At 33.5% G+C, this 144179-nt stretch overlaps 9 protein-coding genes and 2 long non-coding RNA genes across 17 annotated transcripts; 4 read left to right on the top strand and 7 right to left on the bottom strand.

The window, feature by feature from the left end:
* Positions 1–14705: 14705 nt before the first annotated feature.
* On the bottom strand, positions 14706–17790 carry LOC144550943 (nudix hydrolase 12, mitochondrial-like). The gene is made up of 6 exons (XM_078298701.1): positions 17249–17790; positions 17068–17164; positions 16574–16676; positions 16397–16480; positions 15498–15647; positions 14706–15169 (listed from the first exon to the last, which is right to left on the bottom strand). Exons 2-6 carry the CDS (start codon positions 17142–17144, stop codon positions 14939–14941), a joined length of 645 nt encoding a protein of 214 aa, XP_078154827.1. The 5' UTR covers positions 17145–17164; positions 17249–17790; the 3' UTR covers positions 14706–14938.
* A 20961-nt stretch (positions 17791–38751) lies between these two features.
* LOC144550942 (small ribosomal subunit protein eS27-like) lies at positions 38752–41273 on the bottom strand. Its single transcript, XM_078298700.1, has 4 exons — positions 41150–41273; positions 40966–41067; positions 40251–40279; positions 38752–39131 (listed from the first exon to the last, which is right to left on the bottom strand). Exons 1-4 carry the CDS (start codon positions 41150–41152, stop codon positions 39005–39007), a joined length of 261 nt encoding a protein of 86 aa, XP_078154826.1. The 5' UTR covers positions 41153–41273; the 3' UTR covers positions 38752–39004.
* Positions 41274–53307: 12034 nt separating this feature from the next.
* LOC144550941 (uncharacterized) lies at positions 53308–65428 on the top strand. 7 transcript variants are annotated; one of them, XR_013510727.1, is made up of 29 exons: positions 53308–53560; positions 53945–54119; positions 54441–55082; positions 55357–55500; positions 55716–55814; positions 56384–56509; positions 57054–57116; positions 57205–57291; positions 57412–57525; positions 57608–57771; positions 58702–58780; positions 58871–58969; positions 59299–59355; positions 59576–59620; positions 59706–59796; positions 60090–60169; positions 60287–60361; positions 60602–60674; positions 61295–61367; positions 61477–61536; positions 61949–62039; positions 62148–62254; positions 62589–62699; positions 63137–63205; positions 64214–64375; positions 64485–64565; positions 64787–64849; positions 64935–65021; positions 65120–65428. XR_013510727.1 is itself a non-coding variant. In XM_078298699.1 (29 exons), the coding sequence occupies exons 1-29, from the start codon at positions 53319–53321 to the stop codon at positions 65228–65230; spliced, it is 3462 nt and encodes a 1153-aa protein (XP_078154825.1). In that variant the 5' UTR covers positions 53308–53318; the 3' UTR covers positions 65231–65428. The 7 variants fall into 7 exon arrangements, 4 of the variants coding, with proteins under 4 accessions (XP_078154825.1, XP_078154824.1, XP_078154823.1 ...); XR_013510726.1 differs by having other exon boundaries at positions 59555–59620; XM_078298699.1 differs by having other exon boundaries at positions 62148–62246.
* Positions 65429–69878: 4450 nt separating this feature from the next.
* LOC144550938 (mediator-associated protein) lies at positions 69879–72078 on the top strand. The gene is made up of 6 exons (XM_078298692.1): positions 69879–70023; positions 70108–70207; positions 70310–70394; positions 70532–70615; positions 71219–71329; positions 71663–72078. Exons 1-6 carry the CDS (start codon positions 69998–70000, stop codon positions 71932–71934), a joined length of 678 nt encoding a protein of 225 aa, XP_078154818.1. The 5' UTR covers positions 69879–69997; the 3' UTR covers positions 71935–72078.
* Positions 72079–72364: 286 nt separating this feature from the next.
* Positions 72365–73687, top strand: LOC144550937 (pollen-specific protein C13-like). Its single transcript, XM_078298691.1, has 2 exons — positions 72365–72777; positions 73136–73687. The coding sequence occupies exons 1-2, from the start codon at positions 72624–72626 to the stop codon at positions 73450–73452; spliced, it is 471 nt and encodes a 156-aa protein (XP_078154817.1). The 5' UTR covers positions 72365–72623; the 3' UTR covers positions 73453–73687.
* A 137-nt stretch (positions 73688–73824) lies between these two features.
* LOC144550936 (putative beta-1,4-xylosyltransferase IRX10) lies at positions 73825–76428 on the bottom strand. The gene is made up of 4 exons (XM_078298690.1): positions 76120–76428; positions 75322–75710; positions 74632–74873; positions 73825–74520 (listed from the first exon to the last, which is right to left on the bottom strand). Exons 1-4 carry the CDS (start codon positions 76217–76219, stop codon positions 74007–74009), a joined length of 1245 nt encoding a protein of 414 aa, XP_078154816.1. The 5' UTR covers positions 76220–76428; the 3' UTR covers positions 73825–74006.
* Positions 76429–112554: 36126 nt separating this feature from the next.
* On the bottom strand, positions 112555–114901 carry LOC144550940 (cytochrome b-c1 complex subunit Rieske-4, mitochondrial-like). Its single transcript, XM_078298694.1, has 3 exons — positions 114583–114901; positions 113440–113791; positions 112555–113091 (listed from the first exon to the last, which is right to left on the bottom strand). The coding sequence occupies exons 1-3, from the start codon at positions 114770–114772 to the stop codon at positions 112797–112799; spliced, it is 837 nt and encodes a 278-aa protein (XP_078154820.1). The 5' UTR covers positions 114773–114901; the 3' UTR covers positions 112555–112796.
* Positions 114902–116785: 1884 nt separating this feature from the next.
* Positions 116786–122434, bottom strand: LOC144550939 (glycine--tRNA ligase, mitochondrial 1-like). Its single transcript, XM_078298693.1, has 9 exons — positions 122017–122434; positions 121182–121564; positions 120865–120982; positions 120298–120492; positions 119708–119932; positions 118591–118650; positions 118419–118499; positions 117790–118195; positions 116786–117274 (listed from the first exon to the last, which is right to left on the bottom strand). The coding sequence occupies exons 1-9, from the start codon at positions 122404–122406 to the stop codon at positions 117027–117029; spliced, it is 2106 nt and encodes a 701-aa protein (XP_078154819.1). The 5' UTR covers positions 122407–122434; the 3' UTR covers positions 116786–117026.
* A 7928-nt stretch (positions 122435–130362) lies between these two features.
* On the bottom strand, positions 130363–130751 carry LOC144552038 (uncharacterized). Its single transcript, XR_013510930.1, has 2 exons — positions 130672–130751; positions 130363–130404 (listed from the first exon to the last, which is right to left on the bottom strand). It is a non-coding gene; the product is annotated as an uncharacterized LOC144552038 (long non-coding RNA).
* A 117-nt stretch (positions 130752–130868) lies between these two features.
* LOC144551178 (uncharacterized) lies at positions 130869–132312 on the bottom strand. Its single transcript, XR_013510775.1, has 3 exons — positions 132285–132312; positions 131031–131174; positions 130869–130933 (listed from the first exon to the last, which is right to left on the bottom strand). It is a non-coding gene; the product is annotated as an uncharacterized LOC144551178 (long non-coding RNA).
* Positions 132313–139298: 6986 nt separating this feature from the next.
* Positions 139299–141709, top strand: LOC144550935 (ethylene-responsive transcription factor ERF114-like). Its single transcript, XM_078298689.1, has 2 exons — positions 139299–139740; positions 141123–141709. Exons 1-2 carry the CDS (start codon positions 139509–139511, stop codon positions 141704–141706), a joined length of 816 nt encoding a protein of 271 aa, XP_078154815.1. The 5' UTR covers positions 139299–139508; the 3' UTR covers positions 141707–141709.
* Positions 141710–144179: the final 2470 nt, after the last annotated feature.

Below are 144179 nucleotides of genomic sequence, written 5' to 3'. Positions count from 1 at the left end.
TAATTTGAACTTTTTTTTTCATGTTGTTATAAACTTAAATCAAATCAAATCAAATCTTATTAGTTGCGGGGATATGAAGTTTCCGAGTAATGTTAAAATTAGGATAATACACTATTCTAGCAAATGGGTCGCATCATGGTCTTCATGGATTAGCAGTGCAATTATTATTATTTTTATTATTCATAATAGATTTATTTATAATGAGGATGGTTGAAATGTCTCATTTTTTAAAAGTCCACATCCTTTGTACTAACGTATTGTTTGAGTTAATTTTTGTATCGTACGATCAGAATTTGGGCCAATCTGGCCCACACCTATAACACATGGAGCCTGTAATATTAGTGCGGATTTAAATCGAACGATCCAGATCTAAACTCAAAAGTTTGAGTTAACTCACACGATACAAATTCCATTTTTTTTTGCTTTCATCATGCTTCTATTTTTTAGTTTTCTGATAAAAAAAAACCTAAAATTTATATGTCAAAATAGACGTTAGATGTGATTTATATTAATATCTCTATCTGCACATAAAATATGACTTTTTATTTTAATTTTATATGAATCAATAAGTTAATAAATTAACATTCAAAATTTATCCATATCAGTATATTTTTACAAGCTTTTGATACTAATTAAAACAAAATCAAAATCAAAATCACACATAAAAAGATGATGTAGATCATATCTAATGATTTTATTTTTACATTTAAGTTTAAAAATTTGAAGTTGTAGGTTTAAAAATAAAAGTATAATGAAATAAAAAAGTGAAAACTTTAAACCCTTATAGTAATTAACTAATTATTTTATATTATCAGCATTATTACAATTAAATTAATATCATCATCGTCATCGTTATAAATTTATAATAATGATGATGATGCGATGTGTTTTTTTTTATATATAATTCATCATTGCATTATTTTAGATAACATCTTATAACTTCACGGCTGAACCCGAACCTGAACCCGAACCCGAACCCGAACCGGATCATTTAGCATTGGACCCTGCCACGTTAGTCTTTCCTATTTCGGGATTCAGTCGGCACTCCAAATCCAAAAGGACCCAGTAAAGATGATGAAATTGAAAAGAAAGAAAAAAAAAATTAGAGCATTGGTAAAGATATTAGCAGAGCTTATTTGACTTCATACAACGTTAATTATATATTAAAATTTGTACAACGAATGCGCTGCATGAAGTCAAATTAGCTCTGTCAGTATCTTTACCCGTATATTATATACGAATTGCTGGGCAGCTCAAATTAATTAATTGTCGGCAGATAAATAAAATTTAAAATTCACCTATGTTTATTTAAGAGGGACCCATTTACCAGCAAAGTTTGACCGAACAACTCTTCAATGTTGACTGCCATTCGCTGCAATTTCCTATGATTGTTCAGTGTATTTTTCTGGGTTCTTTTCTCTAATTTATGATAATGATGGTCCTTTTGCTTAGAAGAACAAAATCCAAGCTTTGAATAAAGAATAAACGATAATGTACCTACCTACTGTGAGCTTGAGCGTCCCATTTGGAGGCCAATGAGTGATGAAATGATGAAATCTTTCAAGACCTATGATTGTTCTCTCATGCAATAGAAGGCTTCTAAAAAAGAAAAAGGAAAGGGGAAATAAAATGATTAGGAGAGGTTTTAAGAACACCACATGACATGAGATCTCTTAGAGACATTTCAGAAACAGCATTTGGTGTTGTCATGTCTTTGTCTGGTGGGTACCATAGTCACAAGATTAGCAAATTATAACCAAATTATACTCGAATAATTTGTTTTTTGGGTGATGCCAAATCGAACGCTGAATTATTCAGTTGACTAAATTAAATCCAAATAATTCGTGAATTTTACAAATTATTCGCAAATTTTTCCCATAACATTTTTTTCTCTCTCTTGCAGAACAGAGATTTTTGGTCCGAATAATTCCGATCATTCCCGAATTATACCCGAATTATTTTCGAATTACGAATTTTTAACCTCACCAAACCAAATCTGAATAATTTATTTGTCATATGGTGGGTACCACAAGAAGTCAAGAACTAAAAATGAAAAGGAGTGTCGGTAGGTGTAACACACTGTAATGTTTGGATACCCGCCACAGAGGATCCGGATTCCTAAGGAGAAGAGAAAACCAAAGTGCATCACATGATTAGTTGGGTTCACATAAATGATGGGCATGTGCTCTTAACTTAAATCATGGAAATTTCCATTTTGTTAAATTTTGGCAAAGTATATGAATTAAAGCTTTGGCACATGAAAAGGCCATCGGACCTCTAATCACACAACAATAATCATTGATTCATTGTACCAAACAAAAATATTAGCCTACTTTTAGTTTCTTTAATGTTGGTACTATATTAATTTATTCAATACCTTTTAATGTTCGTTACTTTATATATCATATATCATGAGAAGGGATTCAATTACACCCTTTTTTTAGTGACACCGTATTACATTTTATATTTTCAAAGTCCAAACAATCGATTCAAACTGTTCAACATGATGGATATGTTAAAATGTACTTGCATATTAAATTTTATATTTTTCTAATTTTTTTTACTATTTATTAAGATGGGTACAAAAATTCAATGGTATGAAAACAACGATTTTGTAAAATACTTAATAAATAGTAAAAAAAATTAAAAAAAATATAAAATTTGATTTGCAAGCACATTTTAATATATCCATCATGTTGAACAGTTTAGATTGACAATTTGAAATTAAAAATTAAAAATGGAGAGTGTAATTCAGTGTCACCAAAAAAGAGTATAAAAGCCAAATAGCCAATGAATATCACAAAGAAAATGATCATATAATTGGTCTTTTCCTCTCATTATTGCTGAATGATCAAGAAATTATCTTATTCTCACTGAATTTTAAAAATATTTCTAATTTTTGAGGTAATATTTAAAATTAGAGTTCTCATCCGTGCTTCGTCCCAAAAATAAATAAAATATTTATTTAAAATTTAAAATATAAAAGAGAATTTTTTATAAGATAACTTTGTATTCGACAAAGTTTAAACACATAATTGTTATTCTCAAAATATTATAGATGTTTATAAATATAAACAACAGGATTAATTCCATTGTAATTCATTCTATAAGAATACAAAAAATTTGCTATTGATCTAACACTTAAATTACACCTTGCATATATCAAACACAGATATCTTTTTAATGAAAATAGATAGCAATTAATAACACAAAAGTCATCCGATTAACATAAATACAAAGAGAAAGCAAAATCGGACTTATGAGAGCATAGTTTATGTGGCATGATTAAAAAATTTGTACGCCTAGTCCTCATTAATTACAGCATATAGATGTTTATATTAAATCATCTCAAAAACATGTGTCAGGACCTTTTATTATAATTAAATGATATAAATAAAACAAATCAAGATTTTCGGCTTAATTTGATAATTATGACTTGTTGATTTTTTTTTCCTTCCTAAGTTGAGTTGTGATTTCTCACACACAAAGTGTCATTAACTATCTTGAACAAGTATCTTCTCAGGTAGAGGACAGTAGGGCCCACAACTTTAAGGTTCTAATTAACTCTCAGTACTTCAGCTTGGGTCCGATGGCCATTGGACCCAAAGTGGTTCCAATGGATTCGCTCACCATCGGATCTGTTTTAGGATTCGTGCGCACGAATTTTAAAGCATATACAAAAGTGCGGGCACGAATCCTAAAGCAGATCCGATGGTGAGCGAACCCATTGGAACCACTTTGGATCCAATGGCCATCGGACCCAAGCTGTTCTCCTCAGTCAGATCTAATTAAATCCGGTGCTTCTTTGACTGTAGAAGATTTCCTTTAAGATTCGTGCAAAATTAAAAGAACAATCCAGATCTACTAATTCTAAAAACAATTAATGCCATATGGGTTTTGCATACAGCTGATTCAATTCAATAAGTTTCATGTTGTTATTGTATTTGTATAGTGCATTAGAAGGAATATGTTCTTCAACCATGTTACCTTTTTCTTAACAAATCATAACGGAAGCATGGAGGAATTAAGGGGTAATCAAACAAATTTGTAAATTAATTGAGTTGTATTTTTAATGATAAATGGTGGTTATGGCCGTTTGCTTTTGAATTTAAAACAAGAAGAGTAGTTTTTATGCCTTAGTGAACAGATGATTGGGTTTAACGTGAAGCATCCATCAATTAATTAATTAATTAATTAAATAATTTCATAGATACGATTCCTATTGTCAGTGATAGATTGTGAATATCTCACAGTCCACAAACTAATCATATTTCTTTTCATTATTTTATTATTTTGTTTTTTACTTTTAGGTAATCTCAGTTTTCATATTTCCTAATAATTAAATTGACTGTTATAAACAAATATTGGGACATTTTAAATTGCACAACATTTCCAAGTAACTCTCAGAGAGATCTACAACTTTCATTTATTTTTTAAGGTTGTTAGGCAAGTACCTAACAATAGAAATATGCTTTAAAAGAATATCCAAAATAAAAAATAAAGGAAGCGTCTAATTGTCCACAGCTAGTTGTCCACAGTTTGTCTACAAAAAAACTGACATTTAACTTGTGCAAATACCGTAAAACTCTTCTTTCATACTGTATATTTACACAATATATCACATAAAATATGTCAGTTAATAAAATATCAATCAGCTAATATTCAAAGTGGTCCCAATTTTGTTAGAAACAGTTTGCAACTTGCTGTACTTTCGGAAATTGCAGTTATATGAAGTTATTGGCAGTTAGTGTTAGTTATTAGCAGTTATTTCGACAAAACACGTGATAAAAAGGCAAAATTAAATTTTCTGAATATTTTTTTTCTTTATTTAATGAACCCACAAATAAATCATCAAAATAATGAATACTATAAAATTGACCCCTTTAACTATAAATATAAAATGTACAAACTATAAAATTGCAATCATGCAAAATTCACATATGAAAATGATAAATAAAATGTAAAAAGTATCAATTTTCAATACTGTAAAACTGTGAAGTTAAACTGTGAAAACAAAACGTAAAAACTATAAAAATTCAACAATTTAAAATTAGCAGATGAAAACGATAAAATAAAATGTTAAGAGTATAAAATTTAAATACGATAAAACTGTCAACTTAAACTATAAAAACAAAACGTACAAACTATAAAATTTCAATAATGTAAAATTAGCATATGAAAATGATAAAGAAATATACAAACTACAAAATTTCAATACTGTAAAACTGTCAACTTAAACTATAAAAACAAAACGTACAAACTACAAAATGCTAATACTGTAAAACTGATAGATGTAAACTATAAACTAATTGAATGTATACAACAACCAGAACATCAAAAATAAAAACTATAACACTTCAATACTATAAACTGACATATGTTAACTACAAAGATAACAATTGCAAACTATAATACATCATTGTTCAACAAAAAACAACAGTTCAAAAGCATCTGTTTAACACAATCATAATATTTAGCACACAAATATATATGTTGAATCGTAAATGATGTTCGCCACTGCTCTTCAATCCAAATCACAAATGATGAAGATTATAGATGATTCGTCGTGTTATTATTTCAAAATTGAAATCAAATACTGTAAAACAAAATATCGAATCCTATAAATTCTTAAATCAGAAAATTCAAATCAACGATATTACAAATTCAGCCTCCCTGTTTGACAGATTTTGTAAAATATTGTATAGCCATAAGATGAATATTGTAAATCCACAAGATGAATACTGTAAAACAACAAGGTCAATATTATAAAACAACAAGATGAACAGTCGATCCATCAAAAATTAGAAAACCAGACCAGATCGACAGCTGACATATTAGATCAACTTAGATTAGACTCAAAGTATTACCAGATCGGATCAAGATCAACCAGAATATCTGTAAAACTAAACTAGATAATAGGGAGACTATACAATTACCTGAATCTCCGTAAAACGCCATAACGAAAGAAAAAGATTAGGTACTAAAAATAACATAAATACGCTAATTGTCAAAGTCTCTTCAACCAGATCCACAAAGCGGGAATAAGACATCATCTCGCGGCCGTTGCTGCCGTCGCGGCCATCGCTGTCATAAAGGGAGTCTCCGTATAGAGAATCCATCATACAACCGAAATTTGAGCTCGATAAATTCCTCTACCATTTAATCCTCGATTTTCCCTTCTCTCTCTCCTAAATTCCTTTTCCGCTCCTCGGGTTATTGATTTGAATGAATAATATTCAAGGGATTAATCCTGTTTGATAAATTCCTTAGCCGCTCGTAGGGTTTTGTAAAATAAAGGGATTGGTTCATCGTTGATCGATCTGGAGTTTCCTCGAGTTATTGATTTGAATGAAATTTACTAGCGACACTTATTTGAATGAAATCGCTACCAGCTTGATTGAAATCGCGACAAAATATAGAGACAAAATCATAAAGAGGAAGGAATACGTCTCAGAAAGTAGAAAATCTGATCGGGAAGGAAGGTTTGGAAAATGAGATTCAAAAAAGGAAAGGGACGATCGGAAGAAGGAATGTTTAAATACGCGAGATTTCGGAAGGATTTGAATTTCTTTTGAAAGGTGGGGACATTGGCCATTAAAATCAGTTAATCGCGAGTGGATAAGAAGCTGTGGACAAAACGTGGACAGAACTACAGAAGGCTGTGGACTAGAATCTTTTCTCAAAAATAAATTCTATAATGTATTAAGGACTTAATTAATGCGTCCGCTTGTCTACTTGTTATAACTCAAATAAATGATTTAACTTCTTTGTTTTAATTTCTTTTGTGTTTTGGAGGAGAAAAAATAAACCAATTTTTTGTATTTAAAAAGTAAATTTACGCCTCGCTTTAGAGAAATTAAGATTTATTTTATATCATTATAATTTTCTTACTATGCCCTTGTGGTAACATCTACAAGTGACGAATATTGGAATCAACTGACCCTCATTTTTCTGGACAAGTATCCTCTCCAATATTGTAAAACATTTCCTTCACTTTACGGTTTGAGATTAACTCTCACCCACTTTGAGATTCGAGCTAGAGCAAGGATAGTATTATTTGGCTTTAATATTCGTGCCAAGTTAAAAAGAACGGTCCAGATCCAGTAATTCTAAAAGATTATCTATTACGGTACCAGGGAGGATCTGAATTCCCTTTTTCTCAAGAAAAATAAAACTAATTTTTACATAATTTATTCTTTTTTATTTAAATATTATAGAAAAATACATAATTAACCCTAAATTCTTAAGAATGTTTTTATGGCAATGACATCCGTATTTTTGAAAGTAACAAATTAATACAATACTTTCTTAGGGATTCGCATTGCTAATTAATCTCATTTAAATATTTTTGCTTATGTTCCTCAATAAAGGTTGGGATTGAGTCGCTGTTGTCATGCTCTATCTATAGGATAAAAGATATTGATAATACTGTTTTTAATTGCACACAACACAAGTATTGTTTTTAATTTTATACAACACAAATAATAAAGTTAAAACGAGAAAATATCAAGGTATAAATAAGGTTTTAATTGTTTATATTTAATTATTTATATATGATTTTATATATAATTTATAATAAAATAACATGATACTACAAAATTGATTTCTATTTTCCATAGAAAATTTTTATATGATTGATCTTCATATGTGTTTGACTTTCAGAGTTCAAAAGTCCGACTTCACACTGATTGATATTCACATGTTTTAATTTTTTTTTATTTATATACGATATACGATTTTATATATAAATTAGAATAAAGTAATTAACATGATATTATAAAATTGATTCTCATTCTACACAGAAAACTTTTATATTATTAATCTTCACATGTGTTTAACTTGTATAGTTCAAAAGTCAGACTTCACCTCTGATTCTGCAGTCAAAATTTATCTTATATATATTTAACTGAATGCAGCTGAGTGAACTTGCACCGCCATTTTCAATGCCAATCCAAATAACCTTGGCACCTTGCTAACTATACATAACTAGTGCAATGGCCAATGGGACATTACTAGTGCTAGGCTCCTAGCTAGCTAGGTAGCCATTTCATATAAAACCAAGTTATAATAATTTGATATAACTGAAGTTAGTGATCAGCTGGTCCAAGGGGCTAGCTTAGCAGTTAGAACCAAAAGAGGTTCAATAAATTAATATAACAGTTTGGACTTTGAATGCCTATCATGCATGGAAAGAATAATCCGTATTAATATTTTAGCACCCAAGGTTAGAACTTAGAAGATTATATATGATATATTGATACCACCTTTTATGTTCTTTCAATTTTGGGCCCCTAATCAATGATTAGTCCCATGAGCCCCTTCTCTTTTAAAAAATTATACTCAAGTAATCAAATTGATTCATTTCATCTTTTAGATCTCTTGTTCAGTGACATACTGAACATGCATCAGAAGGAAAAGCATGCAGAAACCTTCCTATTAGGTATCAAGAATTCTTTACTCCAGTTCTTTATAAAGGTCTTCTTTAGTTAAGGCCTTTTTATCTCTCGTAAAATGGCGCAAAAATACTCACAACACTGTCAATATAACACATTGGGAGAGAAAAGAGAAAAAGAAATGTCTCTATACTTTTTTCTTCCCTGCCTCTTTTTTAGGTATAGGTAATCAAACAATAAGAACACCAAAAAATATGTAGAGTGTGTATATACATAGAGAGAGAATGACTAAGCTCAAAACGTTTTTTTCTTGACCCCAGGAACAAATGACTAGGTTTTTCAATTTTTAAAGTCCAAACAGTCGATCCAAACCGTTAGATGTTTAATCTATATTAAAATGTGCTTGGAGACAAAATTTTACATTTTTTGAATTTTTTTTTACTATTTATTAAGATGGTTTGAAAGTCACTGTTTTTTAATAGTGCAGAATTTTAATAAAAACAGCGATTTTCAAACCATCTTAATAAATAGTAAAAAAATTTCAAAAAAATGTATTTGCTTCTTATGCCTCATGTAGCATTTAAACATGATATAAGTGTTGGCCAGGAACAAATGTTTTGAGCTTAGTCATTCTCTATATATATATATTTTGCATTATTCCGTCCCAACGCTTATATCATGTTTAAATGCTACATGAGGCATAAGAAGCAAATAAATTCCTTAGCTATTCTTTTGGCATTTTTTTTTTTATTTCAAGGTGTAAAGAAAGTGTGTCATATTAATTAGATAAGTTTCACTGTTGAAACTTTTTCATCCTATAAACAATCAGGAATTAGAAGGGTAATATGGTAAACATGTAAGTGTCAATTATTAATGTCAAAGTTATATTAGGAGTGTCAATTAATTTTCAAAATTTAAAATAGTGCTAAAGTAGCGTGCAAAAAATAGTACTTTTACAAGGTTTGATTTCAAAGATATCTTCTGCATGCATACTAATTATTACCACATGCAAATTCAATATTAATTAGTGCAAATTATGACTACTCTTCAAACTCAACAGAAAATTTTACCTTATATATGCAATGACAATTTAGGGGTGGCAACGAACTGGGCTCAGTTTGAACTTGTTACAAGCTGGCTCGTCCTAGTCACGAGCGAGCTTATTTTAGAGGTCCGAGCTGAAATCTCAACTTGAAATCGTCATGAGCTGGATCGAGCTAGCTCGCGATCTGACGAGCTGGACTCACTGAGTTTGGTTGTATCTTGTTTTAAGAAGAAAATAAATTATACATTGAAATGAGCTGACTACAAATTCATACAAATTCACAAATTGATGTCTAGCCGAGCTAGCGAGCAAGCTATGCCCCAACTTAAACTCGATAATTCTGAACCGAGCTAGTAGCGAACTGGCTCATTCATAGCTCGATCCAATAACAAACAAGCGATTCAGGTGCGAGTCACGATCGAGCCACGACCTACAAACTTTTTTGCCACCCCTAAATCATTTAGGCTAAATGATATATAAGAAAAATATAATGAAGAGGTTTAAAGTACGGTCAATGCCCCTCTAGTTGCGTATAGAATGACACACGATTATCTGTGAACGAGACCGCAGAGGATCTGATCAACCGTGGCTTTCTTTTATTAAATAGGATTATCATAAATAATAATATGAAAGAGTCAATTGACCTATTGGGTTGCATGTGACCGATAATGCTTTGTTCTTATTGTCAATCTTTCGAAAAGAGACAATAATCTAAATAAGCACTAGCTATGATCTAACCTCCGAGCGTTTAAATGTCTCTATTTAACACAGGAGCGGCAAAAAAAATATTGAATCAGATTTAAATTTAGAGGAGGATTCAAATGTCTCTATTTTTTGTGCCTCCACCATGCCTCTATTTTTTAAAACTTAAATAACTCAAAATTTAAAACATAAACGTCAAAATAAAACTGTTAGATGTGACCTATGTTATTTTTTCTATCTGTCCATAAAAAATTATCACATTTTAATTTTGCTTTTATATGAATCAATAAGTTGAAAATTCAATGTCTAGAAATTATCCATATTAGTATACATTTTTACAAGCTCAAGATAACAACCAAAATAAAGTTGAAATGCCATAATTTTTTATACATGCATAGATAAAATTATATAGTTCATATCCAACGGTTTTATTTTGAATTTTAAGATTTAAATTTTGAGTTATTAAAGTTTTTAAAAATGGAGGCATTTGAACCCTCCTCTTAAATCTATTAACTAATTAGATACTCGATAAAAAACAATGCTTTAACTTGTACTTTTCAATACTCTAACTTGTAATTTCTGATTCTCTAACCTATAATTCTAATTACCAATTATAATTCAAAAAAAATATTTTTATTTTAACCCTAAATTTAATCCAAATTACAAATTAAACATCAAAAGGGAGGCAAAAAAAATTTCAGGAGAGGCAAAGTCGACCGAAATGTTCCAATCTGTACTAAAAACTCAAAATCCAGAGGAAGGCTTCCAAAATTTACGCTTGAAATAGAATTCTCTAGAAAGTTTAAGTTGAAAACAATAAAAATACAAGAATACACTAGTATATCTTAGATTTACTCAGTTAAATTATCATTCCAGATTTCTGTTTAGATGAAAACTTTGAAAAAATATATAATTCTATCAAAGATGTGATGCATATTCTTATACATGTGATATTGTGCAGCATGAGGATAAGCAGAATTGCAGATTGCATTAAGCAATAATGTACACTGAGGATAAGCAGCAATTTACTTATAGTTTGAGATTCTTTGTACTTAATGTTCTAAATATATACGTGACATGAGCACATGACATGACATGATGTATAAAATTGACAGAGAAGGTATGAAGCGACCAAATCGCCTACGTAAACAAATCGGAAGGAAGCATATCGGATTCTTATTTTCACTGTCCGATAACAACTAAATTTGTTTTGATTTTTTTTTTTTTTTTTTTTTGAACGAGAAAGATGAAGGTATCGTCTTTCAAATTTCAATGTTTACAAGGACTATATTTGTTTTCGAACTCAAAACTCCTACACAGAAGGTGTTAACTTTTGCCAATATATATACTTGAAACAAAGGTAAGAAAGATTTTGTATGCAAGAATTTTCATTTATTTCTTGATCAACGTTTACAATGGATACTGTACCCTTTATATAGACAGGGCAGTGACAGCTCACTAATCTAATCACAGCTAATAGAGTTTGTTACAGATATGGTTACTCTAACTATCTTGCCTAACAAACTATCTTAGATAACTAATTCGGTTTGGCTAAAATATCTGTTGTTGACTTCTCTGGATCTGTTATTGGAGACAGTCCATTAATACTAAAAGTATTTTTAAATTTGTTTTGTTTTTCAATGTGAGGGAGACTAAAATATATAAACTCATAGTCCACCATTTACAAATTAAAAACCAAAGGAGACTAAATTAAATATATAAACTCATAGTCCACCATTTACAAAAACCAAAGCGACATAAGGATCAAACAAAGTCCCATAAAATGATGTGCATGCAAGGATGCATTGGTCAAAAAAAGGTTAATATATCCACCCAATGTTTATGCTATGCTAATTACATACTAGTTTTTATCTTCATCCTCTTTCTCCATGTGCATTACATAGATAAAAAGAAAGGTAAGAGTATTGACTTTGGATGATTTCTTGTAGAAAGGCCAAGAACCCACCCATGTGCACCCCTTTTTTTTAAGAAAAAAAAAATTAATGTATGACATGAGAAAAGATAGAGAATTAGAAGAGTGCATGCCAAATGTCGCCTTCTTCCTTGTAGCCTTTCGAGGAAGACCTTTCTGAGCTCAATGACCCATTCCATTCACTAATTATGTCTCAATCGTATTAGGTGAGTCCGGATTGGATATTCTAATCGATGGTGAACAGTTAGTTGTTCGATTTTTAACTTTTGATTTATGTATGAATAGTTTTTTATTGGTGAATAATTTCAAAGCTTATAATGAAAGTATTTAGAGACGAAAATTTTTAAAGCTTATAATTAATGGTATGGATGCTAACTTGGGTAAAGATTTTTTTATTATAGCTTTGTGCATTGCACAAATCATATGCAGTGTTGTTCAGAGACGCAACCAGATTATTAAGATGGAGGTCTGGATAAGGTAGAGTGTCATGTGACTCTATTGAGTAGGGTTCTAGTTACATTATTTTTTGTGACACTCAATTACATTTTGTATTTTCAAAATTTTTAAAGTTCAAATAATCGATTCAAATCGTTCAACATGATGGATATATTAAAATGTGCTTGCAGATCAAATTTTATATTTTTTTTAATTTTTTTGCTATTTATTAAGTATTTTACAAAACCGTTGTTCTTAGACCATTGAATTTTTGTATCCATCTTAATAAATAGTAAAAAAATATAAAATTTGATCTGTAATCACATTTTAATATATATATAATGATGAAATGTTTAAATAGACTGTTTGGATTTTGAAAATATAGAGTGTAATCCGGTGTCACCAAAAAACAGTGTAAGTGGATCCCTCAACTTTATTATATGAGGGGCCCTAATAGTATTATATTTTGTTAAAATTATAACTTTTAAAGCATACAATTGAAAATTTTCAATTCATAGGGGGTTCTTAGCACCACTTTGCTGGTACATCCCTCCACCCTTGGTGCTGTTTTGTTTCTAAGCGCTGCATGAAGTCAAGACCTATGTTAAAATCTTTGCCTCCATTTAAGTACAAAATCGCATAGCAGTAAAAGTAAAGTATTCCCGGTTTTTTTCTCATTCCTTAAATCTATAATTTTAAATTATCTCTTTCTCCTGTAGAAACTGTTTATTAGTGTCCTTATCATTCATTTATTTTCCTTTTTATGTTCTTTTTGTTCCTTTTCACTAGATGATTTACCAGCAGAATTAGTGAGGTTTACTAGAGAACCAATAAATTTAACGGTACCAACGCCCTTAGTACTCGTACCAATTGCCATACTACTGTACCAGTGGCTGCACAATAATTTAGTGGTTTTTATATATGTACATTTTAGTTACTAGATGCAATTCCAATTGATTCTTTAGCCGTACTGGTAAAATTACTAGGTATATATACCAATGCATTTGCTAGTGTTACCAGTGATACAGTAGTAAAAGAAATGTCTTCCCAGCCGTTAATTACTTTCAATTGTTGTTCTGGTGCTTGTAATATTTGAACTAAGTTTTGTTCTTTCAAGGAGAAAAATGATTTATTTTTTAAAGAACAAATATTATCTTCAAGGATAAATATTTAGACACAACATATTTCAATCAACTTATCTGCTGGAAAAGAAATATCCTTAGTTCCTATATTTATATTTATATAAAAAATATATTTCCACTCTAACAATATGCATGAATTTCTCCATGTGGAAACCCGGATGAGGGATTCCTTATTAAATAGTTGGATGACTTGACCTCAGACCTTTGCTCAAAAAAAAAAAAATAATGCATGAATTTAAATCACTTCTATTCATCTTGAAAGGTCAATAGGAGGTTATAATTTTCTGATCTAATTATACATGAAGCATACTGCATACATGTAATGTAGAACTCCATGCTAACCAGATGAGACTCAAAATCATTACAACATCTGAACTGACAAATTCAGTGCACCTGTTACCAGTTGGCCAACCCAGTCATGTTCTAATTGCTCTCCTCTCAGAAACTTCCTTCAATAGGAAAAAGCAAGTGATTGAGTAGTGGAATTCAATATCAGAATCCATTAATGTGTGGAAACAAACTAAAAGAATAAAACACCCTTCTTTTTCAAGTCAAAACCCATTTTAAAAGCATGAAAACATGCGAATAAATGACAACCGTTAGATTAACTGGGCCATATTCCAAGTTTTTATTAGTTTTGATTTTTGAGCCTATTACCTTCTCAAATATTGTCCGGTGTTTGGATATTTGGGCCAAGTTTGTTAACAAATTTCATATTGTGTTTAGCTGGGCCAAGCCTGCTCCATTAGATGGGCAAGGCGCAAGCATAAAGTAGGAACAGTATTCTTGGAAAAAAGAATGAAAGAAATCAAATTTTGTATTTTGTTTTAAATAATTAGAAAAACAAACTCGCCATTTCGTCTTGGTCTAGAAAAGCACCATGTGTTATCCCAATATATAATCAACTTCTTGTTAAGAAACAAAATGTGCTCAAAGTCAAAGCAAAAACAAAAACAGCATGCATGGCATGGCGCAAGACTTGTGCCTTTGTGCACCATATTATATATTACAAAGAAAAGTTTGATGATACAATAATAACAATAACAACTGAAAACTCCTAATAACAGCCGTTGGATTGGATTGATCAAACTTTAGGCTTCTCATAATAATTCCAAGCCCATTTTTTTTATATGTTCTTTTTCAGTTTTCAACCAATACCTAAATCACGAAAACACCTGGGATCAGGAGTCCTGACAGAGCTTAAGGCGCAAGAAACTAGCAAGGGTTACAAAAAAAAAAAAAAAGGCATTGATGAGAATATTAAATTTTGTACGATTGGGAGGGGCAATCAGCATAAAGCTATCGCTCTCTCAGTAGAGGTCGGTAGTTGAATCATGCAGATGGTTGATAGATCAGTAGTAGTTAGGTCTTGTGAAGGTGTTAGTTCTTGATTTGTTGGAGCAGTAGAGGCCTCAGAAGTAACAGTATTTTTTTGGCCAGAAAGGAGATCTAAAAATGAATCAAGAGCTTCCCTCATCCAATCATACCGGCATAAGCCATATGCATCCATTACTGGTACCTGCTCAATAAAAACCAGACAGGTTAGGTAATGTAATGGCATAGCTACAAGGCAACAAAATAAGCAATGCTCCCTGCTTAAATTTTATCAATAGTGCACCAGTAACCTTCTTATATATTTAGAAACACAAAGGCACTTTGCACAAAAAACAAGTGTGTCAGGTACACAATTCCATAGTGCTATGAATTTCATTTTTTTTCTCTTTATTCACCACTATGGTCTGAGCACTATCATTTGATCAAAACCTCACATAATGTATAAAACAAAGGCAAGGCCAAAGTAGGAAATAATACAAACAAAAAAATAAAGAGAGGATTTCTAAATATACCCATCGTCTAATGTGACTGGATTGTTCGGCCCAGGAGTCAAGTTCGTCAGTGACCTCCAATGCAAAGACTTGACCTTTACATGAACTAGTGGGGCTGCAGTTCATCTCACTACTCTTGCTCCTAAAGACCCATTCTCCCAAGCTCCTTTTCTGTTTACACCCCCAAAAATTAGTAAAATCACAAGTCAGTCTAAACTTTCAAGCTAATTTTATGTTTCAAGTAACTGTCCTTCTAGTATTCTGCATGGGAAATTATAACTTAACCTAACTGGTATGGCACCAAAAATAGTGTCATGACAATATAAAGAGGTGAGATAAGGGCTATTTCTCAAGTTATCAATTTGATTTATATGGGTCTGGCAGTAGACTGGCAAGAACCAGCAGGTACCAGTATTTTTGTGGGACAGGCGTGACTGGTAGGTTATTATGATAACTGCAAGCATCTCCCCAACTACCAGTAAGAGCACAGGTAGTTAAGAGTGCTAGATGCACAGGAGACATGCCACATGCACATTATTTCTGCCACACATGCAACCATACATCTAATCATAAAACAGAGTATGAGTTGACCTAGACTCAAATAAATTATCTCGTTTGAGATGGAGCGGCTAAATTACAATTAATTAACATACTCGCTGTGCATTCTAAAGAGAATATTTCAGTAGATATATTAATAATACCAAAAAAAAAAATAATAATATTCAAATCTCTCACTCGCTCTCTGTCCCCCTCCCGTGATGTCAGTATTTCATCAAGTCAGACCTCAAAATATCTTCTATTAACATTTCACTTTCGAATGCTTAAAAAATTTGAAATTAATTAGTCGCTATTGCAACCTAAAGTAAAAAAGGGAAACATTTAATTTGAAAAAAAAAAATTTAAAAGGGCCAGAATGTTACATCGATAATCCCCTTTATGCCAGCTTCTTCCAAGACCTCTCGACATGCCGCTTCGTAGATGGTCTCATCATTCTCCCACCCCCCCTTTAAGTGAACAAAATCAAAGAATAATACAAATTAATAAATTTGTACTGTATATGAAAAAAAGATAAATTTATAATTATTTTCTTCTCATACCTTTGGAAAAACAAGATCGTGCCTATTTGGAGTAGAAATCATAAGCACTTCTAACCGATCAATTAAACTGCACATCCCTTCCTTTAATTTATAGGGAATACATCTGTTTTCCGCAAAAGTAAAAGAAAGGTATTCAAAATATGATAAAAGTACTTGTGGATTCCACAAATTTTGGCATCATAGTAGCTCATGCTAGATTTATGAATGTATGATATCTAGATTGGTAGGACAACTCAGCAGAAACCAGTTGTAACACTTCTCTTTGTTTCATTCCTTTACTTTTTCATAGAGGACACAATAGAATGCTATTTTGTATGGGTATGTCATACAGCAAGCGAATGGATAAAACCTTTTGGGAACACATCGCTTTTTCAATAATTGGAACGAAGATTCAAACTTGAGTAGCTGTTCATATCTTTTCACATGTATGGTAGATAAAAGCGAAGAAATTTCAAAAGAAAGAGGAGGGGAGAAGATGAAATATGCAAAATTACCCCGCAACAAGTCGATAATTTTCATGGTCGTAGCGCTGCCTATGGCGTCCCTTTCTCGCAAGCACAGGTGAAGCCATTTTCTCTAGTAACGCGAAACCTAGTTACATTAACAAGACACCTTAAAATCGAATCATTTGTTACAAAAATATTGCATGGCAGAGAGAAAACGAGAGAAACTCACCTCGATAGATTTGTAAACCTCTTGAGTGTTCTCTCTTCTGACCTCAGTTCGCTTCCTGTAACCGCATTTCACGCAAAACAAGCGAGCAAATCGAGGTAGATAGAAAAGGGAAAGTGAAAGAGAAATGTTTAAGAGATAAAAGGCGTGAAAATGAGTGTATTATAAATGGCCAAGGTCGCTTCTTTCGCGCCGAATTTAATGCGGGTCGGGTCAACTCAGCACCGGCCAAGAGCCAATTTTTTTTTGCTTTTTGAAATTTCTTGCGCGAATTGAGAAATAATCGAATGAATAAAGAAACAAAGATGCAAACTTTATTCAAAATCTGAGATTCTTTCGATCCTGTTCCAAGGGAAAGACCATATGCAGAGATATATAGATAACACACCAACAACCACAGAACCCAAAATGGACGAGAGAGAGAGCGTAGGGATGGATAGAGGTTGCAAGAAATTTCACGGCACCAAATCAACAGCAACGACGTAATTTATTATTCTTTCGTTCGTTGATTTGAAGATTTAATAGGATAAATAAACGCGGTAGAGATAACTGTTTCAATATAAAGGGTCTTCGAAATTTGTAATCAAGTCAAGTGTTTTTTCTTTTTTTTTCCCTAAATCTAGATCCGTATCCTCCCAGGTACTTGACTCAACACAATTGAAACGGACGGCTCCGATTTACTCTCAGCCTGTCGGGATTCGGGATGATAGAGGAGCAGGATTATTTTTTCTTTGAGATGCGTGCCAATCCATTTTCGGACCGTCCGATTCAATTCTACTCAGTCGGGTAACCTGAGGGGATACGAATTCGGCTTATGACGGAAATAAATCAGCTACGATTCCAACAAGAATTGTAGGACCCTCATTTTCCAAATTTAATCATCAATATTTTAGAGTGCACGAATTTCAAAAACAGTTGATTTTTATGCACGAATCTCTAAATAAATGAGTGGTTGGATTTGGAAAAGCAGGTTCCTACGATTCCTTAGAATCGTAGCAGATTTATTTCCGGCTTATGACGTGCTTACGTGGCTTCTTTATCTCTCTATCAGTTTTACAAATTTGTCCGCTTGTCATGAGATTTTATTCCAGTTTTTAATTCCTCTTTAAAGAATGGACAAATGGGGAAAGAAATTTACTTTCTCTTACACTCTCATTTGGGCATTCGTATCCTATGCATTAACTCAAAAAAAATCTTTTGAGTTAATGCATCCGGACTGTTCGATTTGTTTTAAGATCCGTGCGGATTAGATCCATACTAATATTATAGAGGAGGGTTCAAATGCCTCCATCATGCCTCCATTTTAAAAACTTCAATAACTCAAAATTTACATTATAAATATCAAAATAAAACCATTAGATATGATATATGTTATTTTCTCTATTTACTCATTAAATATTATCACATTTTAATTTTGTTTTTATGTGCATTAATAAGTTGAAAAATCAACGTCTAGAAATTATCCACATTTAGTACATTTTTTTACAATCTCTTGATGACAATCAAAACAAAGTTGAAATGTCGTGATATTTTACATGTGCATAGATAGAATGATGTATATCATATCCAACTGTTTTATTTTGACTTTTAAATTTCAAATTTTGAGTTATTAAAGTTTTAAAAAATAGAGGCATGATGGAGGCACAAAAAATGAAGGCATTTGAACCCTCCTCAATATTAAAAGACTATTGAATTATAGATTGTAGCTGGATTGGCTCCGTTTAAAATCAGGCGGCCGAGATGCGTTAACTCAAAATAGAATCTTTTGAGTTAATGCAGATGATGTGGACTCCTCATTTTAATCGATGAAGTCATACAACAATTTTACCTCAGATGTTTGTTTTTCTTCCGTCTATTTTTCTTTCATTATATTATTATAGAGCAGTCAGCTGACCTCAAATTAGTGTTGTTGTAAATAACAATATGCACTCGTTAGACAGACGAGATACCGTTATATAATTAATTGATATACAGTTGATTAATCAAAGTTTGCAAATAATTTTGCGTTTTTGTTGTCGTTGTTGTTGGAGTAACTCTCATATTAAAATTCAAATAGTTAATCTGAACAGTTTAACACGATCTTCATATGATAAATGTACTTGCTGATCAAATTTTATATTTTTCAAAATTGTTTTACTATTTTTTTAGATATGTAGAAAATCACTTGATTTGAAAATTCAGAACCATCCAAAAGCAATAAATTTCTACCTATCTCAAAACTTAGTTATATTTAACGATTTAAATCACTTTTTTGAACTTTAAAAATTCAGATATTAATCTATGTCACGAATCTATTTGTAATATTGCATGTTACCGTAGCCCTTACTCAAAAAACTATACATAAACTTTTGGACACGCCAAATTCGAAAGCACAAGGTGCAACGCACAGGGGCGGAAGATAGTGCATTTGAAAGGTGGCTGAGTAAACCCCAACATTTCCAAAAAAAAATTAATTAGTATTTAGAAATTTTACTAAAGTTTATATTTTGCATGTTTCAGCCCCTGTTATGATACAAAAAATTTAAAAGAGTTCATATGTAAAAGTAACATCAATTTTTAATTGGTTTGGGATGATTTAACGTGACCCGTGACCAAAGTCAAAAGTTGTTTAATATTATATAATATAGTCTATCATTCGTTTTGAGATGGTTTAGCCAGATCCATCAAAGTGATTTAATATTATAATATAGAAAGTCACAAGTTAAAATTGGAAAAAGACAACATGCACTCGGAAACCGAAAAAACAATAAATTATTGTAAGTTTAGAAGAACGAAAAAAGCTGTTCTAAAAATAGAAAGCAAAAAAAGTAGTTTCTCCGGTTAGAAAAAAAAAAAATCAAAATAAGAACGATAAAATTAACGCTCTATTAATAATCATTCTATATATTTCGAAAATAGTAAATTCATTTCTGAAGTTAGAAAATTTCAAAAGAAGAAAGATAAAATTAGCGTTCTCATTTACGGGTTTTCTATATATTTCGACGTCTATATGCTTAATTAAAATTTTAGCTCAGATGAGATTATTGTCGAATTTGATCTTTTAGCAAAGCGTAGGTCTAAATTAAAAAAATATAAAAAATATGATGTTTGAATATACTATGTTTTTTTTTTTGTTAAACATGTCATTTATTGGTGTTTGTTAATTATTGTAAGTTTTCTAAAATCAAATAGTGAAAAATCATATTATTTTGTTTTTTATAGTTTTTGAATTTTATTATAATATTTTTTGAGTACATGATGTTTAGTCGGTTAGCCTCCCCTATACTCAAAGTTATGCTTCGCCCCTGGCAACGCATGTGCTTGTTTTCCTACATTGAACACATTTATGCCTTCTATTTATCTAGCTAGGACATATGTTGAGACTAGAAATATTTATTTCTTTTTTTTTGGAGAGGAAAGTTTTTAGGCATTCAGATTAGAAATCACAAATGCAATTATATATGTACAAAGTTAGAAATCTTTTTCTTTTAAGAGGAAAGTTATTCTTGAGCGTTCAAACTATATATACATCACATGTGCACTGAAATATGTACGAGACTAAGAAGTTTTTTTTCAGAGGAAAGTCCTTGGACGTTCAGACTAGATGTCACAAGTGCACCGATATATGTACGAGACTAGAAGTCTTTTTTTTTTTTTGAGAGGAAATTCATTGGACGTTCGTCAGACTAGAAGTCGCAAGTGCACTGGTATATGTACGAGACTAGAAGTTTTTTTTTTTTTTAGAGGAAATTCGTTAGATATTCAGACTAGAAGTCACAAGTTCACTCATATATGTATGAGTCTAGAAGTCTTCTTTTTCTTAAGAGTAAAGTCCTTGGACAATCACACTAGAAGTTCTTTTTTTTTTAAGAGAAAATTCTTGAATGTTCATACTAGAAGTTACATGTGTACTGATATATGTATGTGTATCTTTGTCCATATGTATGTATATATATGTATATACGTATCTGTGTGTGTGCGCGTGCGCGTGCACGTGCACGCACATGCATGCATGCATACATACATAGATACATAGATACACACACTATCTTGTTGTTTTAATAAAAAGTTGCAAGCTAAAAAAAAAAGGTATATCTTGTGACACAAAAGAAAAAAAATTAAGAGAGAGATAAAAAATGCCATCTATAAAAAGAGAAAAATAGAAGTAGATGAGAAGAGAGTTTGTTACTCTTGAAAGCTAGAGAACAAATTAAAATAGTGAATATAGAAATTTTCTTTATTTTTCTCCACTCATTTTGCCGTCCATTTCTTTTCCTCCTATCATTACCTCCTTTATCCAAATTTGGAAACACACCTTTTGAGTTTGTACGTACACAAATTGTAAAGGGTAGAAACGAGGGAAGCATTTGATAAAATAAATTAGTGAGAAAAAAATAGCATTGAAGACGAAGCTTACAAAATCTTTTTTTTATTATTTCAGACATAAGAGGTAACTATCAATATCAAGTGTTAATGTGTTATACAATAACATTGTCATAACTCATAATTGACCGATTTTTTTATTTATATCCAAAAATTAAATCAAATTACAAAAACTAACCGAAGTATCGTTGAATTTCGATTTCTACCCAATCCGGTTATCCAATAACCGGATTTGGGATAAATGTCCGGTTATCCAACAACCGAACTCAAGAAATATAACCGGTTATTGGATAACCGGAAAGTTATGTTTTTTTTTTTTTTTTTTAAAGAAAACCCGGTTAATCACTAACCGGAAAGTAAGTTTTTTTTTTTTTTTTTTTTTTTTTTTTTTTTTTTTTTAAACCAGAAATTTCGAATTTTTTTTTTTTATATTAAAATATTAGAAATGTTGATTATATTTCTTTAAAAATAGATGAAATACAATATAATTTGATTTATTAGAAAGACTGCAACAAGTAACCCGGATTAATATTTTTCAGGCCGGATTTTTCGCGGCTGTAAGAAAAATTAATATATTTCTTTATGTGCTATTGGAAAAAAATAAAAATGCTTAGATTCTGAGTTATTGATTCCGGTTCAAAAGTCACTTCTAGGTAATCTAGAAAATATTGTGATCCATCTAGTAAATTTAATTAATAAAAAGTTGTTTCTATTTTTGAAAAAAATAAAACTTTAATTTATTTAATAATTGTTTTTCAAAAAGAATTATCAAAATAGAAACAACTTTTTATTAATTAAATTTATTAGATGGATCACAATATTTTCTAGATTACCTAGAAGTGACTTTTGAACCGGAATCAATAACTCAGAATCTAAGCATTTTTATTTTTTTCCAATAGCACATAAAGAAATATATTAATTTTTCTTACAGCCGCGAAAAATCCGGCCTGAAAAATATTAATCCGGGTTATTTGTTGCAGTCTTTCTAATAAATCAAATTATATTGTATTTCATCTATTTTTAAAGAAATATAATCAACATTTCTAATATTTTAATATAAAAAATAAAAAAAAATCGAAATTTCTGGTTTTCAAAAAAAAAAAAAAAAAAAAAAAAAAAAAAAAACTTTCCGGTTATCCAATAACCGGTTATATTTCTTGAGTTCGGTTGTTGGATAACCGGACATTTATCCCAAATCCGGTTATTGGATAACCGGATTGGGTAGAAATCGAAATTCAACTATACTTCGGTTATTTTTTGTAATTTGATTTAATTTTTGGATATAAATAAAAAAATCGGCATAATTGATATGCCAAAAGCTCAATAGTAAAAACCACGTCATCAAATTATATCTCATATATACAAAAGACTTAATTTGAATGAGGATATGGTAATTAATATGGATATTACACAACGGTTCACGCTACGAACTTATATTTTAATTTTTAAAGTTTAAATAGTTGATATGAACAGTTTAACACAATCTTCATATGATAAATGTACTTGCTGATCAAATTTTACATTTTTCAAAATTGTTTTACTATTTTTTTAGATATGTAGAAAATTACTTGATTTGAAAATTCAGAACCATCCAAAAGCAATAAATTTCTACCTATATATCTCAAAACTTAGTTTTTTTTTTTAACATGATATTTGCTCTCCAAGTACAATTTGGTATAGAAATTATATTTAACAGTTTAAATCACTTATTTGAACTTTAAAAATTCAGATATTAATCTATGTCACGAATCTATCCATAATATTGCATGCTACCGAAGCCTAGCTTACTCAGAAAACTATACATAAACTTTTGGACACTCCAAATTCGAAAGCACAAAGTGCAACGCATGTGCTTGTTTTCCTACAATATTGAACACATTGACATATGTTGAGACTAGAAAGTCTCTTTTTCTTTTTTTTTTGGAGAGAGAAAAGTTTTTAGGTATTCAAATTAGAAGTTACAATTTAAGGCCCCGTTTGACCATCACTGTCTCGTGGGAAGTGAAATTTTTTTTCCCACGGAAACGGTGTTTCGGCCATTTAAATTGAATACGTTCTCATTCCCGTTCCCACCTAGCCAAACAGAGCCTAAAATGCACTAATATATGTACATGCAAGATTAGAAATCATTTTTTAAGAGGAAAATTCTTGAGTGTTCAAATTATAAATCACAAATGTACTGAAATATGTACAAGACTGGAAGTTCTTTTTTTTAGAGGAAAGTCCTTGAATGTTCATACTAGAAGTCACAAGTGCACTAATATATATACAAAACTAGAAGTCGGAGAATTTTACAAAGTACCATTCTTTTTCAAAATATAGAACAAAATATCCTCCTTCCAAAATTCTTAACAAAATGTCTTTGTGGACCTCACACATTCCCTCTCTATCCCTCCCTATTTACTCTCATCTATTTTTTACTTATGTAAAATATACAATTGTGATTTTATTAAAGTTTTGAATAACTTTTATTTTTTATGTGTATAAATGATTTAGAATAAAAAAATTAAGTGTGAAATTTTATTTGTTAAAATAAGAAAGTATAGTATTAATGTATATGTAAATATTTTTTTTTTGGTTTGAAGAATATATATGGGTCTTTTTAAAAGTTATTATAAGACATGGTATTAACTTATTTTATAAAATCTAACAAATAAATACTTTTAACAGACAACATTTTTTTTTTTTTTGAGATTGTTGATAGTGACTATCAAGATGTATATACAAATTCATGCACTTACAACAAGCATGCAATATTCTACTTCACCTACAGTTATACATTCTTATTACATATACTCAACTCAAATTCTTATTCCTAGCCTATTCCATCTCTGCCCTTGTGACTGCAGTAGCACTTCCATAGGTTGGCTTCCTCCCTTATTGTCAGCACTAACGACTCATACCACAGTGATTTTCCTCTAAATATCCTATCATTCCTCTGTCTCCATATATGCCACAGTATTGCCATGAAGAGAGCTCCCCTGCTTGCTCTTGCTTCCATTGTGAGTTTGGCAATTTAGCATACGACATTTTATCTAGTTTATTCGGTATAAAATTTCATATTCCTCGTTTTCACAATTATAAGAATTTTATCAATCACATGTTAATTAAGAATAATTTAGTGAGATACTTATGCTTCAATAAAAATATACTTATTATGTACATGACATAATAATTAAGAAATTAAGAATATAAATAACTAATGCAAGAAATAATACCAGCAGCTTTGAATCAGTTACAATGCAAGTAGTACAACTCGCATGTAAATGCATTATGGTGAAAAATTAAAAGGTAAACTTTGCTGAATCTGGTAATTAATCAAACCAGATATGCACTTCCAAGGTGTAAAAAATGTATCTCAAACAATCTACACCACTCATTGTTATAGTATTCGAACTCAATTTTTTTTGCTTTCGTTATTTATTTCTTAATTTCTTAAGATTACGTCATATACATAATTAGTATATTTTTATTGAAGCATAAGTATATCACTAAATTATTCTTAACATGTGATTGATAAAATTCTTATAATTGTGAAAACCAGGAATATAAAATTTTATATCGAATAAATTAGATAGAATGTCGTATGTTAAAAATATTTAGATGTTTGATTTTATAAAATAAATTAATACCATATCTTATAATATTTTTTTTAAAAGACTCATATGTTGAAAATATTCTACATATACACTAATACTATAGTTTCTGATTTTAGCAAATAAAATTTTCCACTTAATTTTTTATTTTAAATCATTTATACGCATAAAAATAAAAGTTATTCAAAACTTAAATAAAATCACAATTGTATATTTTATATATAAAAAAAAATAGATGAGAGTAAATAGGGAGAATGAAGAGGGAGGGAAAGAGAGGGAACAAGTGGGGTCCACAAGGATATTTTGTTAAGAATTTTGGAAGGAGGGCATTTTATTCTATGTTTTGAAAAAGAATGGTATTTTGTAAAAAAAAATTTTGAGAGGAAAATCCCTAGACATTCAGACTAGAAGTCACAAGTGCATTGATATATGTACGAGACTAGAAGTCTTTTTTTTTTTTTGAGAGAAAATTCCTTGAACGTTCAGACTAGAAGTCACAAGTTTACACATATATGTACGAGTCTAGAAGTCCTCTTTTTCTTAAGAGGGAAGTCCTTGGACATTCACACTAGAAGTTTCTTTTTTTTTAGAGAAAAATTCTTGAATGTTCATACTAGAAGTCACATGTGTATTGATATATGTGGTGTGTGTATTAATGTGTATATGTATGTATATATATGTATATATATGTATATAAGTATCTGTGTGCGCACTCGCACATGCGCATACATAATACACACACTATCTTGTTGTTTTAATAAAAAGTTATGAGCTTAAAAAAAAAAATGGTTTATCATGTGACACAAAAGAAAAAAAGTAAGAGAGAGACAAAAAAAATGCCGTCTATAAAAGAGAAAAATAAAAGTTGATGAGAAGAAGTTTGTTACTCTTCCAAACTAGAGAACAAATTGAAATAGTCAATATAGAAAATTTCTTTATTTTTCACCATTCATTTTTCCGGCCATTTCTTTTCCTCCTCTCATTTAGAATTTTTGTATAAACTATAATTAATTAAATTAAATTTAGCAAAACAGTATAATTAGTTTTTTTTAACAAACCATAAAGACCGAATTGGGGATTCGATCTCTCCATTTACTTTTTCCTGGGACCGAATCCCCAATTCGGTCTCCCTATTTTTTTACCTTTTTCATGGATGCGGTCACAGATGATCCGAATAACCCCATACCGAATTGGGGATTCGGTCTCCAGAAAATTGGTTTTTTTTAATACCCTTCTTCTCCCTCCAAAAAAAATATTAACATGCAAATCTAATTAAATATTAACATGCATGACATCCAAACTCAATTAAATATTAACATTCATTCTATTACTCTACATTATTCTACAATTACACTACAAAAATTTAAATTACACTAAAAAAATTAAATCATTCAACAATTGATTTATACTACATATCAAAAGCTAGATTACTCTACATGCAAACTAAAAAATTATACAATTAATAATCACACTACATAAACTTAAATTCCACTAGAAAATTAAATCATTCAACAATTAATTTATGCTACATGCAAAAAGCTAAATTACTCTGTATGCAAACTAACAAATTCTACAATTAATAATTACACTACAAAAACCTAAATTATACTAAACAAAATACCGAACGTTGTACGTTTACCGTTGAACGAAAACTTAAACTGAATTTTTGAGGCACTAAACGACGTTTTTTTTTTAATTCTAATATTTCGGATACCCAAGGGCAACCTCCATAACGATATTCAAATCCGTCTTGTCCCCCCTCCTTTCCGAAAAGTGGTTATACACACAAATTCGACTTTCCTAGCCAAAGTTATGGTTGTTTAAAGTTTTTTTCAAAAGCTGAACTTTGAAAATTCATAACTAATTGCAGAAAAATCCAAATAAATTAAAATTTATGTCAATTCTGTGTATTTTTGAATGCTCTAAATTAAGTTGGGTATTAATAAAAATGTCAGTAAATTACTTTGCATGCAAACTAAAAAATTCTATAATTAATAATTACACTACAAAAACCCAAATTACACTAAACAAAAAAAATTATTTTTACTAATTATGGTTTATTAAATATATATGTGTGTGTGTGTGTGTGTGTGTGAAGACCGAATGGCCAATTCGGTCTGGGGGGGAAACCCTTCGTACACCATTGGCCACACGAAAAATTGTGGAAAACTAAAAAAACCTTGGAGATTGAATGGCCAATTTGGTCTAGGGGAAAAGTAAATGTGGAGACCGAAATGGCCATTCGGTCCTTATCGGTTTTTGAAAAAAAAAAATCATATTTGTTTGCTAAATTTTAGAACAAAAACAATCTTTATGGCCATTCGGTATTTATGGTTTGCTATTTTTTTTTAAATATACTTGTAGATCGAACTTTACATTTTTTTTTCCCTAATTTTTAGATAGGTAGAAAATCACTACTATTTTCTACATATATAAAAAAAAAGAGTAAAAGAAAATTCTAAAATATAAAATTTAGTTTGCAAGCACATTTATATATATAGTGATCATGTTGATCAGTTCAAATCGACTAATTGAATTTTAAAAATGAAGATATTTATCCATAGTTTGAACCAATCAACGGAGTGCATAGTACCATAGCTACACTCATAAATACAAAATTGGGAGAACTGTTGGTATCCCATTGAAATATTCTAAATTATTTATTCTTTCACCAAAACATTTAAATTTCTTATTTTTCATTTTAATTTAAATAATTAATTTCACAACCTTAAAAAACTTAACTTAAAAATTGCTTATTTATCCACTAAAAACAAATAACTCATTTACCCTTTCTTTAATTATAATTATTTGATTGCTTAAAAATAAACCAGTTTTTTAACTTTAGGGATCAACTAATTTCTAAAAACGAAGGCCGAATGGAAAAATAATCAGGAAAAATTATAATTAAAAGAATAAATGGCATGGGCGGACAAATCAATTGTCAAAATATAAATATAAGAAAATTGAAGATACGGCATGGAACACAGAGCAATCAAAAGAGCATTGAATGAATGCATGTGCTGCAGAAAAATAAAATGCAAGGTCTTTTTTTTAAAATTAAAAAAAAAAAGTTGCAAGGTCAAGGATAGCTAGCTGCTCGTTGATTTGGCAATTTAATTTGTTTTTCTGAACAGTGATATATCAAAATGCATTAATGCAATAAGACGGTGCGGTCGTGCATGAACTTCTTCTCTGTTTGCTTTTTGGCTTTCGTAGCTCCATAGATTCCAATATAATGCTATTCTTTAAAGAATAACAGCTTCCTGCTCTTCATTTTTCTCTTTTATTTCACTTAAAAGAGAAGAAGAGAAAAAAAGAAGACAGAATATAGAGAGATAAGGAAGAGAGAGATTAGCAGAAAGAGTAGGAATTTTAGAGAGCAGAGAATTTTGTTCCGAGTTTCATGTATTGTTTCACTTGCATATATGTAGCATTAGCATATGGTCCGATTTTTATGTGTATCCAAAAGCGAATCCATATGTAAACCCCCATTCATTTTCAATTTTTTTTTTATATAATTTATACTCTATTTTAATATAGTTTAAACTAAAATATTATGGATAGTGTGAAATTGACCTCCATTCGTAGTAGAAAAATTTTATATACTTGATATATATTCACATTTGACCCCATAGTTTGAAAATTTGACTCCGCCTCCGTATGTATCATTTAAGAAAAAAAAATCAAAATTTTAAAAGTAACACGTAGTTGGAAAAAAGATTCAAACCTAGCAAAAATACATACTAGGTCTGAATTTCATTATTAGATTATTTTTTTACTTTTAAAATTTGAAAAGTATACTATTTATTTATCGTTATAATTGAAAAAAATACGACAAATATATTTTTTTTGAATTTAAAATTGCATATTATTTGTTGTTGTAATTGAAAAAATTATGATGGATATTGCTAGTTTTGTAATTGCAGCCACAAATAATACGTAACCTTGTACAATTAAAAAAATAATAATTTAAGAGTGAAACTTAGACTTAGTTAATGTTTCTTTAGGTTTGATATTTTCAATGAATGATCAACCAGTCAAATCTGGAGGAAAGTATGATGGGATGAATTAAATTTGAATTTTCAATTCCCATAGTATGAGCCGACATATTGAATATGTGAAATATATTAAAATTTAATTAAACTTTTCATTAAATAATTACAATTTTCTAACGGTTGTGTGTGTGGGGTGGGAGGTTCAAACAGATCCGATAGTGATAAAATCACATATGATATATATTTACTGTTTAAATACATACAATTAAAATTTAAAATAAATAAATATCCATATTTACATAAACATTCAAATATTTATTTATGAGTGATGCTTCTATGGACATAAGGACATATTTGTAAAATGAACACTCTTTTTATTTTCAAAGTTCAAACAGTCGATCCGAACCGTTCATCTTGTTCTCCATATTAATATGTGCTTGGAGACCAAATTTTACAATTTTCTGAATTTTTTTACTATTTATTAAGATGGGTACAAAAAATATCAAATTCAGACCATTGAATTTTGTACCCATCTTAATAAATAGTAAAAAAATTCAGAAAATTGTAAAATTTGGTCTCCAAGCACATATTAATATGGAGAACAAGATGAACGGTTCGGATCGACTGTTTGAACTTTGAAAATAAAAATATATTCATTTTACAAATAAGTCCTTATGTCCATAGAAGCCTCTGCCTTTATTTAATTTCTAAATATAAATTCAGATACAGACAAATAACATCCGATCCGTTTGCACAAGTTGGATGCTGCCTGTGATGGTAGTGGTTCATATTAAATCGTTGTTAATAAAATCCAAGTCGGGAGTCGTGACGTTTACTTGGGTCAATCATCAATGCCTTTTTTTCCTTTTGGTACTTTGTTTGTATTTTACCGCCGAAATGGGCCGTGGGGTTTGAGTGCTAGAAGACAAATGAAAAAAAAAACAGAACGAAAAAAACATTACGTCTCTTTCTCTATCTGTAATTATCTATCCAGGTGGACCAGGTCCAGGCTGATATGGCAAACATCTAGTCGCAACACGTGATTTACCGGCGATCACTTCTTTACTACTTTCGTCCGCGACATGTTTACCTAACGTAACGACAAAGCTGTCTTTTTCAGAAGCGTAAACCGAGTTCAATTAAAATGCTGTTAGAGCATCTACATCCCTAAAATTCAAAAAAATTTCTAAATAACTATTAATTACTTTTTAAAAATTATGATCTTTAAAGTTTTTAACTCTCACATCTCTAAAACTCATTTTAGAGTTTCTATTAAGCTACGTCAGCAACAAATTAAAAAGGAGAAACAATTTGAATCAATCATTTGGCCAACATAGAGTTTATAAACAGTTTCTTAATAAGAAACTTTCCTGCATAGTTTCTAAATAAGAAACTCTTCCACATTCCTGAAATTGGATTAGAAACTGCCACGTCAGATTAGAAACTCTAATAGTTTTAGGGATGTAGATGCTCTTAAGCACAGTTAGGGGAAGTCCGTGTCGTCTGCATTTAACTCCAAAGAGAATCATTTTGGGTTAATCCATTTCGCCGTCTGATTTTAAATAGAGTCCACCCGATCTCCTTTTATTAGAGTCTACCCGATTTTCATTTTTGAGTTACGATCTTTTTTTGCCACCCCTAAGTCCAGTTAATTTTAAAATTTATCAGATTAATTTGAAACAATTAAAATTGATCAAATTCAAGAAAATTTTATTTATATATAAAATTTATAAATTTAATTTAGCGTGAAGTTAATTTTTGACTGCTTGAATTATTTGTGAATTAAATCAATTTTAATAATTTGAATGTTGATATAATGAGCTTTGGTGTGATTTTATATTAAATATGCATCTCTTCCGAGGGCTGCTAATATTTTTTTGAAGATCATCATTTCATAACATTAAGAAAGAAAAAGTAATCAATGAAGGATAAAATTGTCTTTTTATTGATATTTACATAATATTTTATGTTAATAAAAAATTGCAGCATTAATTTTATGATTAGTAACTTATTAATTACCTTTGGGTTTATTTAAAAAAATCAAGGTTCTAAATAGAACGTTATATTATTTTTGGACCATAAAAGTTATAATACTATCAACGCTATAGTGCATTGTAGCAGTGCTATATAAACATAACACTGTCATTTTAGCTGTTCTGTTATGATGCGATAACCTTTTAGTAGGAGAATAACTACTCAAGAAAAACACAAGATAAATGCTATTCAACCTTTGAAAACATAAAGAAAACAGAGTAATTGGGTAATTACCTCCGTATTTACACCGGAAGACTCGCTTCATTTTTTATTTTCCTCCAATCTTTTCCTTATTCCCGGTAAAACTTATGTAGGTTTTCTGTTACGAACTATGTAATCAAGCGTGTGGCGGGTGGATCACAGACTCTTTTAAATGTTGCCTGCTGACTTGATTTGATTTTTAGAAAAGAAGAGATTGTAGAAGATCGATCTATTCTATCGCCAATTGGAGACAGTGGTAGGACCCACCTAAGCTGACGTGGAAGGCGTCTCCTCTCAGGTATTGCAGAGGATTATCCTCACTTTACGGTTTGAGATTAAATCTCAACGGTTTGGAATTCGGATCACCATAGAGACAGTGTTATTGGGCTTTGAGATTCGTGCCAAGTTAAAAAAACTGTCCAGATCTAGTAATTGTAAAAGATTCCCTTATCAGGTATTGGAGAGGATATGAATTCGTCTTGACTGGATCTCCTGACAAGCGCGTCGTGCTTGCGCGTTGCTCATAAAAGCTCTTAAATACTTATTTTGGCTTTTCTCACACTAAATTCTGAAAATGGATGATCATTGATGCCACATCAGAAATTTCAAAATTATTTTTTAATGAATCTACGGCCTGCCGGAAAAAATAAAAGCTCTTCAATTACTTTTATTAATATTCAGTCACCAATTTGGATTTTTTGTGCATTTTTAATTTGTTTACAGCTGTATATTTTCTCAGACACTTGTGGTCTAATATTATATAACAACTAGTATGTAACTCTTTTAATTTAATAAAATTGTCTACGCACTCTTAACCAAAAGATAATAATAAAAAATAATTAATATCCAATCTTACAATTGCATTCTAATGTCAGTTTGTGAGATACAATTGAATATTTCAACATTTTTTTGTATATCTTTATCATTTATTGCATTTCACTTTTAAATTAGCAGTTGAAAGTAATATCAAATGATGGTGTAGTGTTTTAGAAAAATTGCTAATAAATTCTCATATTAGTCATTCTTTAACATTCGTGCAATTACGATTGTCATGTTATAATTTTTTTTATAAATGATCATATCTTTAAAATTTTCAAACAAAATATCTCTCATTTCCATCTCCCGACCTCTTGTTTATTTATTTTTCTTAAGTCTAGTCTCTTACTTCATTTAAAACTTAAATAACTATATTTCGTTTTCCACATTTGCGGTAGTTATATTCCAAGTTCTTTTGAGCTACTGCAAGAAAATAAAACAAAGTGTATGGGGAAGACTATAAAGGGAGTCTAAAGAATAGGGGTGTCAATGATACTTTTTTATTTGTTTATCCGATCTGTATAGTATCCAAAAAAATAAATGAGGACAAAAAAATGTATTTTAGCTTATTGGGTACAAGTAAGGGTAACGATTTTTTTCATTATCTTACCCGTTATCTTATAAATAATTTTAAAAATAAAATTATATATATAGATATATATTTGTATGAAGATAATACATGATACAATAAAGCTTTGTATTTTACTAAATTTTCAAAACAAATTAGTTGTATTTATTATTATTATTATTATTTTTCTTTTCTTTTCTTATTTTAAAAAATATTTAATTTGTATTACCTACAAGAGTCCTTTAAAAGAAGCCCGGTTATGACAAAAGAATAACTTTCAGACTTCCGAATAGTTGCGGATATCCGCTCCGTTTAGGGTTCATGGATTTTATTTGAATCCGTATTCAGAACAATTATATATCCACTGTAATTATCCGTATCCAGATATGGATCTTGTTCGAATTCGGAGCGGATTATCCAGCTCCGTTTTCAGCCCTCAATGAACGCTTGAGATTTTAATTATATTTTAGCATGTAAACAAGTTACAGCATCTCGTACAAACATAATAATTTTGAAATTCAAACAACACATTTACATATATTGATTTCATGAGACTTTTATTTGAAAAAACTCTAAAAGATGTACACATCTACATTATTTATTAATAATTTAAATCAAGTTAATTATATGATTTAAAACCGTATATCAGCTCAAACTTATAAGGCTTAATAAAATTTATCATAAATAGTGATGTAATCTCATTGATATTGATATTGTAGTATCTTTAAAGCCTGGCATGCGAAGTTTATCATAATTCATCATAGCAATTCATCTAAAAAAAAGAAAAAAGAAAAAAATAAATTCATATAGAAATTAAATTACGAGTGTAAGGTTGTGCTCTAAAGAGGAGAGGAATCTTCTTCATTTAAAGGAAATGAACATGAACGAAGGTGAATTCCGTGCGTGCTCAGACCCGATTTTTTTATTTATATCCAAAATTTAAATTAAATTACAAAAACTAACCGAAGTATCGTTGAATTTCGATTTCTACCCAATCCGGTTATCCAATAACCGGATTTGGGATAAATGTCCGGTTATCCAACAACCGAACTCAAGAAATATAACCGGTTATTGGATAACCGGAAAGTTTTTTTTTTTTTTTTAAAGAAAATCCGGTTAATCACTAACCGGAAAGTAAGTTTTTTTTTTTTTTTTTTTTTTTTTTTTGAAAACCAGAAATTTCGAATTTTTTTTATTTTTTATATTAAAATATTAGAAATGTTGATTATATTTCTTTAAAAATAGATGAAATACAATATAATTTGATTTATTAGAAAGACTGCAACAAATAACCCGGATTAATATTTTTCAGGCTGGATTTTTCGCGGCTGTAAGAAAAATTAATATATTTCTTTATGTGCTATTGGAAAAAAATAAAAATGCTTAGATTCTGAGTTATTGATTCCGGTTCAAAAGTCACTTCTAGGTAATCTAGAAAATATTGTGATCCATCTAGTAAATTTAATTAATAAAAAGTTGTTTCTATTTTTGAAAAAAATAAAAACTTTAATTTATTTAATAATTGTTTTTCAAAAAGAATTATCAAAATAGAAACAACTTTTTATTAATTAAATTTATTAGATGGATCACAATATTTTCTAGATTACCTAGAAGTGACTTTTGAACCGGAATCAATAACTCATAATCTAAGCATTTTTATTTTTTTCCAATAGCACATAAAGAAATATATTAATTTTTCTTACAGCCGCGAAAAATCCGGCCTGAAAAATATTAATCCGGGTTATTTGTTGCAGTCTTTCTAATAAATCAAATTATATTGTATTTCATCTATTTTTAAAGAAATATAATCAACATTTCTAATATTTTAATATAAAAAATAAAAAAAATTCGAAATTTCTGATTTTCAAAAAAAAAAAAAAAAAAAAAAAAAAAAAGCTTACTTTCCGGTTAGTGATTAACCGGATTTTCTTTAAAAAAAAAAAAAAAAAAAAAAAAACATAACTTTCCGGTTATCCAATAACCGGTTATATTTCTTGAGTTCGGTTGTTGGATAACCGGACATTTATCCCAAATCCGGTTATTGGATAACCGGATTGGGTAGAAATCGAAATTCAACGATACTTCGGTTAGTTTTTGTAATTTGATTTAATTTTTGGATATAAATAAAAAAATCGGTGCTCAGACTAACCACACAGTTTACCCATTTCAGAAGAACATAATTAGAGAGGGAAGAAAAGGAACGCACTATACAAACTTTTCAAATTTGTACCTCCCAAATAACAGTATAAGTTTCACTGTAGCGTTTGTACCTCCCAAATAACAGTATAAGTTTTACTGTAGCGAGAGAAATCATTGTTGTTTTCTTTTTTTTTCTTTCTTTTCCTTCCTCAAGTAGAAAGTAGGAAAAGGAAAGAGGAGAGGAAAATAAGACTACACAAAGAATATTTTGTTAATAATATTAGAAAATGGACATTTTGTTTGAAAATTTATAAATTTTTCCGTGATATTAATGTATGTAACTCTTTTAAAATATTCATAGAAATAATTTATCATCTAGGATCTAATGCAAAGAATGGATCTCGATTTTGCGGCCTCGTGATCAACGTTATTATATTATCGTCATAATTTATTTATTTACAGATCGAACCCTGTAAATATGAAATGCTTTCTGTGAGCTTTTCTTTCATTTTTTTGTCTTTGGATCCCACTTGTTAAATTAACTGTGAAAGTTTTTTTTGGTTTTTTCTTGCTAAGCTCTTGATATACAATAATAATCTATGCATGTGTTTTTTTTCTACCTTTATGCGTTCTTTACTGTTTGAAAAACTGCGTGGTTTTCTTGTGTTTATGTTGGCTGTAACGATTTAGAGAAATAGCGGTATGCGAAATAGAAAAGAGATTTTTTATATATTTTATTTTTGTATTTCGTTTCATACAGGGGCAGAACTAGAATATTGAAATAAGGGAGGCTAGAAAATAAATGGTAGTGTAATTTTATTTTATAGAGGGATCTAAAAGTATTAATACATATAAAAATTATAAAACTCAATAGACAAAATTACAAATTTTCAATGTATGGAGTGGCTTAGTCTCCTTTTAAGTCTCCATTACCTTCCACCCCTGGTTTCATATATCATTTTAGTTTACTTTCTTTGAACGGTTTTTATTAAAACAATTTGTAGAAACACACTTACCAGCTCAACTTCTATAAAAAAATCAATTTACAACACGCCATCACTAATAGTTTAAGATAACATGACAACATCTTAAGCAATTTAATCATTTCGAATTTGATTGACTTGATTGAGATTTAACTGAAAAATGTCCCTTCGAACTGATTATTTATATCGGTTAGATCATTTGATTTGAAAATAAAAAAATTCAGATCGACCCAATTATTCAATAATTTCGTAATCCAACCATATATATACGCACAAATTTTTTCTTTCCTTTTTTTTTTACCGTTTTACCTTTTTTTTAATTTTTTTATATGCAGTCCGTATCCCCATTTAATTTGAACGGAAGCAGATACCTAACGTGAGATAGGAATTAGGCATACGATGATATTCAAAATCATATCCACACTACAACGGATATTGAACAGAAGCAGATACCTAATTTTATACAATGATGTTAGGTTTTCTAGGGTTTTGAGAAGAGGAAGAGATAGTAAGAGACAGAGACAACTGAAAGTGATATTCTGATTAGCCTTAGTTCTCTTTCATGACAAAAGACTGCATATTAAAAATACAAAGTCCAACAGGCCTGAATAGCAATTTGGGTCAAAACATAACAAACGATGTATAAAATTAAAAACTGAAAGGACAATAACAACATAAGGAGTTACAAAAGATGCAAGCATGCATATACTGCATTTTTTTTTTTTTGCATAATTTAATACAATTACATAATATTAGAGTTTTTTAACAGATGGAAAAAGGGAAAAAAAATCTGTGTTTTAGATTTTTTATTATAAATCCGGGATTAAATCGCAAGTTATCGTTGCATGTATTCATATTTTCTTTTATTATGTCCAATATGTATCCATATCTGTATCAACATAATTCATAGAATATACTGTTTGCGTTCTAATTTGCAGACTAAAAGTCCATTCTCAACTCATGTAATTCACATATTAGTCAATGGGCTATTTTGGATCATATCATGATGGAATTAACTAGATTAGACTATAATATATATAATTTGATTCTTGTTATGATAGTATAAGGAATTAACTAAAGGTGGATAATTTTCAAATCGGATATCATATTCAATTTTGGAGAAATTTGCATGGAAATTCATAGATAAGAATTTTCAAAGAATGCTGTTTTTAAATTCAACATATATACAGGATCTTGGGAAAATATCATTTGTGTTACAGTTTTCTATCAATGTCACCAGGAACCTAGCTATTAGCCTATTAGTTCATCTGTCAGGCTTCGAAGTCAATGTATACTGAATTTTTTTCATAAACCATAATTGAAAAATGGATTCTTAGGGAACCAATATGATTACAACTTTTTTTTCAAAAACCATAAGAACCGTGGGAACGTCACGGTCTGGCATTTTTTTTTTCCAGACCGTGTGCTTCTCACGGTCTTGCCAAAATTTTTTTTTTTTTTTTTTTAAAAAAAACAGATTTTTTTTCAGACCGTGGGGTTCCCACGGTCTCAATTTTTTTTTTTTTTTTTTTTTTTATAAAACAGAATTTTTTTAAATTTTTTGTATTAAAATATTAGAAATGTTGAATATGTTTCTTTGAAAATAGATGAAATACAATATAATTTGATTTATTAGAAATACTGCAATAAATAACCCGGATCAATATTTTTCAGGTCGGATTTTTTGCGGCTGTAAGAAAAATTAATATATTTATTTATGTGTTATTAGAAAAAAATAAAAATGCTTAGATTCTGAGTTATTGATCCCGGTTCAAAAGTCACTTCTAGGTAATCCAGAAAATATTGTGATCCCTCTAGGACATTTAATTTATAAAAAGTTATATCTATTTTGAGAATTCTTTTTGAATAACAATTATTAAATAACTTAAAAGTTATTATTATTTTCAAAAATATATACAACTTTTCATAAATTAAATTTACTAGAAAGATCACAATATTTTATAGATTACCTAGAAATGACTTTTGAACCGGGATCAATAACTCAGAATCTAAGCATTTTTATTTTTTTCTAATAACACAGAAATAAATATATTAATTTTTCTTACAGCCGCGAAAAATCCGACCTGAAAAATATTGATCTGGGTTATTTATTGCAGTATTTCTAATAAATCAAATTATATTGTATTTCATCTATTTTCAAAGAAACATATTCAACATTTCTAATATTTTAATACAAAAAAAAAAAATTATGTTTTATAAAAAAAAAAAAAAAAAAAAAAAATTGAGACCGTGGGAACCCCACGGTCTGAAAAAAAAAATCTGTTTTTTTAAAAAAAAAAAAAAAAAAAATTTGGCAAGACCGTGAGAAGCACACGGTCTGGAAAAAAAAAAAAAATGCCAGACCGTGAGGTTTTCACGGTTCTTATGGTTTTTGAAAAAAAAGTTGTAATCATATTGGTTCCCTAAGAATCCATTTTTCAATTATGGTTTATGAAAAAAATTCATGTATACTCCTCTCTGCGGCAACAAATGCTTATCTAATTTTATTTTATTACAGAATCAAATCATTTCCATGTGCAACCGCATCAAGAAGACCAACCACTAGGTTTGTAGGGGCAACTTCTATTATGATAGAGCCCTGCCGACTTCAATTTCTGATTTTATTGGATTCAAATCTGACAACGCCTATCAGCCAATGGCTCTCAACTTGACTTGGCAATTGACAATTTAGATGAAGCTCAGGAAAGAGAGATCTCACATATGTTGGGTTGGGCCCACAAACTTGTATCAAGCAACCTATGCAATTTCCTATGAAAATGCAAGGAAAAATAGCAACTCTCACAAACAAGAAAGCAGCAGCACAAGGATGCCAAATAAGCAATTAATATACAAGAAACAGCGACTAAATTAATTACTACATAAACAAGATTCTCTCAAAGTTGAACAGCTATGATCAAACCACCACAAGGAAAGGCCAAACAACCGTGATCAAACATAAATTATAAAGAAAAAAGAGTCACAGTCGCACATCATCAACAAGGATCCAACAAACTCTTCAAAAAAGAGAGCGAGAGAGACAGGAAACTCTTCAAATGGCAAAAGTTTTAGTCGGCCTTCCGGCGGAAGGAACAGCCCTCGGTTAGGCGAGCTTTACCACCAGTTGGCTGGCACAGCACCGACTGACAATTGCCGCAAACCACTACTGTTTGTGAGTGGCTAAATACTGTAGTTCTGCATTTTCACATCACATGAATAATACGTCAGATCAGATCAGATCAGAGTATATAAACAGGAAAGAAAATCACCAGTGACACATGCAAATTTTTACAAAAGGCTGGGTGTTCTCCTTGTTTATAAAATGTAATTGATGAAAAACATAACATATTTTTTCAGGGGAATTTCACATATACCCCCTCAAAAGCTTCAAAATTACGTATTTCCCCTTCTAAATTTATAAAATTCATAAATTTACCCATTTTATTGACTTTTCTTGTAAAACTTGTATTAAATTAACAAAATACCTAATACACCCTTTATTAAAAAAATAGAAAATTGTATCATATTTAAGAAAAATATCATGTATACCTATTTTACCCTTTCTTAAAATGGTTAATGTGCCTACTTCTGATGTATATACGGTGACATTTAGGTATATGCTTGTGTATGCATCAGAAGTAGAGAATTGAGTCATTTGTCCTCAGAAACCAACCAACTGATATTTTTCTTAAATAAGGGCATATATGATACTCTATTAGAGGAGGGTTCTAATGCCTCTTGTCTTCTATACCTCATCATACCTCATATGTTCTATCTTCATTTTCAAAATCTAAATTATCAATCCAAACCGTTCAACATGATTGGGGATAAAATTTTATAATTTTTGGAATTTTTTTTACTATTTTTTAAGATGGGTAGAAAATCAGTTTTTTTAACGGTCCAAAAACAGTAATTTTGTACATATCTTAAAAAATAGTAAAAAATTTCTAAATATGATAAAATTTCATCCCTATGCATATTTTAGTATAAATATCATATTGAGCAGTTCGGATCAACAGTTTGGACTTTGAAGATGAAGATATAAAATATGAGGTATGATGAGGTATTGGATCCCTCCTCTATTATGAATTTTAGATGGGGAAATGTGTGATTTTGAGGTTTTTGAAGGGTATACATGACATTCCCCCTTTCTTTTAGTAGGTTTAACAGGCTTTTAAAGGTTTCCAAAATTTTGATACTAAGTTAAAAAATCAATTGAAATATTCCATTTTTGTTACAATAGGAATTCATAAATATAAAAGACAAACTATAATAAAAAAAAATAATTAACCTAGGACTTGGGAGAAAACTTACATATTGAAACAGCCTGCACATTTCACATCCTGCGATGAAAACATACACACATTAGAAAGAACTATGATCATATTCTCTTGTACATACAGAAATACATTGTTATAAAAAACTCAAATTAAACAAAAGCTGATAAAATAAAATCTGCATAGGCTATGAATATTCTTAAGGTATCCAAAAAAGACTGATGTGCAGTACAGCACCTGTCCATATTGTCGAACTCAATTCTTCAAAATTTTAAAATTATTTTGTGTCACTTGCAATATTGAATATTGAACATCTTACTCAACAATAAACCAAGTTGTATGTCCATCTAATAATTGAGACAAGTCAATGTAACAATTGAGAAATCATATTATTCCCAAAATACATTACACATTATTGGGGTGCCAAATGGGATGTCAGAAATATCAAAAGTCAGTCATAGAATCAATTTGTACTTGTTGATAGTATAATAATAAACATATAAGGAAGCTTTCCTAGAATCACCTACATTGAGTTTGCAATTTTTGAGACAAATCCATAAATGCCTACTAAATACAAAGTCGGGATAGTTGGTTTGTGGTGAAATTTAAATACAGAGCCCTTAATTACAGACAATTATTATGAGGGAAACTAAGATATAACATAGTATAATCATTGATATTCATATTATCGAACCAGATATCAAGAACCTAAATCAATGTCGAACAAACATCGAATTATCATTTGGACTTACCATGAAAAACGAGTTAGGAGATTGAAGAAGCCTCTTCTTCTTGTGCTTCAACTTTTCCAACTCAGTAGGCGGGTTTAAAAGATCGATATCGTTTTGTAGAACCTAAAAGGATAAACAGAAACTTAATTAGACCTAATTACGTAAACAATCAACCAAGATCAACAAAGCTAGAATTCATTCTCACCATCGTGTCGCAGGAATTGCGATCAAACAAGGTTGTGAAAACCCTAGAAGCGGTATCCAATGGCGGCACCAGAAGGAAAAAAAAAGAGGCGATAAACCCTCATAAAACACAGTCGCAATATATAGTTACGAGACTTGGAGCAGATGAATACCAACCGTTGAAGTAAAATAAGCGAGATGATCTCACCCGTTCCTGTTGGGCAATCCATTCGTGGGGCCCCATATCAGAGAAACAAGATCATCGGAGCATAAGTCGGTTTTCGGTCTATTAACCCCCGATTACATGAATTCGTATCCTCTCGGAACGTCTGTTAATAGATCTGGACCGTCCGATTGAGATCCACACTAATATTAAAGAATATTAGAGTTCGTGCGTCATAAGCATGGACCAGATTAGCTCCAATTCTAATCAGACGGTTGAGGTTCATTAAATTTAAAAGAGCCAAGGTGCATTAAGGTTTGCCAACAAGGCAATAAATAGATGATATGAAAATAATAATAACACGAAAATAGTTTTATTAACTTTGTTTAAACATAATACACACATGTAGCGGGTAATATTAAATACCTACTCGAAAATTAAATACATATATCTGATCTCGGAATATCCGTACTGATACAGATACAGTTTTAAATTTTAATTATTCAAACAATAAATATATATTATAAAAAAATATATTATTCACCATTATAATTAGATAAATTCTATAAACTTTGATATTTTCAAAATAATTTTTGTTTATTTTTTTAATAAATATCCAATCTGATATAAATATAATTTTATCACTAGCCGATTTGTTTTTACCCCTAGCTCAATATGATCTTTGTATGAACACTTTAAGAAGTAGCTATCAACCAGTATAATAACTTTCAAGAACCAAATTTAAAATTTTAAGAAGTAATAATTTCAAAACTTGTAAGGGTGAAATGATAAATGTGAGATATATGAAAGATTGTTTTTGTATATATTTTTTTTAGTAAAAGTTAATGGTTAAGTCACCTAATTATTTAATATCTACAAGAGATTTTTTTCATTTGAATTTTGGTCTGCGATCTTCTACATACTTATCATTAGATCAAAGATTGGTTCTTCATTTTTGTGTATGGCATGATGTGTTGTTAGTGCATTAAAATCGTAATACGATAGATTGGAGGTTTTTAATTTTCTTTCTATGTAATGGTCTCTACTATTAAATTTTACTTTTTGCAGTATCAAACATCATTAATTTACAAATGAAGTAAATTAAGCGACATTTTTTTCATTCCACCATCATCTAAGATATTTGCATTTTTGTTTCTTGATGAAAGAAACGTAGTAATGTCAACGCATTGTTTATTGACACAGTTGTAAGTTGTTTATCCATCTATTATTTTTTTTATAATTTATTTATTTATTCATGTTTGTTTTGAGATAAATCGAAGTTAAAGAATAATAACAGAACAGATGATTATTTGGAGAGCCATCTAAATTGATAAAACAATGACTGGTTTAGAAAAATAATTAATAAAGGGATTAACTTATAAAGTGCTTGGCGTGCAAAAATTGAAAAAGAACCCTTCGCACTCTTGTAGAGAGATAGATGTATGTGACATTTTTTTTTTTTAATTATGAGTTGGAAGTAAGTCATCTAATATATTTTTAAATCTCTATGTATATTATTATAGAGGATTTAATTACTTTGTGAGAAATAGAACGCGAGTCTAGCTCTCGTTTTTGTATTGAACATGGGTGGTTACATGTCTGTGGGTCTCTAAAGTAGAGACCGTGGATGCGAAATTAAATATGAAAAACAATTTGCAAAAGTTGCAAAGATAAAAACATGAAAATAAAGTTTTAAAGAGTAAAAACTAGAAGACTACAGCTATCCTGGCACCGTGTGCCTTGTGTTTAATTTTTTATTCGTTGTGACATGTTCTTCCTTTGCAATTTATAGCCCACTGCCACTGCACTTCTTGTACTGTTGAACTGATTGGTTTCACTTTGTTGCTGAAAATCCTGTTGCATCTCTCTCTCCAAATAACGAAGAGTGTTGTCAGTCCTATCTCTCTTGTCCTTACCTGAATGTTTTCATCAGTGAGCATGGTTTTGTAATTGAAGCCTCCTGTGTTTACCTGTAGAGAGGCTGAGATTTGCTGCCAGATATCCCGAGTGACCCCGCATTGGTAGAATAGATGATAGGCTGTTTCTTCTGCTGCCCTACACATGTAACATATCGTTGCTATGTTGTATCCTCTTATCTTTAGCCTATCCTGTGTTAATACTCTGTTGTTCAACAGTAGCCATCCGAATACTTTAAACCTTGGTGTGATTTTGAGTGTCCATACCATTGCAGATTTATGTGTGACTTTAATTACTTTGTGGGTTTCGAATTTATGATCTTTCACCAGTGTTGTAAATAACGGTATGTGATCATCGGATGAATAAGGTACCGCCAAGCAATTAATCAGGAATAATCATAAATAATCGATCATATTTGAAAACAATCATCTGATTAGTCAGAAAAAATTCATGACAATTTGGTCACCGCCAACGACTAATCAGCTGATTAATCGGTCTAAACAAACGTTTTTTACAACACTGCTTCACACATGAAAGCTATGTCTTTGCCACTAAACCAAAAACAGATTCATGAGATACATCTAACGTGCTTGTATTTCATTCTCAACAATTTCTGACCATCCAATTCCAGAAATTAAAGAGATGTACTCGTGTATAACTCTGACTCTTGAGTTAGTATTTCAGTCTCTCTTGACATCTGAGTTAGTCTTAAGGCTCTGATTCACCTAAAACTTCGTACTAGATAATGTTAATTAACGAATAGAACTTACAAGTTACTCCGTTAATCTTCGTGCGGAAGCGGATCTTGCGAGTGGAGCAGTATCACTGGTTCTGCAAGGAATCACAAGCCGAAGTCGGAAGCCCTGCGTTTTCCACGACCTAAAACCTTCAATCCTTAACAGAGTGCTTCTTGGTGCTCTCTATCTTTTCTCTCTAATTTTGGCTGTTACTATTCACACGTTTTTCTGATGATTATCAGAGAGAGAGATATGAATGGTTTATATAAAACCAATGCACCTATTCATAAAGGGTTGGCATCTATTCATAACGGGTCGGATATTGAATTTGGGTTTCCCATAACGGGCGTACCATTAATTAAATCCAACATCTCCCACTCGCACAAAATGGGATACCCACTATAAACTAAGAGAACGTAATCTCTAATCTCTGTTAAAATTCATACAAGGAAATAGGCCGTGACCAGCATATCTTAATTTGAGAGTCTATGTTGTTATCCAACTGTTAGGTATGTATAACAACATCTAAGTAGAGTAAATATGCAGTACCCCAGATCATTAAGTTACATTTTTTAAGTATTACATGATCTCTTTTATTTATTAATACAACCATACTTATATATTCACAATTATGTTACATAAACATAATTGGTGCACCAGTGAATATAACCTAATGTAACACTCAAATGATCTTTTTCTTTTATCTAGAATCTCTTAATTCCAAATCAATTTGCTATTCAGATATGTTCCATTAGATCGTATCATACATGATCATTGGTAACATTCCAAAATAACTAATTGAAAAGAAACTTTAAGTATTTAGTAAAAAATCGAAGAGTACTATGAGATCCTTTTGATCTCGCGGGTCTCACACAACAAAGAAGAAGAGATCATATCTTCTGTTACCCTGTTGGTCAATTGCACATATGGTATGAAACATATGTTACGGTATTATTCTCCATTTCTTATGGAGCGTATGTCTAATTTAAAATCCAATACCGTACAAGTGATAGTTCAGATATACATAATATCTAACTTGAGTCCACAACTCTACTTATCATATAAATTCAATAACAGGACTCCCACTTGGCATAAGACAGTTAAGGTGAATAGTGGGTATTTCACCTTCGGTCATAATAATATATTCATATGACCTCATCTTGATTCTCTATCAAGGCGATGTATATTTTAAGCACTTGCTCTCACATTTTGTATCATGTCTAGCTTAAAATCAATCTTATTTCTATGTCCTACCAAGACATAGAAGCGATTGCCTGTGTAAGAAGGCCAATCAACTGTCTGACATACCTTTCATTTTATATCTCATGTGTTATGCTAAATATAATGATATTAAATAATTTGTAACAATTATAACATAAATGTATAAGTAAAAAACATTCATTGCATTTATCCCACAAATACAAATATACATAATATATACTGTTCAATCAAAATATATATATAACTACAATCTACGTAACCCTAGAGATTTCACATGGCCAATAAACACATCTCTAGGTATTGCCTTTGTAAAAGGATCTGCCACCATTTTGTGTGTAGATATGTACTGCATGCAAACTTGCTTTCTTGCCACCATGTCTCTAACGAAGTTATACCTAGTATCAATGTGTTTGGTCTTAGAGTGATACTTGGGATCTTTTGTATAAGCGATTGCTGCTTGGCTATCGCTGTATACCAACACTGAGTTAGTTTCAAAAATCTTTTAAGCCAAACTGCTTCTTGTACTGCTGTTGAAAATGCTACAAATTCAGCTTCCATTGTGGATAAGGATATGCAACTCTGTTTCTTACTACTCCAAGAGATAGCTCCATTACTAAGTAAGAAAACATAGCCTGAGGTAGATTTTCTTTCATCTAAATCTCCTCCCCAATCAGCATCTGCGTAACCCGTTGAGTTGCAGATTTTCTCCTTGAAAACACAATGAATAATCTGCAGTACCTTTCAGATATCTAAGTATTCTTTTTACTGCTTTCCAATGGGACTGTCCTGGATTGGCTTGATATCTACTCACCATCCCAACAACGAAACTGATATCTGGCCTAGTACACATCATAGCATACATGAGGCTGCCAACAGCACTTGAATAAGGAACTTTTTCCATTTGTGTTTTTTCATCTGGAGTCTTTGGACACATTCTTAAACTAAGGCCTTCGCCTTTTGCTATAGGAGTATCAATGGGTTTACAGTCTTGCATATGAAACTTTTCAAGTACTTTCTTTATGTAATGCTCTTGTGATAGAGCTAACATCTTCTTGGAACGATCTCTTTCAATCTTCACTCCAAGAATGTATGCTGCTTCACCCATATCCTTCATATCAAAATTGGAGGATAACCATTCCTTAATGATTTGTACATACTCTTTATTGTTACTAGCCAACAGTATGTCATCCACATAAAGCGATAGAATCACAAATTTGTCTTTGGACCTTTTGACATACACACAATGGTCTTCATCAATCATTTCGAAATCAAATGATATGATTGCTTGATGAAACCGAATGTACCATTGTCTGGAAGATTGCTTGAGACCATAAATGGATCTCAACAATTTGCACACTTCGTGCTCTTGTCCTTCGGCAACAAAACCGACAGGTTGTTCCATATATATCTCTTCTTCCGGATTGCCATTTAGAAACGCAGTTTTAACATCCATTTGATGCAATTCCAAATCTAAACTGGCAACCATAGCTAGTATCAACCGTATGGAAGTAAATCTTACAACAGGAGAGAAAGTCTCTTCGTAGTCTAAATGACAATCATTTAGAAACGCAGTTCCGAAAATTCTTGAGAAAAAATGGTTCTATGGACGGTTGTGATTCATTTGGACCAAAAAATTGTCCAACCAGTTGTATTAGATCCATAATAAACTAAAAAATGCAAGGTTTTGCTTTGCATCTCCCATTTCCACTATACAACATCACTGTTTTGCAATGCATCTCCAAAAGATACATTTAAAAAATCTCCAAAATAATGAATACAAATATAAAACGTATTTATATCTGAAACAATAATTTTATAAAACGTATTTATTTTTTATAAAACCTATTTTATAAAAATTTGTGAACCAGAAAATACGTATTTAAAAAAAATTTGTGAATCAAATCTTAAAATTAATTTTCGGAATTTCTCCAAAAAATCTGAAAATTTCTTTACAATTAATATTCGGAATATTTTCAGAAAACTGAAATTATTTAAAGAAAATAAAATCAGAAAATTTTCGGAGAAAAAAAAATTTAATTATAACAGATTTTACGTGTGTATTAAAACCAGAATACATGCCATAACTAGTGCTCTGATACCAATGTTAATTAACGAATATAACTTACAAGTTACTCCGTTAATCTTCGTGCAGAAGCGGATCTTGCGAGTGGAGCAGTATCACTGGTTCTGCAAGGAATCACAAGCCGAAGCCGGAAGCCCTGCGTTTTCCACGACCTAAAACCTTCAATCCTTAACAGAGTGCTTCTTGGTGCTCTCTATCTTTTCTCTCTAATTTTGGCTGTTACTATTCACACGTTTTTCTGATGATTATCAGAGAGAGAGATATGAATGGTTTATATAAAACCAATGCACCTATTCATAAAGGGTTGGCATCTATTCATAACGGGTCGGATATTGAATTTGGGTTTCCCATAACGGGCGTACCATTAATTAAATCCAACAGATAATTATTCCACGATAAGGATGAAGTGAAAATTTTAAAAATAACCTTATCCAAAAAAATAACTGCATCATGAAAATTCGATAATAGACACGTCCGCAATCTCAAATGGCAGACAGTTAAAATTTTGGAATTTCAACGTTTTCAGCTGATTAAATAGATTTTTTTGTTAATTTTTGAAAATAGATGGAGAAACTTATAATTTGAATATATTAGAAACATCAAACAAAATAGATAAATATCTTATAATTTAGATGAACTAGAAGGGCTAGAAAACATTTTTCAGATATAATTTTTGGTGGCTGTAAAAAAAAAAAAACTATTAATAAAAATATTTTGAATGAAATTTTTAAAAATAGATGGAGTACTTAGAATTTCAATGTACTAGAAGAACCACGATAATTTTTATATTTAATCAGAAGTGACTTTTGAGCCGGGATCAAAAATATTTTTATTTTTTTTCAGTACACCAAGAAATAGTTTAATTTTTTTTACAGTTGAAAAAAATCCTGCTTGAATAATGTTTTGTAGTACTTCTATTTCATTTAAATTATAAGATACTTTATCTATTTTATTTGATGTTCCTTCTAATATATTCAAATTATAAATTTCTCCATCTATTTTCAAAATTAACAAAAAATATATATTTAAACAACCGAAACTTTGGAATTCCAAAATTTTAACTGTCTGCAATTTAAATGGCAAACCACTTTTGGTGTCCGCCATTTGAGGTTGTGGATACCCAATAATGGTCCGCCATTTAAATGGAATTTCCAGAATTCGATGATCCTTTGGTTTATTTTTTTTTGACGGGGTATTTATAAATTTTTTCGACCATCTACTTTATGAGTGATGCGTCTACATGTGAAAATTTTAAACTTCCAAATTAATTTAGTATAAATTAAAGCGGTTAAATTAATTTTAATGCATTTATTTTTTTGAACGTATTTTTTATCACTTGACTCTATACAAAAATAATTCAAAAATATAAAATGTTCGCATGCAAATGCATCACTCGTAAGGCAGATGAGTTTCAATGATTTGAATTCGTTATTTGAAATCAATTCAATAGGTTTTAGAGTTGAGTTCACAAAAGAACTTGAGAACACCCTAGTTATATTCCAAATTTAAAGAGGTTCAGAGCAGTGTAATAAAATATGGTCTATGCGGTCCCATACGCGTATTCGATTGTAATTTGCATAGAAATCTATATGCGGTCCACATATTCGGTTCCGCATATTTGGCCGTATATTACTACCGCATCTTGATAAGCCTAAATTTCATATACATTTTTGGTAGAATTTGGTCTCTAAAACTATCCCCTTTTTATTAGTTTAAAGTCGTTTTGTTTAGATATCGCACCAAGTTCGAGATACTGCTATATTTTGATGTGTTTTCAGGTATTAGAAGCAAAGGGGAATAATTTGGAGCAAGCCCGGACGCGATCAGAACCTAGACGACATGAAGAGGCAAGAATCAGAGGAAAATTGTGACCCGCAATCTCTTAAATTGCGACTTGGAATTCCAGAACTACTTGGAGCAGCTCACTGCCATAATTCTGCATTGAAATTGCGACCCGCAATAATTTAAATTGCGACCCACAATAATTTAAATTGCGACCCGCAATTTCTGATTTTTGAGTTGCTACAAGCCCAGAACGATAGGTATAACCAGGGGTCTCCTTCCCAAAACCAAGGGGCCGACATTAGACACTTCTCTCAGCTGGGAACGATCTCAAGAGCTAGGGTTTCGGATCTAGGGCGATTTGGAGAGGGAAAAGCTTGAGGGAGAAGATATTTGTGCTTGGATTTGTATTCTCTATTCTATTTTCCTTTCTCTAGACTTTGGTAACAACTTGTTTATTATCTTTGTAACTGTTTGTACCCCCATGAGAGGCTAATCTCCTCTCTAGGGGCGATGGCATGTAAAACTCGAAACTAGGTGTATTCTATTTTACTCGATTTGTGATTTTTATTGACTATTAGTGATTTACTCTTTTTATGCTTGATTTATGCATGGATTGTGTGGTTTAACCTTACTCCTCCAATACAAGGATTTAGGGGTTTATTCAGTGACTAAAAATCACTTGTGTTAACTCCCCGAACAAAAAAGTAAAGAATAGGTTATTAGGACGAAGTACTTAACCGAGAAGTCCGAGGTAACCTAAAAGTACGATATTAGCTCGCAAAGTACTTAACCGTGAAGCGCATGCTATTATCACTTTAGATAGGACGCCCACGTATACTTTACAAACACCAATCGAGTAGATTGAGACCCTAGTGGATAGGAATGCCAAAGCCCCTGGAACTCCTACACTTGAATCAGACCCAAGACATTTATTATTTGCTTCTTTCGATTTAATTAGATTTAGAAACCAACCCAAACTCCAGCGGTCTAGCTTAGTGAATTGGCGAGAATCAGTACTTTACGAGTTGTCCCTGTGGATTCGACACCCGAACTACTACTTGACAAGGTTGTATGCTTACAACCAAATTAGTTGTATTAGGGTTCATAATTAGCTATAGAAAAACACGAACACATATTCGGCCGCAAATTACTACCGCATATTTAGTTGCATATTACCGCATACTTGTTTGTATGATACTGAATATTATTGCATAGTGTTGCATATTACCGCACATTACTGCATACATCATATTACCCAATACCGTATATTACCGCATTCTTGTTTATATATATATATATATATATATATATATATATATATATATATGGATAAGCTACCATACATTGCAATGCATGGAGGGGTCTGTGCATTGCAATCTAAATCGTTGATTTCGCTTTAAAATCGTGCGGATCAATGATGAGATTAAGTCAAAAATTTTGGAACAGGAGGCCTCCAGTTTTTGATTAATTATAAAGTTTTTGATTAATTATTTTTAATTTTGATTGACCTAAGGATAAATTGGCCTATGGAAATTATATTACAATAGCATTCAATCATCTATTTATTACAACAACACAAAGTAATATTAAATCATATGTTATATTACAATTGCTCTCATTCTAAATGGAAATTCATTAAAATAATAGTGACATACAAAAGGCACCACAAATTAAAAATAAAATTTTAACAAATATAGTGCTTTCCTTACTTCAACAAATCAAATTTTGAGCAAATTCAAATATAACAAATTACATCATTTCTAAGCATACATCACAAAGAGTACAATATACAATTACAAGCATTCAACATACATCCTTGCACAAGAGTGACTCATTATCAGAATTATAACCATTCAACATCACATTCTTCATTGTTCCAACAAATTCAATTGTGTTTTAACTCATCTTGCAAGTGGAGGTGGAGGTGGAGGTCGGCTTGAATGAAATGGCAAGGCTCAGCTTAGTTATTGCCTCTTTCTCCTTGTGATTAGACATCAAAACTATAGTACATTTCATATTCCTACAATATTTATAGTTAAGTTTATGAAAAATATTGTTCTAGTTCTTTTATTATTTTGTCATCTTTTTTAGATCATCTCCGTTACTACTTGACATCTTTTAGTTTGAAACCCAAGCTTTTCCGCTACAAAGTTATTCAAAACAATGCGAAATTATATGCATAGTTTGATGGATTAAAAACTTAAAAACTTGAAATTCTGATAATTTTAGTTAGAAACTGGAAAAAATATTCGGACAAAAAGGTTTATAAATAGAGGAGGGATTCAATTTCATCATTTTTGATAACATTGGATTACACTCTATATTTTCAAAGTTCAAACAGTTGATCAAAACCGTTCAATATGATGAATATGTTAAAATGTACTTGCAGATCAAATTTTATATTTTTTTGAATTTTTTTACTATTTATTAAGATAAGTACAAAAATTCAATGGTATGAATATAGCGATTTTGTTAAATACTTAATAAATAGTAAATAAAAATAAAAAAATGTAAAATTTGATTATAAATACATTTTAATATATTCATTATGTTGAACAGTTTGAATCAACTATTTGAACTTTGAAAATTTTGAAAATAAAAAATGTAATTCGGTGTGACCAAAAAAGATGTAACTGGATTCCTCCAGTTATAAATATAGTTTGATTATATCTTCAGTTTTGGTCTTTTGGAGCACGGGGAGTCCGTTTCAAGATTCGTGCCAGATTGAAACGAACAACTCAGATATCTCATCATACACGGTCAGGCACTGCACTGAATCTGAATTCTCACAAGTATCACTCACAACCTTGATCCATCATTCTATTCTCATTTCCCTCGTATTCTGGCCTCTCTCCGACAAGATCTCTTGCAATGCCAAGAGCATGACCATAGCTGCCCCCAAATTCTCTTCCTCCCTCCCCATCCATAAATTCTAACTCTTGCACACCTCATCTTCTCACCATTCAATTAATTAACCAACATATATAAGTTCCAAATATACCAGCAAGCAAGCAAGCACACGAAATCGATCAATCACCAATCAATCATGGGAAAGTACGTCGCCTCTGTCACAATTGTCACTCTTGCCATCGTGCTCTTTGCCGTGGTTGCCATGGCTGACGATTCTACGAACTCCCATTTTAGCTCAACTAGCCAAGTCTCGGTCGCAGATTTCCCAACATGCGTGGCGGCCTGCACCGCAACCGGAACTGAATGCGCTGTTTCTTGTGCCACATCCGGGGCCGGACCACAGTTAACGCTTTGTGTGTTTAACTGCGGTTTCACCGTCTTGACGTGCTTTGTGCAATGTGCCGGCGCCGGTCCAGCTCCACCTTCTAGAAACTGAGCGCAATAAGCAACTCGTATATATAATATATGTATCTTGCAGCATGCATGCATATATGCCTGGCTTTTATCTGTGGTCACATCAATGTTATGGAATAATTAAAACAGTGTAATAAGTGATACAAAGTTTACATATTTATTAAATGCTTTATAAATTGCATGACTCTGGTCTCTCTTCTATTGTCCTCAACATTTATCCTCTTTGCTAAATTAATTTTTCATATAAATAATTTAAATTGCTTCTTAGAGAAGATTAATTATGCCCTTCTTCTTATATTTACATTAAAATTGGAAACCCGTAAACGATCAGTTTGAAAACCTGCAAACCTACAAATAACATTTAAATAAGTTGTTTGAAGTACAAAACAGGTTATTAAGAAACTAAAAGAAAAAGACTAAGTAATGTTAAAAATCAGAACTGCCAGTACGGAGTTGTAGCATCAATTTGCTCTTATATATATATACTGTCGAGACGCATTTTGTACATGAAAAGTATATAAACTGGTCGTCTGTTTTGCTTTATTAAGCAAGGAACTAATACCCCACCTTTTTGATACATGCCGCCTTATAGAGATGGATTTAGTTTGGTTAAAAAAATTTGTGGGGGTCGGGAAACGAATTTATGATCCGGACCGTCCGATCAATTGAATCCCCTAAAAAAAAAGCAAACAGTCCACCAATTTTTATCAATTAATAACCTAAAGTAACCCAAATTTTGAGTTTGGATACGGACCGTTCGATCTGTTCTGGCGCGAGTATAAAGGGGCCCGTGCATACCACCTTAGGCTGGATTGGGCCGAATTCTGATCGAACGGTCTGGATCAAAACTCAAAATGTGAGTTACTTTAGGGAATGTGCCCATTTAAAGGTTGGGCTCGGCCCAGGCCTTCCCAGTAAATGGCCCGTTTATCTTCGTGAGTCGCGACTCGTGAGACTATCGATGCAAAAATTGTCCAGATGTAACGAAAAGAACAAAAGAAACAAATATACCAAATTGGTAGCGTCTTTCAGTGAAAAGATGGAACCGGTGATCTCCGGCGATGGCTTGACTGGGGAATTCCCGGAGCTCCTTCAGTTCTGCGCTCGAGCGGAGGCATTGATTGCCGAGCTCCTTTTGCTTGCCGACCGAGTCCCTTCTCAGTTCCTTGATCCCCGATTTGATCCCGTGCTCTTTGATCTCAGGTTTGCTCATTCACATTCAAAATTATGGTTGCACTAATCCTTTATATTTATTTTTTTATGCTGAATGTTGGTTGTTTTGGTGCTCCATTTCATTTGTTGGCTTAAATTCAAGTGAGCTTTGATATTTCAGCTATGGTTTGTATGCTAACTTCTGCATTTCATCTATGAATCGAGTATCTTGAACAGTTTTGTAATTCAATGTACCACTAGGATATCAGTTCGTACTTATGTTCCAGCTGCTGTTCTGATCTCCAATTTCTTAAAAAAATACTGTTCACATCTAAACTAATGCAAATGTTTCAAATGATGAAAAAGGAAAGGAACTCGCTAGCTCTTAAGTGAATATCTGTGCTGAATAATGAAGTATTTAATTTTAAATTTCAGATACTTTGAATCTCCAAGAGATTATGAGGCTAGAATAAATGCAAATACTGAATTACAAGCTGTAGAAGATGAACTTAATGAATCATGTGCCAGTTACTTGCAAAGGTTTTTTCTCCTGGCTAATGGAGTTGTCCAGTACCACACCGACCTTGTCAAATATCTAAGCAATCTACAGGTGTTATGTTTTATGGCTATTATTTAAAGAACCAATATCTAAGCAAATATCCAGTACCACTTCCCGAGCCAACTTTAATACTGAATTTCTTATTGTAGATTCTGTGGTATTCTCATTGAATTGCTAAACTTAGATATTTGAGTGTGATATATAACTTGAAAATGCTGGTTTATTGCAAAAAGAGAAAAACATGTACATCTAGGATTTGTTGCTATACTATTAATGCACTAAACTGTTCAAGAGGATGCAAGCAATGGCTCTCAATAGGCCATTACTTTATTTCTTTTAATTTACAATAGAACCTTATAATTTTTCTAACAGGAAGGTTTATATGCACATTTTACATTAGAAGGGATTCTAGGGAACAAGCATGGTGCTCAGCTACTAATTGAATCAATTTCTCTATTTGGTGGTATCATCCTGCTGATCGAACACAGAATTAGTGGTTTCTTGCGGGAGAAGCTTCTTGTCTCCTACCTCCGTATTAACCAATCTTTCAAGTTCCCAAATCTTGAGCAAATATACTCACTGTGCCGTTTACACAAGACTACCAAGCCTGTTCCTGACATCATCAATATTCAAAAGACTGAGGACCTTTTTGCACGATTTCCATTTCCCAAAGTTGCTATTGATGCTGTTATAGTTTCATGTTTAAGGAATGACGACATCTACAACAACGGTCATTTCTATACTGATCCAATACACCGTACCATGGCTCTGTCTAGGCAAGGGGCCCACCTGTTTGTGCTACTGTTCTATTCCCATGGCTTCCTATTCAACAGTGCTTTTATGAGGGAGGTTGTGGATCGGTTTTTCAAGGATAATTGGGTGGTACCGGTGGTTTTGCATTTTTCTGTGGATCTGTTGGTGTCATGGGACCCATACCGAGAAGCCAAGGCAGCATTGGTCGAGTGTGTTTCTCCCACATTTATGCGTGACCGGTGCACATACCATTGTATGAAGGTTAGCTTTTATTTTGATTGCAATGCACAACACTAGATATTGAGGATGAAACCCAATTAGGTTTAGTCTTTTTTTAATGTAATTTCATTTAAGCATCTAACTAGCCAATTTGGCTGTATTGATCTTTACTGTACAATCATCCCCCATCTTTACCTGATTTGGCCTCAAACCCTTGTACATGTAATTAAGTACCACATTGAGCTTCCTTTAATGGGAGATTGTGATGCTTGAATTAACCTTGTTTAAATCTGTACTAAAGCATGTAAAATTGTAGGTTACAAATCTAATTAAAGAGTTGGATTCTGCAGCATGTGATGATGCTTTAAAAAAGGAACTTCTGATGGAGAACTCCCAACACCTCCTTTTGCTTGTGAAAAACTGCAACTTCACCTTGCGATGGTTGTTACTTCATAGAATGGTGATCTGCATTTTATGAGTTATTTTCATGAAATTTGTTTATAAATTACTTCTTTTACTGCTTTTTTGAAAACATTTAGTCTTATTTCTTAAAGTAAGAAGTTTGTGCTTTGGCAATTATAAAAAAACTAAATAGTTTAAATGATTTGAAAGTTTGGGGAGACTAGGGTGACACTAATTACTATCAATTACTTCTCATGTAATATTTGTTTTCAGAGCAATGACAAGAAAGCAAGGGAAATAGTCATGACTGTGTGCACTGCACATCAAGTTGACAAAGAGAGCTTATTGCATCTTCTCTTGAAGGCTTCTAAAGTAATAATTCTCATCCATATAATCTTCCTTATACAATTGCAAATAACTCTCACTATATGTTAGTACCTGGCACAACAAAAAAACTGACTGATGATTCGTGGGATTTGCAAAAGCACACAAAACAAATGCGTGTATTGCTATTTAGATTTCATGGTGAGGTAAGCAAAGGCAGTGTATCCTCCAAATTTAATTCTGCTTGCACTTCTTTCTTTTGCTCTTTTTCTTATTACATATATCTGGAAGCTCTACCCTAAGCACTATTTGTAATGAGAAAAATTCAAACAAACAATTAATGCTTTGATAAGGTTTGGAGTTTTGTCTAAGAAATAATAAATTCTACAACAAAATGATAACTCTTTGGATTGATGTTTGTAAAAAAGTGGGTATTCTCTTTTTGAAAATAACACTTTTATGGATGTTTTTTGTAAATAGAATAAAAAGTGGGTGTTCTTTGAAGAAACCCAAATAAAAAAGGCAAACAGTCTTTCATAAAAAGTAAGTTGCAAAATAATTTTAAAATATGGGAGGTAGGCTATTTTTATATTCTGTTGATTTTGTTGATAACACAGGTTGAATATGATCTAAAGGAAATGTATAGTGAGCTTTTGTCAGATAGAGAAGTTATGTGGCATGAGAAGAAGCGCTTTGTTTTTTATTGCATCAAAGATGTTTCTCAGAGCCATTTCACTTCTTCGGTATATTACTATCTCTATTGGGCTAATAACAATATCTAACCCTGCAAAATGTCAAATGCCACGTCTAGCCTGCAAAACTTGAAATTCCATACCCCTATGGAACATAGGGAATGAATTTCACATGTTCATTTGAAAACAATAAAAAAATACCATGCCCTTTCATTTGAAAAGGCCCTCTTTCCTCATTGTTTATTTCTATGCACGTGAGTAAGACAGATTGGATACTTTGTGCTTTTGAAAGATATTATTTTTCAGGCAGTATATGTTACATTCCTTGTCTTCTTCTGGGAAGCACGAGACAATTTCTCATTTTGCAGGGATGTAATAAGGCCGATTCTAACTCTTTGAGAGCTTAATCAATAGTTAAGAAAATGAGAAATAACAATATGATCAAATTCCTTGCAAAAAGTAACTAAACTGTTGCTGTAAGTTCCCTGACTTGTAATGTATCTGCTTTGTGGTGCATTACCCAAACAAGTCAATGAACTTATCAGTTTAATCATCACTGTTTACTTCATAACTTCTTATTTAGATGTTAATGTAGGTATCATTAAGCAAATTCAAGAACAAAACTTTAAAGGAGTGGCTTGATAACATATTATCAGAGGTTAGCTTTTTTCCTATTCTTTTTTTCCCCTTTTTTTAAAATATATTTCACTAGAAAAATTACTTCTTTTTTCAAATTTACTTGTTAGGTTAATTTGCTGGAATATGCTGGCGGAGCTGGAAGCTCCAACCGAGCAATATATCGTATAATATCTGCATTGAAGGATTTAGAACAAGTATGTTATATTCTAGTTTAGGTTACAGGTTTCAGGACTCAACCTCAGAATTTATCATGCAAACTTTATTTCACTATCACATAACTATGCTAATTCGTACATCTATGTAATTTCTTTCAGATTCAAGAAAACAACATACAAACAAAAGATGCCATGTTGAAAGCTCAGAAAAGCCTCCATGATATGATCAAAATTCTCTCTTTAGACAACCAAACCATCCGGGCTCTCCTTGTGGTATTCAGCTCATCTTTGCAATCGGAGAAATTAGAGTTTCACAAGCCTGGATTACTAATATGTTACATATTTATCCTTTTAGATTACCGATGGCTTATATGCTTGGGGGTACTTAGAAGAATATCAAGAAAATTTGAAGAATAAAATAAAAAAGGATACATCAGTTTTGCTGGTTTTGAATGCATTTTTTCTCAAGTTTCAATCATTGCTAAGTGCACCACTTCAAAGGATTGCTGAGTGCAAAAGGTAAATGTTTTTTTTTTTTACTCCGTTTTGATCTTCTTCAAAAAAATCTTTAATAAAATATAGCAAGGTTGTTATAATTGGATGTCATGTAGACCGTAGGAATTTATAATCACATGTAGAATAGTAAGATTTTATGAAATGTACAAAATACTTATCTAATGCATGTTATAATATATGTATGTGAATAAAAGGATCTAAAGCAAATGTAGAGTCCATTCATTAGTATAAATTCATTGAAGTCTATGATACAATTCAAGCTTCATTCATTTCCAAAAGTACCAATCATTAACTTGTAATTTTAACTTAGCATTTGAGGTGTTTCTTTAAAGCTGCTTTAACTGATGATCATTGAACACATGGAACTTTTGAAAGCAGTGACATCAGGTCTGCACTTTGTTGGATTGAAGATTAGATTTGGATACGGAGAAGTTTGCTTGATTTTTATTTCTTGTTTTTATAAAATTATCACGAGCCCATAAAGACAAGAAAAAAAGCAAAGAACAGATTGGCCATTGTTTCTCTATAGGTCTCAGTCCTTTAATATCTGTTAGGTTGACTGTTGTTTCTAAATATGTAAAATGTAGGTATCTACCGTGTGATTCTTTTTTGTGAATATATGTGACACTACATGATTTTACCATGATTCCATGGGATTATGGTGCTCACTAAAAATAAAATCGTAGGCCTGCACACTTCTATCAAAAATTCAAAATTATGATTTTATATTTTAACAAATTCTTGAATGGCAGTACGAGATGTTAAAAAGCATGAATCAGCCAACAAAATCAATTATTGAGTCGTACAAAATGACTAAAACAAGCATATATTACAATCCAAATTCCAAAATGACCAAGGCCGGTAGCAGACAGCTACCTGATTGAATTATACTGGCCCAAGGGGTCAACATTTGAATGAATGATTACATTGCAGCCAGGATCTGGCATGCATCTCCAATTATTATTCCATGAAGTATTCTGCAGGAATTTTAGCAATCCTTGAGATTGTTCCTGTAAGTCTGGAAATTTGTTGATCATATTTTATCAGTTTAAACTTTTGTTTCTTGTTAAGTTCTTTAAATGTTTTTATCTTTGGCACTTAGGTCATTTTACTGGATATAGGACTCCATGATGAAAGTTCACATCCATTTTACTTGCAATCAAATCATATCAACAAAGAGACAATTGAAGACTTTATTCAGGTTTCAATTGCCATTATCCCCTCTCCGATATGATTACTTTGTTGCACATATGACCTGTGGTTGCAAATCAAACCATATTTGTAAAGACTATAGAAAATGCAAACCTCCCTCAATCTCGCACCCTTGTGCGGAGGCTGTACCATGCTGCTAGTGGCATGATTGGCTTCGGTGTAGGCTTGTCTATACAGGATACTTTTAGAATGCCACCAGCTTGGTACCTCAATCATTTACTATACAAGTCATTTTCATCTAAATTTTTTTAATGGTGTTATTATAATTAAACATATATTTTATGCTTTGTGCAATAACTGATAGTGATATCTTTTCAGGTGGATGAGCAACTTAGGGGAGCTAGGCGAGCTGCTAAATTATGTGTTATTGCTGAGGTATTATTCCCTTCATATGTTATTTGTAACTTTCAGCATATGTTAGTTTATGTATGTATTGAAGCGTCAAGTTTACAAACTTATTGATTAACTGGTTTAGTACATATATTTGATACACCATATTCTTCAAAAGGCAATCTGTTGAAGCACAACATTTATAAGCAGATATAAAGATAAATATCCATTTAAAGTGACCTAGCTTCTCTGTATGCTAAAACAGGGAATTCAACTGATGTCAAGAACCTTTGATGGCATTCTCAACCTGGTAAATTTCTGTGCTCAATTTAAAAAAATAATTCAATCAAGATCGATTGTTTTATTTTATTTTATTTTATTTTATTTCATTGAAGAACTTGAAGAGTTGGTTGGAGGAAAAATTAAGGAAGGAGATAGCAAGGCAGCTTGAAGCCAAGCTTGGTTCTTTTTTCTTGTCTTCTCATGGTAGGGTTCAAAAACTTCTATTAACATTTGGAATACATCTTATGGATATGGTCATTATTTTGTTGTCATATTGGTGCTGAAACAATATCTTGCTAATTAGTACCTCAACTTCAAGATTAAAATGCCAAATATGCTGCAAAAATGAATGAGGAACAAAAAATCAACATACAAACTAGAGAGGAAAACATAGCTGATGACACTGTTCTATCCTGTTTTAAGTCAAAACCAGACAAAGAGGAGAACTTGTAATTCTTGCTTGGAATCCGAAACAGTGATTTGTCATTTAATGGCAGGTAACGATGATCTAGAAAGATGTATGCATTCGCTCTTCAATTACAAAACATTGCAATCTCAAAAATTGGAACTCCTCCAGGTCTTTTTCACATATTTTAATGTTCATAAAAATTGTGTTCTCAAGATGTTTCATCTAGTATGAACTTAAGATTGCGAGAATATACTTCATATATCTAAAATGAACTTGAATTTCTAGGATATACTCCACATGCATGGGACACATTTATGGCATGAATCATTTACTTCAGTTTTGGATGCATGCGCAATGCGAGTGAGTAAAAGCACACATATTTAGTAGAAGGTAGTTTTAGCAGGACAATTTACTGGTACAGCGTACCAGATCAGTTCATTACTCCTAAACTTGAACCAACTCAACACCCAAAGAAAAGAAAATTTGGTTTTGTTTTGGTTCCATCATGTTCGTACCTATAACCATCACGGACTGTAATTAAAAAGTAATATTCTATTTCAATCTATTGGTTATGCTATATAACACTTCATGTATGTGCAGGAAGAAACAGAGTTTAAGATACAACAATCACTGAACTTCAAAAATCTTGTTCCAAACCCGAAGAGCTTTATGGGTAACTTTTTTCTTGAAGAAGAGGAAATGTGGAGGTCTAGCCTCTATATTCCATCAATCAAGACACCAGAGGTGTCAGTTTTTACATCAGAGAAGCCAAAAAAATAAAAGAGTAAAGGAAATGAAATAAAGTGTCAAAAAATAAAAAATAAAATAAAAGTAAGAAGAAACTAAGTACATTTTGTACAAAAGACAGAGAGGGATACAATTTCTAGCCTGTGTCCAATGGAAACCAACCCCTATATTCTTCCATTACTTCAGCTGCTGTCTGTGCCTCCGTCTGTGTCTTTTCTGTGAAGATTTGCCTGCATCTCTCTCCCTCCAGATCACAAAAGCCATAGTCAATTGCAATCTTCTTGTTTTTTTGTCCGGCATTTAAGAGGATGGATTGTCTGTACTGTCCATTTAGGAAAACTGGACAATTGGTTAGCCAGGGCGTCCGTCTTTGTAAATCTCTTTTCACCAATACAGTATAGTGACAGTACTGAAACAGGTGCCGGACTATTTTTTTATGGGTAACTGTTACCATGTAAATGCTCAAAAAATTGTCCTAATTTTGTTACAACAGAATCTTTGCTTTTGATGTTGGTTTTTTGAACTTATGGGAATTCAAAATTGCAGGGCTGTTGTTGCAAAAGATAATATGTCTGACTGATCCCTCACGGTCAATGTTCATAGAACTTATGCTTGGTTGGTATGTTATCACTAGCTCTCATCTCACCCCAAGTATGTGATCTGGGGTGCTCCCGCTCCCTGCTTGTCTTCATATTTGTCTTTGTTCTGATTGAGAAAGTTTGTGACAGGTTTGATGCAGAAGGAAATGAAGTAATTGGTCTGCGCTTTTTTACGTTGCTTGAATCCTGGTACTTTCTCTCTAACTCCTCTTACAAGAATTGCCAAATTTACCACCATGTATCTGTACATGATGTTCTGTACCAAAGCCTGCTTTGAGATGTGGATAAAAAAGAAAAAGAAAAAGACATACTTGTGCCCTTCCCCTTCCCCAATAAAATAAATAAATAAACAAATAAAATCATATATTTCATACTGGTACAGTGATGACCTGTATGGATTGATGCTAGTTGCAGGATATTTCAATTCTTCTTGTAAAAAGAAAAGGCCTTTTAGGCGGTAATAAGGTTACAGAATATGAATATTTGTTGGAAGCTAAAACTTGAAATTGACAGAAAAGTAATAATCAAATAATGAAACATTAATATTAAGTAAATAAGCAAATGAAACCCATTAACAAGTAACTAGATGTCGATTTCTCAGTGTTGGTCAGGTTGGATTGGCTAGCCTGGATTCTCTACTAGCTAAAATTGTAAGCATCAGTATGGAGAACATGCTGAACAGCTTTGTCCTGGTAAATTTAACACTTCAAAGTGTTAATTAGATTTAGTACCTTCTTCTATTAAAATAGGAAATTCCTCTTTTTTATTAAGTTATTAATTTTTTTTTCCTTTCGTCTTAGTTGGATTCTAATTTTCCAGAAGAAATGCAAAAACTGGATGAGATTTTGGGTCCTCCTGCTTCAATTTCTCTGCTTGGATTGCCATCATACAACAACATGGTACATTGGTATCTTTGTAGTGGACATTTTCTATCTTAAGATACTGTTATGCTTTGCATAATTTTGATATTATAGAGGCTAGTCTAGAAGTTTCCTGTTTACTCCTAGGTTTTTCTTTTTATGCATTCAAACTTATTTCTTCTAGTAAAAAACCCTCATCCCCTCCCCTTCAATTCCAAAATGACGTATGACAGCATACTGTTACCATCTTGGGGTTTACCCCCCTATAATAATATGATTCAAGTCTAATCTCTTGTGCCTGTACTGTGCAATTTGTTTATTTCATTTTTTAACTGGATTTTAATTGTCGTTGTTCATTTTTTTATCAATATTTATGCATAGGTGCACATGTATAGTACAGCATGGGAATTATTAGTCGATAAATGCGCTATTATCGGCCAGTTGCAGCTTTTGCGAAGCTTGGTAAACTTTAGATTGAAGTCAAAAAACAAGGTACTTTCCAGAGGCCTTTTTTTGGACAAAATCTGAATATATATCATATTTGCAACTTGTGTATCATATTCATTGGGTTCTTTGCAAAGAAGCATTTTTACTTAATTGAAGCATTCATTCTTTCTTCATCCACAAAGGAATGATAATCAACCCAAAGTATATTTTGACGTCAGTTTCTGAGCTTGAATAGATGGGTTAGGAAGTGATTGTGTTCAGTTTTCTTAGCAATTCATGGCCAATTTCTTCAATTTAATACTTGGCCTTGCTTTGAACTGTAAGGGTTGTTAATTGGTAATATAAAAGAATGATAAATAACCATGATTTGTATTTATAATAACAACTTGCACTTGATCTTACATTTGATTTTACATAATTCTATTTACATATGTACTTTCTGGAGCCTCAGATTAGTGCAAGTGATCTTACATTTTTTGTAGGGTAACAGCGTGGCCACTGCTGATGCATTTATCTCTGCAATCTCCACACAGAGAGATAAATTAGTTGAGGTAACTACTGATTACAATTGTCATTAATTTGGCAAACATAATATTTATTTGGAACTATCATCTGTGCCCTGAAATATCTTGAAATATCTGTTGTATGTGGCCCTCCAAATTTAGAAATTCCTAGTGACCCTAGAAAAGTATAAGATATATCCCAAATCTGGCTACAATTTGGTCTTTTGCTTTCAAAACCAGCCCTCTTGTCTTTTTTTGTTTTCTCTGTGTATCTTTTTGTTTTTCGGAAATGTTTGGAATATGAGAGGTTCAACTGGATATCTGATATCTCCCATTATTTGTGGGTCCTTATTGGAAAATCTGATGCCTCTTACAGGAGATTTTGAGGGATCTTCATTAAATCAAAATGTCAGCAAACATTTTGGTACTCGTCGAAAGTGTTAAAACTTATTTTGCTCAATCAAAATTATGTGCACGCAGCTGAAATATGCATGCTGGACTGAGAGATCTTTCTGCAAAAGTACCATTTATTTCAAAAGCAAGCACCTCAGTGTGCAACTGCTAAATATGTCCTACTTGAAATAAATAATTTGTGGTCGCAAGATCATGACAAAGGACCAATTAAAAATGAGAAATAGACTGGCCTACTTACTGTAGTGCCATCATGAGTAGACACAAGTAGCTACTCCTCATTTCTTGACTATGACAATTATTCTATCAGGATGCATTTCTATATGCGTCCTGGTATGGGTAGTAGGATGCATTAGCAGATGCATGCTGGAATCACTTCTGAAACAGACTGGCACTTTTATAAAAAGATCCCTAACAGTACGAATCTGGTAGTTGTGTCCTGGATACTTTGATAGTTTAAAATAAGTCCTCACAGTTTCAGCAAGTACCAAAAGTTTGTCCTTTATTTCGATTTGAAAAAAGTTCCAATGTTGAGATTTCTTAGGGGTGAGACTTTGTAGTGTCAGACATGAAAATTTCTACTAGTTCACACAACTGTGATCTTCCTTTTTTTCTTGAATTAGCAAGTACATTTTCCAATTTCAGGTAAAAGAGAACAAAGAGGATTCATCAAAGAATCTCCTTTTAAAGGCTTTGAATCAGCAAAAGAAACTATGTGGCTTGATTTGTCCTTTTGATACTGTATACATCTCAAAGAAGGCCCCCAATTATTTGAGCAGAATTGCATCCCTTCTATCAATTTCTCAGGTTGTAGTTTTGTTTTCTTTCTCCTTTTTAAATACAATTTTTTTATTTCCCTATTTCTTATGCACGGATATGCGTATATGAAAATTGTAATTAGTAGGGTATTGTGCAGATGGGTAGGTATGTGTTTGATGCTCACTTGGGCACCTTGACCAGCCGCTCGAAGAAATCTCAAAAAGATTTCTCTCCTCTGGTACCTTTTTCTCTTTCACCCCTTTGACTCTTAACACGTGGAAGCTTGTTAAGTTCTTTTGATCAGAAAAGTTGCTCTTTGATAGACCTTTTTATTGTAATAAAGAAAACTTTTAAAGAATAAATTTACACAATCTACACTTACTGTGCCCTAAACAATGAATACATGATATCCAAATCTTATGGATAATTGTGTAATTTGTTCTTTGTTCCCTTCATCAGATGATCGGGCTAGGCACACTGCTCAGGCAGTTCCATCCTTCCTACATGACACAGTACATACAGGTCTGACCTTTCATTCTGTCCTATATATTTAAATAAGTTTACAAAGTTGCAACTGGTTCATACTCTGGAGTGGTTTTTGCTGCAGTTCATGGCACAATATGTACATACAATGGAAGCATCATTTGTTGCTACTGATGAACCAAATAAAGTAACGATTAATCATGCATGCGAGGTAATCTCCTCAAAATAAAAAATAGTGTTATATTATGGTTTATTAATGACCCCCTTTATTGCGGTAAATCAATTGTGTTGGTGTTTGTATTCCTAAAGGTAGCAAAGGCGGTGTTTTGGTTACGGTCATTTTGCAAATACATGGGAATTTCAGAGAATGTGATTGAGTTATGCATAGCTCCCTCAATTATTGCTCTACTTCAGTTTTAGGCATTTCATTGTGCTCGTGTTATTAACAAGGCAATAAGATACTGTTAGGTGAATTAGATTTTTAGTAGTCAAGGAAACAGATGCGAAGTTTGCTTTTAAATTTCTTATTCGTATCAGGCGGTCAAAAGTTGTAATTTTATTTTTCCAAGTGGTGGTTTTGGTGTAAACATATTTTAAACTTAATATTTCTGCATGGAATATTAATCATTTTTCTCAAAAAAAAATAATATAAATAAATAATTGCTTTGTCTGGCATGCAGAATATAAGGTATACATAAAACACTTTTCACTCTATTATCTATCTGTGAATTAAAATTGCCCTGTTAAAATGTGTACCCACAATAGGCAGAACAAAAATCGGTCGGTTTGATAAATGCAGCTTTGAGAAAATTTGAAATGATCCGGAAGCGTCTAATTGTCCACCATTTGTCCACAGTCTTTTGTCCACCATTTGTTCACAGTTTTGACTTGCGCGAATACTGTAAAATTACTTATACATGACGTATAATTATATAATATATCAGTTAATCACAAAACATTCAGCAACTATTTGAAGTGGTCCCATGATAGTTAGAAAAAGATTGCAACGAGAAAAGAAATGTACTTTTAAATTGTACTTTCGAAAATTACAGGTATAGAAAATTATTGGCAGTTAGAGTTAGTTATTAGCGTCTGCACTGGGTTGAATCTTGTATACTGTAAAATTTAATCTTGTATACAGTAAAATTTTCAATTGAATCTTGTATAAAGTAAAAATTTTAATTGAATCTTGTATACTGTAAAATTTTCAAATAATACTGTAAATTTTCAATTGAATCTTGTATAATGTAAAATTTCTAAATCTAAACCATAAAATAATATCATATATACTGTAAGATAAAATATAAAAAATGCTACATTTCAGCTTAAACTACAACCTGCAAAGAATCATGTATACTGTAAAATTTCAAAATATAAACCATAAAATAATACCATGTATACTGTAAAATTTCTAAATCTATACATACATCCATCATCTGTTCAACAAAAATCTGTTCACCACACACAAAATCTGTTCACCACACACAAAATATGTTCACCACACACAAAATCTGTTCACCATAGACAACATCAGTTCAACACAAACCACAAATATTCACTACAACATTTAATAGGTTGAATATGCAGTGTAATCATGCATACAAACCTGTATCATATAAAATAAAATGCATTAAAGAGTAATCATGCATATGCAGTGTAATCACTACTCCATATCTCCTCTCTATCATCTCTTTCCTCCAGATTTTCACAAGATGAATACTGTAAAATTACAAGATAAATACTGTAAAATTAACAAATCAATACTCCATATCGCCTCTCTATCATCTCTTTTCTCCAGATTTCCACAAGATGAATACTGTAAAATGACAAGATGAATACTGAAAAATTAACAGATCAATACTCCATATCGCCTCTCTATCATCTCTTTCTTCCAAATTTCCACAAGATGAATACTGTAAAATGAACGGGGCAATACTGTAAAATTAACAAATCAATACTCCATATCGCCTCTCTATCATCTATTTCCTCCAGATTTCCACAAGATGAATACTGTAAAATTAACGGGGCAATACAGTAAAATTAACAGATCAATACTCCATATCGCCTCTCTATCATCTCTTTCCTCCAGATTTCATTTGAAATACTAGATCTGTTACTGCATACAACGAAAACAACAAATTCAACAGAAATAACTTACTAGATTTGAATTTTGTCGTGCTCTTCAACAAAAACAACTTCTATTTGATCGCGCTCCACGATTGAAGGTTCCATTACGATCATGTATAAAAAACGAGATCGAGTCAGTAATCTCAATTAAAATCGACATTGCAAAGGAAAAATGAATCAAAGAAGGTAAATACAAAAAAAAAACAATTACGATTTTGTTGTCGTCGCGGCCGTCGCTGTGCATTGCATCCGGCGAAACGATAGCTGTCAGAGAGGGAGTCTCCATACACACTAAATGAGCCGTAAATGCTTGTACATGTATGACAAGAGGCACTGTTGACGCGGGAAATACGCACACCTCTTTATTAGGTTTTCTTATGAGGTCACCTAGTTTGTACATCAAGAGCAGAATTGAAAGCGATAACTAATTGCTTGCTTCCTGACGATCTTTTTGGGGTCCTTTGGCTGAATTGAAAGCGAGATCGTCCCTCCTTCGTCCATGGCAAACAGAATAAAAAAGATGGGAGGAGAGATGATCGGATCAGATCGGAAGAAAATCAACAGAGGCGAGAGGTGAGAGGTGAGAGGTGAGAGAGAGAGAGAGAGAGGAGAGATGAGAGGTTTTGTTTTGAAAATGAGATTACAAAAAGAAAGAGATGATCAGATCGGAAGAATAATGAATATTTAAATAGTGAAATCTGGAAAAAGATTTGAATACCCGTTGGAAGGTGGGACCAAGCCGTTAAAATTAGTTAAATGAGAGTTGATAAGATCTGTGGACAGATGGTGGACAAAACCCAGTGGATAAAAACCTTTTCTCTAATAAAAAAATGTAATAGTTCGGTTGAAAATTAAATAACCAATCCAAATGAACATTCTAACACAAGAGTCGTGGACAAGAGTCTACCGATTTCATTAATAAAATGAAACCTACATACTCATCAGATACATGTACCAACCATTTGGTACCATATCTGATTAAGTCTGCAACAAATCACTAATACAAAGTTTAGACCATCGAGCCTACTGCAAACATAGCCTTACCAGTAAGATCACAACATTAAGCAAAACATCCTCCAACCAAAACACTACTGGTAAACTAGTAAAATAAAACTAAGACATATCTTCTCCTACTTCAGATTCACCCAACACCAGCATCTCAAGGCTACCTGGTCCATTTAAACTTCCTCTCATTGTTGGGCCAGCTATGAGTGCCTCACCATATAATTCATTAGAAAAAATAATTATATACAATACATCACTGGGTAAGATAAGAGAATTTAAGAAGAGAACCAATATTGGAGGATTTTGTCCAAAAATTTGCCGAAGAGATAATCTGAGCACCTAAAGCTCTTGGCTTAGTAAAAGTTCCTTCAAAACATAGCTTGTTTTTAACCAACCACAGAGACCATAAAACAACCCCTCTTACCAGCTCCAACAACATCCTATCTTTTAAAGGAACAACTGCATCAATGCACCATAAATCTTCAATTGTTTGAAAATCAAAAGCAAAATTATTAAAATTTGCTATCCACTCCCAAATAATCCCAACAAAAGAGTATTGAAACACAAATGGTCCACTATTTCAGGTTTTGAACAAAAATGGCAAGTAACACCATCCCCTTTTACTTAGGTTCACCCTAGTTAACACCTTTTTTCTTTTAACGAACCACAAAAAAAAATTTAACTTTAAAAGGCACCCTTGCTTTCCAAACAATATCAAATTCATTATTTTTTATACCCCAATACTCAAGCCAACCGTATAACGAATGAACTAAGAATTTTCCATTTTGATCCCATCTCCTCTGAAGTACATCCAGTCTTAAGTAACACCTGAACTGTACTAATGAGACTTATTAATTATTGCCATTCATCCCTAATCAAACCCATTATCTGCCTTCAAAAAGACAAATGAAAAACCCCATTTTGTAATGCTGAATCGACTGTTATATCTTTATTTACTGCTACGGAATAAATATTAGGAAACAAAGAGCTCAAAGTACACTCATGTATCCATCTATCTATCCAATAAAAAAAAAAGAATTTGTTCTTACCATTCCCTAGATGCTTACTACATTCAGACTCAACAACAAACTTAACCTTAAAGACAGCTGACCAAAATGTAGACAATCTAGGATGGTAACCGTGTCTACCATATTCAGACATCAATATGCTTTTCCACTTACCAGTCACAACAGGATCACTAAACCCATACCACCATTTAGCTAAAAGACCTATATAGTATTGAGATTTAGTAATCCTAACCCTCCTTGATCTTTTCTAGCACACACAACTTGCCAATCAACTAGAGAGATCATTTTTCTTACCGAACTACCTCCATACCATAAGAACCTCCTTCTCAGCTTATCAACAAGTAATCTAACTTTAACCAGCATTCTATAAATTGTCCTCTAATATAAGAGTATTGCTGAAATTACTAAATTTAATAAAGTTACTCTACTCCTAATAGACAACAACTTACTCTCCCATCCCTGTAATCTTTTTTCTATCTTATCTATTAAAGCATCCCAACATTCAATATGCAATTTATTCTAATGAATTGGTATCCCTAAGTAAGTTATAGGCAATGTAACATAACATTCAAATGAAGAAGCAAGACTATTACTCTCAGATAAATTCAAAGATGCATGTGCACTTAATCTGTACAATTTTAATAAGAATCAAATGTCTCTAATTTGATATCAAACCGAGTTTGATACGGCCATTATCGACACCGGATTCCCCTATATTTATCGTAGGCCGGAAAAACATTTTGGCATCGATAGTGGTCGTCATGCAAGGCTGATTCGGCAGCAGCACAGTTAATCGAGGCCTATTAACTTAGCCCAACTCATTGAGTAATTCAAAGCCCAATATTCGTCAGCAGCCCGATTTTCATATCGAAGCGGGTTGATTCTTCCTCTTTGGATCCGCCATCCGATATTTAGCACCCAGCCAAAGCCAACAGCAGCCCGATGTTAAAACCCTACTCCCGTTTCCGCCTCTCCATTTCTCTCTCGTTCTCAGAACCAGAGGTTGCTCGTTCATATTTCAGTTGCTATGGCTGCCTATGAGAATCGGGGACGGTGTGTTTTAAACTTTTCTATGATTTGAGTGTGGAAAGTCTAGTGGTTTGGAAATATTGATTATAAATTGTTATTGAAATGTAGATACAAGCCTGGAATGGATTTTGGAGAACTTAAAAAGGCGCCTTCGCTTGACATAACCGACTCCAGTGAACTCTGGCTTATTCAGTGGCCCCTGAACCAGGTACTTCTATGTTCTATTCTTTTCTGATTGCAATTCAGGCTTCTGCATTTATGGGTATTTCCTAAAATTTAGTCTTTTTTCTAAGAAGTTTTCAAATTGCAGTTAAAACCTGGTGATTTTGAAGGTAAAGAGGTTTCGCTGAAGCTGCATGAAAACAAGGATTTAGGCACCTTTGAAAGCTTGTCAGGTAAGCTCCTACTGTCCATTTTAAATTTCTCCGGTTACTATCAAGTTAAGTGTTCTCAAATATGACCGATAACCCCGAGCTGGTAGTCCTATACTGATGTTTGCTGGTATTGTTATCTATTCCTATTTATATGGCAGGAAAATCATACGAGGTAGTGAGCATTGGGGCAAAGGAGCCTGATGCTACTGTTTTTCTCCCCTCAGAATCAGGGGCTTCAGTTGGTATGCATTCTCATGGTATTTGCATATGAGAAAGAAATGTCATGCATGCTTGTGATGTTCAAAACTTTGCCATGTTCCTGCATCAAAATTTTGGCAATACCATTGTCTCTTTGAAAGAATAAATATTAATACTATATACTGGGCACTACACCATTTAAATTCAAAGATGAACCGTACTAACTCAATTTCTACATAATTGAGAAGAATGATAGTTTGGTTTTGATAAATCTTGGATAAATTCAATGGTAAAGGGCATGATTATATTTGTCGGTTTTTAAAGGGATTTTTTTTTATGAGATTGTTGAAAATGGTAGAATATTATCATCTGGATGAACATTTTACGCTTGTTCATGGTACAATTTGTATACTTTTTCTGTTTTTTTTATCTTTGAGATCCATTATTTTCATTATTTGGAAAATTTTAATCTGAGTCCCTAGCAACTATTGGCAAATCAATCTTCTATATCCTTTCTCCTGTTTTCATTAGACAAACAAAAAGCGCTCAGTTTTCTTGTTAACGTACAGCAAATTTTTGTATTTTATCTTCCTCTTTCTGTTTTCCTATATTTGATGGTTATTGTGTTGTTTTGATATTTGATGCAGTTGGGAAGATATCAAGGAGAGTGTGTTTGGTGCGTTATCCCGATCCCAAGGAATTAGCAAAACCTCATGGCCTCAGTACTTTTGCCGTAAAGCAGGAACCAAAAGATACTGGTATGGTTGTCTAAGATTGTTGAATCAGTCAGTTAAAATAACTGATCAAAATGTATGGGGGTGCATCTTGGGATTTTTTTTTTTCTTTTTCTTTTTCTAAAATAGCCTCAAACTGGTACAGTTGGCCCAGAGTTTTGAGAGATACCAGAAGGGACCAAAATGGTGCCAACTACTCAAATGCGGTAGAAATTAGTACTGCTTAACATAGAGTCATTGAACTTAGTTGTTAGCTAATGTGTTAATACTTAAGATTACGAATAATAAATTGCACGTTCTTACCAAAATTTAAACTTTTTGTCGCGCACAGGCTTAAACTTTTCATGTATTTTCCAGATTACTTGGGGAAAGCTAAACCAAAATATTCAACCCCTACAAAATCTGAAGCCTCAAAGATGACACATGGTGCATCACAAGAAACCGAGGCTTCAGCACGTAAGTCGGGGAAAGGAAGTACAGTTTCTAGCCATAAGAAAAAGAGAAATGGTTCTAGTGAAGGAGGATCCTCTCATGTAACTAGTATGGTCACTACAGAGTCAGCAAATCAGACTAGTGATTCCAATTTAGAGCGTTCAATCTCGGAGAAAAAGAAGAAAAAGAAGGTTTAGGTTTGAAGGAAGTTCATATGATGGTAGATTTGGATCTCATGTATGAAGTCTTTTAATTTGTACTCGTGTCCAACTTTGTTAAAAGATTCGAATCTTCATTGTTGTACTTTTGATAGCAAGAATATTTAATTTAATATATTATTACATTCTTAGATTGTAAAAATAATGCATTAATCTGGGAATGTTTCCCAACTATAAACACCTGAGCATTGTGTATTTCAAAAAAGATAAATACTTGAACTTTATGATCAGTAGTGGTACTGATGAAATTGCAGTACGAAATGTAAGAAAAATATAATCGCAGTACGAAATGTAAGAAAAATATAATAAACACATTGATAGAGTCTGATTTGCCTGTATAGTGCAGAGCTATTTATACTTGGTAACTGCTACCAAGGTTTCAAAAATAGTGCAGAGCTAGCTCTGACTCTGTATGTGCTTCCATCTCTATGCTAAATTGGTAACAACACGGTTTGGAAGAGTGATTTTGGTGCGATTGTTGTTGCTCTAACTAATCTTGGCCATTGGATCAAAACAGGAAGCAGGAGTTGCCTGAGGGGTGATAACCAGTCACTAAATGTAACACCCTGTGCTGGTCATCCTCCTAAAAATAGACAACTAAATATTTCTATTTATGCACCTTGTAAACCCAAGAAGGATATTAGCATTGAAGAAAGAGAGAGAAAAGGATGTCGAGTGTTCATCTTTTTTCTGTTGCCTTAACCTTCTTTGCCATTGCAACTGCCGTTGCAGCTGAGAGGCCATCTTTTACCGTAGAAGGACGTGTGTATTGTGACACCTGCCGTACTGGTTTTGAAACCCCTCTCACAACATATATTGCTGGTAAACATATATTACATTTTTTTATGATTTCTAGAAATTGTCTTAACCAAGGATGCAGTTTCAATTTCAAGCAGGAAAACTGGATTCCTGGTACACCAGGTACAGTAAACCTTTCCATAAGATGTAAAGTCCATAGCTAAGTTTCGTGCTGCATCTGTTCTCCTTCTACACTCTCTTTGTTGTTGAAATATTTATTTCGCCAATTCAGGGCGTCTAGCGCATCTATTTCATTCTATAAAGCTTATTAGTATTACACCCCAGCAATTTTCACATTTTAAAGATCTCTCTTTATAAAACAAAATTATGGTGTTTCAGTCATGAAAATTCCCGGTAAATTAACCGATATTATCTATTGTAGATGCAAAGGTACGTCTCGAATGCAGGCACTATAGCAAAGGGAATATCGAGCACCAAGTTGATGGTGTCACAAACAAGAATGGAACCTACACGATCGAACTCAAAGATAACCACGACAAAGAGGACTGCAATGTGGTGCTAGTGCAGAGCCCTCTGCCCACCTGTGCTGAGATTCCTAAAGGCCGGGACCGTGTGAGCGTCGTCCTGGCCGATGGTGGTCTCAGCTCCAATGTAAGAAATGCCAATTCTCTTGGATTCCTCAAGGACAAGCCTCTCCAAGACTGTATTAGTGTGCTCAAGCAGTACAACCAGCCTTGATAGGTACTGGAATTGGGATTAGGCATTGGTTTGAGGAAGATAAAAGATTGGTTTTGTTTGGTTACGCATGCAACCTGAGTTTACAACTGCTGAAAGGAAATTAAGTTGAGTGAGCTTTGTACTTTGTAGAGAGCATGATATTGATTTTGAATGAGGAAGTAATGAGCGGTTGATCTCAAGTTTTTCAAATCCTCATGTTATAGAATTTAATTAATTTATATTTCTTTAAAAGTTACGTTTGCATAATTGCAACACCAATAGTTAATATATTTGCATGAGCTTGGAACCTTAAGTTGTCGACAATCAACAACGAGTTCTTTATTTACTATATACTCAACTGAAGAAGTCTTAACCAGAAAGAAATGGGGCATATCAAAGGGAACACATGATTACTTATATTTATAAAAAATTATACAAACTTCAAAGATCAGAAACATAAACTTTTTTTTGCATAGAATATCTGCTTCTGACCTTTTAACAAAAAATAGCAAAATTTTACAACTAATAACTTAAAAGGCACCATGACGGACCAATAATTTTTATTTCTTCTACAATTACCAAGGTTTGAGATCACCTTTGGGGCCAGCTGTCCAATTAAGTGTCCTCTCACCGGGTTTCACGTAAATACTCTTATCATGCGGCAGTTTACGGGCCAAACCATTCAATATCTGGTGAAACGCGTCTCCCGGCTGCGCAGGCTGGGGGAAAAGCATTGCCTGTTTCATCGATGGGTTTGCTAATAATCTTTGTTTCCTCAATATTACATCTATGGGTATGTTCGTCAGAATCGTGTCAAGATTAGGCACGTCTTTCTCTGCCACAAAGACACCAATTTCTTCCCAGGGGATGGCATCAGCGAACGGCAAGACGATGTCGTCGGCAATTATGACTGGTATGCAGCCAAAAACAACACCTTCCACCAGTCGAGGGCTCCATGGGGCCCATCCAAGTGGACAGAGACAGAAGACGGCCCGCTGCATGTCTTCATAATATGTCGTGGGGTGCTCGGTTGAGATGTCGAAGAGAGGGTTGTTCTTGAAATTCTCCCACAATGACGCACGTGCTCCTCTAATTTCATAACAATAAAGCATTCATTAGATGTAAATTAATAATGGCAGTCATAGATAGTTCTACACCAAAACAATACCAAAATATTAATTGAGTGCGGATTTTTCAAACCTGGCATAGTAGCCTCCCTCGGGGTCATTACCGACATCATAGAACAGCCCTCTGAAGTAGACAAAAATGGAGCGTGGTGTGTCAGGTGTGATCAAGTGTGCTTGCATTTTCTGGGGAGGCGCAAATGGGGGGATAATTATCGATCCCTCTTTCAGACACACATGGTTCTCCTGCCCGAATGTCTGAACCAGCGTCGCCTTCTTTAGCAAGGGAAGGATGCCTCTCTGAATAGCCTTTTCCTCCTGTTAGATTTTGGTTGTGAAATAAGATTTCACTGAAATGAGTATACTGTATTCTTAACTTCAGGTATAAAGGAGATGCAAAAATTGAGGCCTAAAAAACACTGATGTTGGATCTAGGTTTAAAGTTCTATTTTCTTATTTTTCAAATTTTGCTTGTCGTCATTCTTCAATCATGATAATTGCATGCTAATTCAACCTATTGAGTTCCCAAAAAATGCAGTCAGTACGGGTCTTACAACTGACACATAAGCTGTAAAACTTTGACGTGTCAACATTACAATGATTCAAGAAAGTGTCCAGTAAAAAAACTTGACATGTCATCAAAATTTGGGAGTTCAGTTGATTAAAAGTTGGAGGGGCTGCATTGCAAAATACAAAAGGTCCGGGACTATTTTAAATTTCACCAGATTGAAAAATTAGTAATTACCATACTACCACTACTTCAAACCTGGTAATGGAAGCATGCCCCGAAGTCATGCGGAGTAAGGAAAAAGTGGTCAGCCCCCTCAGTACGGTTCCAGTATGGCCAATTAGTGGAGATAAATTGTATGGCACTTCTCATAACCCTAGGCGATTTAAATGGGAGAGGTAAACCATTAGGGGTCAAATCACATGTTGTGTAAACCGGTGTGTAGAACCAATCTGCCTCTTCTGGGTTGAGGGTTCGAACTGCGCTTGACATTAGAAACCGATGCATGAAAATCTCAGCTGCAAACATGTGCGTCAGGCATCGTGGGTCCCGGGCAACTATTTTCTTATTGTATTTTATTGGGAGCTCATACACAAATACTTTCAGCCGACCAACAGGGTCATCTTCTAGCACATCACCAGCACTTCCTAAAATAGTTAATAAATTGAATAAATTTGATAGAATATGTGATTATTGTATTTTAGTTTTTGTTCTAATTGAACTGTTGAGATACTATAACTAAAAATACACAATTGACTACAATATAGTAGTTGGTATATACCTTTCCATGAAAAACAAAAGAATTGTAAAATTAAGCAGATTATTTTTGCGGCATGGAAAAGACTGTCTTTCATAGAGAAAACTAAAGGGGCAAAATAAGAAAACAAAAATGCCCTTATTTCTTGAGACTATCCCATGAAGAGATCAACCTGGTTAAACAAACTATAGAAGCAAAATCACAATGTACAACCAAAAATAGAAGTAAGAGAAACTTTCCTACAAAGGAAACATGGAATGGAAAACACAAAGAAAAAGAGATCAAAACCAAAAGAGTACCAGAAATTCTCTCAGTGTTCTGCTCAAGCTCGGCGATTCCAAACTTTGCAAAGACAATTTGAAGAAGGAAAATAGGTAAAATCCAGCTTTTGACTCCCATCTTACGATTTCCGCGTCAAATAGGCCCAAACCCCCTCAGCTAGGGTAATATCATGCAATTTTTTCTTCTCCTTCTCCTTGTGTGAAGCAAGATAAGGGATTGGAGATCGACCTGTGTGAATTTGGGTTTTGCTTGGGTATTAGACCCTGAAAGAGAGAGAGAGAGAGCTATTTTCCACAGAAGAAAAAAGGTGTTAACTTTGTTGAGACTTGAGACTTTGAGAGAGTGAGAAAGGGCTATGATTTCTGTAGCTTTCGAGGGGGATAAGTGCGGAGTGCCTATTTGGCGCGGTCCAACAAAGTGCGCAGCAGGAAGAGCTCTGCCTTGTTGACAGCTGGACCCCACTGCTCTCCGATTCGCATCTCTGAGATCTCTCATATTTTGCGTGACCTTTTGGAAAATCTCGACTGTTCAAATACTTTGTACACGAATCTCAAAGCTCAAATAATGCTGGCCCCGCTCACGTCGGTCACGCAAAAACGCATCCTGGATCACTACTAATTATAACTTATTTACCGAATCCGTAAAGTGGACCCAATGATAGGTAGGAGTGTCAATGAAACCCGTTTATCCGTTTACCCTACTCGTATCGTATTCGATAAGATGGGTATGGGTAAGATTTTTTTTTTTTTTATTAACTTATTAGGTATGGATATAAATATGAGTAAAGATTTTTTTTTCGTTAGATAAATGAGTATGGATACAGGTAAAGTTTATTTTGTACGCGTTAGGTAACATGTAATTACATAAAATAAATTATATTATAAGAAGACTAAACATTTTACTTTTTTTATTTGAATGTTTTATTATTTAGTTAAGGAATTGAATTTGTTAGAAGAGATATTTGTATTTTTGATTTTTTTTTCTTAATAAAAAACTATTACTTAGAATTAATTGCATATTTATATTTTAATTTTATATTAGTAATTGTCATTACATATGTATGACATGATAAATTTTGATGGTTTATTTGTAAAATAATAAAACTATTATATTGGTATTATTCATTATTTGCCCACTACCTTTTCGTTACCCGCTAATCTTAACGGGTATGGATAGGGTAGGGTAAGACAAATTCTTAACGGGTATGGGTAAGGTTAATTCTTAGTGGGTATGGATATGAAAATGGTTTCACGCTACCTGTATCGTACCCATTGACACCCCTAATGACAGGTAATAATATGGGAAATAAATCTGCTGTAATCCGTAGAAATTGCAGGGACCTGCTATTTCAAATCTAACCTTTCATTTGTTTTGAGATTTGTGCATATAAATAACTTATATTGTTAGATTTGTGTGTTCCAAAAAAATAAAATGATAGATTTGGAATAGCAGGTCCCTGCAATTCCTATGGATCACAGCAGATTTATTTCCAATAATATGTGATGAAAATTCTTTCCACTCATTACCTTTTTTTTATCTATATTTAGAAATATGTACAAGTGTTTATAATTTTTTTCTTAACAATCGTAAAAAGAATTCAAGTTAAATACTTTAGGATTGGTTCGTACTATGCACTCAGTATCTCAATTTTTAAAATTTAAACAGTTGATTTCATCTGTTTAACATAATTTCTATATGAAAATGCACTTGTAGATTAAAATTTTACATCTAAAAAAACCAATTACTATTTTTTTTATATAGGTTGAAAATCACTACTTTCGAATGGTCTACAATTTTTAGATAAGTGATTTTCTACATATTTAAAAAAATAGTAGAAAAATTATAAAAAATATATAAATTTTGATTTTAAAAATACATTTTCATATGGAGATCATATTGAACAGTTAATGACTACAGTTTATAATTTAAAAATAGAGATATTGATCTATAGTACCATAGCTTTATCCTGAATACTTTGTCAAACAAATAACAATATAATTTTCAGAATTTTATTCTTATAAGGTAAGATATAAACTTGTACTGTTATGTATAAATAAATATTTTTTAACATGTACAAGTAAGAAGTGCAGATTATGTGAAGCATCGTCCACGCGTCATTACCAGGTCAAACAAAAAAAAAAAATTTGGGGTAAGATTTCAGTATTCACCAACTGGTCAGAAGCAAGTTCAACATATATGCGCTTTCTATTTAATTTGGTTGTCTAATTCAATCAAGACTGGTCCCAATATTGAATGATTCAAATCGCACGATCAGATTTCATACTGTCAAATTCAAGATGGAGACTTCCTTTCTCAATCTATGTACCTGAAGCTAATTGTTTTCCGTACTGTGATTGCTGGAAGGAAACGCGCTTTGTATATGTCAAAATCAACATCTAAAAGTGGTATGATCGAGCAATTAAAGAAGCCGAAATTTTTATTTATACCCTTTTTAAAAAAATAAAAATAAATCAAAACACTATGATTTGGAGAATTTCACATCTACGGGCCGCTAAATCAATCTGCGGCTCCATTCTTGAGAGACTGCAGATTGGCTCAGCGGCCCTTCCAAAAACCTAAAAAATGCACTGTAATATTAAATATATTTAAGTTTTGAGAGATCTCCAAACCTATCTGCGGTCCTCATGAATGGAGCTGCAAATTGACTTGGCGGCCCGAATAAATGTAGAATTCCTCATAATTTGAGGTGTTTTGTTTTTTTTGTTTTTTTGAAGGATATAAATAAAAATATCGGTTAAAGAAGCGAATATATACGATATTTTAATTATCATATATTCATATGTCATCTATGTCTTTATGTTTTCAAATTCTTAATGATAAGATGTAAAGCTTCAATACCAAAATGAAATAACTATATGAGATTTTTATTACTTCCTCTACGGTCTACAAATACAAAAATAAATTACAAAACTGAACTTCATTTTGAGAAAAAAAAAATAAGAGCTTAAAAGTTCAATGTTTAGAGAGAACTTGTACAATTGGATCTTTGCAAGTTATTAACGTCAATAAAAAATAATAAAATATAAAAAACTGTATGTCTGTCCGGAGAATGATATTATTATTTTGAATTTTAAATTTTAGTTCTGAGTTATTAAATTATTAACTATGGTTGACAATTGTACAAATATTACAATTAGCAAGCGCTCACCGGAAAATGGGGGAAATTAAATCAAAAGGTTTGATGCATTGTTGAGTAATGGATACTGCATTGTGCCTTGCACGTAAGTTGGCATTACAAGGGAACCAATGTATTCATTCGTCATAGATTCGTACCCCTTTATTGATTAAATGGTTTTCCCATATTCAGTGTGATCTTATTAATTAAATTTTCCCTTTAATTCAGTGTGATCTTATTAATTTTTTTTTTACCATATTTAGTGTGATCTTATTAATTAAAATTTCCCAAATGTATACGTGAAGATTTGCGAGATCTCTCTTTACGAAGATTCGGGACCAATATTATCAGAACCGGACCGAACATTAGCTCGGTAAATTTTTGAATCAACGGTTTACTAGTTGGATCGGTGGATCAACCGGTTCAATTGCTGGTTTTTTAAAATACTTATATGTATGAGATGTAAAAATTGTTATAAACTAATAATGTTTTTATATAGTATTCATAAAAATTCGCGCACACATATTTTTAACATCTAACTAAATGTGTTTTTTTAATAATAATATATTATGTCTTTAATAAAAGATAACGGTTCAACAAAAATTACAACAAATAACAAATAATAACAGATGCCATTTTAAAATGAAAAAGACATACAAATAAATATTGTTTTACTTCTTATACTATACATAATTAAGTAGTTTAATATATCTAAATCCTTAAGGTGTTTGTGTAAATTTTATAATATAAAATAAATTCCATTTTAGTGTGTACTTTTGTGACTTTACATGGTGTAAGGTACGGGTGACTCATTTTTTTTTTTTTTTTGATTGAGAGCCTAGCCAATAGGAAATAGCTATTCATATTTCCTGTCTCTCTCTTAATTATTTAAAGCAGTGTTGTAAATAACGGTATGCAGTCGTCGGACGGACGGGGTATCATCAAACGATTAATCGGTATACAGTTGATTAATCGGAATTATGTGGACAATTTAACATTTTTATTAAATTTATGTATATATATATCATAATTTATTTAACTCATTAAATTTATCAAATAAACTTAACTTAACTTAACTTAACTTAATTTCATTTCATTATTATAACATGACACTACACTTATTTTTTTTAATGCATAAGCACTTTACATGTGTCACTAACACATTTATTTAATGAAAAAATAAATTCAAGAGTTAAACTTTTTTTCAAATACTAATAACATATTATGTGAAAGAAATGAAACATTCCAACATAAAATCACTAAATTTAGTTTATAATAACAACTTAGTTTTATAAATGAATATGTCGTACTAATTGAAAAAAAATACATCATTAATTTTAAAGTAAGACGAAAAGACATATATACAAAATATTGAATGTATGTTTAAGTACAAACAAAACTGCAATACATGATTTATAAAACTTATTATCACACACTATCACATACAAAAAAGTCAATGTAAAAAAAAATTACTGAAATTGGAATAAACGGGAATAATCCGGAATAATCGGCTGATTAATCAGTAAAACCGCCAATTAATCGAGAAAAACAGCCGATTAAACGTTTTCCACTGCAAACATGCCTCCGTTAAGGGCATGCATGACGATTTGGCCACCGTCATCGATTAATCGGCTGTCATAGGCGTTTTTTACAACACTGATTTAAAGTCTGTGAGGCAGTGGACGGAACAACGAAGGAATTGAGAATTTATCACTTTTTTCTTCTATTCCAATTGTGTTCAATAAACTCAATAATTAGAATAGTAAAAGTGAACAGTTATTAAAATACAAACATGGTAGAAAATGACTTTTATGACCTTGTTGAATTTTGATTGATGTACCATGTTGTAAATACTAACATATAAATAAATCATATCAGTATACTAATAAATACAAATTATGAAATAAAAATGATAATATAGTCCAAATATTCTAAACCATGAAGAAAGGTGCTGCACTAGATACCTTTTTTTTTTTAGGAAAAAAAGCCGTAGGTTTATTGTATTAAAATGAAAGTATCTATTGGAGAAATTAAATAGTAAAGTAGACTAGTTAAAAAACAAATAAGTAACATTACATAAAAAATTAAAACCAATCAACAGGAAATCAAAGTTTCCAACTAAACCGCAATTTCTTGTTTTTGAAAAGCGAAAGGCTAATGGGCTGTTTGTGAAAAACCCGCACCCCTCTTCTGACAAGCTGTTAACAAAATAAATTTCATGTAGCTTTGTCATCTAAAAACAAACCACCACCAATAAAAACGTAATATAATTTCACAACTAGCAGATAAACAAAAGAATGAACTGAGTAATTAAAAACAGGGATAAAAATTGATTTAAACCAAGTAGTAGTTCCATATCACTTTGTCATCTGAAAACTCAAAATGCCACAAAATATTTTCTATTGCTTGTTACTAAATACCACAACTCAAAATATTTTCTATTGCTTGTTAGTCAACAAAAATATAGTTTGATTCCTAGATAAACTAACTTCTTTACAAAATAAACCTAGAATTGTAATCTTCATGTCCATGGGTGGTAGAAGTCAGAAGGTGGATGCGAGTTAGAGCTTGGTGTGCAAGGGGTATTATGATCATCACCACTAACATTGATATGGGGAGGATTATTCATGTTTCTTGGATAGGCCACAGGTGAAGCAGTCATAGGTGGTGGAGTTTGAGATGCTACGTAATGCAAGATATGAGATGGAGCATTACCCATACCATATGGGTATGGCATAAAAGGAGGATTAGGAGAAGGGTAGTGCAACCCAGACCCACCAAGGTTTGGAATGAGTAGTAAGCCTGCTCGGTAACGTTGCAAAATGTGGTCTACATAACCCCTTAACATGTCATCTGCTTGATTCATAAAGCATCCTCTCTCCCCAATCATTTCCCAAAATAGCTAGCATATAATAATAGTCACTATGAAATGTGGGCAATGTGGAATCTAACATAGTCTTCAATCTATCAATTACCTTCTTTTGAACATCTCCATACTTGGGATTTTTCTGCAAATTGTTGACCATCCTATCAAGTGTTTCTCTTGACTATTGCAGGGTAAGAAATGTATGAGCAATTTCAGTTTTCTTGTATATTGCATTTTTCTTGCTATTTCATGAAGACTCAACACGTGATGCATCACCTCTTTTATGCTTCTCTGCAACAGAGTTGGTACGCCCTGATTTTGTCCTTGCTGAAGGGATCGATATCGGACTTATAAGACTGTCGATACGAGGTGTTTGATTGATAGTGTCGTCAGTATCAATTACTTGTCTAGATTCATGCAATGATTCCCCCACCTTTGAGCTATCTAAGTCTAGATTACGCGTGATTAGAATGGTTGGATCTGTAGTTATTTGTTCATCACACGTTAGTATGTTATTTGCACATAACTCTTCCATTGCTCTAAACCAAGGAAACTTCTTATGTCGATAAGGTTTGTACCTTTTCTCGTCTATCTGGAAATAAATAAGACCAATTATTGTTAAAAATAAATGAAAAATATAGACCATCATACATTCAACATACATTCCAGAATTTTAATATGTGTTTTAGAATTAAAAAGAGAGTTTAAGGAACCATTTAAAAGAAATGAAGTAGACATCTTTCTTAACATAGTCTCACATTTTTCTGAAAATCTAAAAATCTGAAAATTTTAGATATCTTAGCTTCTTTTTGAACTCATGAATAAGTTTTGTTATAAGTACACACCTTGATGTAATCTTCCCATGCTTCTGGAGTCACATTAGGGATACCATCAGCTTCGTTCCACCCATGTCCACTTCTACTAGCTAGATCTTTGAAAAAAGAAAAGTCATCTTTCAATGTCTTCCATCTATTTTTCAGAACTTGCACGTGACGTTTGTTTTGAGCACTTCTATAGTTAAATTGGCTTTCGATGTAATTCCACTTGTTTGTAGAAGGGTTAATGTTGCCTTCATTTCCATTAGTCCTTGCTTTTAGCCTTTCACCTACTAGAATTATAAGTAGTTCGGTCTCTTGTGGAGTAAATTTTGGAGATTGTGGTGCTCGATACTTCTCATTTATTAGCTTAGATTGGTCGTTTGCACCTTTACCAATCCTCTTCTTTCTACCATTGTCACCCATCCTTGCGCTTGGTGAACTTATATTTGAATCCATGAAATTATCCTTTGAAAGAAAAAAAAGCATGCAAATTATTCCAAATAAACAGTTCGGAGTATCTTCATTTTTACTTAGTGAGAAAAATAATGCTATTGGTCAAGATAAGAAGATTCTTAAATATGAACAAGCCACTTTAGAAAGCAATAAAGATGCATCAGAACAATAAAATTTCTAAGGTACCTCATTCATGCAATTATTTGGCAGGATATAGTTAACTACAACTATATTTCATTTCAAATTATGCATGAAAAAAATAGACTGAAGTTAATAATTGGAAAAATAATTCATTTTAACTTATAATCGTAGCATGAAGCATGTGTGCACTATCATGTTTAACAATAATCTAATTACATCAACTAATCTTTAATCAAAACTGTAATTAAGAACTTAAAATTGTACAAGACTAAGCTAAAAGTCACTACAACGACTTACAAAACTAAGCTAGAATCACTGTACAAGACTAAGCCAAAAGTACTAATTAGTTAATTAAACCGGAATGAGACTAAATTTTGTATTTTGCTAGGGCAACTAAAAAACAAAACTGAAATGAAATCTTTTATACTAAAAACACGAATTTGTTTTTATGAGGTAATATATTTTGAAATTTGAGCATTTTCTTACCTTTTCACGTTGTCATCGGTAATCAGACGGACAAGCAGACGGTCTTCTCCTGAGCAAGCATAACAATGGAGATTTTAATCAAAGTAAATGGAGAAAGAAATTTATTTCTCTTGCAACTTGGGTAAAGAAGGAAGGTGGGAGAATAATAAAATAAGAAAGGAGGTGCCACATTAGAAAAACAAGGGTAAAAAATGTTATTTTCTATTTTTTTTTCGGTATAATTCTTAATTCTAATCTTCCATTGGAATTGAGAAAAGGGGAAAAGTGGGCTATTCTGTCTCTGCAATTCCAACTCATTTTGTTTCTGTTCGAGGGAGGCTTCAATTCCTTCAATTATCATATTCCACTACTACCAAACATGCCTTTAATTAATGATGAAAAAGTGTATCAAAAACTGAACCCGTTTAAAACCCAAATTTTTCCATTAACAAGTTACTGGTTTCTACCAAAAGCTGATCAATTAAAACAATATTTAGCGATTTAATTGCAAATCCGATCATCTAAAAAACCAAACTGAAAATAGGTCCAGTTCTGACTTTTTCGATCGGTCGGTCCGATCCGGTCCAGTTTTAATAATAGTGGATTGAGCCACTGCTCTCTCTATACGGTGACACTACTAGAGTGTTTCAAAAGACTTCAATAGGAGTGTTGTAATAGGGTTGCAACTACCATCTTCTATTGCTATCTGGAGGACACTTATATACTGCAGAGACCTTCAATTTAAGTGTTATATTAAGGTTTCAACTACTCTATTCCTTTGACATCTAGAGACATGACTAGTGCTGCAAAGACGTTCAATTGGAGTGTTGTATTAGAATTGCAACGATCCTATTCTCTTGCCATGTGAAGACACTAATAGAGTGATCCAAAGACCTTCAATTAGAGTGTTGTATAAGAGTTGCAATCATCATCTTATCTTGCCATCAAGAGATGCTATTAGTATGCTGCAAAGACCTTCAATATGAGTGTTGTATTAGGGTTGCAACCACCCTATTCTTTTGCCATCTGGAGACAATACTAGAGAGCTGCAAATACCTTCAATTGGAGTGTTGTATTTGGGTTGTACCTACCATCTTCTATTGCCATATGAAGACACTACAAGAGTGTTGCACAAACATTCAATTGGAATGTTGTAATAGGTTTGCAACTATCCTCTTTTCTTTCCATCTTACGACATTATTAGAGTGCTGCAAAGACATTCAATTGGAGTGTTGTATTAGAGTTGCAACTACCATTTTATCTTTCTATATGGTGACACCACTAGAGTGTTACAAAAACCTTCAATTGGAGTGTTGTATTAGGATTGTAACTACCATCTTCTCTTGCCATGTTGGAGACACTATTAGTGTACTACAAAAACCTTCAATTGGAGTATTGTATTGGTGATAGGGTGAAAATTAATGCTAATAATATTTATAACACTAATGTCTACTCTACTGTCGATTCACAAGCGTATGAATCTATCGTATAGTATAGATTGGGGTGTCGATCCACAGGGATGGTGTATTAAGAGATCTAAGATGTAAACTAAGTTATAGGTTTTCAGTTCCTTTAAGTTGGTTGATTGATTGTTGGTTACTCGGTTGTAATGCTGAATTACAACAGAGAAGCGGTAGTAGATTAAATGTTTAGAAGATGGACTTCTAGGGAATCAGACATTCTATCATTTAAACTTGTTTAATCTAGATTCTGGTAGTCATAACAATTGCGTACGGTCTGTCACCAACCACATGCTATTGCTAATACCTGTCAATGTAAAGTTACTTAGTAGCATGCGGTTTTGTCACCATCCGCACATGTCTGGATAAACCGTACAAGGTATGGTTTTTACTCCAGTCGGAATCGCATACGGTTTGGCCTTAACCGCACACGCCCTGCACTAGTATCAATGCAATATGAGAGGTGCTAATCCTATTGTAGTGTTGATCACCCCTCGGTCTAATCAACACCCTAACTGAGTAAGTCCCTATTGGTGTACTTAGTACAGTTGTATGAAGATTAATGATAAGTCCTAATTACAAATATTTCACAATACCAATAATCAAGATCACTCCACTACTAATCATGGAATGCAACATTCGTCTGCTAAACCATATCCTAATAGGTTCCTTACTGTAGTTCGAATACAAGCGGGCACCCTCTCAGTTTATTCTACTTGTATCTAAGATACTTATACTCTTAGAATATTGGTTAACCCCCCCCCCCCCCCCCAATAGTATGGATGTAGTGTACATCTCCATGCATACGAGGTCACTTTAATCACACAATAAGCAAGAACATAAGGCATAAAATCTCAGTAAGAATTCAGATCAGAGTGCAATGATAATATAAATAAACAACTATAATAAACTCATAAGAATTCAAGATTATATGTCTTCACCCTAGAAAAGGGTTGCTTAGTCGCTCATGGCGGGTTCAACAACAAAAGAGTGAAAGACATAAAGAAAGAGAGCAGTAGAGAGAGATGGAAGGAAAACACCTATGCTATCTCTTCTCTCATACACTGTTGGGTTTCAGGGTAACCAAAACTCGTTTAGGCTTAAGCTGCGGAAAAAACGTAAAACAAAAATTTTACTTCTAACTTAAGCCAAGGATTAAACGGGGTATATCAGGAAACTTTCCAAGGCGGTCCACCTCCAGTATTCCTTTGGCATCAAAACCCATTTAATCCTTTTACAGATCTATTCCATGATTGATTTCTAAAACTTTAATCTACTTACCAATTAAATAGATTAATATAACATATTTATACCTTGTTTCCAAATAACAGTTGGAATGCAGACCGAGCGAGTAGAGCTACATCATGGGAATGATTCTCCTCGGAGCACCAAATGTATAGTGCCTCTATAGGTTATCCACCAGGACTAACCAGAGAGCGATTTATTTCTTTTGCCAGAAATACCGTAAACCGCGAAATTATGCAAAAACACTATTCACAGGGAAAAGACGAAAACCCGTAAACACGAATTTTCGGTTACTCAGTTTCATCAATAAGTAAAACTAAAATACCGCAAAATTCAGGAAAACACTATTCATTGATCCCGTAAATATACTTCACAACAACCTGCAAGATTATACGTCAACTACGTATAACTTTTTTTTCTCAACCGAAACACTATTTGGGAGAGAAACCGAGAAAGAGAGAAAATACCGATTTGTTTCGACACGAAACGATACGAGTGAATTAGTGGTTTTTCTCTCTACCCCTCCACCCCTATTTATAGGGTTAAGGGTCGGTTGCTAAAAGACCGAAATACCCTCGGGTGGATAAGGATGATGACGTGTCATGCGGATAAGGATGACATGTGAAAAGACCAAAATGCCCTTGGTCGAAATCAATATGTCACACCCCAAATCGCCGGGGTCTGACAGCCTGTCGCGTGTATCTATCAAGCGTCACATATACACGCGAGGCAGTGGATCTTTTATATGCATTACCAATATCCTCATTCGCTGCATCCGAGAAATAAACCTGAAAATAATCGGGAGGGTGGGGGTGAGAATAAATTCTCAGTGCGAAATTTGCCACAGTTTAGATTATTGGACTTGCAATCAAACTCTATATTCAAAAATGAAACCCAAACAATAACAATGCAAACAGATATATATAATCATAAATAACAGAATGCCAATGCTCGACAACAGTTAATCAACCTGAAACACAGTTCACGGAATTTCCAAGATGAATTTCAAACACAACATATATTTTGGCTTAACTCAATTCAATAGGGCTTGTAGCAACTACAGATGTTCTTTCGAGCTGAACCATTATCAAACCCACATCTGTAGGGTTACTGACACCTACAGATGGCCAACCGCTGGACCCTTTATCTGACACCCATCTGCAATCGCTTGGCTTAACAGTTTATTAAGGTCTGGTTCGAATCATATAAAGAAAATCTTCTTTGGAATCATTCCAATAGTCGTAATATTCAATTAACCTTTCCAAATGCATTAACACGTAGGAGAATGCCACCGAGCCACAGACGTTACACAAGTCACCCACGATCTCAAATCACATATCATCACATAACATAATCACCCTCCCTCGTCCCAACCAGTACTGGGAATATCGAGGGCCGTTCACCTAAGGCCATTAGGATCCTGGGAATCCAAGTCAGCATACAGCCCCACTTGGCAAATTCATTGGATCCAAGTTCTTAACTTCGTAAATCCATTCACATACATATCAAATCAAATCGTGGTGACTTTCAATCAAATCAGATCATAATAGATCGACACAACCTACAACCATACCAGCATGCAAATCACTCAAGTCACATCAATTCGAGTTTAATTTGATTGGGCTATGCAAATGCTTTACACAATTCAATGATGCAATCAATGATATTCAACATGACAAACGAATACGCAGTTTAATTCCTGAAAATAAAGTATCAAACAAGTCCAAGAATCCCGCACCTTATTATGACGAGCGTACCGCTTAATTTAAAGATCAGGCGTCTCGAATTGCCTCGCGAAATCTTGCTCGACTGAGCCTACACCTATATTATACGTTTACTTGGTTTAGTTCGGTTACATTATCAAAACTTAAATTCCAAAAGCCGTCTTTTAATTCGTCAATTCTTTTATACCTTTCGACTCATTTATAATCATTTAATTCAAGTCCAATTCCAAATTTACATCTACACATCATGTCATATTCATTTCAATATTACAAGGCTTATGAAATTACAAGTCCAATTCACCTTATTTATCCAATTAACATTCAAAGACCCAATTTACTCAATTATTTCACTTTGGCCCATTTACGTATCAATTATTTTATTCCAATTCAATTTAATTAAAGGCCCATAATTTAGCAAAGGTTTAAGGCTCTAATTAACAATTCACAATTTACTCCAAGTCCATTTATAACATTTCTAATGGATAGGCCGGCCACCATTTCAAACAAATCATTTCTTACATTTTAGTCCCTTTAATTCATACAAATCACAATGGCTATACATTTTACATTTCAGACCCTTAATAAAAATTATTTTGCAATGTGGTACCTGTCAAGTAAGTGTTTGGTAAATTCCGAATCAATACCAGTGATAACACTGGGCAACAACATCACATGGCACAAGCAACAACAGAACCAGCAAAACAGAACAGACCAGGCCAAGCAACAACAAAACCAGCAAAACAGAAAAACAAGGCAACAAGTCAGAGAGCACGGCAACACAGCCACGTGCATTGGCTTGCCGGGAAAATCAACAACCCGAGCAAGCAATCTCAACATATCCAAGATCCGATACAACAGCAATTGAGCGTTCAAAACAGTCACTTAAAAATTACCCAATTTAGGTGTCTCTCTTAACAAGCCGGTTTCAAGGTGTCACGCTTTGCCTTTGGCAACGGTCCAATCAGCAAGCAAAGAGGAAGGAAATGCTTCCTAGCACCGAAATAGCACCAGGGCAGCACCAAGCCGACACCAGCACCACAACGAGCAAGCACCGGGACAGCTCCAAGCCAACACCAGCACCACAACGAGCAAGCACCGGGGCAGCACCACGCCAACACCAAGACAGCACCAAACCAACACCAGCACAACACCGAGAGAGCACCGGGACAGCACCAAGCCGAACCCTAATTTCTAGGGTTTCATGGGAGGGAAGAAGAGGCGGGAAAGAGTGAGAGGGGGCGGGGTTCTAGCGGGTCTGGTGGGTCGGACCGAGAAGGAAAGAGAGAGAGATGGGGCGGCGGGCAGCGGGCTGGCCGTGGCAGCGGCGGAAGGGGAGGGGGCGGGGCCCTGTTTTTGGCGGAGAAGGGAGGAGAGGGGGAGTGGGGGTTGGGGCTGGGGCTCTCACGGGTAGAGAGGAAGAGAGGAGAGTAAGGGGACGGGTCTAGTGGGGTTCGCCGGCGACGGGAGAGGGGAGGGCGGGGCCCTCCTGGCTTTGGCGTAGAAGAGAAAGGGGGGGCGGGCTGGGGGGTCTGTCACGGACAGGGAGGGAGAGGAGAGAAAGAGAGGGAGAGGGGTGTATTAAATGAGGCTGCTTCAAGATCCGTGCTGGATGGAATCCAATGGTCCAAATAATTCAGGATTTCAATATGATCTCATTTGATTGGTTTAAAAATCTGTTTCTCCTATGAATTCGAATCGAAGTTTCGTAAAATTTTGCAATTAATTTCGTATGAATATTTTGTACTTTTATTTCTCTATTCTAATATTCAAATCATTTGGTATTAATTGTACATCTCTATTTATATATATATTTATTTAATTAAACTTCTATAATTCATTAATAAACAAGATTTATAAATTTCATAATTTATGTGTACAAATAATTCGTATTGTTATATTTTAAATCTAGATTTCAACTAGGTCATTTACTTACACGAGTCAATTTATTTCCTTTTCTAAAATTCCATGAACTTGTAACAAATTTTTCTAAGTTATGAATTTACTGAATAGTTACAATTTATCTATAGTGCTATATTTTATTTTATGTTTAAACTCTAAATTTTAATATACATAATTTCATACTTCCTTTATATTTCTAAATTTTAGTTTCGTTTTAGTCGGTCAGAAAATTCCCGAACGATCGTTAAGTTAATTAAACTTTTTATTTAAGCCAAATGATCAATTTAGAAATTTAATCAAGTTTTAAAATTTCGGAATGTAATACAATATCCATATAATTATTCTGAACAATTATATTTCTTGCGGTTGTTGTTTCGGTAACTTTTATACAACGTACCGTGTACGTTTATAAATTAACCGTTGTTTTTGCTTGTCATTTTATATGACATTTATAATTTAATTATAACACGTATAATTAATTATAACCATCTTACTATTGATCATAACCAATTTATAATCAATCACAATAAGATTTTCTGATTAACTCCTATATGGTGTGACCCAATAGGATTTGTGTTATGTTGGTAAATAGAATTAAAACAGTTTTAACTTCTATAATCATGAGAGGCATCTGGCAAAATGCATCATGACCATCCAATTACACAGATGATGCTGTACAGTACAATATCACGATCCAGTAAACAATTTACTTGTGTCAGTTCTTTTGTCACATAGCTATCAGATCAGTTTCAAGGTAGATGTGTGTCATCCTTGCTAACTTAATCTTTTCTTGATCTTGAGCAGATTATCAAATATAATTACTCTTGTAATTATACCGCATGCAGATAATCTAACTCTACCAAGGGGCCCAGTGATGCTATAGCTCGTACAAAAATACGAGGGACAATAGTACTTTTGGTAAACCATCACTTCTTTAGCTAAGCTATACATATGGAAGTGCTACTGTTATGACTACTTTTTACGGACAGCGTTAGATAACACTCACACATACACATCTCTTAGCTAGAACGATGAATACCTCATACTGTAGAACTTTACACTGAATGAAAACATTAATGACACGCACACAATTCTATTCAATGTTTCATTCGAGGTCTGTCAAATACCATGTTCCTAGAACATCTATCTATGTGATTAAAATGACATCTCGTGTCTATGGTTTGTAAAACTTAACCATCTTTTAATCCACATACTAACATAGTAACGGTTAATTAGTGTTCCTGCTAATTACCTCGATTAGTGACTTCTTAAGAATATATATCATCTTAATTATGGAGTTTCACAATTCCAGTCATGAACTCGAAATGATCCATAATCCAATAATATTCAAGGTAACAAAATGATATATAATTAAACATTCAATTCATGAACAAAGCTTTATGATAAATTATCGTATTATTGACTTCTAGATTATTACAAACTAACAAAACTTGACCATCATTTAATCCACGTACTAACCTTATCGTGGTAATTAGTGTTCCTGCTAATTACCTTGGTCAGTGACTTTTTAGAGTATATATCATATATATTATGAAGTTTCACAATTCCAGTCATGAACTCGAAATGATTCATAAATACAATAATACTCAAGGCAACAAAATGATATTAATCATCCAATTCATGAACAAAGCTTTATGATAAATTATCGTATTATTGACTTCTAGATTATTACACTAACATACACGCCATCTTCAAGTCTTTGTACCTTCCTCCTCTTCTAATGGAGACCTTGCTATTATATTGATTTCTCATTTACATAGTCTCCATAAGAGTGAAACCCTAGTTCTAAGTGCTCTCTAATGTATATGTGTCTTCAGATGTTCAGAGATTCGAGAGAGAGATCTTTCCCTGGCGTCCATGCTTGTATAGGCCTTGATTGGGAAGTTAGATCTATAACCGCTGTTCTGGTAGTTTATGCGTGCAGTTGCCTGAGTCGCATGCGGTTTGGATGTAAACCGCACGGATGACATAACCATCTGCGGTAGCACTTCTGGGTCACATGCGGATGAAGACATCCGTACGGCTGAGGCTAAATGTCAGAATTGCATCGTTTTATGGCTGTTTTAGCTCCAATATCATTAAAAATCTGCAATTCTCTAAAATCAAGTGAAATAACAAAAAAGAATATGATTCTCTAAAAAATAAGCAATTGTAACCCGATAAATGACAATAATATAGGCTAAGTGATAGGGAAAATAACAACTTATTTTACCCCTATCAATTGGGGTTGCAACTACGCATCAAATTCTCTTGCCAAATGCAGACATTACTAGAGTGCAACAAAGACCTTCAATTGGAGATTTGTATTAGCATTGCAACTATCCACTTCCCTTGCCATATGAAGAAACAATTAGTGTGATGTAAAGACCTTCAATTGAAGTGTTGTATTAGGGTGGCTACTACCCTCTTATGTTGTCATATGGAGACACTACTAGAGTGCTGCAAAGACCTTCAATTGAAGTATTGTATTAGGGTTACAACTATCATATTCTCTTGTCATATGGAGACACTACTAGAATGCTTCATGACCTTCAATTGGAGTGTTGTATTTGGGTTGCAATAACCTTTTCTATTTCCATCTACAACATTACTATAGTGATGCAAAGACCTTCAATTAGAGAGTTTTATTAGAGTTACAACTACCAATTTCCCTAACCATACGGTGACACTACTAGAGTGTTTCAAAAGGCCTTCAATTAAAGTGTTGTATTAGGTTGCACTACCCTCTTCTATTTCCATTTGACAACACTATAAGAGTGCTGCAAAGACCTTCAATTGGAGTGTTGTATAAGGGTTGCCACTGCCCTCTTCTGTTATCATCTAGAGATACTACTAGAGTGCCGCAAAGACCTTCAATTGGAGTGTTGTATTAGGATTGTAACGACCCTCTCTTGCCATGTGGAGACATTTATAGAGTGCTACAAATAGGGGTGCAAACGGGTCGGATATTACCCATTCGAATCCAGATCTGTATCCGAATTTTTGCAAATTTGGATATTCAAATACGGACAGTTGCAGATTCGGATACGGATACGGGTTGAGTTTTGGAATCGGATACGGATACAGATAATTATCTAGATCTGGATATTTTAATTTTTCGGATATCCGGATATGTTAAGATTTGAGAGAATTTTTTTGTGTCTATTTATCTTTTGTATTAGAATATCTTTAAAGAGTATCTTTTGTGTTGGTATTTTTAATTAAAGTTATAGTTATGTTGGTGAATTTTAGTTAATCAGATATATATTTTGTAATGGTGTAACAAGTTAATTAGATATATATTTTGAATTAGAAATTCGAATCTGTATTCGTATCTGAAAATATCTGATCTGTATTTGTATCCGTTTAATATCCAATCTGTATCTGTATCCAATTACTATCTGATCCGTATCCATATCTGAAAAAAATACGGATATAGATATGGGTTGAGCACTATCCGATCCGTATCTGATTCATTTGCACCCCTTGCCTACAAAGACCTTCCATTAGAGTTTGTATAAGGGTTGCAACTACCTTATTCTCTTTTCATCTTACGACACTATTAGAGTGTTGCAAAGATATTCAATTGAAGTGGTATTCGAGTTGCAACTACCCTCTTCTCTTTCTATACAATGACACTGCTAGAGTGTTTCAAAAACCATCAATCAGAGTGTTTTATTAGGGCTGAAACTACCCTCTTCTCTTGCCATGTTGGAGGTACTACTAGTGTGCTACAAAGACCCTCAACTGGAGTGTTGTATTGGAGTTGCAACTACCCTCTTCTGTTGTCATTTGCAGACATTACTAGAGTGTAGCTAAGACCTTCAATTGGAGAGTTGTATTAGCGTGACAACTATCCATTTTCCTTATTATATGGAGAAACTATTAGTGAGCTGTAAAAACCTTCAATTGGAGTGTTGTATTAAGGGTGCAACTTACCTCTTATGTTGTCATATGAAGACACTACTAGAATGCTTCAAAGACCTTCAATTGGAGTGTTGTATTTAGGTTACAACTACCATTTTCTATTGCCATCTATAGATATTACTAGAGTGCTGTAAAAACATTCAATTGAAGAGTTTTATTAGGGTTGCAACTATCTACTTTCCTAACCATATGGAGACACTACTAGAGTACTGCAAAGACCATCAATTAGAGTGTTGTATTGGGGTTGTAACTACCCTATTCTCTTTTCTTTTTGACGACACTATTAGAGTGCTACAAAGACCTTCAATAGAGTGTTGTATAAGAGTTGCAACTACCATATTCCCTTGTCATCTAAAGACACTACTAGAGTGCTGCAAAGACTTTCAATTGGAGAGTTGTATTAGGTGAGCAACTACACACTTCTCTTGCCATGTGGAGACACTACTATCCATGTAATACGATTCATTTGAAAGATGGTGAAATGGGAGACGCGCGAGACTTAAAATCTCATGCTAAAGAGTGTGGAGGTTTGAGTCCTCTTCAAGGCATAATATTTAGCTCATTGAATGAGCATTCTCAATAGCAGATTTCAGATTTAATCAATAGTGATATAAAGAGTATCTTATATGTGTATACAAAGTATTCTGGTGATCTCCACAGTCCAAGTCTGAGATCTTGGAATTGGAATAAGTTTGTCAGCAAATCACAAAATCTCGGTGAGTAGTCCATTTAGAAATCATCCGCCCCATAACAGCCCTTTCGAGTATATGATTCAATAGGACTTTCTAAAGAGGTCCATCTTTGCCTGCTAGATAAGATAATATCAAGTTACAAATTCTGTCTCGTCAGTACATGTATTTCTATTACTATCTCATTCATAAATAAGAATGAAGTCTTTAATGTTAGGGTTACCATTATCCCTATTTTTTTTTTGCAAAATAAGGACATATAATGAATAAAATATCTTTTATTTTTTCTCAAAATAAGGAGAAAAAAAGAATTCGTTCAGCTATTATGTTCGTTTCTATTTGGTTTATGGAATCATTTTGTTCTATTTTTTATTATGTTTTGCTCATTTTGGTTTGAAGATTTTATATCGTGGAATTTGATTCTTACTTTGACGCTTTCTACAAAGACTTTCAATTGAAGTATTTTTGTAGGGTTGCCACCACCCTCTTCTTTAGCCATGTGGAAAAATTACTAGTTTGCTGCAAAGACCTCCAATTACAGTGTTGTCTTAAAGTTGCAACTACCCTATTCCGTTGCCATCTGGAGAAACTACTTGTGTTGTAGAGATCTTTAATATGAGTGTTGTATTAAGGTTGCAACTATCATATTCCATTGCCATCTGGACACACTACTAGAGTGCTGCAAAGACATTCAATTGGAGTGTTGTATTAGGGTTGCAACGACCCTATTCACTTGCAATGTGGAGACACTAATAAAGTGTTGGAAAGACCTTCAATTGGAATATAGTAGGGTTGCAACCACCATCTTCTCTTGCCATCCGAATACACTACTAGTGTTCTGCAAACACCATCAATAGGAGTGTTGTATTAGGGTTGCAACCACCCTCTTCTGTTGTCATTTGGAGACACTACTAGAGTGTTGCAAATACCTTCAAGTGGAGTGTTATATTTGTGTTGCCACTACCCTCTTCTTTTTCCATATGAAGACACTACAAGAGTGTTACATAGCCCTTCAATTGGAATGTTATAATAGTTTGCAACTACCCTCTTCTCTTTCCATCTGATGAAACTATTAGAGTGTGGCAAAGACATTCAACTGGAGTGTATTATTAGGGTTGAAACTACCATCTTCTCTCTTTATATGGTGACACAATTAGAGTGTTTAATAAATCTTCAATTAGAGTGTTATATTAGGATTGCAACAACCCTCTTCTCTTTTGGAGACACTACTAGAATGCCTCAAAGACCTTCAATTGGACGGTTGTATTTGGGTTGCAACCACTCTTTTCTCTAGCCATATGCATACATTACTAAGGTACTGTAAAGACCTTCAATTAGAGAGTTTTATTAGGGTTGCAACTACCCACTTCCTTAACCATATGGAGACAACTAGAGTGCTACAAAGACCTTCAATTGGGGTGTTGTATTATCATTGCAACTACCCTCATCTCTTTCCATATAATGACACTATTAGTGTGCTGCAAAGACATTCAATTGGAGAGTTGCATTAATGTTGCAACTACCCTTTGCTCTCTACACGGTGACACAACTAGAGTGTTGTATAAGGGTTGCAAGTATCCTCTTCTTTGCCATCTAGAGGACACTACTTGTGTGTTGCAAAGATTTTCAATTGGAGTGCTGTATTAGGTTTGCAACTAGAGTGCTCCAAAGATGTTCAATTGGAGTGCTGTATTAGGATTGCAACAACCTTATTCTCTTGCTATGTAGAGACACTAATAAAGTCCTGTAAAGACCTTCAATTAGAGTGTTGTATAAGGGTTACAACCACCTTCTCTTGCCATCAGAAGACACTACTAGTGTGCTGCAAAGACATTCAATTGCAGTGTTGTATTAGGGTTGCAACAACCCTCTTCTCTCTCCATCTCATGAAGATATTAGAGTGTTGCAAAGGCATTTAATTGGAGTGTTATATTAGGGTTGCAACCATCTTCTTCTCTCTCTATACGGTAATAAATTAGAGTGTTTCAAAAACCATCAATTGAAATGTTGTATTAGGGTTGCAACAGCCCTCTTCTCTTGCCATCTGAAGACACTACTGGAATGCTTCACAGACCTTCAATTGGAGTGTTGTATTAGGGTTGCAACTACCTCTCTTTCTATACGGTGACACTACTAGAGTGTTTTAAAATCCTTCAATTAGAGTGTTGTGGGTTGTAACTACCCTCTTCTCTTGCCATGTTGAAGACACTACTAGTGTGTTTCAAAAACCTTCAATTGAAGTGTTGTATTGGGATTGTAACTACCATCTTCTATTACAATCTGCAGACATTACTAGAGTGCTGCAAAGACCTTCAATTGGAGAGTTTTATTAGGGTTGCAACTACCTACTTCCCTAACCAGGTGGATACATTACTGCTGCAAAGACCTTCCACTGGAGTGTTGTATTATGCTTGCAACTACCCTCATATATTTACATATAAAGACACTATTAACGAGTCACAAACACCTTCAATTAGAATATTATAATAGGTTAGCAACTAAACTCATATCTTACCATCTAATGACACTATTAGTGTGCTGCAATGACATTCAAATGGAGTATTGCATTAGGGTTACAACTACCCTATGCTCTCACTATACGGTGACACTACTAGAGAGTTTTAAAAGACTTCAATAACAATGTTGCATTAGGGTTGCAACTATTCTATTCCTTTGCCACCTGGAGACACTACTAGAGTACTGCAAAGACGTTCAATTGGAGTGTTGTATTAGGATTAAAACAACTCTATTCTCTAGCCAAGTGGGGACACTAATTGAGTGCCGCAAAGACTCCAAATGATGGTGTTTGGAGTACTCTAGTATTGTCCCTATATGACAAGTTAATAGGGCATTTACAACCCTAATATAATACCCCAATTGAAGGTGTTTGGAGCACTCTAGTAGTGTCTCTATATGGAAAGATAATAGAGCATTTATAACCATAATACAACACTCCAATTAAATGTGTTTGGAGCACTCTAGTAGTGTCTCTTTATGGCAAGATAATAGGGCATTTATAACCAAAATACAACACTCCAGTTGACGGTGTTTGGAGCATTCCAGTAGTGTCTCTATATGGCAAGATAATATGGCATTTACAACCCTAATACAACACTCGAATTGATGGTGTTTGGAGCACTGCAAGATAATAAGACATTTACAAACCTAATGCAACACTCCAGTGGAAGGTGTTTGGAGCACTCTAGTAGTGCCTCTATATGGCAAGTTAATAGGGCATTTACAACCCTAATACAACACTCCAATGGAAGGTCTTTGGAGCACTTTAGCAGTGTCTCTATATGGCAAGATAATAGGGCATTTACAACCCTAATACAACACTCCAATTGAAGGAGTTTGGAGCACTCTAGTAGTGTCTATATGACATGATAATAGGGCATTTACAATCCTAATACAACACTCCAATTGAAAGTGTTTATAGCACTCTAGTAGAGTCTCAATTTGGCAAGATAATAGGGCATTTACAACCGTCATACAGGCACTTCAATTGAAGGTGTTTGGAGCACTCAAGTAGTGTCCCAATATGGCAAGATAATTGCTCATTTAAAACACTAATACAACACTCAAAATGATAGTGTTTGGATCACCCTAGTAGTGTCTAAATATGGCAAGTTAATAGGGCATTTACAACCCTAGTACAACACTCCAATTGAAGGTGTTTGGAGCACTCTAGTAGTGTCTCTATATGGCAAGATAATAGGGCATTTACAACCCTAATACAACACTCGAATTGATGGTGTTTCGAGCACTCTAGTAGTATCCCTATATGGTAAGATAATAGGGCATTTATAACCTTAATACAACACTCCAATTGAAGGTGTTTGGAGCAATCTAGTAGTGGCTCTTTATGGCAAGATAATAGGACATTTACAACCCAAATACAACAATCCAGTTGAAAGTGTTTATAGCACTCTAGTAGAGTCTCAATTTGGCAAGATAATAGGGCATTTACAACCGTCATACAGCACTTCAATTGAAGGTGTTTGGAGCACTCAAGTAGTGTCCCAATATGGCAAGATAATTGCTCATTTAAAACACTAATACAACACTCGAAATGATAGTGTTTGGATCACCCTAGTAGTGTCTGCATATGGCAAGTTAATAGGGCATTTACAACCCTAGTACAACACTCCAATTGAAGGTGTTTGGAGCACTCTAGTAGTGTCTCTATATGGCAAGATAATAGGGCATTTACAACCCTAATACAACACTCGAATTGATGGTGTTTCGAGCACTCTAGTAGTATCCCTATATGGTAAGATAATAGGCCATTTATAACCTTAATACAACACTCCAATTGAAGGTGTTTGGAGCAATCTAGTAGTGGCTCTTTATGGCAAGATAATATGACATTTACAACCCAAATACAACAATCCAGTTGAAGGTAATTGGAGCATTCTAGTAATGTCTCTATACTGGAAGATAATAGGGCATATACAACGACAACACTCGAATTGATGCTGTTTGGAGCACTCCAGTAGTGTCTCTATATGACAAGATAATAGGGCATTTATAACCTTAATACAACACTCAAATTGAAAGTGTTTCGTTCACTCTAGTAGTGGCTCTTTATGGCAAGATAATAGGGCATTTATAACCCAAATACAACAATCCAGTTGAAGGTGTTTCGAGCATTCTAGTAGTGTCTCTATACTGCAAGATAATAGGGCACATACAACCCTAATACAACACTCGAATTGATGCGGTTTTGACCATTCTAGTAGTATCTCTATATGGCAAGATAATAGGGCATTTATAACCTTAATACAACACTCTAATTGAAGGTGTTTGGAGCACTCTAGTAGTCTCTCTTTATTGCAAGATAATAGGGCATTTATAACCCAAATACAACACTCCAATTGAAGGTGTTGGGAGCACTCTAGTAGTGGCTCTTTATGGCAAGATAATAGGGCATTTATAACCCAAATACAACACTCCAATTGAAGGTGTTGGGAGCACTCTAGTACTGGCTCTTTATGGGAAGATAATAGGGCATTTACAACCTTAATACAACACTCCAATTGAAGGTGTTTGGATCACTCGAGTAGTGTCTCTGTATGGCAAGATAATTGGGTATTTACAACCCCAATACAACACTCCAATTGAAGGTGTTTGGAGCACTCTAGTAGTCTCTTTTTATTGCAAGATAATAGAGCATTAATAACCCAAATACAACTCTCCAATTTAAGGTGTTGGGAGCACTCTAGTAGTGGCTCTTTATGACAAGATAATAGGGCATTTACAACCTTAATACAACACTCAAATTGAAGATGTTTGGGGCACTCTTGTAGTGTCCCTATATGGCAAGATAATAGGGCATTTATAACCTTAATACAACACTCAAATTGATGGTGTTTGGAGCAATCTGGTAGTGGCTCTTTATGGCAAGATAATAGGGCATTTACAACCCTAATACAACACTCGAAATGAAGGTGTTTGGAGCACTCTATTAGTGTGTCTATGTGGCAAGTTAATAGGGCATTTACAACCCTAATACAACACTCCAATTGAAGGTGTTTGGAGCACTCTAGTACTGTTTCTATATGGCCAGATAATTGGGCATTTACAACCCTACAACACTCCAAATGAAGGTGTTTCGAGCACTCTATTAGTTTGTATATATGGCAAGTTAATAGGGCACTTACAACCCTAATATAACACTCCAATTGAAGGTATTTGGAGCACTCTAGTAGTCTATCTACATGAAAACATAATAGGGCATTTATAACAGTCCAATTGAAGGTTTTTCGAGAAATCTTGGAGTGTCTCTATATGGGTAGGTAATAAGGCATTTACAGCCCTAATACAACACTCGAATTGATGTTGTTTGGAGCAATCTAGTAGTGTCTCTGTATGGAAAGATAATAGGGCATTTATAACCTTAATACAAAACTCCAATTGAAGGTGTTTGGAGCACACTAGTAGTCTTTCTTTATTGCAAGATAATAGGGCATTTATAACCCAAATACAACACTCCAATTGAAGGTGTTTGGAGCACTCTAGTAGTGGCTCTTTATGGCAAAATAATGGGGCATTTACAACCTTAATACAACACTCCTATTGAAGGTGTTTCGAGCACTCGAGTAGTGTCTCTGTACGGCAAGATATTTGGGCATTTACAACCCCAATACAACACTCGAAATGATGGTGTTTGGAGTACCCTAGCAGTGTCTGCATATGGCAAGTTAAGAGGGCATTTACAACCCTAATACAAGACTCCAATTGAAGGAGTTTGGAGCACTCTAGTAATGTCTCTATATAGCAAGATAATAGGGCATTTACAACCCTAATACAACACTCGAATTGATGGTGTTTGGAGCACTCTAGTAGTGTCCCTATATGGCAAGATATTAGGCCATTTATAACCTTAATACAACACCCGAATTGAAGGTGTTTCAAGCAATCTAGTAGTGGCTCCTTATGTCAAGATAATAGGGCATTTACAACCCAAATACAAGAATCCAGTTGAAGGTGTTTGGAGCATTATAGTAGTGTCTCTATACTGCAAGATAATAGGGCATATACAACCATAATACAATACTCGAATTGATGTTGTTTGGAGCACACTAGTAGTGTTTCTATATGCCAAGATAATAGGGCATTTTTAACCTTAATACAACACTCGAATTGATGGTGTTTGGAGCACTCTAGTAGTGTCTCAATATTATTCCATTTTTAACCTATGAATCTATATTATTCCATTTCAATCTCTTCACGATACCTCCCAAGGAAAATCCCCAATTGGATCCAAAATTGACGGGTTAGTGTAAGCTTATCCATGCGGTTATGCACTCTTGAAAAGGAATCAACTTTCTGAAAGATCCTGGCTTTTGTGCTTTGGTGAGTTGTGCTAGATCCTTTCAATGACCTATGTTGTGTTGATCGTGGTTCAAACCAAAATGAGTAAAATAAAAAATAGAACAAAATGATTCCATAAATCGAATAGAAAGGAACATACCAATTCTTTTTTCATAGGACATTTACAACCCTAATACAACACTCCAACTGAAGGTGTTCTTAGCACTCGAGTAGTGTCCCAATCTGGCAAGATAATTACTCATTTACAACACTCCAAATGAAGGTGTTTGGAGCACTCTAGTAGTGTCTCTATTTGGCAAGTTAATAGGGCATTTACAACTCTAATACAACACTCCAATTGAAGGTGTTTGGAGCACTTTAGCAGTGTCTCTCTATGTCAAGATAATCGGGCATCTACAACCCTAATACAATACTCCAATTGAAGGTGTTTGGAGCACTCTTGTAGTGTCTCTATATGGCAAGATAATAGGTCATTTGCAACCGTAATACAACACTTGAATTGAAGGTATTTGGAGCACTCTTGTAGTGTCTCTATACGGTAAGATAATATGGCCTTTACAACCCTAATACAACACTCCATTTGATGGTGTTTGGATCACTCTAGTAGTGTCTCGATATGGAAAGATAATAGGACATTTACAAACTTAATACAACACTCCAATTGAAGGTGTTTGGAGCACTCTAGTAATGTCTCTGTATGGCAAGATAATTGGGCATATAAACCGTAATACAACACTCCAAATGAAGGTGTTTGGAGCACTCTATTAGTGTCTCTATATGGCAAGTTAATAAGACACAACCCAAATACAACACTCCAATTGAAGGTGTTTCGAGCACTCTAATAGTGTCTCTATACGACAAGATAATAGGGCATTTACAACCCTAATACAACACTTCAATTGGTGGTGTTTGGAGATCTCTAATAGTGTCTCTATACGGCAAGATAATAGGGCATTTACAACTGAAATACAACACTCGAATTGAAGGTGTTTGGAGCACTCTAGTACTGTCTCTATATGGCAAGATAATTGGGCATTTACAACCCTAATACAACACTTCAAATGAAGGTGTTTGGAGCACTCTATTAGTGTCTCTATATGACAAGTTAATAGGGCAATTACAACCCTAATACAACACTCCAATAGAAGGTGTTTGGAGCACTCTAGTAGTGTCTCGATATGGCAAGATAATAAGGCATTTACAACCCTAATACAACACTCGAATTGATGGTGTTTGGAGCACTCTAGTAGTGTCCCTATATGGCAAGATATTAGGCCATTTATAACCTTAAAACAACACTCGAATTGAAGGTGTTTCAAGCAATCTAGTAGTGGCTCCTTATGTCAAGATAATAGGGCATTTACAACCCAAATACAACAATCCAGTTGAAGGTGTTTGTAGCACTCTAGTAGTGTCTCGATATGGCAAGATAATAGGTCATATACAACCCTAATACAACACTCGAATTGATGGTGTTTGGAGCATTCTAGTAGTGTCCCAATATGGCATGATAATAGGACATTTATAACCTTAATACAACACTCGAATTGAAGGTCTTTGGAGCAATCTAGTAGTGGCTCCTTATATAATAGGGCATTTACAACCCAAATACAACAATCCAGTTAAAGGTGTTTGGAGCATTCTAGTAGTGTCTCTATACTGCAAGATAATAGGGCATATACAACACTAATACAACACTCGAATTGATGCTGTTTGGAGCAGTCTAGTAGTGCCTCTATATGGCAAGATAATAGAGCATTTCAACCTTAATACAACACTCCTATTGAAGGTGTTTGGGACACTCTTGTTGTGTCTCTATATGGCAAGATAATTGGGCATTTACAAACCTAATACAACACTCCAATTGAAGGTGTTTGGTGCACTCGAGTAGTATCTCTATATGGCAAGATAATTGGGCATTTACACACCTCATACAACACTCCAATTGAAGGTGTTTGGAGCACTCGAGTAGTGTCTCTATATGGCAAGATAATTGGGCATTTACAAACCTAATACAACACTCGAATTGAAGGTGTTTGGAGCACTCGAGTAGTGTCTCTATATGGCAAGATAATTGGGCATTTACAAACCTAAGACAACACTCCAATTGAAGTTGTTTGGAGCACTCGAGTAGTGTCTCTATATGGCAAGATAATTGGGCTTTTACAAACCTAATACAACACTCCAATTGAAGGTTTTTGGAGCACTCTTGTAGTGTCTCTATATGGCAAGATAATACAGCATTTATATCCTTAATACAACACTGCAATTGAAGGTGTTTGGTGCACTCTAGTAGTGGCTCTTTATGGTAAGATATTAGGGCATTTATTACCCAAATACAAAACTCCAATTGAAGGTGTTTGGAGCACTCTAGTAGTGGCTCTTTATGACAAGATAATTGGGCATTTACAACCCAAATACAACAATCCAGTGGAAGGTGTTTGGAACATTCTAGTAGTGTTTCTATAGTGCAAGATAATAGGGCATCTACAACCCTAATACAACACTCGAATTGATGGTGTTTTGAGCACTCTAGTAGTGTCCCTATATGGCAAGATAATAGGGCATTTATAACCTTAATACAACACTCGAATTGAAGGTGTTTGGAGCAATCTAGTAGTGGCTCCTTATGTCAAGATAATAGGGCATTTACGACCTTAATACAACACTCCTATTGAAGGTGTTTGGGACACTCTTGTAGTGTCTCAATATGGCAAAATAATTGGGCATTTACAAACCTAATACAACACTCCAATTGAAGGTGTTTGGACCACTCTAGTAGTGTCTCGATATGGAAAAATAATTGGGCATATACAACCGTAATACAACACTCCAAATGAAGGTGTTTGGAGCACTCTATTAGTGTCTCTATATGGCAAGTTAATAGGACACTTACAACCCTAATACAACACTCCAATTGAAGGTGTTTAGAGCACTCTAATAGTGTCTCTATACGGCAAGATAATAGGGCATTTACAACCCTGATACAACACTTCAATTGATGGTGTTTGGAGATCTATAATAGTGTCTCTATACGGCAAGATAATAGGGCATTTACAACCCTAATACAACACTTGAATTGAAGGTGTTTGGAGCACTCTAGTACTGTCTCTATATGGCAAGATAATTGAGCATTTACAACCCTAATACAACACTTCAAATGAAGGTTTTTGGAGCACTCTATTAGTGTCTCTATATGGCAAGTTAATAGGGCAATTAAAACCCTAATACAACACTCCAATTGAAGGTGTTTGGAGCACTCTAGTTGTGTCTCTTTATGGCAAGATAATAGGACATTTACAACCTTAATACAACACTCATATTGAAGGTGTTTGGAGCACTTGAGTAGTGTCTCTGTACGGCAAGATAATTGGGCATTTACAACCCCAATACAACACTCGAAATGATGGTGTTTGGAGCACCCTAGCAGTGTCTGCATATGGCAAGTTAATAGGGCATTTACAACCCTAATACAACACTCCAATTGAAGGTGTTTGGAGCACTCTAGTAATGTCTCTATATAGAAAGATAATAGGGCATTTACAACCCTAATACAACAATCGAATTGATGGTGTTTGGAGCACTCTAGTAGTGTCCCTACATGGCAAGATATTAGGGCATTTATAACCTTAATACAACACTCGAATTGAAGGTGTTTGCAGCAATCTAGTAGTGGCTCCTTATGTCAAGATAATAGGGCATTTACAACCCAAATACAACAATCCAGTTGAAGGTGTTTGGAGCATTCTAGTAGTGTCTCTATACTGCATGATAATAGGGCATTTACAACCCTAATACAACACTCGAATTGAAGGTGTTTGGAGCAATCTAGTAGTGGCATCTTATGTCAAGATAATAGGGCATTTACAATCCAAATACAACAATCCAGATGAAGGTGTTTGGAGCATTATAGTAGTGTCTCTATACTGCAAGATTATAGGGCATATACAACCCTAATAAAACACTCGAATGGAAGGTGTTTGGAGCACTCTAGTACTTTCTCTATATGGCAAGATAATTGGGCATTTACAACCCTAATACAACACTTGAATTGAAGGTGTTTGGAGCACTCTAGTACTGTCTCTATATGGCAAGATAATTGGGCATTTACAATCCTAATACAACACTTCAAATGAAGGTGTTTGGAGCACTCTAGTAGTGTCCCTATATGGCAAGATATTAGGGCATTTATAACATTAATACAACACTCGAATTGAAGGTGTTTGGAGCAATCTAGTAGTGGCTCCTTATGTCAAGATAATAGGGCATTTACAACCCAAAAAGAACAATCCAGTTGAATGTGTTTGGAGCATTCTAGTAGTGCCTCTATACTGCAAGATAATTGGGCATATACGACCCTAATACAACACTCGAATTGATGCTGTTTGGAGCAGTCTAGTAGTGTCTCTATATGGCAAGATAATAGGGCATTTATAACCTTAATACAACACTTCAATTGAAGGTGTTTGGAGCACTCTAGTAGTCTCTCTTTATGGCAAGATAATAGGGCATTTATAACTCTAATACAACACTCCAATTGAAGTTGTTTGGATGACTCTTCTCGTGTCTCAATATGGAAAGATAATTGCTCATTTACAACACTAATACGACACTTCAAATGAAGGTGTTTGGAGCAATCTAGTAGTGTCTCTATTTGGCAAGTTAATATGGCATTTACAACCCGAATACAACGCTCCAATTGAAGGTATTTGGAACACTCTAGTAGTGTCTCTATATGTCAAGATAATCGGGCATTTACAACCCTAATACAACACTCCAATTGAAGGTGTTTGGACCACTCTTGTAGTGTCTCTATATGGCAAGATAATAGGGCATTTGCAACCGTAATACAACACTTCAATTGAAGGTGTTTGGAGCACTGTTGTAGTGTCTTTAGACGGTAAGATAGTAGGGCATTTACAACCCTAATACAACACTCCAATTGATGGTGTTTGGACCATTCTAGTTGTGTCTCGATATGGAAAGATAATAGGACATTTACAAACTTAATACAACACTCCAATTGAAGGTGTTTGGAGCACTCTAGTACTGTTTCTATATGACAAGATAATTGGGCATTTATTGTTAGTGTAATAATCTAGAAGTCAATAATGTTCACACAAAAGCGTGCACACAAAGTTTCAGGTACAGCTAGTTGTACCCTTTTAAACTGTGATTGAACTTTCGTATTAGGTTGCAAGTGCACAACCTTTGTCTAATAGTACAATCAGGTATCGATCCTCAGGGACGGTACAATTCGAGTCTAGATCACTACTTATCCTAGTTAGGTACTAGAAGTGAAGAGTTTGGTTTGAATTCGTTTCAATTTTCTAAATTCAATAACAGAGGATAATAGAAAATAAATGTTGGTTCAAATTGATTTAAAATAAGTTTCCAGGGTTTCAGATTTCATCCTCAACCTTGCCTCTCTGGACCCTCACGCGACTCGCATGCTCTCGCATGCGACCCGTGTGACGCGACCCGCATGGTCTCCCATGCGACTCGCGTGGTCCTCGAGTGAATGCAGCATTGCACCTGTTTCTGAGTTATTCACTTGTGCAAGGTTCTACTGACCGTACCTAAAGTTTCTGAGCCTCAACTCTCATTTATTAGCACCAGAAACCTAGTAAGGAATTGCAATTTCACCTTCTTAGATCTACAACCTCAAACTTTCATTTACAAGTGTTCAATCTAAGTCATTTGATAGGTTTGCTAAAGGCATCCACTATCTCTCAATAGATGGAAATCTTACCTTTCGGTTCAATTGATCTATCTTTTCAGATCCAAGACCTACCTCAAGTACTTGATCAAATTGCAAGAAACATCAAGGTCTCAATATTAGAAGAAATGCAAGAAACATTCAACAATAGACAACAAGATTCAATCAAACAATCACAATCAAGCAATGGAAGAATAATACTCAATCAAATGAACACAAGAACAACTCAAATTCAAATTCAATACATCACAATCAAGGTTTTAGATTACATCAACCCTAGAAACAAGATAGATCTACTCAAGCATCATAAGAGAAGAGATGAGAGGAGAGATCATGATAAAACCAAATGAAGCAATCTAGCAAGAATCTTCACTCCTTCTTCTCTTTCTTGAACAATACTCCAAGGATCTTGAGGTTTTGAATCTTCAAATTCGGAACTCCCTCTCTGGCAGCAGGGGTGGCCTATTTATAGGCTTTTTAAAACGAGTGCTTCAATTCTGGACCTTTCCTGTCTGCTCTGGAAGCTCGCGATGCGACCAGCGTCAGGTCTGATGCTACCCGCATCGACTCTGATGAGGGTCGCGTCAGATGTGATGAGGGTCGCGTGAAGAGTCTCAGAATTCAGTAACTTCCCTGATTTCGCTCGTTTTCTGCTAAATAAGAATGAAATCACAGCAGTACCACATTCTATGGATATTCAATGTAAAATACGCGATTTGGTGGTTTAAAACGCAGATTTTGGTACAGGAATTGGTCGGAACAATAGATCAAATATGGAGATATCAAATAATACGATAATTGATTATATAAAGCTTTGTTCATGAATTGGATGATTAATATCATTTTGTTGCCTTCAGTATTATTGTATTTGTGAATCATTTCGAGTTCATGACTGGAATTGTGAAACTTCATAATATAGATGATATATACTCTAAAAAGTCACTGACCAAGGTAATTAGCAGGAACACTAATTACCACGATAAGGTTAGTATGTGGATTAAATGATGGTCAAGTTTTACAGACCATAGACAAGGAGTTGTCATTTTAATCACATAGATATATGTTCCAGGAACATGATATCTGACAGACCCCGAATGAAACATTATACGGAATTGTGTTCGTGTCATTAATGCTTTCATTCAGTGTTAAGTTCTAAAGTATGAGGTATTCATCTTTCCTACTAAGAAATGTATATGTGTGATTGTCATCAAACGCTGTCGGTAAAATGCAGTTATAACGGTAGCTCTTCGGTATACATGGCTTAGCTGAGGTAGTGATGGTTTACCAAAAGTACTATTGTCCCTCGTATCTCTATACAAGCTATAGCATCACTGGGCCCCTTGATAGAGTAAGATTATCAGCGCGCGGTATGATTACAAGAGTAATCATATTTGATAATCTGCTCAAGATCAAGAAAAGATTAAGTTTACAAGGATGACACACACCTACCTTGAAACTAATCTGATAGTTATGTGACAAAAGAACTGACACAAGTAAATTGTTTACTGGATCGTGATATTGTACTGTACAGCATCATCTGTGTAATTGGATGGTCATGATGCGTTTTGCCAAATGCCTCTCATGATTATAGAAGTTAAAACAGTTTTAATTCTATTTACCAACATAACACAGATCCTATTGGGTCACACTATATAGAAGTTAATCGGAGAATCTTATTGTGATTGATTATAAATTGGTTATGATCAATAGTAAGATGGTTATAATTAATTATATGTGTTATAATTAAATTATAAATGTCATATAAGATGACAAGCAAAAACAACGGTTAATTTATAAACGTACACGGTACGTTGTATAAAAGTTACCGAAACAACAACCGCAAGAAATATAATTGTTCAGAATAATTATATGGATATTGATTTCGGCCAAGGGCATTTTTGTCTTTTCACATGTCATCCTTATCCGCATGACACGTCATCAGTCTTATCCGCATGACACGTCATCATGACATGTCATCATCCTTATCCACCCGAGGGTATTTCGATCTTTTGGCAACCGACACTAAACCCTATAAATAGGGGTGGAGGGGTAGAGAGAAAAACCACTAATTCACTCGTATCGTTTCGTGTCGAAACTAATCGGTATTTTCTCATTCTCGGTTTCTCTCCCAAATAGTGTTTCGGTTGAGAAAAGAAAGTTATACGTAGTTGACGTATAATCTTGCGGGTTGTTGTGAAGTATATTTACGGGATCGATGAATAGTATTTTCTCGAATTTCGCAGTATGTCAGTTTTGCTTATTTGTGAAACTGAGTAACCGAAAATTCATGTTTACGGGTTTTCATCTTTTTCTCTGTGAATAGTGTTTTTGCAGAATTCCGCGGTTTATAGTATTTCTGGCAAAAGAAATAAACTGCTCTCTGGTTAGTCCTGGTGGATAACCTATAGAGGCACCATACGTTTGGTGCTCCGAGGAGAATCATTCCCGTGATGTAGCTCTACTCGCTCGGTCTGCATTCCAACTGTGATTTGGAAACAAGGTATAAATATGTTATATTAATCTATTTAATTGGTAAGTAGATTAAAGTTTTAGAAATCAATAATGGAGTAGATATGTAAAAGGATTAAATTGGGTTTTGATGCCAAAGGAATACTGGATGTGGACCGCCTTGGAAAGTTTCCTGACATACCCTGTTTAATCCTTGGCTTAAGTTAGAAGTAAAATTTTTGTTTTACGTTCTTTTCGCAGCTTAAGCCTAAACGGGTTTTGGTTACCCCGAAACCCAACATTTACAACCCTAATACAACACTCGAAATGAAGGTGTTTGGAGCACTCTATTAGTGTCTCTATATGGCAAGTTAATAGGGCACTTACAACCCTAATACAACACTCCAATTGAAGGTGTTTAGAGCACTCTAATAATGTCTCTATATGGCAAGATAATAGGGCATTTACAACCATAATACAACACTCCAATTTATGGTGCTTGGAGATCTCTAATAGTGTCTCTATACGGCAAGATAATAGGGCATTTACAACCCTAATACAACACTCCAAATGAAGGTGTTTGGAGCACTTTAGTAGTGTCTCTATATGGCAAGATAATCGGGCATTTACAACCCTAATACAACACTCCAATTGAATACGTTTGGAGAACTCTAGTAGTGTCTCTATATGGCAAGATAATATGACATTTACAACTCCAATACAACACTCCAGTTGATGGTGTTTGGAGCACTCTAGTAGTGTCTCTATTTGGCAAGATAACAGGATATTTACAACCCTAATAAAACACTCCAATTGAAGTTGTTTGGAGCACTTTAGCAGTGTCTCTATATAGCAAGATAAACGAGCATTTACAACCCTAATACAACACTCCAATTGAAGGTGTTTGGAGAACTCCAGTAGTGTTTCTATATGGCAAGATAATAGTGTTGTATTTGGGTTGAAACTGCCATCTTATCTTGTCATCTGCAATTATTACTTGAGTACTACAAAGACTTTCAATTGGAAAGTTTTATTAAGGTGGCAACTATCCAGTTCCCTTGTCATATGGAGATGCAAATAGATAATACGTATCATTTAGCCGAATAAAATGCTCTAACACCAATGAGTAGATCTTCGTGAGTAGATTTTTCGATCTCTTGTTCACATGGAATTGTCAATTAATCAATATTCATCTATTAAAAAAAATGAAAATAAATAAAGCAAAAAAATCAAATGACCTCTTAAAATATTGTAGATTTATTTTTATTATTGTGCTAGACTTTCAAGCATCAAAATTTAATTAAATTTGCTTAAAAAAAGTTTCGTCTGATGAGGGAAACTAAAACTTGTTACCTTCGAAAATAAAATTAGTTAAATATTTTAAATTACTTTTCTAGCAGCAGCATTTTTTTTGTTCAGCCCAAAAAACCAATTAGGATGGCGGCCTATTAAAGAAAGAGTTATGAATTGATTATAAATGGTAAAATCTACAACCAGCCAGCAGATGACCGATTCAGATTCTTCATGTATTATATCAAGGGAATCAAAATATTATTCATCAAACTTTTAACTGATTTTGAATTCAAATCTTGCAGGGCTGGTACGGTGGAATTGGTGTGGTGCTGTGGTACAAAGATGAACTGATATCCTACAAATCAAAGTCGGTAAGGGGCTGCTGCCCGTTGCAAACTGAAGCCATGGCACTCAAGGAGTCAATTGTTCTAGCAAGAAGTCATGGGATTGAGTCTTGTTCGTTCTTCTCTGACTGTCTCACTTTAATTCGTGAGGTTTCGAGCCCGCAACCTCCTATGGATGCTGATTGGCGTGCTTTTGATGAAATCTTGGAAATTTTGAAATTGATGCAGGAAAATAAATTTTATGTGTGTGAGCATGTGCATAGAGGCCAGAATAATTTGGCTGACGACCTAGCTAAGAAGGGGAGGTTAAATGATTGGGATTATACAGGATATACATTTCCCTGTTTTAATTTGTAAAAGGGATATAATTACGGGTGTTGTAATGGGACAGGAAGGGTAGCTTTGTTTCCTATATCTCATAATACCCACTGTCTGTTAGTGGTTGTAACCAACCTACGGGTTTTTTGGATAACAAAAAAAAAATTCAAATCTTGCAAGCTCAAATGTGAATTCACATTTAAGTCCACATGTAAGTTCGTAGTAAAATTATAGTTTTGTTTTCGCTTTCTGTCCGTTGTCTATCTGAATACTGACACGACCTGAATAAGAAAGAGGAATTTAGGCACAAAGAAGGCCTTAAAATTCAAAATAAAAGTCCCAAAACTTGTCTGAGTTTGCAGTTATAGCTGGTAACGATACCTACCAAACCAAGATATGATAGTAGCCTCTGATAGTTAGTAGGCTCAATTGAGCCTGTACATATGATCCAGCCAAGTGAAAATATGATAATGACAGACCAAACCTAGATGCCAAACCAGATCGACTTGGGCTTATGAAACAACACTAACAAATGGCATTTGGTAATATCCCAGCTCCAAACCTGAGTACAATCAAGGTCATGCACACAGTTTCAATAGACCCAACACTTGAAAACCTCCTAGTTCATCTGTATATCTGCAAGTTCCACGAAATAAGACAATATACAAGCAATCAACAAAACTGCTCCCAAATACATTCTCCTCCGAATCATACAAAATCCAAAAAAAACACATCATGATAGAGAAGTAGCAAACAATTATTGCACGGTCCCTCTCGAGCCAGAATTAACTCTGGCAATTTTAAATACTAAGGAAAATGAAAATATATAGTTTCAGTAACTTCCCACATTAACAATCAAACTAATTATTACCAATTATAGAATAACAAAAACACAAACTCAGCCAAAGAAGATCAACCAATCATAAGCTTGTTGTCCTCAAGGAAACTGTAAGTGGGGACCTCCAAGTTATATGGAGCAGGTCCCTTGCGGATGCGGCCTGAAATGTCATAATGCGACCCGTGGCATGGGCAGAACCATCCACCAAAGTCTCCAGCATTGGGGAGGGGAATGCAGCCGAGATGAGTACAAACCCCAATGACTATAAGCCATTCTGGGTCCTTTACCCGCTCTGCATCCTCTTCAGGGTGCCGAAGTGACCCCACATCAACACTGTTTGCCAATTTGATGTCATCTTCTGTACGCCTCCTGTTCATGAAAATCACACCATACAGACCATATTAACCAGTATCATGGTTGCTAAATAATAGTCAGTGGTACAGCATCAGGATGATGTGATGTGATGATGGCAATAGCAATAGCATCAATTTCAAAGTACACTTTCGCAGAATGAAAGCTCAAAAAGGTTTTCCATATACACTTCAATTCTTACTTCCACAGTTTTCTGAACACTAAGTGCATGGCTAGGCAAGACACCGTCTTGTCAATTTTCTCAATTTCCTTGTTCATACATGCCGCTACTAATCAATAAAAAAAAAAAGTCACCAGAGACAGAACTGTATGCAGCAACCCCGTCAGCTGAAATCTAAATCATACCTGATGAAGACGGGCTTGCCACGCCACTTAACAGTGACAGTAGAACCAGGTTCAATGCTTGACAGGTCAACCTCAATAGATGCAAGAGCAAGCACATCCTTGCTGGCAGACATGCTCAGCACAAATTTGAGAATGAGCAGCCGTAATAGAGAGGCATATACAAAACGACCACCTGTAAGGACGAAGTAGGCAAAGGCACGCTTCGTTGGGTCACCTGGCGGATACCTCTCATGGTTATGCTCATCATAGACGATATGGTGGCTTGGGTTCTTCACTGCCGCCACAGTTGGTGGTAAATCGGTAAGTATCACCTCAGCCTGATTCCTCGGGATTATAGACTCGGTAGCAAAACCTGTATGTCATGGAAGTTCTCTTAAATTTTTTCGATCTAAAGATAATATGTTAAACTTAATTTTCACAAGATAAGCACAAGAGGCAAGTTCATAAATGCACCACTGCAAAATGATGAGATATGAAATGCATCCCTACAAAACATATAATATACTTAATGCTATAAAACTTGATAAAATCGAATGTAATCTCTCATAATCTGCCAAATTTCCTATATGTGAATAAAGACACTGAAAACGAGGTTAATATGACTTGAGATATGTAACTGCCTTTCAACAAAATGACATATAATGAGCTAAGAGTTAAATTGGTCCTGTAATTGCAATTGGTTCTTTTTTGTGAACTAATTTATTTGTATATGTGGCGATTAATTGAAAGGACAAAGTACCCTCCATCATTGTTGTTCATATTTTCAGAATGATTATTTGATGCATTGCAGGGCCATATGTGAGGTTATTCCTCAGCATACAAAATTACAACCTTATATGAATCAGATCAAAACATAAATTCAGTCCAAGTGGTGAAAAATGGATCTATGAAAACTGCTGGAACCAGTATAAGGTGAACATGGTTGGACAAGAACAAAATTGCTAGTGCAGACCTACCTATTTAACAAGAGTTACCGGTTGGTGCTTATGTTATTAACTTATTATATATAGCTGATTCTGGTGCAAGTATCAGAAAAATAAACAAAAGATTAATTCACAACAATTCAAGCTCGTACTAATCGGATCGCCATAGAATGACAAATCCAAGCAACGACAATCAATCAAAATTGCCAAAAGATCTCACCTCTGACGGATCCAATAAGTCCAGGCCCGAATCCAAACGGAGAAGCGAGGAATCCATCATCCCTCAAAGACGGTGACGAATTAGAAGAAGAATCCGCGGCGTAGATCGGATTCTTCGAGGCGAACACCGACGAGGCGGGGCTTGTTCTGCCCAATAGTGGTGCAAGCCTTCTCCCAGCTACACGCAGCATCTCTTTTTCTCCCTCTCTCGATCTCTCTCCTTGTTCTTCTTCTTGCGAAGGTGGAGATTCTAGGGTTCCGCTTTTTCTACGATTAGAGAGAAAAAAAAAAAGAGGAAGGGAGACCAGGAGAGTGTCTGATATAACAACAAGCGATCGGCAGAGAGAGAAACGAGGCCGAGAATGTCGGAGAATTCAAACCGGGCCTCTGTTAAAATAAGTTTAGAGCAGCATCGACCCAATTAAGCCCAATCAAGGCACTAACAGATTGATTTTTAGAATGCTTTTTTGAGCGGCAAGGAAAATAAGATTCATTCATAGATTAAATATTAGAAAAAATTATCTACTATTAGGTACTCATTTCTTTTATATTAGGAATTTAGGATTAAAACTAGGTGTTCTTAAGCTCTCACTGAGCTGTTTGATGAGTTTAATTTCAATTCTATCGGATTGTCTTTTGTTGAAATTAGCACCATCGTAAAGGCCCAAGGCCCAAATACTTTCTGGATTGTTCAAGAATTTATTTGAACTGCAGTCAGTTAGAAATTTGTAGATTTATATCATGTATAATCTAGAAAGACTAAAACCGATGTCGGTGGAAGTAGCAAGTAAAATCTCGAAATGCCTAGTACCGCCATATATTTTTTATCTAATACTCAATTTGATGGATTTGAATCCAATTAACTATTTAAATCCAATTTATTATTTTTTTACCCTTCCCTCATAATTTTATTATGGATATGCCCCTACTGTAGAGGAATGTTATCGATGTCTTCAGGAGTCCTTTGATCAGCTGCATATCGGACCTTCTCTTTAACTTGACCTAACCAATAATGAGAGACTGATAAGATTTACAGTACCATATTTCTGATTGTCATTGGTTGGTTATTAACTTATTATTGAAGCATAGGTCATTCCTATGTTTCTAGATGAACCATGTACATGCACTAACTATGATTAAGATGGCAGTTCTATTAAGAGAAGGTAATGAGAGTGCAAAATTAACAATATCATCTAATGTGTACCAGGAAGTAAAGCATTTTTGACAGGACCCCAACCAAAACCGAACTTTTTTTTTGCAAATTTATATAGTACGAACAAGTGATTGCTAGGCTAAGGTAAATTACAGAAATTATAGGTAGTGCCCCACCACCCAACCCTTATTTGCTACATCTTTTGTTAGGATTTCCACCATAGCATTGGCTTAATAGGGATTACCCCTCTAATATTCAGAAATTGATGCAAGAACTTGACTGTAAATTTTTCACTAGTTTCCCACTTCCAGACTATCTTGTCATGTGTGTGTAAAAGAAAGTGTACTATTAATGTTAATAAAGCAAACAGCTGGGAAAATGCTGTTGCGAGATGATAAGAGTTGTGCCAAGCGTCATTCCAGAACTGGAGTGAGCTATTGCTACCAGTACCAAGTGTATATCTGACACTACTCTCTCCAACAAGTTGCAATTGCATTTTCCATAGACTATGGTAAGATTGATTCTTAAACTTCCACCACCGTTTAAGTAAAGCAATGCTAATTTGTTCCATATATAAAATCTTTATCCCCAATTGTTTAGCAACACAGACTAATTTCCAGTTAATTATTATTTACACAATTGTTTTTGGATTTACCAAACAAACCCACATACTTCACAAAATTGCTAACCTCTTCATTAGAAATGGAGTCCAAATCTACTTTTATGTTTTAAATAAAGAAGGGGCACTATGCTCAGACTAATGACTATAAAACACGCACTGTGATGAAAGAAAAACATACTTTTGACCTGTTTTAAAATGAAACGGATAAGAAATTAGAGCTTCAATGCATAACCAACATAAAAAGGGACAGAGAATTAGCAACTTGTAACTTGTTTCCTTCCAAAGATAAGGAAAGATAATAAGCACGCAACCTATGATAACTAGATAAATTTACATTATGTGGAAGGCTATAAAAGTGAATCAACTCTAATGACCAAAGAAACACATGAACAATCAACAGAGTGAAAAAAATAAAGAATAAGACTAACGTTAAAAAAAAACTGTAAATTAAAAGTCGAAGCAAAGAAGTATGCACACTAGATTCTCATTCTAACACAATTACACAACATATATTAACTAATACCAAAAACACTGCCCGGTCATTTCCATACTATTGTATTGCTGTCATAACTTGAAAAGAAAAAATTTAAATAGCAGCACAATCTTGTTGCCACAGCACAATCTCCAAGCATGACACAAAATTAATAATCTCAAAATAAAATATAATTTCTTAGGCATTTTCCTCGGGGACATTTTCATCAGTTCCATGGTTAGCAGGGTAGTCCCACTGGATATCACCCCAAGTGCTATGACCTTCTACAAATTTTTTCACAATTGATGCCACCTCAGTGATATTGACACGAACCTGAGCCTTGCTATCTCTCTCACGGATGGTCACTGTCGTGGTTGAATCAACTGTCACAGCCAATGGTACACCTATCTCATCAGTCCTCGCATACCTCTTACCTATTGAGTTGCCTGTAAGAAAACAACAATCATTCTGTTTTGTTACCAATGCCATCCAATCTCTACACAGCTAGTTAATATGCATCCCTCTCCAAGCCATCCAACTATCATTCAAATGATACCTGAAGTGTCCTTCATACCTCATTGGTAGTTCTACTTCAACAAAAATTTCGAAGGTAATTCAGTAAACTGAGGAAGATAAAAGGTAGTTTTGTTACTTCCTAAAAAGTAGCACGTGTATATTGCTATTGTTTACAGCTGAATACAAGATTTTACCAATTTTGCTAGGTTGAATGGAGAAAACTTTACCAAGTTTATCACAAGGGAAGATTGCCTTACATAGTGGAACAGCAGAAAAGAAACATGGCTATTGTGTCTAATATTTGATGCTAAAACACTTAACTACACCCTGAGCACACATGGGCCAGTTATCCATGCTAACAAACTTATAGGTCAGCACACATCTCATTTTGCACAATTGCATCACTTTTTAACTGAAATTCACACTACATAAAAAGAAGTTGTACCAGTAACATCAATAATGTGGGAGATGCCAGAAGCAGTCAATGCCTTGGAGATATCCCTGGCGACAGCATCAAACTGTTCATTCTTTACAAGAGGGAAGACTGTGCATTTAATGGGGGCAACAAGAGAGGGGAAGCCAAACACATTAAGCTGCTCATCCTCTGTCTTCCCTGCACGAGTGTAGAAGCAGTGCTCAAAAAGGCAGTAGATGATGCGGCCAATGCCAAAGGATGGCTCAATAACTGATGGCGTGAAAACCCTCTGGTGTTCCTTCTTCTTCTCCTTGTTTATCGATACCATTTTATTGGTGATTGTAACTGTTTTGTTCAGAGTACACACTTGAAACTCGGCCTCACCACTAGATTCAAGCTTAGATTTCATCTCCAAGGCCTCCGCTTCGCTCATTGCCTGGCATAATTTAGTCACATACAACGGGTCAATTTATCTCTAAGGATTTCATTATAATTGCTGAAATCTAAAAGAAACTCAGTAAAGTACCAAAAATTAAATAATGATGCAAATTGGGAGGTAATTTATGTCTAAGAATTGAATCATAATTGCTGAAATCTTAAAAAATTGGTAATATAGCTAAAATTAATTAATGATGCAAATGGGGAAGCATTTTGCATACATCAAGTGCTTCAAGAACCATCTTCTGGTTGCCCTTGAATGCGAGTCCCAGATCCTTCTTGGAAGGTGTTATCACCAATTTCTACATCATTACATGCCAATAACAACCTTTCAGTTAGAATCTTTCCAACAAAATAACATAAATACTTAGGAATAGTAAGAAAAAAACTAACCTCAACTTCTCTAGGCTCAGCAAATTTCTCAGCCGCTACAAGCGCCACACCGCTCTTCTCCTGTATACAGTGGCATGCTTATATAAATCTCCTGTAAACAGTGGCTATTGTCTGAAAGACCAACAACAACAACAACAACCAAGCCTTTAGTCCCAAACAAGTTGGGGTAGGCTAGAAATGAAACCCAACCGAATCACAATACGGTAGGGTTTCATTTCCATAAAGAGGCTGTGGTTGTTCACGTTGGCTGGCGCCTTATCACAACCCTCCTTTTTCCTGGCTAGGGACAGGCTGCGTAGATACTACTACACAGGCAGTTTGTTGTTAATGCAGCAAAGTTGAAAGCATTGCTGAAATTGCCACATATTGTAGGGCCTTTTGCAAATTTGTCAATAAAAAGCACTCTAATATGAAATTGGTTGATTTAATTTCAAATCTCCAAAACAAGGGGATATTTCAAGAACAAATATTAAAAGTTGAGTAAAACTAGGGTGTTCTTAAGTTCACCAAGCTCCTTTGTAAATTTAACTCTAAAATCTATCAGATTGGTTTCAAACGACGAATCCAAACCATTGAAACCAATCTACCTTACGAGTGATGAGTCTCATGCAAAAAATTATAAAATTTTGAAATAATTTAGTACAAGGCCAAGCAGTCAAAATTAGAAGGTTTATAAATTAATTTTAACGCATTCATTTTTTGAAAGTTTTTTTACCACTTGACTCGATACAAAATTAGTTCGAAAATTTATAATTTGTGTATGTAGACGCATCACTCGTAGGTAGATGGGTTTCAACCGTTTGGATTCGTCGTTTGAAGCCAATCCAATAGGTTTAGAGTTAAGTTCACAAAGAGACTTGGTGAACTTGAGAACACCCTAGTTCTACTCTTAAAAGTTACTTGTCTTAAACTTTATGTTTGGTAGGGACTAATATTAAACTTTACTTGTAACAAAGATGCCTTTTTTTTGCAAATTTTATCACATAATTGCAAATTATTGTACGAGGAGGAAAACAATACAGCCATATGACTAATTAATAGTAGGACATCAATCTTAAGTAATCCAATAAAAATTTCTTATTTTGGAAAATTTTGGCCAAAAAGAGGTGTGACATACCGTGTGCGCCTTGAGGTCATAGGCTGATCTGTCAGCAATACCAACACACTCGATCCAGCCATAGGAGCATTCAATCTCAGCATCCCAGCAGTCAGCAGCATAATGCGCCATTTCATTCGGTAAGTGCTGCCTGAACCTCAAACGGTCTTTCTCAATCCCAAGCCGGGTCAGGAACAAGTACACCCGCCCTATGAAATACCCCAGCGTCTCATTGTTTATTGTGCCCTATACCAACAGACCAAAAAAAGGAGCTAACTTTTGAGTCATTTGATATAGCAGACTATGAACAAGCACGCACCTATTGGTCAGTATATCATGGTAAATTGTTTCCAGCAGATTGTTAACTTTCCAGTTTTGATACATTAAATGCTTCTAAATAATTAATTATGTTATTCTAAACTTCTGTTATTTCCTGTTACCATGTTTTCCTGGAAGTTTAAGTCTTCAAAAGTAAGTTAGCAGGCTCAAAACTCTTTCACAACATTTCTACACATCTCAATTTATGTATGGTAATATCAATATTTGCCTAAGTTATAAATGTGTTTCATAAAGAACCCTCGTTCTTCTCTTCTCTAAATGAAGAAATTTACATTAGAAACAGCATCGCCGAGTCTGAGTGTCATGCTGGATTGACCAGTGAGCTGCTCCTCCCTGGGGAACATGAGGAACTTAAGATCAGCAACATCACTGAACTTGGGATGGGATTTGTCTTCTGGGTCCACAAAGTGCTCAATCTCTGCTAGTGTGAATTCTCGCACCCTCAAAAGCCCCTGTCTTGGTGATATCTGACAAAATCAAACCAAAGTTATTAATAATCTTGTCTCATCCCCCAAAAACTGTTAGTGAGGGGGTTGGTGAGTTCTGTCAAAAATGTTCTTTCAGAAAGAAATACTACAAGTATTTAAAAAAACAACAAACAATGATATGGCCCAATAAATGATAAAACTATTACTAAAGTGTTCACCTACCTATTTTCTGCACAAATTTTATCTTGCACCTTGTTGTTTATATCCATATAAATGACAAAGTGTTTGGGCCAAAACTTTATTAAAACACTTAAGAGTACAGGTAAAGTGCTGTGACTCAGAAGAGTTAAAATGATATGTTATGTTTATTAGAGGCTCAATGAGAGTTTCTCAGAAATAATAGAACAGTACCTCATTCCTAAATGCCTGTCCAATTTGGGCAGCTGCAAATGGAAGCTTATTACCATTATAGTAATACAAATCCTTGAAGTTTACAAAAATGCCTTGCGCAGTCTCAGGCCTCATATATCTGCAAGAGTACAAAAACAGTTGCATAACAGAAAATCACACAAACATCAGATTTTACAAGTTGATCTTAGTTCCAAAGTTGAAGCCTAGTAAAGTAAATGAAACTAAATTTGCCAATTGAGGAATTGTCAAAATGCAGCACCAGACAAAAGCATGGTCCCAACTTAGAAGTTACAAGTGTAAAAAACCAATCTCCTTACCCAGTGTTCAAGCCTGTGGGACCAATTGAGGTCTGGAACATGAGATTAAAGGGGTACGGGTCAGAGAGCGGGTTATTGGTTTCAGGCGCCTTAATATCATACTCCTTGATCTTAGCACCCAGTTGCTCAGCTGACATGTCATCCAATGTGGCTATGACATGATTCAACTCAGCAACCTTCTCAGGTGTCAAGTTGGCAATGTTCTCGAGTTTATCCTTGCAGTGGTCCTTCAGCAAGTGGTCAGCTCGATAGCATGTGCCGGTCTTTTCGTCTTTTACCATGAGGTCAGTGAATTTGTCCACATGGCCAGAGGCCTTTAGCACCACCTCTGGCGTCACACATGGGCAGTCCACCTCTAGCATACCTTCCTCCAGTACAAAATGCTAAAAAAAAAGCAAAGAATATAATCAATTAAAAAACAAAGACCAACTGAAATAGAAATGTTGGAGAAAGCACGTCCAATTCAGCTGCGAGTCACATAATTATAGGAGAGTCATGATATTAAGGAGACAACGAAATGAAGGAATTTTTTTGGGAAGATTTGAAAGCATGCAGGCACATGAATCAATTAAAAAAAATACAATAATATCCCCCGTACTTACTGAATTGGTAGTACAAGATAGCAAAAGAAAAGAAGGCTTCAGCACATAGATCAAGTAGTTAATTTGCAATAACAAAATACAAAGTACATCAGTAATTTCAGCCGGATAATTTGGCGAGAATCAATGGTCTTGTTCAAACAAAAACACATCACTAAGCTCCCAATCCAATCAAAATGTAGCCAGATGAGAAGAACAAACGGTCAAAGCCAGCAGAAAAAGAAAAAATGAAAAACCTGACGCCAGAAAGAGAGCACGTTAGACTTGACGGCGCAGCCAGGGGGACCATAATCGTAGAGGCCGGCGACGCCGCGGTAGATCTTGAAGGAGGGGATGTAGAACAGCCTCCTCTCCAGTGTGTTCACCACAGATTGCCTAAACGCCTCCCTACTCGCCGCACTGGACACCACGTTGCCAGCTGGGGCAGCGGGGGCAGCGGGGGCAGCGGGGGCAGCGGGGGCAGCGGGGGCACCGGCCGCTGCGGCGGGTGGATGAGTGGAACTGGCAGTGGTGGCGGCCATGGTGGAGAAAGATAATGGGGTTAGGGTTTTGGATCGGGATAAGGGGTTTTTACCAGAGCGATGGAGAGTGGAGGCAAGAGACAGCGCGTGTGCGTTAATGCGCATAGAGAACTAGAAAATGGAGGGTTCGGGGCATGACTTTTCCTATGTTTGTCCTGGGAAAATGGAGACATCCATTTTTTCATTACTCGCTGAAGAGTTGGGCCCACGGTATTCTTTTAGGATAAGATAGTGCTATTTCAGGTAATTGCTCTTCTCCCCGAGTTCCCTCCGGGTCCGGTGCCGTGGAATTTACATCCCCTAAGGTACTTCGAATTTTGAGTTAAGTTCGGATCGTTCGATATGCTTTTGCATGAATACTAAATATTCCCGTGCACTGGGGCCGGTCCGGCCGGATGCCGAATTCTGATCGTACGGACTGGATCCGAACCTCAAACTTTGAGTTACCTCAGGTGTCTTGGAAGCTAGAGATTTCACGGAGATATTTTCCGGAGTTCGTGATTCCATGAATGGTTGGATATTATTGAGAATCCAGCCGATTAGATTCTTGCATCCAAAGTTTTGTCCGACTCGACTATGGAGATGTAAATATTTTTGTTTGGACAAGGGTTTTGTGGTTTTCTGTCCGGATTAAAAAAAAAAAGTTAGCACGGAAGTCGAAATATTACAATAATATAGATAAAAATGAGTATGGCTAATATAACATCAGTGTCATTTCAGTCTATATAATATCAACTTCAGAATCTATCAAATTGAGTTCAAATAGTGAATCCAAACCATTCAAGTCGATCTACTTTATTAGTTTTGCGTTTACATATAAAATTTATAAGTTTTTGAGTTTATTTGGTATCAAGTCAAGCGGTCAAATATTTGAGTTTTTAAGTTAATTTTAATACATTCATTTTTCAATTTTTTTGCTGCTTGATTTGATACTAAAATAACTCCAAAATATAAAAAGTTTGCATGTAAACGCATCACTCATAAAGTAAATTGGTTTAAATGGTTTAGATTCACCATTTGAACCCGATTTGATGGGTTTTGGAGTTGGTGTTATATAGACTGAAATGACACTGATGTTATATTAGCCATACTTGATAAAAAGTTAAGTGGAAAATTAACATATTTATTGTTTAAATTAAATAAATTTAAATTCTTATTTAATAGAGAGATCACGTATAAAATAATTTTGTGTTGATAGTATACATTAAATTTGCAAGAATTAGCTTTTGATCTAGTTACAAAGGCACGTGATATTTGATATGAGAGGTCGTGAGTTCGAAATTCGAATGAGAAAAAATATTTATTGTAATAATATGGATATTAAATTAAGTGCCTTGACATTCAATCTCTACTCAAAAAAATATTATACATCAAATTTGTAACGTTCTTTTGGTCATTCTATTAATGTTTTGTCATTAGGTTCTGTTCGGCAACATGAATTAAGGAGTGGATGATTAAGAGCTTAAAGAGAATTAAGGAAGTATTCGGCAAATAAAAAATATCAAAAATGTAGTATGTATTTGAATAAAAAATATATATGAGTGGATGACTATACTACCCCTAATGTTGTTGTTGTCATATAATATGATTGATTAATCAAATTGTGTTATAATTTAATTAAATATAATTAAATGTATTTCATTAAAGTAAACTATATTAAAGTTCAATTAAAATATAAATACAATAAGATGGAAAATAATGAATACATTAACAAATAAAATTATTAATAACTTATATAATAGATTTATTAGAATATGAGTTTCGAGAAGATTATTAAGTACTTTCTTTCAAAAGTTCAAAAGGAGCTTCAAGTTTTTTCTCAATTACCATTTCCATTCATGTTACTACCATTCAAAAGAAATAGGAATGTGATGATATATTAAATCATATTTACTGTTGTCTATGTTAATGCGAAAATTGATTTACAAATCATATTCTTATTTACTCACTATTTCACCCATTCATAATTGAATTTATTTATAGCCCCTTCATAAACCATACCAGTGACAAAAAAAATATAAGTGGTACCAAATATCATAACCTTGACAGCAAGCTTTAAAGAGATCAAAGCAACTCAAAGCAACATTTCAATTCAAAAAGTAACATAATAAATAAATTGTTAGTTTGTAATAATCTAGAAGTCAATAATACGATAATTAATCATAAATCTTTGTTCATGAATTGAATGTTTATTTATAAATCATTTTGTTGCCTTGAGTATTATTGCATTTATGGATCATTTCGAGTTCATGACTGAAATTGTGAAACTCCATAATATAGATGATATATACTCTTAATCTTAAAAGGTCACTAACCAAGGTAATTAGTAGGAGCACTAATTACCGCTATAAGGTTAGTATGTGGATTGAAAGATGGTTAAGTTTTACAAACCACCTGACACGAGATGTCATTTTAATCACATAGATACATGTTCAAGGAACATGGTATTTGACAGACCCCGAATAAAACATTAAATAGAATTGTGTTCGTGTCATTTATGTTTTTCATTCAGTGTCAAAGTTCTACAGTATGAGGTATTTATCGTTCCCACTAAGAAATATATATGAGTAAGTGTTATCTAACGCTGTCCGTAAAAAGCAGCCATAACGGTAGCATTTCCATATATATAACTTAGCTGAGGAAGTGATAGTCTGCCAAGAATACTATTTGTCCCTCGTATCTCTATACGAGCTATAGCATCACTGGGCCCCTTGATAGAGTTAGATTATCTGCATGCGGTATAATTACAAGAGTAATTATATTTGATAATCTACTCAAGATCAAGAAAAGATACAGTTAACAAGGATGACACATATCTACCTTAAAACTGATCTGATAGCTATGAGACAGAAGAACTGACACAAGTAAATTGTTTACTGGATCGTGATATTGTACAGTACAGCATCATCTGTGTAATTGGATGGTCATGATGTGTTGCCAGATGCCACCCATGACTAACAGAAGTTAAAACAGTTTTAACTCTGTTTACCAACATAACACAGATCCTATTGGGTCACGCCATATAGGAGCTACTCGGAGAATCTTACTGATTAATTATAAATTGATTATAATTAATATTAAGATGGTTATAATTAATTATACGTGATATAATTAAATTATAAATGTCATTTAGAATGACAAGCAGAAACAACGGTTAATTTATAAACTTACACGTTACGTTGTATAAAAGTTACCGAACAATAACCGAAAAGAAATATAATTGTACATGACAATTATATATATATGATTTGGAATTTTAATTGTTAATTATGGATTTGAATTATGGGTTTAAAAGCCCAAAATAATCAAAGCCTTAATTAAAATTAAAGGCCCAAAGTCAAAGCCCAAAATCAAAGCCTTTTACTATTCATGCCTTAATGGGCCAAGGGCAAAATGGTCATTTCACACCTATGCCACCTTGCATGACACCTTAGGGGTGTAGAAGCATGGAGAAGAGTGTGGAAGGGTGTGGAAGGGGTATTTTGGTCTTTTCACATATTAAAGGATGAGGTGTCAAGGGCTTTTGGTAAATAGATTTGTTTTGAGGGGTATTTTGGTCTTTTGCGAACCTCCTCAAAACACTATAAATAGAGGGGTGAGGGTAGAGAGAAAATTTGCTAATTCACATGTTAATCTGATTACTTTGTTAATCGGTTTTTCTCTCTTCCCTGATTTCGGTTATTACGAGATTCGGAAAAATATATTTTTGCAAACTCTGCGGTATTTCGTGTTTTGCTTTTTAAGTGAAACTGAATAACTTGGAGTCTTAAATATATTTAATCTGTCCCTATTTTGGTGAATAGTGTTTCTGCAGAATTCCGCGATTTACGGTATTTCTGGCAGAAGAAGTAAATCGCTCTCCGGTTAGTCCTGGTGGATAACCAATAGAGGTATCACACGTGTGATACTGCGAGTCGATTCCATCCCTGGTGAGGCTCTACTCGCTCGGTCTGCATTCCAACTGAGATTTGGAATCAAGGTATAAATTGTTATATTAATCTATTTAATTTGTAAATAGATTTAATGCTTTAGGAAATCAATTATGGAGTAGATCTGTAAATAGGATTAAACGAATCTTCTTGATTCATTTAATCCGTAGCTTAAGTTAGATGTAAAAATTTTTGTTTTACTCTTTCCGCAGCTTAAGCTAATTAAATGGGTTTGAACCGTTCCTCGAAACCCAACATAAATTCTGCTACATACATTCAAAAGTAACATTATTCACAATTTGTGAATCAAGCAAAACCACAACACGAACTTAAAGCTCGAATCGCCAAACTATATCAAAATTGAAAGCCTATACCACAATTATATAAAATTGAAAACTAAAACAGTATTGTATGATAACATAAAGTAGTACTATATCAAAATTAAAAACCAACAAATTGAGCTACTAAACTGAAAAAAAATACAAAATTGAAAAGCTAATTTATATATAACATCCCAAATAAATTGAACGACCACTCTCTCTATGGCGAATCAAAGAGCAAAAAAGGCAAGAGGGTGTAATGGAGAGCATATTGACGAAAAGTTGACGTGGTGTTAGAATTGGAAATTATTTACCAGAGAGCTCACAATATGCGCAGGAGCAAAGGATCTTAAGAAGACCAATAAAAAATGAAAAATAATATTAAAGAAAAGATTCCTTCTTAAGGAACAATACGGACTGAGAGTAAAATAGTCTAAAAAGGGTCTAAAAATGCTCTTAAAGAGTTCCTAAGAAGGCTCATATCTTAAGGAGAGGGGAGGGAGGATTAAGAATTAAGACTAAGAAGCAAGTCTTAATCTTCACCGAAGAGTCACAGTTTGGTGATAACGTCAAAATATATAGCGAAAATCACTACTTTTTGTATAGAAAATGGTGGAAAAACGTATGCAAAGTATCCATTTTTTCGAATTATTCACCGCAAATGTGTTTTTAGGCTATTTTGGTAGGTATTGGAGAAAATTGCAAAATTAGACTGAAAACGGAGCAAAAATGTTATATTTGGGCCAATTCTGAAGGTGTCAAAATAGTGCAACACATGGAGTATGCAAACACCTCACACGAAGTGCACAACATACAACATGGCGAAATTCACTGAAATTCGACTAAGTACAGTGCCCTACGGCCTCGGGTATGTTGCATACAACATAAAAGCCTATGCCGCAGGGGCACACGGATTAAATCCGTGGACTGTCTAGTTTGGATTAAATCTCAATCGTTGGACAACAAGCTTCTAGAAGGACACGTTTCCAGATGTGGCAAGACTTGCCTCGCCTTGAAGTCTAAGTTTAGCGCTCCAAATATAGCATTTTATGCTATATTTGGCACCCATGATCTCCATGTTCTCCATGACTCCTCACCCCTGGCTAGGCTATATAAACCCCATATTTGATCCAAGTAAATATGGTGTTGTTTTTTTTTTACAGAAAATATGGTGCTGTTTTTTTTTAACAGAAAATATGGTGTTGTTTTCAAGTAAATATGGTGCTGTTTTCATACTTTCCAATGTTTTGCAATAAATTATTTTACATAAAATATGGTGTTGTTTTGCAATTAATTAGTTCTCTTTAACTTCTACAGACCCATTCGAAGAAAAGGGGCAAGTTGGAAGTGCAACGTCTTAATGATATTATTTTTGTTCAATTCAAAGCACGCATAAATGATCGAAAGATCTTGAGAAAATCTGATCCAATGTGTGCAATAGAAGAAGAGCAAGATGAGCATGTGAGAGATTGGACAGGGGGTCCAGCCTTAGAGTTGCCCGAAGAAATTAATTTAGCTCCAAGTTCAACTTCTTCCTCTACACCGATTGTAATAAATACAGACGAGAAGGTCATTGATGACATAACTGATGATGATGGTGATGATGATAAAGAACTTAATTTTAGCTAGTACTTTTTAAGAAAAGTAATTTATGTTTCATTTCAGTAAAAGGGTGGTTTAGTACAATTAAGTTTGAACTTATGTTTTATTTATGCTTATTTGTAGTTTTGTAATTTGATCTGTGGGTTGTTAACTTGTTATAACTTATGTTATGTTTTATTTATGTTTATTTGTAATATTTATCTATGTTGATTAGAGTTAATGCCTATGATTTTTCATTTGAAAATCCGAATATATAAATTCGAATAAAAATTCAAATATGCGGCCGCATACCGTATATGCGGTATTTGGTGACTTTTCGAATACCGAATAAGAACCGATTATTAAAACACTGCATATAGTCAAGTCAGTAACAGTGTACCAGAATGTGATAATATGTAGAAGTATGAAAAAATTTGAGGTAACTACAAATCAAGGTGTATTAGTTGGTACGGAACAAAAACTGAAATTGACAAACTTTTCAGAAGAAGAAAATAAGATATTACCAGAATTTGAATTTCCATCTGACCAGCTAGCTGTGGAAGCACAGTTGTCTGAGCTAAGAAATAACTTTCATGCTTTCTAAGATTTTCTCATGAAGTGATTTTATACCATCTAAAAAAAATAGTAAACAAATTCCGAAAAATGTAAAATTTAGTTTACAAGCACATATTCATACGAAAACCATGTTGAACAGTTCGGGCATTAGCATTTTAAAAACAAAAATATTGATCTATAGTGCAGACCAATCTGCGAGGCCTGGATCCACTAAAGTAACTCAAAATATGAGTTTGGATAAGGACTTTTCGTCGGAATGAAGGCCAATCCGGTCGGAAATATAATTCACGAGGCCCTTTTTATATTCATGCAAATTCTGATCAGACATTTCAGATTCAAACTCAAACTTTAAGTTACTTGCACAGATCTGAATTCATACTTAAGCATGGTAGTGATGCATTACAAGTACTCTGATCTTTGGTACACCATAGACCTGGTATGGTATAATGTGGTTAATATCAAAATATCAAATACGCTCATAATTCCAACTATTTAAAGGAAACTGAATTATTTTCGAGAATACTAAAGAAAGAAGTTATTCTTATGTCAAAAAAAACTCCCATAAAAATATTAAAACCTAACCTTTGCCAAAAAATAAGTACTGTATATCAGTCATTATGTACCATAACTGAATGAGATCATTACAAAAGGAAGCAATATGAAAAAGTTGAAGTTCCTATTTTATATCTGGGTTTTCCTCATCTCTTTTTCTTGGATTCTCGTCTGCCTTGATGACTATGGAACATTGCCTCTCTCATGGTTACAATCAGCCAACATCTGCAAGAAAAAAAAATCCAGCGCCTTAAAGGCCGCCAAGAGCTGCACAAGACAGACACCAAAATCTCCAAATTTTATCAGAAAAGAGAAGAAACAAGAGTATATGTTCCTACTGGTATACATGAATGAACCAAAATCAAAATCAGTGGCACATACAACCAATATTATATGAACAAAAATCACAATACAGAAAATGCAGAAATGAGAAGATCAATAGAACCAAAATGACAACCAGAATACATGAGAATACATGAACCAAAATCACATAATAATTACCAACAAAAGACGGGCACATACATACTAACAAAAGAGGGAACATACCATACCAGCAAAAGACATCAAACTCCAAAAACTAAACTCCTAACATAATCATTACTTGTAATTATAATGTAAAGTTGTTCCTTCAGCTATTATCATTGACCACCTTCTTGACCACCTTCTGTCTTTTATGGTAAGCCGCCTTATGCATACGGGTCCTTAAGAGCAAGACGCTGTCTTCTATTGGTTTTGCAGGATTTTTTTTCAAAACTACTATTCTTATGTTCTATTTAGTTGATGGTGAAGGATAATTCTTTCTCTTTCAAGAATCCATCCATTCCACATTCCTACAACACAATATAAACACACGCTAAAATTAAATGTAAATTGAAGTAATTAATTTTAATTTGGCAGTCAAAGACAACAAAAATTAAAGGTAGGCTAGACTTTAAATCAGATTTTTCGATATATAGTACCTAGATATTACTCAACACATGTTGTCCATGCTGCTAATTAAGCGATAAGGCCATAACGGAATGTTAGTACGGTTGCACCAAACTTGGAGCATTGTTTGACTCACTTTTAGTTCCTTGGTAGCTTCTTTTTTGGTTTTTTAAAACAATGGAGCGACCAACTGATATGATAAATCTTTCTTTTTCCTCCTGAAAGTTATGAAAAAATTATAATGTTAGAAGTAACACAAGTGATTTTACCGCAAACAAAAATCAATTTCAGCTGCTAAGCATTAAATACTAAATCTGAAATTCATATTTTGAGGATATGGTACAAAAGATGGAAACAATTGATTTCAGTATGGGTCGTATATGGTACGACAGATGGAAATAATTTGTTTGAATATGGTAAAACATTAAACAGTGGTAAAACAATTAGTTGGAATATAAACGACAACAAAAGTAAATATTATTAACGTTGAATTCTGCTTAGGAACATTAATGGGACCATTCACAACAACATTCAAAAGCTGCGAGGCAGGATCGGGCGAATTCACATATAGCAAGAAGTATAAATGTGAAATTGTGTTATTTTTTCTTGTAAAAGAAAATGCATATGAAAATGGAAAAAAAATTACAACAATTTCAGGACCTCATCCACTCCAATTGCATCTAAAACATTAACGGGATCATTGACAGCAATATTCAAAAGTTGCGGAGCAGGATCAGGCTAATCCACCTATAGTAAGAAGTACAAAAGTGAAATTGTGTTATTTTTTCTTGTAAAAGGAAACACCTTGATAATGGTAAAAAAAATTCTACAATAATTTCAATACCCCATCCACGCCAATTGATTCTTCTCTGATTGGTATATTGAGATCCAATCCAGTAGTGACATTGAGGTCCAATTCCACCAAAGCACGGGTGATTTCAATGGCCTTAACGCGTGAGCTTAATTTCCAGATGGGTGCCATTATTGTCTATACTTCCAATAAATGAAATAATAATCAGGTTAATTATTAATGACCACTTCATTAATAATTAACCTGATTATTATTTTATTTATTGGGAGTATAGACGAGAATGACATCAAAATAACATATAAAGATTTTCTTAAAATATTATGAAAAATATGTACAGAAAGCAAAAATATGGAGCGCACAAAGTAATATAGGTAATACATGAAGCAAAACAGAATCAATACAGGCTCGTGTAAGTAACTTCTGAAGATTCGTTAATTAATATCTTAATAAATAACATAATTACAGAAAAAACAAATATAAATCACATAAAAGAATGAATTCATAAGTAAAACGTAAGGCTAAATTTAATTGGTTATACAAAGTAATATAAAGCATATAGAATGCAAGCCTAAGGAAGATAAATAGTTTGCTTCTGAAATTGATAGTAAGATAGATACCTTATGCTTCGAAACTTAGTTATAAATTGATCTGATAGGTCCTTAGGTCTTCCCTTTATTAATTAGCACATGGTTTTAATAAATACTGACATAGGACCTAACATGAGAACTTCTGTCTTAGCAAGGATTACACAAAACTGCGAAACTGAATGTTTCATTTAGCATAACAAAAGATGTGTGAAGTTATTACAAGGGATATAAATTGCCAATTAAATTCACCTATGCCAAATTATTCTATCAATATGCAAAAAGTGGTAAAATACGACTAAATTAAAAGGAACATTGGATCAGTTACAAAAAGGGCTGAAAGATCACTGCTAAAATAGTCGACAGAGAGTTTGAAAAACACTATTAGCAATATAAAAAGTATATTTGAAAGACAAAAATAAATATATCTCAAGATAAAGCATCCAAATAATATTATTTTTGCATGCTATTTATTCTAATTGGAACTCTATTTTCAGTTATGCTACGAGGCTCATCGATGTCAAAGAGGTAAAATCTTTTAAATGAAAGGCCAGTACTAATTTTAACTCAAAGTGACTAATTGAAATGGTATGACCAGAGATATTCGCTAATGGATGAGGGATACAGTATTTATAGGGCTAATTTGGCAAGAATCGAGACTGACACGTGCGGTCGTTTGACCAGAGGAGTCTAGACAATTTACCATTTGTTGAAGTCATCTTTCGCCAGGCTAGGAGATCGACATTGCACCGCTAGGCACTTGAGAATTGTCAGGCTGTCTAATCAAGTCGGAAAAAGGAGAGAAACCGGCTTGCCTAGAGCTTCGTGGTATTACAGTAGTGAGGATTAAGAACTTAAGGATTGTAAAGGAAACCTCAATTGATCAAGGTACTAAGAATCAAGCCATTCATTGATATAATACCATCCCACGATAAGTATGAGATTTTTTGGTAATGATGAAATTTATGATTTGCATAATTTTATCTTGTTTGATTGTACCTTTCACAATGTTCAATGAGTACTTTTTGTTTAGAAAAAGTTAAAAATATATTAATTTATATTATTTCTTCTCTAAAAAAATATCTGATAAAAAATGAAAGAAATATTATAGTATTAAAAATACCACAATATTTAAAGAAAAGTCTTTTTTTAAAAGAGATCAGAGATAAGTGGTGATAGAAGGAAATAGTGCCGAAAGGAATAGGCGATGTGGAGGCTGTTCGTGTGAGAGAAAAAATGGGAGAATTGCTCGTTCGTGTGCGTGCGCAAGAGAGAGAGTTGATATAATTGTGGAGTTAGGCTGGGTTGCTATGGATAGCATAGTGGCCTCTATGCTACGGCTCAATATTCGAGTTTTCAAAATCCAAACGGTCGATCCGAACCGTTCATCTTATTCTCCATATTAATATCTGCTTGGAGACCAAATTTTATAATTTTCTGAATTTTTTTACTATTTATTAAGCCACTTTGAAAATCGCTAATCCAACGGTTTTACTGTTTTGTGCAGCCACCGTTGGATCAACAATTTTGTAAAATACTTAATAAATAGTAAAAAAATTCAGAAAAATGTAAAATTTGGTCTCCAAGTAGATATTAATATGGAGAATAAGATGAACGGTTCGGATCGACCGTTTGGATTTTGAAAACTCGAATATTGAGCTGTAGCATAGAGGCCTCTATGCTATCCATAGCACCCCAGCCTAACTCATAATTGTGTGTATGTGAGGGAAATTGAAGTGAAAGAGTGAGAGGAGGTGAAAAGTCAGAAGATCATTGTGACTTTAATCAGTTATCAAGTTTAAAATTTGAAATACATCAAATACGTTTTAAAGAACTCCGTTAATTCACACGATTATTTAATCTGATTTTGATGAAATTCTGAGATAGCGCTGTCCATCTAATCCAAATTTAATTCGATGCGGATCGCAAACAAACACACTTAGAGCGAGCTTTTTTACGGGCTCCTTGAAGTCTTTAGGAGCTTCTAATGATATTATGATAGGCCTTATTAGTCACATAGCTATTTGATTTTCATGGGCAATGTTTCGATCTAATAACGGTCCACCACCCTAACAGTAAATAAAGGCCCAAGTTTGGCCCAATAAGGACCAATTGTTACCATACCAAACATAACATAGGCCCAAGATCCAATAATTCTGATTTTCAAAAGCCAATCCGGGTCTACAAGAACAATGACAATTAAAACTAAGCTTCTAGACCTAGCCTTTAAAATAAAACTTTATGTTTTTTTGAAGAATAAGCCATTGCACCAAATCTATGCACTTTTAACCTAACATGTTAATGGGAAGTCATAATTAAGTTATACTATTTAATTTGGCATAATAACCAGGTCAGAAAATTCCAGAGCAATATTTTGTTTTAACGCCTCCTACCATGAAACAGACCTAATAATAATAACTAAATTAATGACTAGATCCACAAGCTACCATTGCGAATTTGCGACAGGTCATTTCCTATTTATTTGAACGGCTATTATTTTATTTATACCAACCTCCGAATCCTTGACACATCGATTGTTTCCCTTTCTAGCTATTCCGTCTCGAAGAAAGATTCCAACAGTTCAGTAGCAGCTACCAAGTGGCATCTAGAGGTTGGTTGTGCATTGAAATGATATATATCTATATTTTGAATGGATAATTAACTAATTCACAAGACCAACCTAACTAGCTAGAGAGAGTTTGGATGAGATGAAACTCTTTTATCGATTGGACTCCATGGTTTTTTGTTGCACATCTGCATATTAGGCGAATGTCATGATGTACGTACTGAAAGATTTTGGGTTTTTTTTTTTTCTCATTTCCTATAGCCAATTGCATACTCCAAAAACTACAAAAAAAAAAAAGAAAAAAAAGAAGGAAACTTTATCCATGCACTGTCTAAGCAACAAAGAAAGATCGAACTTTACTTTGTTGTTGTACAAATCAAAATTGAACAGCACAACGATAACAACAATAATTACACAACAGACTAACATTGATATATATATATATATATATAGATGGGCTATGGTGCATTGCAATGCATAGGCACCCTTGTGCATTGGACCATAAATCACCGATTCAAAGTTCAAATGACTGATCCAAGTTGTTCATCTTGTTCTCCATATTAATATGTGCTTGGAGACCAAATTTTATATTTTTTGGAATTTTTTACTATTTTTTTAAATTTATTGAAAATCCGAAAATCAGGATGAACAGTAAAACCAGTAAAAATTTCTGGACCACCAGATCAGCAATTTTTAAAGTGGCTTAATAAATAGTAATAAAATTTCAAAAAATGTAAAATTTGGTCTCCAAGCACATATTAATATGGAGAACAAGATGAACGGTTTGAATCGGTCATTCATTAATATTAGTATGAATCGTAACAAACTATCAAATTCTATGTACATTTCAACGATAATTTTACATGTTCACTTCCCCATATGACTTTCTCAAATGATTTCCGTATCTTTAACAACCTACATTCCCGGTTGCTTAAAAAATCACTTTCATAATATATCACATTCACCACAAAAAAGCAAAAGAAATATTGGATTTGATTCTATGAGAAGCCATTGCAAGAGTCAAAGACTAGATGTTGTGTGGGGAACAGCTACGTGCCTGCCACTTTGACCAAACACTTCTTGGATTTTCATATATTTGACCGCATGATCTCAATAGTACTTAGATTTCGGTACCACTTCACCGAAACCGGTATGTATCGGTACTTTGGTAAATTCCGTTCAAATATGTAAATCAACTGGGTTTCTAAATAACTTTTAACCACTTTTCAGAAATTAAGGCATCTTAAATTTGTAACTCAAATATTTTTGAAATTAATTTTAGAGTTTCTATTATGCCACGTCGGCAACAAATTAAAAATGAGAAATAATTTGAGCCAATCATTTAGTCAGCATATATGAAATTTATAAAAACAATTACTTAATTAAAAAACTTTACTACATAGTTTCTAAATAAAAAACTCTCTCACATCTCTGAAACTGAATTAAAAACTGTCACATCATATTAGAAACTCTAATAATTTCAGGAATGTAGCAGATCTAAATAACATTTTATCTTGACAATTCTGACAATCTTTTAAAAAAGCAACGAATTATAAACATATCATTTTCCTTATAGATTAATGATTGTATATTTCATACAATTTTAATTTATTTGTTGTTTCATTCGATGTCGTCAAATATGGATCGTTATAAATTTTATGTCATTTAATAAACGACTAAACGTGCATTAAGTTTTACTACTTTTATATATATTGTGTATGAATTATATATTATGTTTTAGTCGTCGGATATCAAAATTATAAATTATTTATTATGATGGTCAAATTATTAAATTAATTAATCTGTTGTCAATGAATTCTCATCCTTACGTAAAATCCCAAAGACAAGAAAATTGAGAGAAGACGAGGTGATGTGGCTAGAGAAGGATGCATATATATATGTAGCATTCATAGATTTACAATTAAGAAGAAAAAAATATATATATATAAAGAAAGGTTTTCAGCATGATACCATTTCATGATTTTCATTCCGAAACAAGTAAATTTGCTTGAGAATACCAAAACTTGAGGACATTAAATTTGTTGGCCATCCTTCCTTTGACAAATTCAAGCAAGATATATATCCATTCATTATGCTGGATTCTCTATATATTTTGGTTTTGAAAAGAAGGCATGTACAGTTTGAGTTTGTAGTTTTGCACCTGCCCAGTCTAAGACTCTAAGGTGAGTCCACATCGTCTGCATTAACTCAAAAGAGCAGGTTAATACATATCGGCCGTTCGATTATAAACATAGTTCATCCGGACTTCGTCTAAAACATAAGGAGTATAATTAATATTTATGCGGATTTAACACGCATGAATCTTAAGGCTTATCGGACGGTCTAGATGTATTAAGTCAAAAGATTCCTTTTTGAGTTAATGCAGAGGATACGAATTCGTCTAATTAAGGTTTGGCATGCAAACAGTTTTTTCATCTACTGCTTTTGACTTTCTGTCCCTATCCCCCCCCCCCCCCCCTCCCCTTCTCTCTCTTTGAAAATCAACTCTCTCTCTCTCTCTATCTATCTATCTATCTATCTCTCACTCTCATAAGGGCTTGAAATTTGAGAAAAAATGTAATGTATGAGAGAGATATCCATAGTTGACCAGGATGTAATTCCCTTTCAATTGACCCAAACAATATAGATATTTTCAAATTAAGATATATATATATATATATATATATATATATATATAGAGAATAATATTCTTTCGGTAGTAATTCGGCTGAATTGCTACCGATTCAAATTTAAAAAAAAATTACATTCGAAACTTCTAATTAAATAGCTTAATAAATTGGTTATATATTGAACTCGTAGAATACCAATTTTTATTATTTTTGAATTATTTTTACTATTTTTTATAATTTATGAAAGATGGCAAAAAATAGCTTAAAATAGTGGCAATTTTCTTTTATTTTTAAGTCATTTTTTTGTCATCTTTCATAAATCATAGAAAATAGTAAAAAAAACTTCATAATTCATAAATAGTAAAAATTGGTATTCTACGAGCTCAATATATAACCAATTTGCTGAGCTATTTAGTTTAAAGTTTCAAATACAATATTTTATAATTTGGACCGGTAGCACTTCGGCCGAAGTGCTGCCGAAAACATATTAGTCAATATATATATATATATGAGAAGGGATCGGATGACACCCTTTTTTGGTGACATCGGATGACACCGTGCATTTTCAAAGTTCAAAAGTCGATCCAAACCGTTGAACTTGATGGATATGTTAAAATGTGCTTGCAGATCAAATTTTACATTTTTCTGAATTTTTTTACTATTTATTAAGATGGGTACGAAAATTCAACGGTTTGAATATAGCGATTTTGTTAAATACTTAATAAATAGTAAAAAAATTTCAAAAAATGTAAAATTTGATCTGCAAGCACATTTTAACATATCCATTATGTTGAACGGTTTGGATCGACTATTTGGACTTTGAAAACTTTAAAAATGCACGATGTTATTCGATGTCACCAAAAAAGAGTGTCATCCGATCCCTCCTCTATATATATATAATAATAATAATAATATATACATATATATACATGAGGAGGGTTCAAATGCCTTCATTTTTTGTGCCTCCATCATGCCTCCATTTTTAAAAACTTAAATAACTCAAAGTTTAAAACTTAAACGTCAAAATAAAACCGTTAGATGTAATCTATATTATTTTCTCTATGTGCCCATAAAAAATTATCACATTTTGATTTTTCTTTTATATGAATCAATAAGTTGAAAAATCAACGTCTAGAAATTATCTACATTTGTATACATTTTTACAAGCTCAAGATGACAATCAAAACAAAGTTGAAATGCCATAATTTTTTACATGTGCATAGATAAAATGATATAGTTCATATCCAACGGTTTTATTTTGAATTTTAAGATTTAAATTTTGAGTTATTAAAGTTTTTAAAAATGGAGGCATGATGGAGGCACAAAAAATGGAGGCATTTGAACCCTCCTCTGTATACATATATAGTAAGCTAATGAAGATCAATTTGTCCATGCTAGTGTCCTTGCTGATTTTGGACATTCTAGCTAGCTATTATCTTAATTTGTTCACATCTCTTTGGCCCGTAAGTTAAGGGTAATTTGTTTGACATGGAAATATAGTCTATGGACTGGATTTAGTCAACTTATTATCGTTATAAATACACTGGGCAGTGCTACCTTATGTTGATCGCTGCATTTTCTAACCCTAAAATATATAGTCAATGTTCATCACAGACAAGGTCAGGTTTTATTTAATGATTCCAATAGAAGATTCTATAAAAGTCTTTTTTTTTTCATAAATTCAAAATTAACCCTCTTGAACTTTTCTCTGTATTTGGATTCCCGTTGAGCCGTTCCAAACCAAACAAATTGTGTATTGATTGTAATAGTAGAATCATATGCGTACAAAAAAAAAAAAAAAAAAATCAAATCTCATCTTAATTATATATAACATAATATGTATTAAAATTATGATGAATTATTCGGATTTCTCATTCAGATTACAAAAATATAACACTGGCTTCAGCAGGAAATAATAATTAGTAGTAAACAGTCACTATATATGCCATGCCAAGCCAAGCTCCTCTAATTGTACGTTGATGTCCTAATTCGCCAATAGTTTTGATTAAAAGATTAAATTTCACATTAAATATTAGATTCCTGATCAAATATTATGATTCTATTCGTCTTTTTTATTTTTCTTATGTATAAGAGTTTCACATGCAAATTATATCATCATTCTAATTGGTCATGTTTTATTTCTATTTTTAAATGTCATTTAATTTTTTTTAATTGATTGATAATTGATTGGTCATGTTTTCATTTCTTTCTATTTTTTAATATTATTTAATGAATATTATTTGTCATTTAATACATCAATTTTATTTGAGATTTATTTATGAAAATATGTTAAAAAAATAAGTCATTCAAAAATTTATTTATGTATGGATATTATTTAATATGTTATTTAATTTAATTTTTTTTTTATAAAAATATATCATTCTGTATTAGTTATATTTATATTCTAGTTATAACACACATGCACAGTATTAATATGTTATATAATATTATAGGAAGGTGATGTTTAGCATCCCTGGAGTAAAAAAAGGGAGGAAAGGTATCTCTCAATAGTAGCCCAATAAAAGCACCCCCATCTCCTTTCTTTATCTGTTCTTATCATCTCCTCACCAGTTACCACCCTCTCATCTCTCTTTTCTACTAGCTGACACACATAAGAGGAAAAAGAAAAGTACATCTAGCAAAGGTGGATCGGAGGCATGGAAAGAGACCACTGTCACCGCAAGCGCAAGAGGAAGCGTCTACTAAGAATGAAGAAAAAGAAATATTAGATATGCAACCAGTGCACGAAGAAGATCCCATCGCGTACTTCTCGCACTACACCACGCGCGCCGATCATGACACGTCGGCTATGGTGTCAGCTCTAGCTCATGTTATTGGGTCCAGCTTCACTGCTTCCGAGCCGATTGTTCCGGTTCAATCTGGACCGAATCCGAACCTATCTGATCTTACCAGTACAGGTTATGTGGAAGGGACACCTAACCAAGTACCTGTGGAAGAACAAGGTATGTGGTGTGATTTTTGTTCTATGAAATTTCCGATTTTGCAATCTCTAAGCTTTTTCTGTCAATGATCTCCATTTTTCTTCTTTCTTTTTGAGGGTGGTTATTATATTGATCAGAATTAGTAAACAGTCTAATGAATTAGCATGTGAGGGATTTGCGTAACATATTGAAAAAAAGAGACTTGGAATAATATATAAGTGTTTCTTTTGACTCTTGGAACTACGTTCCTAACTTAAATTCTTAAGAAACTAAAAAGGGTAAGATGCTTCTATTTAATTTTTAAACATGGAAATAAAAAATTTCCTTTAACTAACACATAGCATATATATAAAAAGTATTTGATTGGAGCTACTTTGATCAAACAAAACGCCATGAGGTTACACACACACACACTCTCTCTCTCTCTCTCTCTATAAATATTTGAACAAGATGTACTGCTTTTATGTGCTTAATGAAATATATGTCTCCGGGCGGTTTGACAAAAAAACAAAGTATTTGAACAAGACGAGGATCGACACAGAAAATTCTCCAATGCGTAAAGAATAAAAACACACATAGCAAACTAATTTAATATTTTTTTCAATTGGTTATAAAAAGTAACACGTGTTGACGTGATTTTTACACAATCAATTCGACTGCAGTTAGTAAATTATGGTCATTTATTTCTCTGATAAATTTATCTGCCTCTTCTGGTTTGATAATTTTTTTTTTTGAAGGCCGACAATTTGTCGGCAACGATATATATTAAAAGAAATGGTTTGATAAATTTAACAGCAGCGCATTCATATATATACTCAAATGTTTATTGAGCCAAATCAATGTTTTACTGAAACTTAAGTAGGCTGCAACTAGAGTAATTTAATTGATAACTTTCCATTATAAGAAGTGTTGTTGAGGCTTATTTTTCCCTTGCTCTTTGAAGCCTCCAAACCTCTTGCTTTCACATGTAATAAAAGCAGTCCATTATATATATCTGGCAAAGAACAAACTAATGAGCATGAACAAATGTAAAAAAGAATGCAGCTAGTACTTCATTGTGTCTTCCATGCATCTAGTAAGTGTTAGTTTCACCCGAAAACCATACATCGACTTCTCTATCGTGCATAATAAGCGAGAACATGCATCGATCAATCATACTTAATTTCAATTTATACCTACTTTTTGCACAAATTTTGCTTAATTTCTCCATTGAATAACTCTGCACATGATTACAAGCAAACCTCTACATGCATGTCATATCATGATTGCTAAGAAAGTATTGCAATGTGTTTACCTAAGACAAAATAAGTTCTCTGCATAAACATGCATACAGAATTCTTAATCAAAAGCTCTAGTGTTTGATAATTATCACATACTATATGTGTTGTGTTTCTATAAATCAGGTACAGTCAATGTGGCACGGCGACGGCATTATAGAGGGGTGAGGCAAAGGCCGTGGGGAAAATGGGCAGCCGAGATCCGTGACCCTAAAAAGGCTGCGCGTGTCTGGCTTGGCACCTTCGACACGGCCGAGGATGCTGCCATTGCCTATGACGAGGCTGCTTTGCGCTTCAAGGGCTCCAAAGCAAAACTTAACTTTCCTGAGCGAGTCCAAGGCCGGTCCGACATCAGACTATTGCTGACACCTGGGACCCACATACAACAGGCTCCAATGCCACCAATGCGACCGCAACATATGTCGACTGCGTATCCCAACCTTTTGCAATACGCGCAACTTCTACAGAGTGGAGACGAGGTTTATATACACAATGCGGCTTCTGGTATATATGGCAGTGGGGTTTCTTCAGGCTCTTCCTCTTCTTCTTCTACCTCTCACCAGCAGATACTGGATTTCTCTAGTGCTGCTCAGAGAGTTATGGCGTCTTCAATGGCTAGTGCTAGTGCAAGTAGTAGTGTCGCTGGTGGTACTAGTTCGTCATCAGCTTCTTCGTCGAGCGCATGGGCTCATGGGGATCGAAAGAGATGATGATCATGAAACAAAAGGTTTTCTTTACTATTTTGGTTCATTTGGCAGAAAGTTTTTTCTTTTTTTCTTTTTGTTGATTGCAAAATGCACAATTAATCTAGTTTTTCGTTTTCTTTTTCCTTCTTTTACATATATGCTTAATCAATTATTTTCCACTTTGAATGGAAGTGTGAGCACACATATATAGGGGATCAGAAGAAGAATATATTACTAGCATATTTTTGTGCAACATTTTGGGGAGAGCTACTAATACCTAGAATGAAAATGAGAGGATAAAACAAAGAATTGAGGGACTTGTTGCATACAGCTGGATTCAAATGAATTAAAAGCAATATTTCTATTTCAAGAAAAAAAAAAAGTGTTTTCAGTGCAGGATTTTTCTTATTCTATAAATATACAGACAAGAATTAAAGTAGGGGTATTTTGTAAGTTTATCAAGAATTAGTGGGCATTTCATGTTAGAATATTACTTTTTTGTATGAAATGTTCCTAATTTGTGATTCTCACTTTTAGACTAATTAATTAGTTTTATGCATGTGACTTATTGTTTGTCAGGTATGATATACTTGAGCAAGTGTTATTCCTTTCTTTTTTGCCCCCCAGATACTTCTTTCTTAATTAAAACAAATCCTTAATTTACCTTTTTTTTCTTCCTCCTTTTTGTAGTTTTATGTTCTAGGGTGTTAACACACATATATGTGTGTGTGTGTGTTCTGATCCTCACCAGTATATCTTGATATATGAGAAATTATTTGGATTTGATATAATTTGAACACGTTGTGCATGATTGCATGTGTCACTTATTGATCACCTCAGCATCTGGCATGTGAAAGCATGTTAGGTTTTTCATATTGAGTCGTAAAATAAAGTATAAAGTTGAGTTGTCTATATAACTATATAAATATATATTAACACTTGTAGGTCATGTTTGATTGTAGAGTAGAGCTCATGAAAAAAGAAAAAAATGATAATACTGTATTACTCAAACTGTGAGATTTACAAGTGAAGTAACTTCTCATTTAGCTTCTTAAAAATGAAGTAAATAATTTGCTCCACCACTTACTCTACAATCAAACATAAGCGTACTTCCTAGCTAGTTAAATTCTTGTGTCAGATATACCGATTAAAAACAAATGGCTGATTCGGAGAATATATGTTTTACATGATCATCCACCAACCAAAATTAATTATAACGCATCAATATATGAATGTTGACCTAAATTGGAATATGTGTATATATGGATCGAGTCTGTACCTTCAGAGGAGATTTTTCTATTCAGACGTGGTCCTATTTCTTTCCTAAATTAAGTCTAATTGTTTGTTCAACGAAATCCCCAATCGAGGAAACTTCGAGAAACATACAGATTGCTATTATTTTATTTTAATTTAATAATATATATAATAGATTAACTATTCTGAGAGATCGAGCTGTTGATACTTGGGAATTGGAACTCAAGTTAAAGAGGTATTTCCAAAATGAGAAGGATCAATAATTTAATTAATTAGGTGGTACTTATCAGAGTTGTTAAAACTGCCACGTGTTAAACACTGTAGGTTGAGTTTGGTACCTATCGACTATCGTTCTATCTTAATAGTCGCTTTTCTGAACGATGTAACACGTGGCGACCCTTAATTTAAGCCAGCCACGTGTCCAAGAGGGGGGCTTCCTTCACGTGATTCATGTGATTCGGACGACGCGCACCCCTCCACGTGTGCCATCGTCAATTGGGGATTGTATTCTCACCAACAATTGATAGCCTCCTAACTATTGCCAAATTTTCTGTGGTAACACAGTTTAAAACATTTAAACAAGAATGATTAATTTGCGTCCGCAGGATGTACACACTTCTATGTATTTTTTTTATTTATTTAATTGTATGTTTTTTACACAGACACTAATTATCTAATATTATATAATAGTTATTTTGTAATTTTTTTCTATCAATAAAATTGTCTAAGGTGTTTTAGCCACCAAAAAAAAGCCATTAAAAAAAAAATTAATTAAAACATTCATTTGACAGTCAGTAGAGTGGATAAAGGTATTGACAAAGTTCTTTTGACTTTATGCAGAATATAAATTATATGCATTATATTTTGATTATATCATCTGTGAACTATATATAGTCAAAACAGTCCTGCTAATATATATTTTTAGGTATTGCAAAAAATTAAAAGATAAAAATGATTATTTGTTATATGCTCTCATCCATAAGTAAAGAATGCTTCCGCATATAAATTTATGCCTTTTTGGTAATTTTATTGTTTAAAATCCAATCCATTCAATAATATTTGCACTCATATAAGTATGAATTATATCAAATAAACGTTATAGAAATTTGTTTGCAAAGCATTAATCATGTATTATCTTGGTTATAATTGTGCATCAAATATATTAGGAAATGTGAACTATATGATTATAAATAAAGAGGATGGTTTAAATATCTTTATTTTGTGTGCCTTCAATATGCCTCTA

Source organism: Carex rostrata, chromosome 3, assembly GCF_964058835.1.
Source record: "Carex rostrata chromosome 3, lpCarRost1.2, whole genome shotgun sequence".
Lineage (NCBI taxonomy): Eukaryota > Viridiplantae > Streptophyta > Magnoliopsida > Poales > Cyperaceae > Carex > Carex rostrata.
Note: the sequence above shows the minus strand (reverse complement) of the source record. Positions and strands in the feature narration are given on the sequence as shown.

Bases quoted from the DNA above. Each gene is read 5' to 3' on its own strand.
- LOC144550935 (XM_078298689.1), top strand. From the start codon at position 139,509: ATGCAACCAGTGCACGAAGAAGATCCCATCGCGTACTTCTCGCACTAC. The intron at 139,741-141,122 runs GTATGTGGTGTG...TCTATAAATCAG, and splicing joins AGTACCTGTGGAAGAACAAG to GTACAGTCAATGTGGCACGG.
- LOC144550943 (XM_078298701.1), bottom strand. From the start codon at position 17,144: ATGGCTTCACCTGTGCTTGCGAGAAAGGGACGCCATAGGCAGCGCTAC. The intron at 16,481-16,573 runs GTATGAGAAGAA...GTTCACTTAAAG, and splicing joins ACGATCTTGTTTTTCCAAAG to GGGGGGTGGGAGAATGATGA. The intron at 15,648-16,396 runs GTAACATTCTGG...GGGTGTAAACAG, and splicing joins GCATAAAGGGGATTATCGAT to AAAAGGAGCTTGGGAGAATG.
- LOC144550941 (XM_078298696.1), top strand. From the start codon at position 53,319: ATGCAAAAATTGTCCAGATGTAACGAAAAGAACAAAAGAAACAAATAT. The intron at 54,120-54,440 runs GTGTTATGTTTT...TTTTTCTAACAG, and splicing joins AATATCTAAGCAATCTACAG to GAAGGTTTATATGCACATTT. The intron at 62,700-63,136 runs GTACTTTCCAGA...CATTTTTTGTAG, and splicing joins GATTGAAGTCAAAAAACAAG to GGTAACAGCGTGGCCACTGC.
- LOC144550942 (XM_078298700.1), bottom strand. The intron at 40,280-40,965 runs GTAAGTCCAAAT...TTTTCATCGCAG, and splicing joins CTCCTAACTCGTTTTTCATG to GATGTGAAATGTGCAGGCTG. The intron at 39,132-40,250 runs GTAAGTTTTCTC...GTGAAAATGCAG, and splicing joins TGTGCAGGCTGTTTCAATAT to AACTACAGTATTTAGCCACT.
- LOC144550939 (XM_078298693.1), bottom strand. From the start codon at position 122,406: ATGCGCATTAACGCACACGCGCTGTCTCTTGCCTCCACTCTCCATCGC. The intron at 120,493-120,864 runs GTACTGTTCTAT...TGATTTTGTCAG, and splicing joins GACAGGCATTTAGGAATGAG to ATATCACCAAGACAGGGGCT. The intron at 119,933-120,297 runs GTAAATTTCTTC...CTGTTGGTATAG, and splicing joins TCGGCGATGCTGTTTCTAAT to GGCACAATAAACAATGAGAC.
- LOC144550937 (XM_078298691.1), top strand. From the start codon at position 72,624: ATGTCGAGTGTTCATCTTTTTTCTGTTGCCTTAACCTTCTTTGCCATT. The intron at 72,778-73,135 runs GTAAACATATAT...TATCTATTGTAG, and splicing joins TCTCACAACATATATTGCTG to ATGCAAAGGTACGTCTCGAA.
- LOC144550938 (XM_078298692.1), top strand. From the start codon at position 69,998: ATGGCTGCCTATGAGAATCGGGGACG. The intron at 70,395-70,531 runs GTAAGCTCCTAC...TTTATATGGCAG, and splicing joins CACCTTTGAAAGCTTGTCAG to GAAAATCATACGAGGTAGTG. The intron at 70,616-71,218 runs GTATGCATTCTC...TATTTGATGCAG, and splicing joins AGAATCAGGGGCTTCAGTTG to TTGGGAAGATATCAAGGAGA.
- LOC144550936 (XM_078298690.1), bottom strand. From the start codon at position 76,219: ATGGGAGTCAAAAGCTGGATTTTACCTATTTTCCTTCTTCAAATTGTC. The intron at 74,874-75,321 runs GTTTGAAGTAGT...AAAATCTAACAG, and splicing joins GGGCATGCTTCCATTACCAG to GAGGAAAAGGCTATTCAGAG. The intron at 74,521-74,631 runs GTTTGAAAAATC...TTATGAAATTAG, and splicing joins GAGGGAGGCTACTATGCCAG to AGGAGCACGTGCGTCATTGT.
- LOC144550940 (XM_078298694.1), bottom strand. From the start codon at position 114,772: ATGCTGCGTGTAGCTGGGAGAAGGCTTGCACCACTATTGGGCAGAACA. The intron at 113,792-114,582 runs GTGAGATCTTTT...CATGACATACAG, and splicing joins ACTTATTGGATCCGTCAGAG to GTTTTGCTACCGAGTCTATA. The intron at 113,092-113,439 runs GTATGATTTAGA...TTTCATGAACAG, and splicing joins GGCAAGCCCGTCTTCATCAG to GAGGCGTACAGAAGATGACA.